The sequence below is a fragment of the Panthera tigris genome, chromosome D1 (genome assembly GCF_018350195.1).
Source record: "Panthera tigris isolate Pti1 chromosome D1, P.tigris_Pti1_mat1.1, whole genome shotgun sequence".
Taxonomy (NCBI): domain Eukaryota; kingdom Metazoa; phylum Chordata; class Mammalia; order Carnivora; family Felidae; genus Panthera; species Panthera tigris.
In genome coordinates this window covers 56,100,520-56,240,689 of record NC_056669.1, presented here as the reverse complement: position 1 = coordinate 56,240,689, position 140,170 = coordinate 56,100,520, and the positions used below count along the sequence as shown (strand labels likewise).

The 140,170-nt window shown below is 53.4% G+C and overlaps 3 protein-coding genes and 1 non-coding gene across 8 annotated transcripts in view; 2 read left to right on the top strand and 2 right to left on the bottom strand.

The window, feature by feature from the left end:
* Positions 1–1,547, top strand: part of RPS3 (ribosomal protein S3) — a 5,299-nt gene extending 3,752 nt beyond the window's left edge. Inside the window, exons 5-7 of the mRNA XM_007080824.2 lie at positions 1–178; positions 637–833; positions 1,475–1,547. The exon at positions 1–178 is cut by the window's left edge and continues 10 nt beyond it. Coding sequence (XP_007080886.1) covers positions 1–178; positions 637–830 — 372 coding nt within the window. The 3' untranslated portion in view covers positions 831–833; positions 1,475–1,547. The remainder of the gene's footprint in view (positions 179–636; positions 834–1,474) is intronic.
* Positions 388–532, top strand: LOC122231587. Its single transcript, XR_006208846.1, has one exon. It is a non-coding gene; the product is annotated as a small nucleolar RNA SNORD15 (small nucleolar RNA).
* Positions 1,548–9,923: 8,376 nt separating the features above from the next.
* KLHL35 (kelch like family member 35) lies at positions 9,924–17,895 on the bottom strand. Its single transcript, XM_042959426.1, has 6 exons — positions 17,014–17,895; positions 15,676–15,860; positions 13,886–14,004; positions 13,050–13,238; positions 11,515–11,703; positions 9,924–10,636 (listed from the first exon to the last, which is right to left on the bottom strand). The coding sequence occupies exons 1-6, from the start codon at positions 17,892–17,894 to the stop codon at positions 10,448–10,450; spliced, it is 1,752 nt and encodes a 583-aa protein (XP_042815360.1). The 5' UTR covers position 17,895; the 3' UTR covers positions 9,924–10,447.
* Positions 17,896–23,777: 5,882 nt separating this feature from the next.
* On the bottom strand, positions 23,778–111,121 carry GDPD5 (glycerophosphodiester phosphodiesterase domain containing 5). Of its 5 annotated transcripts, XM_007080822.2 has the most exons (17): positions 110,365–111,121; positions 77,427–77,510; positions 66,193–66,368; positions 50,478–50,581; positions 47,316–47,409; positions 46,605–46,664; positions 39,925–40,023; positions 39,543–39,636; positions 39,027–39,172; positions 35,084–35,166; positions 33,768–33,918; positions 32,992–33,210; positions 32,263–32,420; positions 31,864–32,011; positions 30,324–30,406; positions 27,417–27,529; positions 24,515–24,749 (listed from the first exon to the last, which is right to left on the bottom strand). In XM_007080822.2, the coding sequence occupies exons 3-17, from the start codon at positions 66,307–66,309 to the stop codon at positions 24,601–24,603; spliced, it is 1,818 nt and encodes a 605-aa protein (XP_007080884.1). In that variant the 5' UTR covers positions 66,310–66,368; positions 77,427–77,510; positions 110,365–111,121; the 3' UTR covers positions 24,515–24,600. The 5 variants fall into 5 exon arrangements, with proteins under 5 accessions (XP_042814238.1, XP_042814240.1, XP_042814241.1 ...); XM_042958304.1 differs by lacking the exons at positions 27,417–27,529; positions 30,324–30,406 and having other exon boundaries at positions 23,778–24,749; XM_042958306.1 differs by lacking the exons at positions 27,417–27,529; positions 30,324–30,406; positions 110,365–111,121 and adding an exon at positions 96,325–96,392 and having other exon boundaries at positions 23,778–24,749.
* Positions 111,122–140,170: the final 29,049 nt, after the last annotated feature.

The window sequence follows — 140,170 nt, the reverse complement described above, 5'->3', positions numbered from 1 at the left end:
GGTGTGCTGCGGTTCATCATGGAGAGTGGGGCCAAAGGCTGTGAGGTCGTGGTGTCTGGGAAACTCCGAGGACAGAGGGCTAAATCCATGAAGTTTGTGGATGGCCTGATGATTCACAGCGGGGACCCTGTTAACTACTATGTTGATACTGCTGTGCGCCATGTGCTGCTCAGACAGGGTAAGCAGCTGGGAGTGCTTGGGGCAAAGGGCTTTTAGCAGATAGATGTGCTTTCCACGCACACTGCAGTGTTTGGGGAGTTCATTTTGGGAGTAGTGGAGCATGTTGATACTCCTTGGGTTTACTGATTAATGTGCTGTATTGAACTGTGAGAATTACTGAGATCAGTCAGATCCGAGAGTTGGTTTGCTCTTAGCCACCTGTGTACCCTTCGGTGATGATACGATGACGAGTCAGAAAGGTCACATCCTGCTCTTGGTCCTTGTCAGTGCCACGTTCTGTGGTGCTGCGCATGGGTTCCTTTTGCAAAAGTGTCCTGTTCATTGATTGATTAGAGGCATTTGTCTGAGAAGGGACCAGACCCAGGGGTGCTTGAGTAACCTACTGTCCTCTTCTTTCTGTCCTGTCTTATGGGATCGGTGCAGCCCCAGCTAGATTCTAACTATGGCATCTTCTAGGTGTGCTGGGCATCAAAGTGAAGATCATGCTTCCCTGGGACCCAAGTGGTAAGATTGGCCCTAAGAAGCCCCTGCCAGATCATGTGAGCATTGTGGAACCCAAAGATGAGATCCTTCCCACCACCCCCATCTCAGAACAGAAAGGTGGGAAACCCGAGCCGCCTGCCATGCCTCAACCAGTACCCACAGCATAATAGGTATGTCTCCAGGGACCTCTTGGGGTAGAGTAAGACCCTATTCCCTGTCTTCCTATTAATAATTCTATATCCCACACTGTGGTAAGCACTTGATACATAAAAATTAGATTGTACTTGCTTTACGACACAGGTTGGATCCAGAGGCCTGTTTACCCAGGGATTCTGTTAGGAGTATTTGCCTTTCATCTCTTAACGAAGTTCCTCTGTTGGGGTGCCTGGGAGCCTCAGTCATTTGAGTGTCTGACTCTTGGTTTTAGCTCAGGTCATGATCCCAGGGTTGTGGGATCGAGCCCCGTGTTGGGCTCCATGCTGAGCATGGAGCCTGCTTAAGATTCTCTTTCTCCCTCTGCCCCTCTCCCCTGCTCATGGTCTCTCAAAAAATTCCTATGTTTACTGCGTTTGAAATAAGTTTTCCTTTATTTGCTTAAAATCATCAAGGCTCTCTTGTTAGTTATTAGTTGCCTGTTCTTCAGCAGCCTCTTCAGTTAAAATAGTAACATCAAGCCTCTTCTATGCCCAGCACCTCTTGTGTGTTCTAGGTGTTCTCTGTATATATTCACACAAACCCTAAATGGGAAATGAAAGAACCCAATATTCAGGTGAAGATTCTGTTCTTATTGTTGTGCTTTATTCTGTTTCAGGGTCTTCTTGGCAGCTGGATCTGGAGTTTGGATTTTGCTCTCTAAAGACCTCTAATAAAATCTTTGAAAAAGACGCATGGCCTGAATGGACTGTAGGTCCACTATTTGGACTGATAATTCTGTTGCCCCAAGGGAATACTCCTTGATTGATTCTTTCGGCTGCCAGGAAATCCTTGGTTTCAGCTGTGCTTATGAGGCAGGAGCCAGAACAGGAGGAGCCAAGCAGAGTTAACCAGACCCAATATCCCATAAATCTGGTGAAAGCTGAAGGCTGATGGTTAATAGGACAGCACTTTGATTCATTCACCTGCAGTTTGGTGTTACAGGTTTAGAAGAGGGATATGTTTAAGATGGCTTTTTTTCCTCTGATGTATAAGGGAATCTGTATTGCACATAGAAAATGAGTGTGTTTTATTTTGCCCATTCCATTATATTTTGGGTCATTATACACTATAGGTAGTGTTCTGCATTATTCTCATTTAATCCTGAGTCTCTCTAAAGTGTAAAGGGAATTTGCTTGTGCTACTGAAGAGCCTAAAATGCTGAAATACATTTTCCTAAGCAGCATAGAGCTGTGATTAGAATCCACATTTCTATGCTCAGTCCTCTGAGCTGTTACACTCTAGAAGAACATTTACATGTCTACAGTTTGTCATATTTGAAGCATTTTCTGTTGATGGGCTTTAACAAATTGAGTTATCCTAGTTTCTTCAGGTGAAACTAGTGCAGGACAGGCTGGCAGGAAAATCCTACGTGACTAGTGCATGAGTTACATTGGGAACGCAGTGACAAATGTGTCTCTGCCCTCCCCCTTTCAGGGGCCTTTGATGTTGATCCTTACTTTATCTAGAAGTAACCTCTCATTGTTTTTTCAGTTTTTAGTAGAGACACTCCCCTTTGGAAGTCTCTAACCTCTAGGGTAGCTAATGTGCTAATGACTGCTTACTGTGTTCTAGGGAGTGGAATGTATTGTATCATTAGGAAGCAGAGCCTAAATACAAAAATGAATGTTTATTTCCCCATGCTTCTCAACTTGAGGTGACAGTTTCTCAAGCTGATGAAAGTTTTCTGGGAAGGGCTGAGGGTGAGGTGGTTATGAGCAGGCAAGCCTGGTATTGGGCCTCCTCAGTAACTATATACAAGTAAAGTGAGATTTGAGTGCCTTGATTAAGTGAGTCTGTGCCCACCCCCAAATCTAATGCAGTATAGGCAGCTATCATAAAGTCTTATTTATCCTTTATGCGTAAAACTAATGGCATTTTGCAATTTTACTGAAAATGTTGAGCCAGGCTATTTAATTCTTGTATTTTTGGACTTCTGTAATTTGGTTGTGAGGGGATTTTTGTTGTGAAACTAGTTCAGCTAATATAAGCATCCAGAATATTTGGTGCTAGAAACAGATTAAGGCAGTCCTGGTCATCTAAGACCTCAGTATCTAGTACTGGCACAGCCAGTCACAGGTCTTTGTATATAGATGGGGTGATTAAATTCCTTAACTTCCAATCCACTTAAAACTGAAAGTTGGTGTGTGGGGTTCAGTCATGCTGTTATGTAACCCCACCAGGGGGTGCTGTAGCAGGAAATAAGTACCAAAGTAGATGCTTGGGGAAGAATAAAATGCGTTGAATAAAGTAGCAGGTTATTAGTGTGCATGTGTAAAGCTTGAGTTACTCAGGTGAAGAAAAGGAGGCTGAAAGCTGGAATGTGAGAATTTGAGAATAGGCCCAGGGGCCAAGCAAGGGTCCCAGATCAATGGACAACACTCAATATGGAGAACCAGGGAAAGTACAAAAACTGTTGGCACCAGAGGACAATGGGTAAGGGGGTTTCTTGGGGGGAGGGGGGGGTCAGCATCCAGACAGAAAGGTCACTGTTGTCACAGGCTGCTCTATCCCACAGCAGAGTGATAATGTGTGGAGTCGGTTACCTTCAGCCCCTACGTCCAGTCAGCCAGTCTCATCTAATTGGGAAATTAGACAAAGGCTTACAGGAATGTACAAGCCTGGTGGGGATGGGGATAACCTTTTTCTGCAGAGTGCTTTAAAAAGGAGACGTGGGAAGATGCTGGGCTTTGCAGTCAGACTTGGATTCAAATTTGACACAGGCACTGGTGAATCTTTTCCATCAGTATCTCTCCAGTCTGTTGGAGTTGAAGATCTAACAATACCTGTCTGTAGCATATCATCTAGTGTACTATCTCTAGAGACAACAGCTGAGAGCCCAGGCCGTCCAGCCAGAGTCATTCAAAACCAGGTTAACTTCTTAGTATGAGCATGGGCACATCAATGTCATCTCAGCCTTGAGCATGTGATTTCATAGCACAGTGCCTGACCCATAGGAAGTCCTCTGAGTGTACTGGATGTTGTTACTATTAGTATTTAAGCAAATCCTCTTAGAAATGATTAGTAGCTTAACTTCATGGTATTGGATCCTCCCCATCCTAAGGGCCTTGACCATAGAGACGGCTTTCTGCTTCTGCTGGGAAGTGGGCATAGCTGATCAGGTGTTACCACATTCTGCAGGTGCTGAAATTGGCCTTTTACCATGCCACATCCCACCTAGTGGTGGTTTCTGAGCCCTGAGTTTGCTGTGTATAAATGTAGCTGTTCTGTGTTAGGGCCTGCCAACACCAGAGCAGTAAGTCATTTAAGTATCATTTAGAGTCAACATTTTCAACCTAAAAAAATAGTTTTTCTTAACTATTTTTTTCCTCCTCAGGGACATGAGATTTTGATGTTATTTTATCCAGGAAATAAACCATTTCCCTATTTGTTATTGATCAAAAACTACATGTATAACTTGTTAAGCAGCATGACTGGTGAGAAAATTGTTATATTCCCTGAGCTTGCTGTAAACATTCCATTAATCTGAACATCCCTACAATGGGCTAGTTCTGTCACTAATTTCATTTTATAGCAACTTTAGCCCACATGATACATATTAGAGGAAGGAATGTATGATTTCTCTTAGGCTTTGGAAAATTCTTAGGCTATCTCAAGATCCTACTTAGGGTTTGACAAGTGACATGAAGCCCTAGATTGGGAACAACTTATTCTAAACTCAAGTTTTTACAAGTAAGAGGCTCCAGTGGCTCTGAAATTGAAATGAGACCACACCTTTGCTGCTCAGTCCTGTATTGTACTAGCAGCTCAGCTGGCCAGGTGCAGCTGGGCCTTTGTCCACTGTTGGAGGAGTGCTGCTGTGATGGGTTCATCTCACCCTCCACCCTCACTGGCTGGCCATGGACTGCCCCTATGACCAGCCTGTACCTGCCAGTCTTGTGTGGTGAATCAGAGGAGCTGGAGGGTTGAATTGTAAGTTGTTGACAGTGTAGAGGGCTTCCCTTGTCTTTGAGAATATTTTTGCTCTTTAGAGGGAGAGCATAGACCCAGCAATGGGACCGCTTTCCCATCAGGGACAGAGGAACAGAGGTGATGGAGCTTTCCTCACTGGTTTTCCTTCAATATGACAGGAAGACTAGCCATCGCTATTTACCATCTAGGTCCAATAGACACCGTATCTTTTAAATTTTAAGTCACTTTACAAGTAATTTACGGAAGAATAAAGGGAAAGTGGGAAACAGTTACATATTTTACAAGTATTGAAGTGTTTACTAAAATTTTAAAGTTTATTTTTGAGAGGAGAGAATCCCAAGCAGGCTCTGCACTGTCAGCAAGGAGCCTGGTGTAGGGCTTGAACCCAAGAATAGTGATATAGACCTGAGCTGAAATCAAGAATCAGACACTTAATCAACTGAGGCACCCAGGTGGCTCTAAAAATACTAAAATTTTAGCAAGTATTAGCACAATTCTGAATATACTGAAAACCATTGAGTTCTACCCTTCAAATGGGTGGAATTTATGGGATGTGAATTACATGTCAATAAAACTCATTCATATATTCATGAAAATAGGTATTTATGTATATGTATGTATATACATAAATGAATTAAACAATTTTTTATTTTCCTTGCCTGGGAGACAACATACCCCAAATGAGCACCATCTCTTAAACGTGGTTAAATGCTCGTCAACCACCCTGTGTGAAGCTGAAATGTATTCATCTTGTAACTACTGATCCCAGATTTCACATATATCTCTAGTAGGCTCTAGCTTCTTGCTTCTGGGTTTTTGGTTTACGTTTTGTTCAGTTTTGCACTTGCATTGTCTACATGGAATACTTTACAATTTTTTGATGGCTCATAATGTTGAAAAGACATTTTCTTTGCTCCATAGTTTTAAAACATTTTTGATTTTAGGTTTATAAAGATCAATTTGAAGGACCAATCTAATGAATTTTTAAAACATCTACAGCATCTGTTTCCCTATAGTCACCTTAGTACACAACTGCCTCAGCATGTCTCCACTTAACGAACTGTAACAAACTATATCAAGTAAATGTTGGGGCACAGGCATCATAAAAGATGAGTATTGTACAAAATAGGATGGTACAGGTCTTTGTCAAATACTGTGTGATGAAATCCTTGTTGATTGACTTAAAATGCCATATGTCTTTTCTGTTTTTAGAAATAGGTTGTTCACTCACTAATTCTTGGGTTTGAGAAAATTCATCTATGCGGGGTTTTGCTTATGTGACTGACCAGTTTGCATCCCCAGAAATGAGAGTGCTGCCGTGTCCCTGCATTTACTTTCTGGTTTGTCTGTATTAAGTGTGAAATGTCCTCTTGTCAGTTTCCTTCTCTTGGGCATTCTGTCATTATGGGCAGAGAATGAAAGATCCTGAGTTCTCAGCTGACGTCTCGACTTCTTTTATACCTTCTTGAAAGATGATATGCACTATAGGAAATTTAGTATGGAAACTGAAAGATGATGTAATAGTAATGATTTATTCACTACTGTGTCTTCCTTCTAGGCAATACCATCATTCTTCCATTTGATCATTGTAGTCTTGTTTGGGAATAACTGATGAGTAATGTGAAATAATTTTTAGGATGATTAAACAGCAAAATTTTTCAAGATACAGGAAAAATAAATTCATCATGATCTCAATGTATTTTAGATTTATAGATGAATCTAATGAATCTGTATGGTCAGTGCAAGATAGAATGAGTTTTATTATTTTTAAAAAGTAAGTAAATTTCTCATTGTTCTTTGGAAGCCCACTAAGAAAGAATAACAGTCATAAAATACTAAGTCTTACAAATAGTTAGAACTTTTAAAAAACGAAACTCAAAAACTAAATCTGGGTCCAGTGGCTTCTGATGGTATACAGAAAGTTAAGTCTGTTCTCAGCTGGGGAGAGGATGGCAAACCCATTTACCTAAGGAGTCATACTCAGGACTCCTGGTCTGGCTTCCTCCTGGGCAGTAACAGTCCCATTCAGCAGGCAGCCTGGGGTGGGGGGCGGGGCACAAAAAGCAGTGGGCTAGGAGCCAGGGAGGCCCTCTGTATATGGTCTTGGTCTAACCTGCAGTCCTAGAAAATTAGGACACTAGTGTAAAATCTTTTGCTTGTATTCTGGTGAGCCTGACTCATGAGGGAGATGAACCACGTCTCCCCTCATCCAACTGGGAGCCCCTAAGGGCAGGGACAGTATGGCATCAGGCTGGCGTTTCCCATGGTGGAAATGATGCACAATAGTCCCACCCCCACCCCCACCCCCACCCCCACCCCTGCTTTATCCATGGTTTCACTTTCTGCGATTTCAGTTACCAAGACCAGCTGTATTCTGGAAGCAGATTCTCCTTCTGATTTAGGTCGATAGTAGCCTAATGCTGCATCACAATGTCTGTGTCATTCACTTCACTTCATCTCATCCTGTAGGCATTTTATCATCACACATCATCACAAGACAGGTAAGTTAGTACAAAAAGAGCCTACATTCACACAACTTTTGTTATAGTGTATTATAATCTTTATTAGTTAATTTTAAATCTATTACTTGTGCCTAATTTGTAAATTAAACTTTATCATAGGTATGTATGTATAGGAAAAACAGCATACCTAGAGTTTGGTACCAACTGTGGTTTTAGGCATCTGCTGGGGAACTTGGGATGTATCCCCCCACAGATAAGGGGGGACTATTCTATCTTCCACTTCTAAACAACTCCTGTGCTACGCTCAACACTTTTAGCAGAGCCTGGGCAAGGCTGCATGGAGAGAGCACACTTTATAGATGGCTGGACCCAGGGTGGAATCCTGCCTCTGTCACCACTCACCAGACCAGTGACCTTAGTAGATAAATCACTTCATAACTCTGAGTCTCTCTTTCCTGATTGGTAAGGGAGGAAATAGTACTACCTCACAGGTGTTATGATACAGAAATCCAGGAAACTTTGTATAGGGTACTGAGTGGGAGGTCTTGTTCCAAGCATTGGGGGATACAGAGGTAAAGCTGACACTTTTCCTGCCTCAAGAAGCATTCTGTGGGTATGTCAAGGGAGACTAGAGATATCACATATATAGGCCTGGCTATATGCCTGGTGGTGATAAAGAGGGGCCGATAAGGAAGGGGCATAAGGAGAGTGATCAGCTCTGGAATGGAGGGTATCAGATCTGCCCAGGCAGAGAGGGCAGGAAAGGGCATTGCGCTTGCACAGGAGAGCACTGGGGGCATGAAGGGTCATTGTTGGGGAAATGGGGCAGTCTGCTTGGGACAGGAACTGCCCAGCCCAGGTGAGGTGCCCATGTCAAGATCTTACCTTTTCCACTCAGACTTTTGCCTGGGTGGGCAAGCAGTACAGCACCTTTTTTGCTTTGTTCTGGGTATTATCTGTGGGGTAGGGACCAGCAGGCTCTGAGAGGCTGGGTCTCCACTCTCCTCCCCTCCCCTCTGCCATTATCAGCTGGGTCCAGATGGTCACAGGCTTCCTAATCTGGGATAATCAGAGGGTAGCAGCTTAGTTGGAACCCAGGGCTTTGTGATGGGCCAGTCCCAGCTGGAGAGACCCCACAGATAGGGCCCTGGGGCTTTGGAAGATGGGGAGGGGAATGGGGCTGGCCCTGTGCCGGAAGGGATGCAAAGAGCAGATGATAGCTCTTCAAAAGGCAATCTAAGTGCACGAGAGAGGGAGCCCCAGATGGGGCCTGGCCAGCTCCTCTGGGCCTCAGAAACACAGGCATAGGACCAGAACCACTGGGTCTCTGCCTCACAGAATATGTGACATCTTTTGTCCCCTGTCTGTGCTCTGAGCTCATCCTTCCCCCTCCAGCAGTTTTATTTTGCTGCCCATAGAGCCCCAGGCCACCCAGGTGCTTATGATGGTACGAGGAGCTTGTGCCCTCTGTTGACATTGGAGAACTCGGAAGTCCAGGTGTGGAGCTGGGCTGGCTGGGTTCTCAGGCTGGGGCCCTGGTGCCTGCCACCCTGAGCCTGCGGTTTGCTGTGAGCTTGGCCTCAGAGCTGCTGAGGGTACCATGATGGTTTTTGTTCTGTTTCTGCTGCGTTTGTGAGTTGGGGCACCCCACCTTGGCCCTAGCATCTAACAGTGAGCCTTATTTGTTATCCTTTTTAGAGCTTTATCCCAGAGTCTGAACCCTAAAGCTGAAGCTTCTCCCTTACTCATGGTTTTATAATTCTGTTTCTGATCCTCAGACATGTTTACTTACTTATAAGCCTAAGCCTCTGTCTTTATTTTATTTTACATTTATTTGTTTACTTGTTTATTTATTGTCAAGTTAGCTAACATACAGTGTAATCTTGGCTTCAGGAGTAGATTCCCATGATTCATCACTTACATACAACACCCAGTACTCATCCCAACAAGTACCCTCCTCAGTGCCCATCACCCATTTTCCCAACCCCCCACCCCCATCAACCCTGTTTGTTCTCTGTATTTAAGAGTCTCTTATGGTTTGCCTCCCTCTCTTTTTTATCTTATTTTTCCTTCCCTTCCCCAATAATCATCTGTTAAGTTTCTCAAATTCCACATGTGAGTGAAATCATGGTGTCTGTCTTTCTCTGACTGATTTCACTTAGCATAATACCGTCCAGTTCCATCCACATTGTTGCAAATGGTAGTATTCCACTGTATATATATACATCTTCTTTATCCATTCATCAGTTGGTGGACATTTGGGCTTTTTCTGTAATTTGGCTATTGTTGATAGCGCTATTAAACATTGGGGTACATGTGCCCCTATGAATCAGCATTCCTGTATCCTTTGGATAAATTCCTAGCAGTGCTACTGCTGGGTCTTAGGGTAATTCTATTTTTAATTTTTTGAAGACCTTCCACAATGTTTTCCAGAATAGCTGCACCAGTTTGCATTCCCACCAACAATTAAGCCTCTGTCTTTTTAGTTGTCTGGCATTTATCTGTCATTGCTAAGTGTTTGAATTGGAGAAGGTAGTTTAGAAAGAGAGAACCATCCTGACCAGAACTGCTTCATGGATTCCTGAAGCTTCACGAAATCTTGAGTCATGGACTCTGCCACTTACTAAGTATATGATCTTGGGTGATTCTCATCTTTTAAGGCAGTTCCTTCTCTGTAAAATACAAATATTAATAACTAGCTTATTAAAAGTTTCAAAAATGCCAGTAATCTCAAATGTAAAGACAGTGATTACCTTTGGGATAGATGTGGGAAGGAATGGGTTTAGGAATGGAGGTGTCTACAAAGGCATTTGTAAAGATCTGTTTCTTAAGCTAGATGGTGGAAACACAGATATTTACTTTATTATAATTCTTAAACTGTATAAAAATATATTCTTTTTATGCATGAAATGTTTCATAATTTTTTTAATATGTCCATACTGCCATCATGAAGGTGGATATATGAAGGTGCTTTGTAAAGAGTCAAATCAGGGAGTAGATGTTGGGCATTACTTCTCCAGGCAAAGCAGGCTTGAGCTGGAACACAGACCCAACCTTTGAAGGTTTTATTTCTATGAGAAGGGAGGGTGGCAATAAGTTAAGGGGCTATTTACATGGAGGAGCCATGAGGGGAGCAGTGGTGAACCCAAGTTCTCCTTCCTTTCTCTGTTTCCTGGCTCAGGCTGTTCAAGTCTGTGTCACCTGCTCAGGCTCTGAATGATGGTGATGCAACCATGGGAGCTGGTACAGCGCTGTAGGGATGGCTGGGCCTCCACCTGCCCACTGCTGGGATCAAAGGTGAAGACCTTGTCGGTGCTCTCCCCAAGATCATCCCGCCCACCAAGGATGTGGACCTTCCCATCACACGCAGTCACGCCACAGCTCTCCTGGGTGGACAAACAGAAAGATAATCAGCTATGGGGTCCAGCCTGGAGCTCCCTCTGTCCCTAGCTGGCCAGGCCAGACAGTAAAACCCCGATCCACAGAATATGAGCAGGCAGTCTAGATGGCAGGAAGGCAGGGACTGGATGAATCGGAGTTCAAGCTCTGGCTTGACCCTTACTAAGGGTTGCCTTAACAGTTAATGGGGTTAAGCAATTAAAACATTTTACATAGTTCCAGGAAGATAGTAAGAACTTCAGTAACAGTGATAACAATCACAACCACCACGACCGCTCTAGGATCTCAGACTCAGGCCAGAAATCTCAGGCTTTTAGAAGCACTGAAGGTCAGAACTGGCAGGGACCAGCAATCCAACCACACCGCTATGTAGTATCTTTGGAGTTTCAGGGAAGGGGACAGGAGATGGGGGAGACAAGGAATGCAGGGGCCAGAACATCTAGGGCCTGGACCTCCCTCCTCTAATATTACTAGGGCAGGGGAACTTACCAAGTCCCTTCACCCTGATCTCCCCACAATAGGCTACCAGCTGGTGGCCTTCAGAACAGAAGAGACTGCAGAGTCATTTAGACCAAGACCCCCATTCAAGGCTAAAGCACTTGGGACTAAGATTCCATGCTCTGCCTTCATATGGCCTAACTGGTGGCCTTGGATGAGGCCTCAACCTCTCTAAGGCTGGTCTCCTCATCTGTGGAACATGTGGCTGATTATCATAACGAGGACAAAGCTAAGGAATTATATATAACTGCCTAGCATGAAGTCAGAGATAAGACTCCCAAACTCTGAGATTCACATCCTTAGACATGGCACCTTGTTCTCCTGATTGCCACCAGTACCAAGGCTGTGCCCAGGAGCATCTACTTACCACAGGGCTGGGGAGGACAGCTGCCTCCCCCCAGACATCTGTGCCAGGGTCATAAGTGAAGATTTTGCTCATGAGGCCTCCAACCACATAGATGGTGCCCTCAAGGGAGACAGCCTCGAGACAACACTGTGAGAAGGGCGCCGGTGATCGCAGGCTCCACCGGTCCTCCTCAGGGTCAAAGCACTGCACCTGAGGGGCAGGAGGAAGGGCTGTGGTGAAGCTTCACCCCCCAACTGCCCTCCTACCCACATCCTCCCATCTCTCTGGCTGGGGGGACTCATTCGACACATTTACCTGTGTCCACCACGCCTGAGCTAGCATCTGCAAGAATAGAGGAGACCCCCTGTCCCTGCCCTCAAGTGTGCTGAGTCTGGTTCCACATTCTAGCCCCAGCTCTGGACTCCTCCCTTTGTCCAAAGCCTCCTCATCTTTCAAGGTCTGGGAAAGGTCTGTGTCCCAGAAGATGGAAGTACCATCTTCATTAGTGCTAGAGAAGGTCTCAGAGAGCAGGCCCCCAAATAGAGATGCATTTCTTGTTGCATACGTTGTCAACCCTCTTCCCTGCTCTTGGTGCTCTGAGCTCATGACAAGATTCCAGCTGGGCTGTCTTGTAGTCCCCATTCCTACAGCTACCCACAGGCTTCCCAGCCCCACCAGTGTTGACAACACCTTCCACAATTTCTGAGGGCTTATCCCACCTCTGTGTTCACCCTTACTCCGTTTCCTCAATTGTTTCCTTGGAGACCCCTGGAATGGCCTATAATACATCAGTGCTGCACAAAAGGGTATTAAAGGGCAGTTCCCCAAGCCAGCCCCAGGAAGGTGTGTGTGTGTGGGGGGGGGGGGGAATGGGGTCAGAATAAGGAGGGGTGAGGGATCCTAGTTTTTGAAAGATTCAGGTCCCAGGACCACAGACTTGTGAGGCCATCAGGAGAGGAGGAATAATTTTTATTCACAGCTTAAATGTTCAACAACTGAAAATTTGGTTGATAGACTATGGTTCACCCACCCAGAGAACTATTGAAATGATGGCTGTGAAGAGTTTGTAAGCATGTGGAAAGTTGCTTACATTTAGATGAGAATAAAAAGAATGCAAAATTTTACTAAGGGTAAACACAAAACTAAAACACAAAAGATTCAGAAGAAGCTTGGAAGGCAATGTACCAAAATATTAATAGTAGTTATCCTTCGGTGGTGGGGTCATGGGTGATATTTTTCTGTTTCTCTGTTTTCTAAATTTTCAGTACTGCGTGGTGGTGGTTGTTTAAATGGAGGAAAAACATTTTAAGTAATCCCATCCTTGCCCTCACTTAATTTTTAAAATGTATTTGAAACCCCTATGGCACCAGGTAAAATATTCACGTCAGACCCACCGTGTGACCTTGGGGTCATCTATCTCTCTGAACTCACTTCCTTGCCTGCAACCAGCAGGTCACTCCTCAGGGTTGTTGAGAGTGAGAAAATGGACGAGGACATGAAGGTGCCAGTTCTGCGCCTGGCACACAGCAGACCTCTAATGCCCTGTCTGTGCCCACCTTGTTGGTGCTGACACCGTCCTGCCCAGCTCCCCCGATCACGTAGATCCTGCCGGCGCAGGCCACCACTGCAGCTGAGCTCACAGCCTCTGGGAGAGGTGTTGCCGCCGCCCAGGTGTTGGAGAAGGGGTCATAGCGTTCTACGCTGCGCAGGCGCCGAAGGCCATCAAAGCCGCCCACCGCGAACAGCTGCGGGTGAGGACAGGCAAGGATGAGGTGTGGCGGCAACTTCCAGCGGGAGTCAGAGCCATGTGTGTGCCAGCCCCACGGGCTCCACTCTGTGCAGAGAAACTTTCTCCAGACCTAGATCATGTGCATCTCGGCACTGCCAGTGCCTGGGTGGCCTCCATCCACTTACCAAACCTCCCTGAACATGTTTCCTCTGTTAACTGGGAATAATGATATCGGTCTCTGGGGTGGGTATTAAATCTGTCTGTAAAATATCTGGCACCAGGCTGATGCTTAATAATAATAGCTAGTAATTTTTTGAGAGTTTATCAGGTCACTTCAGTGGTCCTAAGAAGCACTTCTATTTTCTGAGTTTGGGATGTAGCTTATAGAGATAATGAGCAATTTTTTTTTTTTTAAGTGGCAGAGTCAAAATTCAAACTAGTCTGTTTGGCCCAGAGCCCACACCTTTGACCCCTGACCGCTAGACTGTACTATTATGGTGATTGGTATTAGCACTAGCATTATTTTTAACTTCAGGCAAGTAGCTTTGCTTTTTGGTGCCTAAGATCCCTTCTTTCAAAGACAGTGTCTTAGAGGGCCTTCCCCCAGTAAGTCCATTGATCTGTACCTTGGTTCACAGGGCAGCAGCTGCTGGGTGTGCCTACCTGCCCCTGCATGACTGCCATCTTATGCCTCCACCTGCCCTTGAGCAGCGAGGCCACCTTGATCCAAGTGTGCAGAGGGGAGCTAAACATCCACACGTCATGGCTGTTGATGTGGCCTCCTAGGGAAAGAGAAGCAGCTGTTGACCCCAGGCCCTCTTGCTAACCCCAGCACCCCTCAAGACCCAGAAATAAGGGCCCCCAGATGCAAAGGAAGTGTTAAGCAGGAAAGACTCCCCCCACTGTGCTGGTGTGAGGCTCTAGGCCTGTCACCTGGACAGTGTGCTTTGATTGAATGGTGGGAAGGTGTGAGTTAGGACAAGGGGCAGGAGTTTTGAGGAGAGAGGCCTGAAAGACTCAGGGAGAAGAAGCTGATCTTCACTGGGTGCTTTATGGTGGTATGCCAGGCTCTGTGCTCAGGGAAGCAAAGTGGGGGGCACTTAGAACTCAACTAGATATGAGTGCAAAGCGTGCCCAAGACAAGCATCAGGAAGGTGACGGGGGCAAAGGGAAAACAGAGCCACCTGCTCTGGAATGGGTAAAGGTAGAGAGTGACCTAGGAACCCTGCCTCATTTCTGCCTTTACCTTCACAATTTCATGTCTGTTATCCCTCCATGAGGTGTTAGGGTTACTGTACCCAGTTTACAGATAGGAAACCCAAATGCGGCTTAGAAACCAAGAATGCACCGCTGAAGACCACATATGGCCTTTCACTCCAGATCAGTGACCAGATCCAGAACTTCTAGTCCCTGAAGCTGGGCACTGGTATGGCCTATGAGGCCAGGCCCTGGAATGCAGGCCGTGGACTCTCCTTCCCCATTCCTCCTGGGGTTACTGACCAGGGACTCACCTGTCAGGAGCACCCTTCCCAGGGACAACCCTGACTGCATCCCTTAGCCTGAGCCCATGACTCAAGCCCCAACTCTGTTTTATAGCTCTTACTTCTGTGTATTCCCAGCAGAGGCCCAGCAACATGTGGTTGCTCACAGGCCATCAGGAGCCTTAGAGAAGTTATCCACTAATAAAATGTGGCCTGGATTGTCCCTGAGGCCTTTCTGGTTCATTCTTCTCCTTATCCTTCCTAGACACCCATAGCTCCCTACCACAGTGCTGTCTGCCTAGACCTGGAATCAAAGCTTCCTTGACCTGACTCGACTCCCTTTCCTGCCTCATCCACAATACCTCCCTTCTTCTCCCAGATGCACTCAATCTGCACTTTGGAGACCGGAGTACCTGGGGTTCCTTTCTGCACATTCCTGTCCTATGCTGTTCCCTCCAGATTTTCAAGATCCAGCTGAAAAGTCTGGTGGTAAAGTGAAGTGTCTCTGCCTTCAGTGCCTCTCCAGGGCACCCCTGGGGAGGCAGGGACTATTTTATTTAAGTCTCTGGGGCCTGAATCTCAGGGAGGGCACAATCCATTGGTATCAAAACAATCTGTGTTCTTCCTAGCTTTGCCATTTTTGAGATAATGGGAAAATTCTTAACCTCCCTGTGAAATGGGGCTGGAGGGGAAATTGAGTGAGTAATGTAAGCTGCCCAGCATAATATCCTGCATGTGGTCTGCTAAATAGAAGTGATTAATAGTACTACAAACTGAAGTGGACTATAGTGAATAAAGGTCGGAATCACACTAGTGATGGGCTCTGCAGGACTACATGCCACTTCAGCCAATAACCACAGGTCATCAAGAATATCCCACCCCCATTTCACAACTGAAGATTAAAACAAGGGACCTGCACAAGAGAGGCAAAGAGCCAATCCTGTGGGGCTCCCGCTGCGGACCTGCCCTCACCGGAAACATAGATGTCATTACGCAGAGCACAGGCGGCGAACTCTGAGCGCATGTATCCTGGGAGGCTGGGCAGTGGGGTCCAGCGCCGGCTCTCTGGATGGTAGGCATCAGTGAAGGGCAGCTTCAGGAGCCCCTTGCGGTCGCAACCGCCGATGACCACGATCACTTCAGCTAGGTCCATGAATCTGGCATGGTGATAAGCCCAATGCCTGTTAACCCGCACACAACTTTTGGCCCTCCTCACCCTCCCGATGACCAGACTGTACTGACTTGCTGCCCTTCTATGCCTTTTTGTCCTCCAGTCCCGTGCTGGACTCTGACACCTCCAACCTCCTTTCCAGCTCTTGATGGGAAGAGTGTCACACTAATCCTTAACCCCAATCTACTGACCTCTGAATTACAGAGAAAGAATCTTTACAGAGCCCTTGCCTAGAAAAGTCACCTTGTTTAATCCTTATGATAGTTTATTAGGCAGGGATTACTACTCCTTTGGCAGAGGAGGAAACTGAGGCTCACAGACTTTGGCTTGCCAGAAGTCATGGAGCCAGTAAGTGAGAGAGCTGGAATGCAAGCCCAGGTTGGGTGCCACTAACTCATTCTCTTCACCCTTTTCTGCCCTTCATCCCTAATGAAGACTGCCTAATTCTGCTGCCTCCCTCCTACTGTAATCATCTCCAAAACCCATTCCCTAATTACTAATTCCATCACCCTTTCAGCAAAGCATTCTCCCCTTCCACTAACCAACCCCTCAGGCTTTTGACCATACCAGAATTCCGAAGCCAAGCCACCAGCTTCATACCTAATTCCTTTGACAAATATTGAGCATCTTCTTTGTACCAGGCCCTGAGCTTAGTGTTGGGAGACACAGTGTGGGAAGACAGAGGCGTCCTGTCTTCTATCCTTGGGAGGGTGACAGACAATCTTGGACTACTCCATGCAAAATCTCCTGGTTTGGCCCTAAGCCTCTCATTTTTTTCCAGGACCTGCCTATTTATAGCCTTTACTAAACTGAGCTCTCCGAGGTAAATGCTATTTCCAATTATTCCCAAGTCCCAGGCACCCAGTACAAGACCTGCACGCAGGGAAGCACTCAGAATTATGGATGGATGGATGGGCAAGGCAAAGGATATGTGTAGGGTGTGGATCCCCACCCCTCCCTCACTGGATCCTGAACTCAAGGGCAGCATTCCCAGTACCAAGTCCATGAAATGTGTGCCGAATGCATGACCGCATCTCATTCCGGAGGCACGATTAAGTGATTGGATTAAAGGATGCCACAGGGATGAGTGAAGAACCGGGGATGCGGAAGGGTGGAAGGCAAGGGAATGGGGGCCGTACCTCCGCGGCCGGGCCCGCAGCGCACCAGCTTCGGGGCCGAGGATGAAGCAGGCGCGGGCCTCGAGCAGCAGCGGGCGGCACTCGCGGTTGGCCTGCAGCAGCTCGTCGGCCTCCACCTTCTCCAGGAAGTAGGCGGGCGCCAGCAGGGGCAGCCGCACGTGCTCCAGCAGGCGCCTCAGCTGCCCGCGGCGGGCCGGCGCGTCGTGGCGCACCCAGCGCATGGCCGCCTCGAACACGGCCTCCTCGCGTGCCACGCCCAGCGCCGGGTCGGCCAGCAGGGCCGCCACCTCGTCGGGCGCCAGTTCCAGGAAGTCGGCGTGGCGCGCCACCTCGACGAAGGCCTGGCGCAGCACGCGGCCGCAGCGCTCGGCCAGCGAGGCGAGCGAGAAGGCGGCGGCCACGCGACGCAGCGCCAGGCTGTTGGCGGCGCGCAGGCGACCCTCGAGGAAGCTGGCGCAGGCCTCGCGCAGGCCCGCCACGCCCAGCCGCTCGGCGAGCGCCAGCACGGCGGCCGCCTCGTCCTCAGCGCGCAGCCGCACGCCCGCCCCGTAGACGTAGTCAAGCACCACGGCCAGAGCCGCCGCCGCCACGCCCGGCCCCGCGCCCGGCGCTTCCGAGGCCACGGGCGCCACAGGCACTACAGCCAGGGCGCGCTCCGGCTGCCCCGCGGCGAACAGGCTGCGGAAGTAGGCACTGCCCGCGCTGAGTGCCGCGCGGTGGCACGGGAAGTCTCGGCCACCGGCGCGCAGCACCACGTCGGTGAAGGTGCCGCTCAGTCGGTACGCATTGAGGGTCTGCAGAAGGCGCTGCGCGTGGCAAGACCCAGCGCACGGCCCTTGGGACCTGTGCTCCGACTCCTCCGGCACCGGGCCCTCCAGCATCCTGCCAGGTAAAGAGCACAAACGGCGTCAGAAATCCACCGGGTTGGGCCTGGCGAGAGGGCCGGAGGCCCCTCGTCCGTTCATCCTTGGTTCCTTGTCTGGTTTGCTCGCACAGGTGTGCATGAATGTAACGCGTGTGCTTTCATTTATCCAGCTGCTCGTCATTCCATTCCTCCACCCAGAGCCCTAATGGCTATAGTGATCTAGTCCTTGCCTACCTGAAGGGCTAGGCCCTGCCTCGGCTGTATTACCTCTCCCTCGCTTACCCACTTAAGCCATTTTACTCTTTCTCTTCTTCAAACTCGTTAAGCTTTTTCTTTTTTTAATGTTTATTTTTGAGAGCGAGCGAGCAGGGGAGGAGCAGAGAGAGAGGGGAACAGAGGATCTAAAGCGGGCTCTGTGCTGACAGCGGTGAGCCCGATGTGGGGCTTGAACTCATAAACTGTGGGAGCATGACCTGGGCAGAAGTCAGACGCTCAACCGACTGAGCCACCCAGGCACCACTAAACTTTTTCTTAATAACAGCAGGAGACAGATGGTAAGCTCTCAAATGGGATAATTGGAGGAGAGTCTAATAAGGGAACGGTTTACAAACACATCGTGTTTAGGGCCTCTCACAAGGGGTGAAGCAGTGCCACGTGGCTGCCAACAGCAGGGAGTCTTTAACTCTCCAAGGTCTGGAACAGGACGGCTGGGAGGTTACTGGAACCTGCACAAAATATCTGTGTGTGTGTTGGAGGGGGCGGGGGTCCCCTGACAGGAGCTGTAGAAGGGATTCAGACTGCCCCACAGAGACCCAGTGTGGTGTAGGGAGGTATAACTCTGCTCCTACTTGTCACCCCATCCTGTCTCCTGATTTCCTGTGGGTGCTCCACACTGACTAAACCCTGATTTTTCTTTTTTTCTTTCTTTTAGAGAGAGAACACACATGAATGGGGCGGAGGGGGAGAGAGAGAGAGAGGGAGAGGGACAGAATCTTAGCAGGCTCCATGTTCAGCACAGAGCCTGACTTGGGGCTCCATCCCATGACCCTGGGACCATGACCTGAGCCGAAATCAAGAGTCAGATGCTCAACCAACTGAGCCACCCAAGTGTCCCCAAGCCTTGATTTTTCTATTTAATATCCATGTTTCCCCCATCAGTACAGGATCTGGCCCGTGGTAGGTGCTCAGTTAATACCTATTTAAGATTGAGTGAATATATTAAGCTAGCATGTATTTAGAGCCTTTTCTGTGACAGGCAGTGAGCAAGATAGTCATAGACCCTGCCCTCCTGGATCTCACAGCTTGGTGGGGGTCCCACGGGGGAGTGTGGGAGCCGATAGCCAACTAAACCCAGTTGGAGGGGAGTCAGGGAAGGTGTTCCTGAGGAGGGGTGTGCAGACTGAGAAGCATAGGTGGACTTAGCCAGGGGAAGGGAAGGCAATGCAGGGAGCTTGTCACCATTTAGAGAAGAACTTTTGCTAAGGCCCAGAGAGAAAGAGTGCAGGAGGCTAGAGCCCCGCTGAGAGGGTAGTTGGCCCTCTCTCTAGTGAGTTCTCGCTGCGTTTTCAAGAAGCACGGTGAGGAAATGGAGCTAGCTCTAAGGACTGATCTGGGTTCTAACCTTGCCTCTGTCACTGAGTCTCTGTGTGAGCTGCACAAGTCACTCCCCTTCAGTTTCTTCCTCTGAAGAAGGATTGTTGTGACTTTGGGACTATCAAGTGGAATTTGAAAAGTGCTAGGTACATAGTACAAACTCAGCTAACATTTCTTTACATGTTTTTACACGAGAGGAAGGAAGCGCACCAGGTGTGTTAGTTGCTTTTATGTACATAATTTCATTTGATCCTCACAGCCCTTAACATTTCTTTAGATGCCCCTGCCCTTCTTTGAGTCTGTCATAAGGAAGCAAAAGCACACAGGGAATCCGCCTTTCAGTGGTTGCTGTGAGGATGAAAAGAAAGGTGTTCGCAAAAGCACTCTGGAGACTGAAGGGCGGTACTGGGCTGGCTGCGATTTGGCCGTTATGAACATACAGTCTCCGCTTGCACACCTCCAGGGACTGGGAGCTCACTGCATGAGGTTGCATTGCCCTGGAGGTCAGATCTTGCCCAGTGTTAGTCTGGCTTTCATTGCTCATGCTCCGGTCATCCTTGGCGCTGGATCATCCTGTCTCAGGATGACAGAAATGTGCTCCCCAGTGGGCAGCGTCCCAGGAAGCTAACTATGCCCAAGTAGAGGGGCTGGGCCCCGAATCCACCTGGCTCCCGACTCTGCATGCCTAGCTGCTCAGCCACACTTGCCAGGGTTAGGGGATGTTCTGAGGAGCAGCCCAGGATCAGCAGAGGGAGGTGAGAGAGGTCAGCAGAGCACGCGGCCCCCATTCCATTCTCTGCAGGCTGTTTGCTAAGAAAGCAGCCACCTCCTGGGCTGAGATCCAAGAGGGCAGGCCTCCTCAGGGTAAAGAGGGGCTTATCCCTGCAGCACAGGGGCTGCTTGGCGGGGCAGAGAGGGAGTCTTCTCCTGGAAGTGCACAAATACTTTTTCACTTTTTCATTCGTTCTAACTGCTGTCTAGTGCACTGGGCACTGTGGTCATGGTGGGACATCAGACTCAGTTTCCACCCTGGAGATTCCCAGTCTGGGGGCCGGAGGACACCCGGTTGCAACATGGAAGGTAGGGATTCCCAGGGAGGATGCTGCTGGGCATTCTCCCATCCCAGCTAAGAATCTAGGCACCTCCAGCCGAGGGTCCTGATGCAAACTGGGGAATCCAGCCTCTAGAAGTTGACATGCTACCCTGTTTCTTGTTCACATCCACAGCCACTCACACAAATACACATTCAGACTTGTAGACACCACACAGCCTTGCCGTGTGAGGGTCTAAGTCCCGGATGTACCTGGAACTTACCTGGCCATGCCCTCACCCAGGTGCTCTGTCGCTGCTGCGCTGGCACTGACCACTCCTCTCTGTCCTGCTGCCGCACCCCTGGCAGTCCCGGCTCCAATGTCCTTGCGGCTCTGCCTGGACTCCCGCTCCGGCTCAGCTACAGGAGGACAAAGGGGCTGGACGCCAGGGGGGAGGGGAGAGGAGAGGGGGAGAAGGGGAGGAGGGGACGCTGGGCTTTTGTTCCATTCCTGGACCAGCACTGGGAGGGACGGGGGGAAGGAAGGAGGCGGGAGTAAGCGTGGCATTGACTGTGCATACATCTCAGGGAATGTTGTACCTGGATTGGGGGTGACCTGGCACTGGTTGTACCCCTGAATAAATGCATGGATGTGAAGGTGTAGGGGAGATTGCCCTAGGAAGTTGGGGTGTAATCGGGTGGTTGTGAGTGTACAGGTGTTCCAGGGTCCCTGTGAGTGTGGGAGTGCATGGGGACCTGGTGACTGTGTAGCACCGGGGTGGGTGTGATTGTATAGCTGTAGGTGTGACTAAGAATGTGATTGCATAGCTTAGAGGTCTCCCGTTTTCCTCCTGCTTCTGTGTGGCTCTGCTTTATCTGTGTTCCTATTTGACAGCAGACTTTGTCTTATAGGGACTGCATGTGTCTGGTTGTCTGCCTGGTGTGTCCCTCTTAGTGTCCATCTCTAAGTGGTTGTTTCTGTGTTTGACATGGGTCTGTCTGTAAAGGACAGGAAGCTGTGCCTTGTGGATCGTGTGTGTCCTATATGTGTGGCACAGTATGAGTTGAGGTAGTTTTCAGCAATATACCCACCTCGGAGGGGACCCAGTGAGGTGGGGCGTGGTGGTACTGAGCAGGCCTGGTTGGCATGGACAAGAGGAGGCAGGTTTGGGCTGGCCTGGCCTCGTGGACCCCGAGGAGGCAACCCCATAGGCTGGTCCCAGATCGTTTGCTGCCTCCACAAAGGACCACAGGGCCTAGTGTTTGAGAGGCGGGTGAGGAGATTTGCCTTCATGGAAGAGGTCAGCAACTGGGAGGAGGTTGCTTTGACAAGAACCCGGATAGGCCCAGGGCACTTGGGGTCTGGTCCTGGAACTGCTGTGACTTGCCATGCAGCCTGGGGCAGACTCCTGCTCATCCCTTGGCCCAGCTCTTCATCTTGGCAGTAGGGATGCTCACAGTTCCTGCTCTGCCACTCTTACTGGGTTGCTGTGACACTCAAGAGGGGGTCTGTAAGTGAAAACCACGTGCCATGTGGAGTCAGTGAGGCCTGGGGCTGAGTTTGTGGAAGGAGCTGGGATGGCAGGAGTCACCATGATGCTGGCCAAGTAGGCGTCCTGGGGGCAGAGTCTATTCCCAGAACCCCATGCCAGGGAATGGTCTATCTCCCTTCCCCCCAAGAAAGGAGTATGTGTTGCGATGTGTCATAGGTTATGGGAGATTCTTTTTTAAATTTTATTTATTTATTTTGAGAGAGAGAACATGAGCAGGGGGTAGGGGCAGAGAGAGAGAGAGAGAGAGAGAGAGAGGAGAAAGAATCTCAAGCAGATTCTTGACATGGGGCTTGACGTGGGGCTTGACATGGGGCTCGATCCCACATCTCTTAGATGGTGACCTGAGCTGAAACCAAGAGTCGGACACTTAACTGATTGAGCCACTCAGGCACCCCTTGGTCACTTTTTATCTGTACTTGGGAAGGATGGCCCTGGAGCAGGCTCACCTGGGGGAGGCTGTGTCCCTGAGGTCCAAGGGAAGGAGTGGGACGGGGAGAGACCCTGTCTCCGGTTTCCCTGTGAACAGGGCAGTCAGTCTGTCCTCCACAGACCAGGGGAGGATGTGGGGATGACATCAGGAAGGTTGGGTTCTCAGTAATTCTTCAGTCAAGGGACAGGAGCCAGCATTGACCACAGGATGCAGGTTCAGCTGAGGGTGGAGACAGGACTGGCCCTCTGCCCACCTAGGGAATGGTCTCCATGCTCCCTCTGCTTTGGGGGATGAGGGGAGGCAGCTGGACTGCCTGTGCACTGGGGAGGTGGGTACATTGTAGGGCCCCGGTGAGGGATGCTGACTAGCTGTCCCACTCTGAATTTCCAGCCCCCTCTACCTGCTCCTGAAGACTTTGGGAGGTCTCAAGTTGCCCAAGTGTGGCCATGAACCTGGGACATCCTGGCCAGGGGCACTGGCTGGACAGGAAAGGGCTGGAATGAAAGGTCAAATCCACTTTCCTGGGTGGGCCTGCCAGAGGCTGGAGAGGTTACTGGGGCATTTTGTGTAGAGCAGTGCAGCCCATCCCTGACCTGGCTGTTCAGGATTTCTCTTATACTTTGTGCCCAGGGAAAGGTGGGAGCTGACCTCTGTCCCTTCAAGGGATGCACTTGGTATATGTTCAGTAGGAGGGAAGGAGTGTGAATCCCTTCACAGTTCCCAGAGGGTGGCCCTAGAGGTTAATGTGGGGGGCACAGTCTGGATTTCAGAATTTGGGAGGGGTTTCTTTTCCTTTCTTCCAAGAAGGTACCAGAATTGCTTAGACCCCAATAATTCTGTCCAGAAGAGGTACATCCCTTGGCTCCTAGAAGCACCTCCATATGGCTGTGAGGGGACCTGCTAGTTCCACCACCCAGCCCTGCACTGGACCCAGGAGGTCTCCCCATCTGCCTTGCCATTCCTGGCTGGTTATGGAAGGCACACACGCATAGGCTCTGGGGCCAGAGCTTGGGCAGGATTCTGCCTCTGCCCATTCTAAGCTATGTGGCTTTGGATGGTCACTTTCTCTCTCCAAGATCATCTCCCCACCACAGTATGGGGATGCTGGTCCCCAACCCCAGGGTTATTAAGGAACCCCTGGTGTCATGGTGATACTGGGTAGGGGCCCAAGTACCCTGCCACTCTTCTACTCATTTCTGAAAATGCTTCCTCCTTTGGCCAAAACTGAATCCCAAACCCAGCAAGTTCTCTCCCCATCCTCCCACAGACCATTCAGAGACAGCATGTGTCAGGATGGCAGCTTTAATCATATTGGCCAAGGCCGTCAGGCTTGCTCTGCTGTAGGCCTCCTTGGCCATGCCTAGGACACTCTTCCTAGGTGGCCAATGCCCTGTGGCCACTGATGTGGAAACCTGAGGTTGTATCAGTCTGCAGATCTCTTGGGCCTCTGTGCCACTCTGCCCTAGAAGTCTGTTGGACACGAGGACGAGAGATAAAGCAGCCTTAGGCCTATTCTCCTGGCCATCTCCAGCTGTTCCTGGGGACATGGCTCAGTCCCTCTCCTGAGGCAGGGCCAGTGGTGGTAGGAGGCTGGTCAGGGAGGAGTGTCTCCACCACAGCAGGCTTTCTTCTTGGGCTGAACCTCCTTGTGCTTTGAGACTGATGTGAAGAACAGCTGCTGGGGGCAGAGGCCCAGCCCAGGCCCTCAAGGCAGGAGACACCGGAGAAGTCGGCTACCTCAGCATAGACAGGAGGATGGACACACGTGGACACCCACATCCTCAGCTGCCACACGGCCCAGCAGCGAGCCATCAGAGCTTCCAGATCAGGATGCAAGGGAAGGCCTCCGGGGGAGGACCAGGCCCTGGGCCCCAGACTTCCCAGAAGGGGCCCCAGGCCAGCAGGGGCCTCTGCGAGGCTGGAGTTCTGACCTGGCTGGGCCTCAGGAGAGAGGGGAGTCCCCTTCAAGGGGGGCCATGGCTGACGGGGGCCGGAGCCAACGAGGAGGCCGTGGAGCCAGCTCCCAGAGCACTCCAGGTCCAGACATGCTTCTGCCGCTCTCTTGGGTCCCCTGGTCTCCACGTACAGGTACAGGCTGGGACAAACAGGTCTTCGGCTAACGCCCACTCCGGTCTGTGAGAGTCTTGGTGCGGCTGCCACTCCCTCGGTTGTCCTTAGGGGTGGGAGCACTGTTGGCATACGTGTCATAGCTGTTGTCTGAACATACAGAGAGCTCATCGGAAACCTCCATGCCATCGCTGATCTCTGCTGGGCCAGAGGGAGGCAGAACGTGAGTAGGGAGAAGAGAGTTCAGTGAGGATGGCTGGCAGATGAGGGGGAAGGGTAACTCGCAACACACAGCTCCTGTTCAGGCACTTGGAGGCTGATGAAATCACTGGGTTCAGGTGTGCTATTGAGGTTGGTATTCAAGGCCCTCCTTGGACTCTGCAAACACTCTGGCCACACCCCATTCACCTCTCCCCTGGAACTCCACCTCCCAGCCACAGAAAACCACCTGCACCCTCCTGGGCTTGGTGCTCATGTGTTTACTCAGGGCCTTTGCACACACTGGTCCCTCTCCTGGGAGTGACTTCCCCATCGGTACTTTATTTCTTAAAATATGGCTCAATTTTTCTCATCTCTGTTATTATGGTTCCCTAAAAGCCTCCCCTGATCCCCCCACGCTGGGATGGGACCTCCTCATGTCCACCTTAGCCCCTGCTTCCCCCTGCCCCATCGCATCCTGTACTGTCACTATCTGTGGGCCCCACCAACTGGAGTACTTCAAGCACAGGGGTGAGGTCTGGGTGCATCTGTGTCCCTACTGCCTGGCACAGCACCGAACATAGAGCAGAGGCTCAGGAAGTATCTGCTGAGTGGAGCTGAGCCCACCCTGAGTGCCTTGGTGAGGTTGAGGGTCTCTGGAAAGGACCTCTCAACCTGGAGTGGGCAGGGTGGCCTGAGGACTGTGGCTGGCTCCCTCAGAGTCTGTATCCGAAGGTGCTCAATGAATGGCCTTTGGCACTGAAGGAGAGGTGGGGGCCTGCGTGGGCAGAACCTTCCAGGCCTAGAGGCTTTCCATTCACTCCACCCGCCCCTTCTGATTTCCCTGGGCCAGGCTGTAGGAGCCTGGGGACCCCGGGTGCCTTTGGCCCTTACAGGAGCTCCCCAGCGTGGCTAGAGGGCCGAGAACCACCAGGAGAGGCCCTCCAACCCAGCCTTGGTGCTCAGAGAAGGCTCCCAGGAGAGGGCGGTCTTTTGAGCCAAGGGAGGAGGAATGTAAGTGTCCTATAGGCAAGAATCTAAATCCTAAGCACCTAAAACAGTGCCTGGCAATTATCTGTTGAAGGAATGAATAAATAAAGGGGAGAATGAATGAATGGATATTCACACAATCCTAGGAACTAGCTCCCAAACCAGTCACCCCCACTGGGGTATCGTTCATTCAGGCCGTGTTTACCAAGCTCACTGCTGGGTCATGCATGGTGCTAACCCCACAAGCACCCTGTGAGGGGCAGGAGGTGCCAGTCTATTTTATACAGGAAGGGTCTGGTGCCAATATGCTCTGGTTCACACTCTAGTTGGGGACAGAGCTGGGATTTGAACCCCAGTCCATCTGGCTCCTAAATATCCCTCAAATCTCTCCTCTCCTCCGTGTTCCCATGCCTAATCTCTCACCTGAATTTCTGGCTTCCTCATCTCCACCTTCCCCCTCTCTAGTTCACCCTCCATGCTTGTTAGAGGTGGAATTGTACTCTGCCCCCCAAGTTTGTATGTTGAAAGTTCTAGCCCCCAGTACTTCATGATGTGACTTCATTTGAAAATAAGGTTGTTGCAGATGTTAGTTAAGATGAAGTCATCAAGGTGGGCCCTAGTCCAATATGCCTGCTGTCCTTAGGAAGAGTTGAAATTTGTACACAGAGATGCATACTGGGAGAACCACGTAAACACAGATATGACCACCTACAAGTCAAGGAGAGAGGCCTGGGCCAGATCCTTCGCCCACAGTCCTCAGAGTGAATCAACCTTGCCAACACCTTGATTTTGGACTTCTGCCTCCAGAACTGAGACCATAAATTTCTATTGTTTACACCACCAGTTTGGGGGGCTTTGTTACAGCCCTCCTGTAACAGGGACAGATCTGCCTGTGACCATACTCTGCTTTCAAACTGAAGCCCAAGCTCCTGACCACACTCTCGAGGCCCAAGTGCCCCCCTCAGTGCCACCTCAGGGTAAGTGAACCTGAGCCCCCCCCCCACACACCATATGGAATGATAATTCTTGGTACCCCAGTAAGCCATGCCCCCTCACTACCTCTGAACATATGCTGTTCCTGCCTGAATACCCTTCCTTCCCTCTGCTTGGTCAGCCCTCACTTCAAACCCAGACCCCTCCTACTCATCTTTCCCATTCCCACTAGGTCACCTCCTTGCAAAGTGGGCCCCAAGACCCTCACTGTCCCAGAGAGCTCTGACCACTCTTCTCAGCACCCCACTCTGGCTCAGCACACCTGTTGGAGCTCTAGTGACACCCAAGTTTCTATGTATTTGTTCTTACGGCTGCCTCCTCCATCAGACTGGGAATGCCATCGATGGGCTGGCAGCAAGCAGAAGGGAAAAAAATCAATATCTGTGGTGTATAAACCAGGCAAAGGAGGGTAAGCTTTAAAAGCAGACTCCCCCACCCCCACACTTTTGTCCTTTGTCCACCACCCATGGGGCTGACCGCCCCAGGGCTTGGAGTGGATGACAGCATGCGGAGGGGTACATGTTTCTGTATGTGTACTTCATGAAGCTGGGTGGGTACATGTATGTCCGTGCTGTGTTCCTGGCTGTACGTGCTGCGGGAGAATGTGTGTACACATACTCGAGTACATGCGTGGGGTGAAGGTAACTGAGCCCACCGCCCATCTCAACCTGCAGGGCTGCACACCTGAGAAGATGAGCTTCTCCTTCATGATGCTGACATCCCGGCTGGTCCGGCGCACTGCAGCGCTCAGCATGATCTGCTCGGGGTTGTAGCTCCGTATGCCACCCAGGCGCCACCTGCAGAGACGGCCCCATGGGCACAGGTCCTTCCCCACCCTTCCTTGGAGCGAGGATCCTGCCCAATTCCAGAACCTGTCCGGATTGGGCCTGAGAGGCCAGCAGGACTCTTGTCTGACTAGAGATGGGGAAACTGAGGCCCAGAGAAGGGCTTGAGTCAGAGTCCCCTGACTCAGCCAGGGCTCTCCTGCCTCTCTCTGGTCCCCGGAACCCTAGGTCAGCCCTCCTTGCCCAGGAAGATAGTTTGTTTGGGGTTGGTGAGTTCTGTTTCGGGTGCTTGCAGTTGCACGCTGACTTCTGGGGTAAATTGGGGTGGGGGAGCTTAGCAGACCTGACTCTGATGAGCCATCTGTGGGGTACACACCAATCTCAGGGAGTCCTGGCTGATGTGTCGTCCAGCTCCACCATCAGGACCAGGCTGAGTGAAGCCAGTGGGGAAACCCCGGAGTGGAAGTGAAAGAGGGGAGGGAGTGAGGGGAGGAGCTGTGAAGACAAGTGGGGAGCTTGTCTTCACAGGTTCAGAGGCAAGGGTGTCAGTGACTCGGGTGGGCCAGAGGCTGCTCTGTTCCAACAACCCTAGAAGAGTGACCTGTTTCCTCACGGTGAGGCACAGGCTAGATAGAGCATTAATCCCTCTGACAGCTGAGGCAGGGATGAGGTGGGGGATAAAATTAAGCCAATGGGCAAGAGGTGGGGCTGTACGGGGCATGCAGGGACCAGGAAGAGCTGGGGAACTTGGGCTCCTGTACCTAGCCCACAGCAGTTTTTGCTATTGCAGTGCCTCTGAACCAGCCCCAAATCTCTGGTCTCTGAACTTATGACTTGTCCTGCAAACTAGACAGAAAGACTGACTGAACCCCTACCCCCATTCCCACCAAGAGAAGCAGGGGTCAGCTTGGAAACAAGAACCCAACCCCTCGGACATTGAGCCCTGCGGGGGTGGTGCGGGCAGCCCGGACTCCATGAGAAATCAGTTGTTTCCAGATGGGGTCAGCACAGCAGAAATGGACAGACAGATGGACAGGCAGATGGGTGAATGAAAAGAACAGACAGACAAGGGGGAAGCAGGAAGCAGAGGGGAAGGCAGCCTGTGCTCTGGCTGGGCTGGCTGCCCTACATGTCCTTGAGGGCAGCGATAGGTCTCTTATCTGCCACTGTGTCCCTGGCACCAACCTCAATGTCTGCTGTGTGGCAGGTGCCCATAGTATTGGTTCAGTGAGTGAATGGAGGAAGGGGGCCCGCAGGGAATGATATTCTCCCTCAGGGTCCCCTCTTCCATCAGTCCTCTGCTGACCCCCAGGAAGACAGTGACATGACCCTGGCTGGACATGTCCATCCCAGCACCTAGGCCACCTTGGCTGGCCCCCATCCAGCACACCGGGGCTCCGAGAGCGAAGGCCTGGCTCCCCACTGCAGGCCCAGCACAGCACCAGCACATGCGGATGTCTGCTGGCTGCAAATGAAGGACCAGGTACGTGTCCCTTTGCTGCACTCAGCCCCTCAGCCAGGGAGGGTCCTCTGGAAGCTGGTTAGTGAGGCTGTATAAAGCAGGAGGGCCCAAGGCACTTAGCTAAGGTGAGGGCTTGGACCCCAGGACCTAGGACTCCTGTTGGAAATTAACATAGAACCCAGGAGGAAAGTGTCAGGCCAGGGTCTCTGCAGCCAGGCACATCTAGGACAGGAAGCTCAACCACTGTGGGGTGCCCCCAGGGGAAAGCAGGGAGGCTGTGTGTATAAGGGGGGGGCAGGAGTCACAAAGTGAGAGACACAGAGAAAGATAAACAGAGGCAAAGCCAAAAGTGGGAAGGGGGGAACAGAACTTGGTAGGGTAGTGGCGAAGGCCCCTGCGAGTGCTAGAGTTGGTGGCAGGGGAGGGACAGCCAGGCACAGCCCCTCCCCCGAGGGAGCCGCTTTGGTGCTAAGAGAGGCCAGGTCAGCAAACCTGCAGGGAAGCATGGGTTCCCATCCACAGAGACAGCGAGGAGGAACAAAGGGCAGAGGGACACACATGGCAAGATGGGGAGAGAAGGGAGGATTGTGGGGGAGAGAAGGAGGGCAGGGGACAGCAGGAGGCTTCAGGCGAGGGGAGGTGTCTGGGAGGGTGACCCGCGAGGGACCCTGACCCAGGCACCGGCTCAGTGCACGGCAGGTTTTCAGAGGGAACTGGAGAAGGGAATGGCAAGGAAGAGGGAGAAAGAGGGACAGGAGAGGAAGACCACACCAGAATTACCTGATCAAGTGATAGCTGTGAGATGCCAGAGTGCAGCAGAGAGGGGGGTGGGGAGAGAGAGGAGGGACATGCGCCGGATCAGAGCGGTGTGTGACAGAGAGAGAACGTCAGTCAGGAATAGAACGGCCAGTTGTTGTCTGTGGCTGGTTTGGGGCCCCTGCCTGGCCCTAAACCCTCCCCCAGACCAACCCCACTTCCCCACTGCAGCCACCAGCTCAGCTGCTACCCTGACAGGCAGGAGGTCTCCAGCACGGCACACCTGAGTGCCGGTGACAACCCAGGCCCCGGGGAACAGGTCAAGACACAAGCCAAAGTCCACATAGCAAATCATGTCAGAGCTTGGTTGGCTATGGGCTCCTAGCCGGGTACCTGTTCCCGAAGCCACTCAGCTCTGGCTGAGGAGGACGGGCTGCAGGCCACTGGGCAGTCCTCCTCCTACCCTGAACACGCTGCCTGGTCAGGGCTTCTCCTGGCCCAGGACTTGGGGAGGTTTGACTGGCTGAGGTGGGGGCTAGCCTGCTGTGGGGCAGGGAAGGCTGTGGAAGGGCGTCCAAGCCTACTCACTTCTGGAGCACGAAGATGCCAATGATGAGGCTGAAGGAGACCAGGTCTGCAGTGACCCACATGAGACAGTACTCGTCCGGGGGCTGTGGACAGATGGCCAGTGGCCAGTTTTCAGTCCTGGCCAGTCCATACCAGGGCCCCAGACCGAGGGTCCATATGGGCAGGGGGACCCCACGTCACTATCAGGGATGGGCTGGGAGGATCCAGAGGGGGCTTCGGGGCTTGAGATGATATTTTGTAGGAGTAGGCTCTGAACACTGTAAGCGTGTGTGTGTGTGTGTGTGTGTGTGTGTGTGTGTATATGTAGGATAAAAAAGATCTGTGTGGGGTGTCTGGTGGCTCAGTCATTAAGCATCTGACTTCGGCTCAGGTCATGATCTCACAGTTTGTGAGTTTGAGTCCCACATCAGGTGAGCACGAACCCCGCTTCGGTGAGCCCCACTTCTCTCTCTGTCCCTCACTCACTTGTACCCCTCCCGTCTTTCTCACTCAAAAAAAAAAAAAAAAAAAAAGATCTGTGTGGTATTCAGGGTAGAGGTGGCATTTGTGAATAAGCCTGGTGGGTTTGTGTGCTTAAGGGGGGCTCCAAGCAGAAGCTGAGTAACAAAAGACAAATAGCTGAATGTGGGGGTGTGACTAGTACGTATGCAGGGGTGTGTGTGGCATCTGTGCAGGTGTGAGATTACGTGTGTCACTGTAGGGTGTTGAGTGAAGGCCTGCCCGCTCCCGGGGCCAGGGAGGGCAAAGCCTCCAGTGTAGCCAGGCCTTGATGTCAGGTGAGCTGTGGAGGAGGGACGGGGCCTGGACAAAGGAGCACTTCTTGCTGCTGGTCAGCTGCTGTCGCCTGAACCTCCGAGTGTGCGCACTGCTGGTTCCCAGCAGAGCCTCTAGAGGTTTGCAAGGACCTCTGGTAGGTGGACGGACACAACCATCCATAACCTAGCTCTGGTTACTTGACCCTGACACTGTCTCAGCCATAACAAGACCCTCAGACTGGCTGTCCTGTCCTCACGGAAATGGCAGTGGGGAGCCAGGGGGAGCATAGTGGGGAGTGGGGGGCTCCCCCAGTGACAGAGCTGGGACTGGAGCCCAGGCCAGTCTATAGGGACCCAATCAACCAGTTGAAAACTGGTTTTATTTGGTGTATTCTCAGAGAAGCTTTTAAATGTTCCCTATCTTTGTCCTGTTGTTACCCTCTTTTTCTAATGCCTTCTCCTTCTTCAAAACAAAATATAACAAACTCCCGAAACCCAACCCCCAAGTAGTAATTTACTCCTCTGGGGCCCTTAAATGATGTTTTTCTCCCTGTGGGTTGGGCCCAGGTTCTTCCCACCCCCCAGCACCTTAGTGCAGACTCCAGAGGCCATGAAGATCTTCCTCTTGCCTCAATCCTATACCCCCTACCACGTGCTGCCCCCACCCTTGAGACCTCACCAGAGAGCCCTGAGCATCGAGCCTACCCCCCCACCCTGTATCACAGGCTCCCTCTACACCCCCAGGTGCCCTCCTGCACACACCCCCCAACAATTTCCCAACTTACCATGATCCAGAGAGGGGAAGGCACCTGGGACAGGGTATGGGAGTTGTCGGAGGTGACAGATGGGACTCCTGCACACCACAGCAAAGAGAAGAGCCACGGTGCATTGACCGTGTAGAGGTTCACACTCAAGTTCCAGGACGCATAGTCCCTGTGGGGCAGGGGGACGGAGGCTGGTCAGCCCTCAGACTGGGGCCTCCGGGCCTGTAAAGCATGTCCCCCTTCACGAACCTCCTGGCCCTGGAGAAAGGAACACCCACAACTGGCCCTGGAGAAAGGAATCTCCACTCCCAGAGGACCAAACTCAGACAAAACCTGGATCTGCCTGATGCTCTCCACCTCCACTCTTTGAACCAGGAACTCTGTGCATCCAGCCTCCCCCTGGTGAGCTGGGGCAGGCACCTGAGCTCCTGGCGGGACACCTGAGTGTAGCGCAGGTTCAGCCTCTGGATGTGGCCTCTCCGCAGGCTGGCGGCCGCCTCCTTGGAACCTGATGTCTGCTGGAAGCCAGGAGCCACCTTCCGCACAAAGGGCCTCTGCCTGTTAGGCAGCCACATGACCTGCAGGCAGGAGAGGGGGCAGCCTCGACTTTCTCTTCCGTTAAAGAAGCCTGAAGCCCCTGGAAGGTTTCAGAGAGCTGGGACCTGGCACACAGTGGAGCTTATGTGTAATCATTATCTACAGGGCTCAACCTGGTCCCAGCCAAGGCTGTGCAATTGCTCTGGCAACAACTCAGGGAGCTTCCCCTGTAGACCCCTGTCATGACAAGACTGATAACCCAAGCGTCAGTCACTCTATAGGATGCCACCAGTTTAGTGTGCTGCCATACATTCGTTTCGAATTCCTCTGACCCCCAAGTATTACAGCACAAGGATGCGGGCAGTGCTTTGTGGAAATAGCAGTGTCCCAGAGAACCTGCTCCTGCCCTTTGTACATTTTAAAGGGCTTTCTTGTTTCCCTCTTGTCTCCGCGACTACCCTGTCAGGAAGGCAAGGGGCATGCTACCCCCATTCTACAAATGTGGAAACTGAGGTCTGGACAGGGGGGCACAGTGAAGTTATGCTGGAGTCCTGCTCCAGCCAGGCCTGGGTTTCCAGGGGAGCAGAGCAGGGCTGCTGAGCAGGGCCTCACCTGGTGCTGGGGGAACCCAGAGCGCAGCAAGGCCTCCAGCGTGACATTGAGGAAGCTGCCACGGTAGGGGTGCTCCCGTGGTGGGTCACGCAGGTTGAGCAGCAGCGTGGCATTGCCCTTGGCCAGCTCCAGGAGCTCTGCTAAGCTGCAGATGGACTGGTTCTGGGCCTCCCTGTGGTCGGAGGGTGACAGAGAGCTGGCCGTCCAGAAGGGATCCGTCTGGCAGAGATAGGAACACACATGGCTGCCTCGCCAGCCCTTTGGGGCCTCCGTGTGCCTTCTTGGCCACTAAGCACGGAGACCCCTGAGCTGCCAGTGTCTGCTGGTGTGTGGGTCAGGTAAATTGATAACTGTGGCCCTGTGGGGCTTCTAGAAGACCCCAACCCTAACTTCTCTGGGCCACACCTGTTTTCCTGAAAGAATCACCTGCTTGGAACTTATCCCAGACCCCAGCACATTTCTCTTTTAGTAGCATTTCACACCAGAGAACCAATTTCCCTCTAGAGTTTGACAGAGTTAATAGTTTTACCTGTTAACTCTATCATCACCGCCAACTTTTTCTGATGTGGGAGACAGAACCAGAAGAAGCAGTGACAACCATGAGATCTGGGCTTCAGTGGCTGGAGCCGAAGCAGGCCACTAACCAACCTGGCTGTGAGTCATTGATGCTAGGGGACTAGGGGTCATCTGAGCTGATGACCACTCCCGGCCCTCTCACTCCATGGGGTCCCCGCCTGTGCTTTCCATGCCTAGGACTGGGACAGGTACAGCCAGACCTTCAGGAACCACTGGCCGGCATTGAGCCTCTGCAGGATGGTCCAGTTCAGCATGGAGGCGGGCCTGCGGGCGAGCTCCGGAAACTCCTCCTCCACGTTGGTGGTGCGCCGCAGGGTGGTGTCATGCATGAGGAAGGGCACGCCATCCAGGCTACGGGAAGGTGGGGTTCCCAAGTCACCGTCCACCCAGGTCCCTCACCTGCCCACCAGTCATCCCCTCACCAACACACATAGGCTCCTTCCCATCCACTTATACAACCCCCGTGACATCCAGGCAGGCTTTGCCTCTGTGGACCTCAGGTTCCCTGTCTGCACAGGGAGGGCAGTGGACTCACAGGTGACTCCTTCTGGCTCTCTGTGAGGGTCAGATGGGGTTAGGGACTGCTGAGGATGGAGGGCTGGGTCTATTTTTTCAGCAGCCCTGACAGATAGTGCTGCCTCGTTTGATAGTGGGGAAACTGAGGCTGAGAGGGAAGTACCTAGCTCAAGACCCATTAGCCAGTAAATGGTATAACCTTACTTAGAACCCGGGCCATGTGATGCCATACTAGAACAGTACAAATGCAGGCCCCTTTGACAAATTCCCCCTTCCCACCATCCTGGTCTACCCGTTTGGGGCTGCCGATACCACATATGATGTCATAGTGTGAAATAGTAAAAGGCACCTGTGCCCCCCTGCCTCAAGGCATTTTTACCTCCGTCTGCTAGAAAGTTTCGATACACACACAATTCTGTGGTATCTACACTGGGACCAGTGGGTTCTCTAACAATGATATCTATGCTTGGCCCCTCACGTATGTGGTGTCTTGTTCACTACACAACCTGTGTAGCTAAACATGGCAGCCCCGCCTCCTTCCCCTCTCAGAGATAATCTGTTGTGAAACTGGTATGAGTTCTTCTTGACCTTTCATGTTAAGACATGCTTTTAAAATCTACACGTTGAAAACGGTCAAATCATTTTCTGCGTCTTCTAAATATAATTGACATCACAGTGAATATATCACTCTGCAGTGTGCTCATTCCACCCATTGGTGTTTGAACCATCTTGCTGAGCCACACAGATCTAGTCTTTCCTTCAAGTAGATCTGTGGCAGGACTCCAGGTCCCAAACACTCACCCCTGCTTGAACCAAGAGCATGTGTTTATTTCCCTATTTTATATCCTGGCATTAGGCACAAACAGGGTGTCAGCCCTGTGGCAGATCATCCAAGCCCCAAGCCCCATCTCTGAGGCTCTGGGACCTGAGGTTTCTCCAGCAGGGTCCCGGATGAGGCAGGGATGAGAGGCCTTGTGGTCCTCTTGACCCCCACACCTACCTGATGGTGACATCAGCCTGTAGCCCATACAGCTTCTGCTCCAGGGCCTTCCGGAAGGACATCAGTGTGTGCTCTGGGGCCAGCTGGGCAGGAAGGGAGAGCCGAGATTTAGCTGATGTACACCTCCCCAGCCAATCTAGAACCTTCCATGTTGGGAGGCTGGAGTAACTCTGGTTCTAATTCCAACTCCTCCAAGCAGTAGCTGTGGGACCCTGGACACCCATGCAGCTTCTCAGAGGCTCGGTCTCTTCATCTGTGAAATCATGCCTGCCTCACAGGTTTTTTTGGGGGTGGGGTGGGGAGGAGGCAAGGTGGTTAGTGTTGATGTATATATGGGGGTATGAGGGTTTTTATACAGTCCTCTGCCTCGTCACAGTCTTGGGCTGGGATGCAAGCCATGTTTCCTCCCAATTATACCCGGTGGAGATCCCAGAGGGAGAGGGGAGGGGACACAGGATGGCACCGTTTCCAGCCATGACAAGGCCATCCCCCAGGCTGTTACATGGATTAAAAGCCCCCAACCATGCTGCCTGACGTACAATAAATGCTTAATAAATGACTATTAATCCTATAGCATACACATCAGAAGATCTGGTTCTAGCCCTGGCCCTGCCATAAAGTAACTTTGTAACCGCTGGTGCATCTCTTTCTCCTATGGACCTCAGTTTCCCCATTTTCCCCCTGGGGTATATATTCACTGTTCTCTGAGGGTCCTTCCAGTGGGGAGAGTTGGAGTTTGAAGTCTCCCTCCCTAGTTCTGTCTTGCCTGAAGACCCTGTCATACCCTTTGTTGCCACTGGGGGTCACCACCATATCAAGGAGTGGGCTAGGACCCAGCGCAGTGCGGGCTGGAACAGGGAGGGGAGTGAGGACTCCTGGCAGTGAAGGAATGGGGTGGAAGGGGTTCCTGCGACTGATCTCACTTCCCACAAGACACATGCCCATCTTCTCTCCCTCTGGCCATGCCGCTCCAACATGTAACACATTACCCTCCCCTGGGAGGCAGCCTGGCACAGCAAGGGCTGTGGGGACTGAGAAGGAGCAATTCGACTTCCCAGTCGCTTACCTTCTGCACCTTGGTTTCTTTAGCTATAAAATAGGCTAGTGTTATCAAGCTCACAGATGAAATAAGGGGCATCAGCAGTCTATAACTGAGTTCCTTTCTTCCACTTTTCTTGGGGCAGAGCAGCTTTGGGGGACGTGGCTACCTTCTCCCAGTCAGGTGGGCTGTGTGTGGCCCCACCGAGAGGCAGTTGTTAACAAGGCCATAGAGGCATCTAGAGACAGGCATGGACTCGGTGGAGTTCCTGCCCAGCTCGCCTCTAAACGTCCTGCGGCCAGGCCTCTCACAAGAGGTGCCATTGCTCTTCTGGGGGCTGAGGCTGCAGAAGGTTAACTGTGCGAAGACACGAAGGAGCACAGCGGGGTCTACAAAGACCCTTGGGGAACAGAGGAAGTGACTAGGAAGGGCAGAGTCTCTTCTCCAGAGGCTTTTTAGTCAGGTCTCCCGGGGATAGGTGCTTGCCTCCGGGAGAGGGAGGCATGGAAACCTAGCCCTCCTTGGCCAGCCTTGGGACTCCAGGAGGGCTCTAAGAAACATGTGGGATTTCAGGGTGAATTCTTAATCCCTACCTGTCTCATGCCTGAGCCCAAGTGGGGTTCTTTTCTCGAGTGTGTATGTGAGGGGTGGCTGTCACAAACTCAGGTGGGCAGGCCACTGTGGTTAAAAGTCCCGACTTTGGAGTTAGTCTGACCAAATATTAAAGAACACACACATACAAACACATACACACATCCAGCTGCACCCACAGAGGAACCATATACCCAAGGGCACACGGACACACCAAGACAGCAATGTGCACTTGGGCTTATCACACACAGATGTGTGGATCCAGACCCAGTGATACACACAGGTGTAGACACCGATACATGTGCATGCACAGTGACACATGGAGCCGTGTCAGACACTCGTGCTGGCCCCTCAAAAACCACCAAGAGGATGCAATCAGCCAGATCCACAACATGGGAAATTCTACACGACAAATGACTCCATTTCTTTGACAAATAAACAGCATATGGAAAAAAGGGAGGGGGACTGTTCCATACTAAGAGATACTTGGAAGACATGTCAACCAGATGCACTACGTGTTCTCCATGTGGATCCTGATTTTTAACAACTGTAAAAAGGTATTTTTGAGACAACAAAGGAAAACTGAACATGGATTCAGTATTAGATAATATTAAAGAATTATTATTAATTTTGTTGGGTGTGACAGCAGCATTATAGTTTTGGCTATGTTTAAAAGAAAAAAGTCCTTATGTATTAGAGATACATATATATGAAGTATATATGGGCAAAATGATAGGATGTTTGGGATTTGTTTTAAAATATTACATCAGAAAAGAAAAAGTAGGGAGACAGATGAAACAAAGGATGGCAAGAACATTGATAAATATTGAAGGTGGTCTTGGATTCCTTATATTACTCTTCATTATATGATTCCTTATACAATTCTTGCCACTTCTGTGAATGTTACTTTTTCCTACTAAAAAAATGATCCATGCTGGGGCCACCTGGTTCCTTCCCCTTGGCTGAGTGCCCACCCCCCTCGGCACACCTACTTGTCCCCTGGCCTCCAGAGCAGGTGGGTGGGTAATCTGGGTCATGGATGGAAGAGGTGCTGTAACCTTGGGCCCTGCCCACTTGCAAAGGCTATGCTTCTAAATTATCCTCACAATGGTCAGCAGCATGAGGCTCAGAGGGGACTGGTGATCCCCGAGACACACAGGCAATATGGGACAAAACTGGACCCCAAATCCAGATCCCTCTGGCTCCAGAGCCATGGCCTTTCCAGCTGTTTGCCTCCTGGAGGTACTGGGACCAGCGAAGGGTGTGTTGGGAGGGTACCAGGGGCCAGTTCAGGCACAGGTATCTGAATCTTACCTACAGAACGGGCACAGTAACACTCAGCACAGGAAGTGGGGAAAAACCTAAGGGTGATTCACAGCCCCACCAGACTTAACACCTTTTAAAAGTTACTTTGTGAGGCTGCCTTGACTGCCCTGAAATTCAATGATACATGGAACTCTCAATCACTGCAAAAAAAAAAAAAAAAAAGAAAAGAAAGAAAGAAACTCTCATGCAGGCCCCGAGCGCCTCCTGGTGGTGATAATAGGTCCTGCCTCTGTTAAGAACCACAAAGTCAAGGTGTTGGTGCAGGAGAACCCCCTGGTCCAGAGAAGGGAGACAGCCTGCCCCAGAAGCCAGGAATCTCTCTCTCTCACTCTCTGTGTGCTAGGCTCATAGCTGGGTACTTCACATGGCCCACCGTGCAGGCACTCTTGTTATCCCAAGACACAAGATGAGGAAACCGGCACAGAGCAGACGTGGATTGGTGCAGGCTCCCACAGCTGCCAAAGGGCTGAGGAAGCATGGCTCTGGAGCCACCCTCTAAACTACTGCTGGGTCACAGGGCTCTGACTTTGACTCCCTTCTGTCTCTAATTCAACCCTCTTCAAGTACCTTCCCTCTAGCAGTGGGCTCTGAGTTGTACCTGTTCCCTTCTGTATCCCACAGCCCAGAGGGTTCTCCTGCAATCCGGGGACCGGCTGTCCTCCCCACACCCAGCTCCCCCTCTCTCCCGGGCATTCCCAACCCACAACCTAGCCTGCCTGTATCTTTCCAGGGCCCTCAGGATAAAAACTTAAATCTTTTTAGCGAGATGCCTTCAGGACTCTTCAGGATTCAGTCCCATCTGAGCTCCCCAGCTTTTTCACCAACCCTTCCCATATGCCCCCCAAAAGGGCTAAAGATTCCTGCTATTACCATATTACACATATTATATCTTCCCTACAAGGAGATAGGTCTTGGCCTGTCTCCCCTAGAATGGCAGAACTGCCCACCCCCCTCTCTGCTCTGTTAGGACCCTCAGGTGGTACTCACCATAGGAGCCCCACGGTGGCCAATGAGGGCAGGCTTGGGGCCCAGGTCCTTTTTCTCCATGATGCAGGGAGATGAGATGGTGAGAGGGACCAGGTAGAAGGCAAATACCATGGCAAAGAAGATACAGAGAATGGCCACCTGGGAGGCTGCAGACATCGGCCGTGAGTCAGGCTACCTGGTGAGCTGTTTGGCTTTCCACAGGGCCCACCCGTGAATCCTGAGCAGGCTGGGGTTGGGGTGGGGGCCCCTCTTCCCTCTACCTGTCAGGACCCAATGCTTTGAGGGGACCCTACACCATGGCCAGCCCCCATCTGGCTCGGAAGGCAAGCTGGACTTCTAACTCACACACAGACACACAGAGGAGGAAACGTGCAAGGCTGACCGAGGCTGCGACCCTCAGTGGACCCTGTGGGTCACTCCGAACCAGGACCTCCATGCTGAGAGTGGCCACCTAGGTGATGTCCAGGTGGGGGCAGGACAAGCTGGTTTTGGTACTTGGGAGGCAGTCATACTTACAGGACCGCTCTGCACGGGCGAACTGTCCTGCCACAATCCAGGAGAGCGCGGTGATGGCGGCCAGGGCCCCCACATGCAGGAATGGCGCTGTGCCCTTGTGTGCGGGAAGGGGCAAGAGGAACCATGAGCTCCCAGCCATGCCTAGACCCTCTGGTCACCAACACCCTGACAGCCAGCCTATCTGTGTCCGTGGGGTGGGCAACTCTTATCTCTGCAGAAACCCCAAGGTGTAGCACCCTCCCTGCTCTGACTTGCTCTGTGATCTGGGCCCCTCCCTGCCCCCTCTGGGCCTTCGTCTGGAGAGATGTGAGTGATGAAAAGGCACTGCCTTGTGTTGAAGGTCCTGGGGAAGTGGCTGCCCAGCCCTCCCTCACCCCCTCACCTGCAGGGAGATCAGCAGCACCTCCCACTCGTCCTCCCACAGCTGGGCCACGGCCGACATGGCCACCACCGTGGACACCAGGATGACCACCAGCCCCATCTGAAAGGGGAAGAGTCACCAGACAGGAGGTCAGAGCAGGTGTGTCTGGACAGCCCGAGCATCCCCAGTGCATCTGAGAGAGGGGCAGGGAAGCAGAGACTGCGGAAGAGGCACGGGGAGAAACGGAGAGTGTGAGAGAGACCAACAAAGCAGGGAAGGGGGGAAGCAGAAGAAAGCCAGGCACAATGGAGAGAAAGCCAGAGATGGCTAGCCAGAAATGACAGTGAGAGACAGAGGCAGGAGGCCAGGGGACCTCCAGAGAACAGAAGGGAGGCTGAGGAGGAGAGATGGTGGTAGGAAGCTGGGGGGAGGCGTAGGCACAGCCCAACATTCAGCCCCACTGAGGGTGTGAGGAGGGGAGACTCTTGGCCCGTGGGGGCCTCTCGTGGGCCCAGCCAGTCATGTCGAAGGCCTCACTTAGCCCTGCCAGCAGCCCTTGAGGTGAAGGGTGACTTATCTAGGCCGCAGGGGCAGGAGGCTGGGGAGCCGGTTCCCCCACAGGAGCCCATACCCCCTCAGGCTGGAGCGGGCGGGAAGTGAGGCAGAGCTCTGGCCCACTGGCCCCACAGCCAGGGCTCCCCGCTCCTGCCCCTGAGCTTCCAGCTTCTACTGTGTTTACGGGGGCTGCCCTCTCGGCTGCCTCCTAGAGGAAACAAGGAGCACACCTTGGAGGGCAGACAAGATGGAAGCTTCAAGGGACAGAGAGCTTTGGGGACAGTTGGGATCTGAAACCTCTCACGCAGCACAAGATGCTCCCCAGACTAAGTGGAGCCTGAAGCCTGGTTTCTGGCTACTCAGCCCCCAGCCCCACCCTCTACCCCCCTGCTCGGCGCTCATTCCAGCCACCTTCCGCTCACCGCCAAGCCTGGCAACTTAAGGCTCAGGTCACATCTCTACCCCAAAGCCCCCACGCCCCTCTCCATAACGGGCCAAGTCAAGGCCACCGTCTCCTGCCTTCACTGACTTCCTACTGCCGCTGCAAGCTGTTTCCCCACTGCCCCCCTTCCCTTCCTGCTGTGCCTTTCCCGGAGGTGGAGGCAGAGGCGGCTGTGTTGTGAGAGCCCTCCCAAACGGAACTGAACAAGATAGGATGGTGAGGGCAGACACTGGCTGCTCCATCTTCCCTCCCTGCCAGGCAGAGGAGATTCATTCTGGCCTGGGATTAAGTTTCCCTTTGGAGCTTTGTCATTCGGCCCATCAGCCTGAAACGAATGTTCCAATGAGAAACAGTAATAAGGCGGAGATGGGTAGGGGCCTTTATGGACTGTAACGTACTGGCCTGGGGCGGGGGGGACGGGCAAGAGAAGGGGAGAAACACAGGGACACAGAGGAGGGAGGGCCTTTGTGCCTGGGGCAGGGACATCCTGTTTTCCTCACGTTTACTCTTGTAAGGTCCCAGGTGAGGTCATTATCACCTTGATATCACACATAGGGAAACAGCTCAGCATAAGGGCCGGCTTGCCACGTAGCTCTGAGGGGGCAGATACTGAAGCAAACTCCATGGTCTGTCCCAGAGGTCATGCTCTTTCTGGGAAGTCACGCTGCAGTAGAGGGAGGCCAAGGAGTGTCCTGAGGGTCCCCGAGAATCCTCCTCAACACACAGGCTCCCTGCCCCCTGCTGCCCCCTGCAGACAGGTCCCGGGCACAGCAAATGTCTCGGAAGGGTTGTTCCTGACAGTCTTATTACATTTAACTGCTAGGGGAAATACTTGCAATAAAACTGATTTCCCATAATCCTAATGCAATTAAAATTTTTATTCTGAGCTTTGCAGCTGCTGTCGTGGCAACCATTATGCTCGGCAGCATTACCGCAGTGTTCAGTGTCTGTGGGACCCCCCCCACCCCACGCTGTGTCCTTAAGACACATTACCAGCACTGATCCCCAGCAACGTGACCATCGATCCTCAAATCGGACCGGAAAGGATAAAGCCCACCCAGAAGGCCCAGAGATGGCCCACTGTCCTCTGAAAGCGGTCTTTGGTCTTCTGTGCAGGTGGGATGGTGGCTTGAGGGGACAGTGGAAGGGACGGAGGACACAGGAGGCACCTCCGTGCAGCGAACCTCGCCTGCATGCTGGCATCCAGGAGGAGCTGGAAGCCAGCCTGGCAGAGGGGGCAGCAGGTCAGCCTCCTGGGGGCGGCTGGAATCTGGGTTCTACGATCCAAATGGCAGGTGACGGGCCAGGGCTCGGGGCTGCACGAGCCACACCCTTCAGTCAGATCCCAGCCCCTCAGCCTAATGGGAGAGGCTAACCTCCGGAAGCATGTTTCCTGGGCGGTGCAATGGGGGGATGAGTGCCCACCAGCCAGGGGTTTGGGGATGAGGGAGAGAGAGCAATGGCGTGCTAAGCACAGGGTTGGTACCCAAATAGTAAATGCTTACCAAATGTTAGTGGTGTGATTTGAAAACGTGGGCATAATATCCAATGACCAAGATGATTACCAGGAGTGACTGAAACACTGTGGAAAGTGTCTGACGCACAGAGTAAGCGCCCACTACAGGATCGCTACGGCCATCGGCTATCGTGATGAGCGGGCCCGGCGTGGATGTGCCTTCCTACATACGCTGCAGCTGGAGGGGGAGAGGCTAGACGGCTGGGAAGAACTGGGGAGCCTGCGCCGGTCGTTTGGAGGGATTCTGAATTCATGGGGAGCGCTGATGAAGGGAACGTGGTCAGATGGTACACAGGCGCCAATGGGGCCGGGGGGGGGGGGGGGGGGGGGGGGGGGGGGGAGGGGAAGGAGGGCGTAGAAGCACAGGCCCTGCCCCAGCTCAGTCAGTACTGACACATGACTGTGGCGCCCAGTCCTCTTCCCTGGGCCTCAGGTTGGGTCACTGGCAGACACATCCTCCACGCAGGCCCTGGGCTGGGGACTGCCGCCACTCTGGCAGGGGAGTCAGGCAAGGTCGCACGGAGGCCGTGGGGTGTGATCAGTGCCGGGACTGGTGGGGGGCAGCCTGGGGAGGTGGGAGCTGTGGTGAGAGCCCCTCACAGCAGTGGTGTCTGGGTGGATTCTGGCGTTGTGGCTGGGTGGGGCAGGAAGGGGACATCTCGGGGAAACAACCTCCTGTTTACTGGAAAGCCCCGCACTTCTCATCTTCTGGGCCTCTGGACTTGTCTCCTGTTTCTGGGAAGCAGGACCTTTGGGAGGACTAGGGTGGATGGGGAAGGTCCCCAAGTAGACACCCAGATCTGCTCACGCTACCCTGCCTGTCCCAAGTGCCCTGCATTGTCCTGGGCCCCTCTGTTCTGCAGCCCACCCTTACCCATGACCCTAGGGAACCAGAGGCTCTCAAAATAAAGATCATGATTAAAACATAATCTAAAATTATAGTTCTTAAAGCAGTATTATATAGGCATGAGACCAGAGAGGTAAGTGAAAGTAAATAAAAACAACAACAACAACCAGGAACAGATCTAAATACATTAAAAAAAAAAAACAAAAAACAAAAAAAAAAAACTAGTCTACTATAAAAGTGGCATCTCAAATTAGAGGGGGAGAATGGATTACTGAACAGAGAGTAGGGACCTGGGAAGCCATCTAAAAAAGAACAAAGATCACACTATACTCCCAAATAAACTTCCAAAAAGATAAAACAAATAAATGTTAAAAAAAAAAATTAGGAACCCAGAAACCTATAATTACCAAATGATACCAACAGAGAAATTTTTTTATATTCTTGGAGTGGGAAAGACTTTTCTTTTCTTTTTTTTTTTTTTTAAGTTTATTTAATTTTGAGAGGGCAGGGGAGAGAGAGAGACAGAGGGAGATGGGCAGACAGAAGAGAGAGAGAGAGAGAGAGAGAGACAGAGAATCTCAAGCAGTTACTGCACTGTGAGTGCAGAGTACGATGCAGGGCTCTCAGAGAGAAAGAGATCTCAGAGATCTCACAGAGAGAGAGAGAGATCATGACCCGAACTGAAATCAAGAGTCAGAGCCTTAACCGACCGAGCCACCCAGCTGTCCCTAGGGAAAGACTTTCCTAAGTCTGACACAAAATCCAGGAGACATAAAGAGATGACAGATTCACATCCGGAAAAATAAAAAAATTCCTATGGCAAAAACACAAGCCCAATCGAAAGATGAATTAGGAAGAATCATCTGCAGTTCACTGGCCAAAGGGCTAATTTTCTGAATCTAGAAAGAGCTCCTACAAATTACTACGCAAAAAGCACATCCCACCGCAAAAAGGGCAAAAGAGACGAAGAGCCAGTTTATGAAAAAGGAAACGCAAATGACTCAAGCTTGGGGGAGATGCTGAGTCTAAGTCATCACAAGGGAAATGCAGATTAAAGCTACACTGAGGCTCATCCTCACCCATCACATTGGCCAAAGTCAAGAAACCGGTGAACGCTTGATGGCGAGCGTGCTCTCTAAGCACAGAGGCATGGGTTGGTGGCCCGTGGCAAGGAGGCAGTTTGGCAGGAGCTAGTGAAAGTGCGTGCTCTTTACCTCGCACCTCCCCGCCCGGGTCGCTGCCGCATTGTGCCGCGTGCACTGGGACATCGGGCGGGCCCACCAGCCTCGGGAACCAGGGATGAGACGGCGGGGCAGGAGCAAGGGATGGACGCGATGGGAATGTTCTCAATGCACTGAAGGGCAAAGAGCTCCAATTTTGTCAGGGCGCAGAGGCAGCAGGCCGGTACTTGTGTTCAGAGAAGAAGGAAACGAAGAAACCAGATGTGTATTTGCAGGTACTTAAAATATCGCTGGAAGGATAGGAGGGAGATTTACATTGCCTACTTTTTAGTACCTTTTTAATTTTGAACCATGTCCATATAGATGGTCAAAAATTGGTTAAAACAAAAAAGAATAAGGATTCTTTAGAGTCATAGAAACAAAATAGTAGAACTCTAGCCCCTACTTGAATACTCCTGGCCCCCGGGAACTCCCTCGCTCCAGATGCCGTGGCTCCAGCTATGGATCAGCTCTGCCTGGAAAGACCTTCCTCGTGCTGAGACCTCCCGGGAGGGGACAGAGAGGAGAGGAAGGCAGGACTGGCACCCAGGAGCTGGCACTGGTGCAGATGAAGGGCTCGGATCCTCCCAGCCCCGGGTACTGGTCTGCAACCCCGGCTGGCTGAGTGCCTCCAGAGGCCTCTCCACTAGGATCAAGCAAGTGTGACCTGGCCTGCTGACCAGGCACGAGCCCAAGGAGGTAACCACGGTGGGTGCCAGCCCCACCCGAGGTGCCAGCTGGTGCAGCTTTTTCAAGTCGGCTGCCCAGCAGAGAGAAGAAAGTGCTTCAAGAGGGGACTTCAGAAGCCCAGAGGACACCTCAGGATACAGTGACAAGCAGGAAGAAGCAGGGAGGGCTGCTGGCTGGTCTTCACTCCTCTCAGACTTCAGTCCCCGGGATCTGACTCCCCCAGCACCTGACCTCAGAGGCCCCCGGATGCCCACTGGCACCTGCCACTCCACACAGCCCAGCTGGATATGCCCTGTCCCACTTCTAGCAGGAAGTGAGCCCCTGCCCCTGTCACTCCTCACCCCATGGGCTCATGGTTACTTCTGGACATTTCTGTCCCTTCCTAAATGGCATGCTCATTCCGAGCCAGGCTCTGGGGAGAAAGAGGTGCCCAGCCTCCCTCCAAGGCCCAGGCATCCCAGGAAGGAGGGGCTCTCCTGATTGGCTTTGTACCACCCCATGCCCACTGGGGCCTCAAGAAGGGGCAAGCGTGGGCCACATACATCAGCACCATGCATGCAATAAATGCTCAGAGCGCTGAGGCTCAGAATGTGTGGAGCCTCCCCACTTTGGGCCCAGCCCTGAGTGGGGCACTGGGGACACAGAGATGGGCAAAGCCAATCTGGCCTGCAAGGAGCTCCCAGACTGGGATGGGCCAGGGTGGGGGAGCGAGGCAGAAATGGACAGCACAGAGGCTCAGGACTATGGCAAGGGAGCCTGCCAGGGCTGGGGGAATCTGAGCAGCCTGTAGGTGGGGGAAGCAAACTAAGGAAGGAGTCCAAAGGAGAGAGAAAGGGAGGGCAAGAGGGAAGAGGTAGAGGAGAGGAGAGGTAGCCGTGCTGGCAGGGCCTGGGATGTCTCCTGCAGCAGAAGCCGAGGGTGGCTGTCCCAAGCCAGCAGTTGGGAGGTGTTAGCAGGACCCAAGTCATACAGGGCTGTAGTGCCAGTGGGGGAGCTCGGATCGCCCCGGGAGCAAGGGGGAGAGCGGTGGGAAGGGCTTTGAGTTGGGAATAACATCACCAGGTTTACCAGCTCACCGATGAAGAGGAGAGGGGGCCAGGGCCGTGACCTGCGATGGGCAAGCAGCAGCTACAGAGCTACATTCTTATTAAGTGGGAGACCCTGGGCAAGTTCTCTAACCTCTTCGTACCTCAGCTTGCCCAACTGCAAAATGGGATGATGTTAGTACCTACCGCACAGGGCTACCGGTGAGGGTTAAATGAGTTAATATAGGCTAGACGATGAGAACAGTGCCAGGTGTATGGTGAGCACTCCCTTAGCCACTGGAACGGCTGTCGTCATGATGCAGAGGAAGGATGGCGTGTCCGAGCTCTTCCTCCGGGGCTGCGGCCTCCCTGCCCCTCCCCCACCCCCCAGGGAGGCAGCCCTTACCTTGTGCAGCCAGTGTAGGTTCATCTGCTGCCCCACGGCGATGTGACATAGTGCCAGGACCTGAAGAGGGGGCCCACGAGGTGACAGTCGGGTACCGTGTGTGACCCAAAGGTTTCTGCTAGCTCCCCAGACACCCTTCTGCCCACTGCTGCTCTGGACCTTGGTCAGAGCAGTCAACAAACCCTCCCCGTAGGCGATGGGAGTGCCCAGCCCGGCCTAAGCCTGGCCTCCTCCCCGGTTTTTCTAGGCCGCTAGGCTCCTCCTCCTCTACAGTTTCTCCCTCCACAGGTCACTGGGCGCTTGGACTGCCCAGTTAATGTTTTGAGAGTTCAGGGCCCCAGGATTCTGAAGCAGACTTGAGCCTAGTCCCCAGGGAGCTCCCAGTCTAGCATGGGGATTGACCTGAGTCTGAGAGAGTAGAGAATTGGTAGCAAGAACCAAGGCAGAAGTTTCTGGAAGAGACAGTCTGCAGTGGACCCTAACAGCAAGATGGCCCTCGTCACTGGGTCAGGAGGAAAACATTCCAGGATGGGGCAAAAGATGACCTCCCACCTTGGAGGAAGCCGAGCCCCAGAGGGGCAGCAGGCTAGGAGGACCCAGGAAAAGCCAGCTTCCCTTTTTAGGCCAGGGTGGTCCCCCATCGGCCCATGTAAGCCAAGTCTCCCACCCCCTGGGAGCAGGGCCACCTGCCCTCTGAGACGCCCCACGTACCAGGAGGCCCGCGATGTAGGTGAAGGCAGCAGCTGTGGTCATGAGGATGGGCACAGACCAGTCACTCCAGTAGCCCATGCGGTTGTAGAGGTACCTGCCGGGAGGAGAAGGGGTCAGACCTGCACCAGGGAACCAGGAAGTTCCCTTGGGACAGCGGGCTGTCAGCTCTCACACAGCCAGGCTCAGTGACCAGGCCTTGGACCAGTCAGTAATGATGTCATGGTTCCCGTGCTCACAGGTCAGGCCTGTCCAGGGCTCACAGTGGACACCCGGGCATGCCAAGAAGCATCAAGAAAACAGTTCCCCATAATTCTACTGCCCAGAAGTAACCACTGCCGAGACTTTGCAGACTTTTCTTCTGCTGGGTTTCCCTGCTAGGCTTATATATTTCTAAAGCAGCAAAGCCAGGACCCTGCCACGTCTAACATATGCTCAGTTTGGGCTTTGGAGGGAGGTGCACTGGGTTCAAATCCCCACTCTGCCTCTCACTGGCTTGCAGGACCCTGTGGAGGTGACAGGCTTCCCCGATTCTAAGATGCCATCGATTGTGACATGCGTCTCAATTTCGATGCTAGAGTGTGAAAATTTGGGGTCTTAGGGTTGATACAACATAATACCTGACTTATCTTAGCCTTAGTTTTCTCACCTACAGGATGGAGATAACAAAGTGCCCTTCACAGGGTTTCCTGAGGATGAAGTGAGGCAAGGCACGTGATAAGTAATCAATTCTCTTCTTGTTATTAACACAAGAATTTATTGAGGTCAGTAAAAAATCCTGAAGAAATTTGATTTTTTGACAGCCCTGTGGTCTGTTGAATTAATGTACCATACGTAGCCAACTTCCTACTGATGAAAACAGTTTCTAATTATTCACTCTTATAAATTAACACAAAAAAGAAAATGTTGCACATAGCTTTCTGTATTATTAATTATTTTCTTAGGATAGACTCCTACAAATAGAATTATAGGGCCAAAGGGAATGGACTTTTTAAGGCTCCTGATAGATACTGCTTAGTTGCTCTCCAGAAAGACTGAACCATCCACATCCTCCCTGTACAACTGAGGAAACTGAGGCTCAGAGAAGGCAGCAATTTACTCAAGGTGGTCAGAGACTCTGAGCCGGCACCAGGCAGTTTCAGGCCTACTGCCATCTCGGGCATGGGCAGGGGTGATGGGAAGGGACACTAGGACACTATGGGGCACCCTGGCCCTCATCTTCAGATTGCAGGGAGAAATCTAGTGCTTAGAAGATCACTGAATGCACCTCCTACAGGTGGAGAAACTGAGGCCCAAAGAAGGGCGGGACTCGCTTCTTAGGAACTGGTCCTGAAAGATGTTTTAGTTCCACTTGTCTCCCACTTTTGGCAGGAAGCCCTCCTGGACAGCAACAGCCCACGTGGCCCCTCCCTAGCTTTCCGCAGCCAGCCCTGACCACCTGCTTCTCGCTCGCAACCCCTCGCTGCGTGAACTATCCCCAGAGGCTGTCGGGACTAGGAGGGCGGGGCCAGGGTCTCCTGAACCCCAGCACTGACTCCAAGAAAACGAGGTGACAGTGACAGGCTGATGGAGCTATAGGCCTTCAGGCCATCCCTAAGTCGCAGGCAGGCCTTCCCCCTGCAGACTCCCCAGCAGGGTAGGCACCCATCCTCTGCGTGAGCTGCCCAGTGACAGGACGCTCAGTCTTTGGGCAGACTGAGGTAGCTCTTGGACAGCGTGATGCAGTCAGCCATGCTCAAGTCCCTGTCCTACATCTGCCTGCACCTCGCTGTGTGACTGTGAAAAGTCTACTTAACCTCTCTGAACTCCAGTCTCCTCAGACTGTCCTCAATATATGTTTTGGCACTAAGTGGTTTTGTGGTTGTGGGTGAGTCCTGCCCTCTCTGGGCCTTAGTTTCCCCATCTGTACACGATGCGTGGGGACCTGAGGATCTCCCAGGCAGCAGACCTTCAGCAGAAGTGTCCAATGACTGCAGTGGAGGGCCAGCAGGGAATGTTCCCATTTACGCACAACAGTGCCGGCGCTTTGGATACCTGTGAGGATGAATAATTGATTTATGGCATTTAATAAAGGCCAGAGGGCACCTCTGGGACTCAAGCTCATCTTGCTGGGCTGTAGGGGGACAGCAGCACATCCTTTATTGTGCTCATTAATCACAGAGGCACAGCCTTGTGCCATGCAGAGTGGAGTGGACGCCCAGACTCCATTAATGGAGTCTTAGGATCATCCCAGAATCCTAGAACCACAGCCCGTCAGAAGCCCAGAGTCCTAGAAATCCCCAATTCTAACATCATGGCCACCTTCCAGCTGGAGATCCGGCCTCCTGGGAAGCAGCCCTGAGGGTGACATGGAGCTCTAAGCCCTCCCATGGCCATCATCTCGTTTCATCCTCAGAAAGACCTGATGAGACTGGAATTATCCCATTTTACGGGAGAGGAAACCGAGCCTGAGAGGCTCACCTTAGTGTGCTCATGGTCACACTGAACTGAGCTGAACTTCTAACCAGAAGGAAAAGATAGCACTGGATAGGGAGTGAGGAGGCCTGGCTTCCAAGCCCCAACTCTGCTCCTAAGTGGCTATGTGATCTTGGGCCTCAGTTTCCACAAGAACCCAGGGAACTTACCCCGATCCCATGCCTTTCACTGTCTGGCAAAGGCAGGCAACGGAGGCGGGTGAAGAAGAAACAGGTACCCTTGCGTACCCAGGTCCCAGCCTCAGACAGCCCTGCCCTTGGACCCAAGACTGGTGCCCATAAAGGACCCTGAACTGTCCCAGAACCATAGCATCTGCCGGCGCTGCCCAAAGTCCTGCTCAGGGATTGAGGAGGCCTGCGGTCTGGGGTCACCTCCTCTGCTGAGGCCCTGGTCTTTCTGGGCCTTGGGGTTCTTGCCTACAAAGAGGTTCAGGGGCCCCGGACCCTGGCTGAGCCTTGCCCATCTTATGTTCCTGTTTTCCATGAGAACAGCACCAGGAAGGAGTTCCCTGTTCCTCCCAGCTGGTCTCAGCTCCTGCTCAGCCTTTGTTCTTTCCAGAGGACCCTGCTCCCCAAAAGCCACACGGAGAGCCCTGAGGGCCAGCCTGGGAGAGAGGCTCCAACCCAAGCCCCGCAGTTCCAGCCCAGGGCCCAGGCCCCCATGTCCCCTGCTTACCCCACACCCACTCACCAGTTGAATTCATCGTAGTCATTGTGGACTTCCCACCAGAAGTAGAGCCAGGTGAGTGTGAGGCCAAAGGTGAAGGTGAGGAGCAGGAACCAGAGGCGTTCCCACTGGAAGAACAGAGCGGGGAAAGGGGTCAGGTGAGGTCAGGGGCTGGATCCTGGGGCCACCTCCCATCTAGAATGTTCTTCCTGCTCTCACTTTATAGCCAAACCTGCCAGGCAGGGATTACTGGCCTCTTCATACTGGTGGGGACCTGAGGCTCAGAGGGGGAAGCGACCCACCCAACACCACAGAGCTCAAAGTCACAAAATGGTAGGGAGCTAGGAGCGGGGTCAGGGATCCACCCCCTTGGGCTGAGGCCTTTCCAGTGTGCACCGTTCTCCCCATACTGGCGATGGCTCCCAGGAGCAAAGGCCGTGTCTGCCCTAAGCCTTTTTACCGGCATGGTCATCTGCAGTCTGTGAGGCCACATCGCTTACCTCCTTCCCTTCTCGCACACACCTACAGTGTAGGTATTCTTTCCCACACCTGCCCCATGTTACTGATAAATACACTGAGGCCCGGAGAGGTGAAGCGACTTGTCCTAGTCACACAGCAAGTGAGTGGAGCATTAAAGACCAGTGTCCCAGTCTCTGGCCTCGGAGTGTAGCCTTCTGCCACCCGTACCAGGCACCGGCCCCTCAGGGCTGGGCCACGTAGCCCCTCTGTCTCCTGCAGGGAGGGGGGTGGGGGCCCCCGACACTGCTGCTTCCAGAGAGGTCCGCAGGCACTTCCGGCTGGGCCCTCAGGTTTATCCCTGCTTTCGTCTGTCGCCTTATCTCAGAAGCACAGCAAGCTGGGAACATCCTGCTCTCTGGGAAACCGCTGAGATCATCAGAACGAACAAACGGCATTTGAGGGGAAGTCAGCATAGAAGAGAACAAAGACCACCCCCACCTTGAGGGGTTGCAGGGCTTGGGCAGCCTGGGTATCTCTTGCCTGACCATTGCCCAGAAGGCTTGCGGGCTCCCTGCAGCTCCCTTAGGCTTCTTTGATCCTTCCAGCCCAGAGCCATGATTCAAACCTCAGTGTAACCTCTTGATGGCTCCTCACTGCTTAGCCAAGCAGGGGAGCCCCTCTGGGGGTGTTCTCTCCACCTCTCTGCCTTCATCCCCTTCCCCAACCAATTCCCTCACCCCGGAAGAGCCATCCCTCCTGGTTTATTTGTCTCACATTCCCATTCACCTTTCAAGTCAGCTCAAATGTCACCTCCTCTGTGAAGTCTTCCTGGATTTCACCTCTGCCGCCCAGCCCACGCTGCTGCCACAGCCTCAGTGCCCCCGACTTTAAACTCACGCCCTGTGCACTGCGATCGGCTCACGTGACTGTGTCTCGCAAGCGACTGCAGGTTCTACAAGGACACTCCCTTAGCATTTATGACTGCAGGCAGGGACGTAAGTACAAGAGGAGAGAAAGTTCACTCACTGCCCGGGACACCTCCATCCTGTGCCATCAAGAAGCCACCACAGTGGAGCGGCTATGCACACAGTGTCTGGAGCTTACAAGCCATTTAGCCTCAGGCATCACAAGCTGACATAACCCTTCTGTGCCTCAGTGTATTCCCGTGCGACGTGGGGACAATACTAGTACTTCCACCACGGGGTTGACGTGAGCATTAAATGAGATAATACAAGCCAAGTGCTCGGAGCCAGGGCTGGCAAGCAGTCCGTGCTCTGGTAGCACGGCTTCAGGCATGCTCTGCCACGCCCAGCACGCAGGACAGGCCCTCAAACCCCGACGAAGGTCCACACTGAGCACCCACTCCGTGCCTAGCCCTGGGCAGGAGGGTCTGAGCTTGGGTGACAGTGAAAGCAGCCTCCTCCACTCGCTGTCATGTACAGAGCCAGGCAGCCTTGCTTACCCCGCTTTGGACATAAGCAGAGAGGCGGAGGTGAAACCATCTTTCCAGCAGCTGGCGGTGGGTGGTTTCTTAGAGACCGGACCACCCGTGTCTGTCCCACCTGGACAGAGAATGGCACGAGCCCCAGCCCTGGGCCCATGAGGTGCAGCCTTGCTCAGGAATGGAGAGACCCCAGATAGGAGCAGGGTGAGCCATGTGCCTTTCTGGAGCACTGGAACCCAAGAATGGCTGGGACTGTCTGGGGGAACAGAGAAGGGCTGTAGCTCAGCCTCGGGGCTGAGGGCTGGGGGATGCCCCGTCTGAGCCAGCAACCCCAGCCCAGCTGGCCTAGCATCGCCCGGGTCTCGGCTTTCTCCGAGTCCCTCTTGCTGCCTCCAATTCTCATTTGGTCACAAGTAAGAATTCATTCGCCCCTACTTCCTGCAGAGCATAGCTGGCTGCTTCCAGGCCAGCTTAAACATAGGTCCTCGAAGCCTGATCCTTCTCTGGTCATGTCATGCCCCAGCCTGAGAATATCACTGGCTTCAGCCCTCACCTCTGCCCTCACACAGGCACTTTACAGGCCACGCTCTGAACTGCCCACAGACCCTCAACAGGCTTCTTCAAGCCCCGTACCTCTGCACAAGCCATACCCTCCATTTAGAAGGCAACCCCTCTCTGGTTCACGGGGCGGCCCTCCTCCTCCCTGAGGCCTTCCCTGTCCCATCAGGTCAATCTCCGTCCACAGAGCTTCCATAGCCCTGACCCCATGTCTGTTCCAGCATAGACCCTGCAGTTCTAGAACTGTCTTTATATGTCAGTTACCTCTGTTATACTCTAAGCACCTTCGAGATCTAGGTGATCTTCCTATTCCCGGTGTGGGGTGGGAACTTAAGAAGAATTTGATAATGATAGGTGAGAAAAGACCCTTTCTCTTACTCTGCCATGAAGATGCCCACCCAGGAGACATTTCACCGGGGGCTTACCATCCCGCCCCCGCAGAGGGGCCCATGGTCTTCTGCGGACCTCCAGCTGGCAGCAGTGAATGGCCATCTGGCCACAGAGATCCCTCCACTTCGTCAGGGGCAAGCTGCTGCACCTCTGGCCACTAGACAGGGTTCTGGGAGGGGCCTGGGTGAGGGGTGAGCCTCAGCCTATGATGGGTCCTGTCCCAGGCAAGCAGACTGGAATTCAATAGCTGGTGGGACCAGGGGGCTAGCTGTAGGGACAGTAGCAGGTTAGAAAAGCTGCTACACGTGTTGGGGGATGTCCTACGGTGAGTTATGATGCATAACTGAGGGGCAATTCTGACAGGTTTGCTGGGAATACCACAGGCGTTGGGGGACCCACAGCAGACGGGCCCTGTGCACTAAGGGCCACTGTTCCCACTTGACCAGATCCTGAGGGTGGGGCAGGAAAGACTGGGTGAGAATGAGGGGCTCCCCTGCCCCAGCCCTGGACACCAGATAAGATTAGAGCCGGCAGGTGGATGAGACACTGAGGGCACAGCAGATACGGGGGCAAGGCCGTGGCATTAAGGAATGAGGAACCCCACTATCAGAACTGGCACGAGCTGGGGTCGGGGGCCACCTGGAGATGAAAATCCTGGGAGCTAGAAGCTGGTGGCCCCATGGCCACAGGGAGCCTGTAGATGGGGATGAAGAGACCTGACCCCAGCAGGGAAGCGGCAGGTCACTGTAAGAACAATCAGAGGAAAAACCTGGATGGCGGGGGCTGGAAGAAAGGGGAGGGACAGGCCAGGAACTGGCAGAGGAAGTGGCTCCATCAACAAAGAGGCTGCAAATGGCATTAAGGGTCCTTGTCAGGGCCACTACAGGAGAAAGGCCTGGGCCTGCTCCCAGGCGGTGTGGGCTCTGAGGTCACTGCCAGCTGGGAGGGACGGTGGGCCCACCAGCCCTCCATCACCTCTCAGTCCGCCCAGGGCCTGGGACTCTCTCTTTGTGGGGTTTTATCTCCAGCCGAGAGCAAATGAGGAAAACCCCCAAGCCTCAGAGAAGGGCCAGCACATTCAGCTGAACGAGCTGTGGACCTCATCACTAAGAAGTGGCACTCATGTCATGGTTACCATCAGTACACATATTTGCCATGATTGTTTTCCAGTACATGCTGGGCATGAGTCCTGGAGAAGGGGAGACTTTTGCTCATTTGCACAAAGGCTCAGTATGGATGCGTAGGGGGGAGTCAGAGGTTGAGGAACATACCCGAGGTCACCAAGTGGGGGAGGATAGATGTGGGATTGAACTCGGTATCTTGACAGACGCCCCCATGAGAGCCAGCCCTGTGCAGTTCTCCCCAAAACCCGCCCTTGCCATCTGGGACCCAGGATGGTAGTCCCAGGCCCAGCCTGGCCCCCTACGATTCTCGCTCCTCTCTCTCGGGGCTCTACCCCAGGCCAAACCTCCTTCTCCTTCAGGAAACACCCGCATCCCTCCAGGCCTTGAAGACCTCCTTTCCCTGAGTACTTCTGCACAGAGTCGTGGTGCCCGCCAATTTGACCCTCAATCACATTCTGAAATGTGGAGATGAAAATAACCTGGGCTCAGGAGGCAGATGGACCGGTCTCTGCCTCTCGGGCAAGTTAACTCCTCTGAGCCTCAGTTTCCTCGCCTGTAAAACAGGGAGAATAACCCCCTACCTTGGAGGATTGCTATTAAATGAGGTGATATACATCAAGTGGCATACAGTAGGCACATAATAAGGGATGGTTCCCTGGGCTGTGGACTCCTTCAGGGCGGGGATGGCTGAGATACGTCCACGTACCCTGGGCTCACATCCTGCAGAGCGCAAGGTGATGCTCAGACATGGTGTGAAGGCGTGAACCTGACTGTGACGCAGGGAGGCTTCAGGTCCCCAGTGGACGGGGCCATCATCCAACCCAGACATATCCTCTGGCTGAGGGACCAGGAGAAGGAGCTCCTGTGATACCCAGCCTCCTTCCATTCAGAGCCTTGTAGCCACCTGAGCGGGACAAGGGATCAGGGAGCTCCTGAGCTGGCTGGGCAGCAGCAGGCACAGGGAGAGGCTGAGAGCAGCTGGGGAGGGGCACAGGCCCGGCCGCGAGCTGCGGGGGCCGCTCCATCCCTGTGCCGGGAGCTGAGGGTGATGGAGAGGCGGGGAGACCCAGCCCCAGAGGCCAGGGCATTCAGCCCCGCACCCCCTGCCTCATCTCCTCCCGTTCTTGTCCCCACCCTCCAGAAGACGGGTCCCTCCATCCCACGCCAGGCGACACTGTGCCAATTTCCCAGATGCCACCGCTCCTCCTCACCGCCTCCTGATGATCGTGGAGTCGTCTCCGGTCCCTCTTCGTCTCCGTCCCGCCCACCCCAGAGCCTTCTGCATTCAGAGAAAAACGTGCTGAAAGAGCTTATGAGCAGCGGGGGCTCGCACAGTCGCCAAGCCTGGCTGCCGCACAAAGCCAGCCCTCCACAGGAAACGCCCGCACAGGCCCGGCTGTGACAGCGTGTTGTACCACTCGCCTGGGGGCCCGGCCCACCCCACACCTCCACCCCAGGCCAGGATGGACGCAGACACCGCTTCCCCTCCTGGGGACCCTGCCCTGGACCCCCAAATGGACCCCGGAGCCTGAATTCCGCATAGGCAGCAGGAGCCATCCGTCCTTGACACGGCCACAGACTTCAGATTCACAGGATGGCGGGGACAGCGCTGTTTCGCTGGACTCCTGTTCCCCGCCAGTCCCTGCCTCTGCAGCCCCCAGGGGAGGAGCCCACCCTGCTTCTGCTCCTTAGCTGCAGGGACGGGCGCTCTCCCTCTGGTGCTGCCTGCCTCTTCCTTCTAAGACAGCAGCCGGATAGAGGCAAGCTGCCTTTGGGAGCCCAGCAACACTGGCTTTGAACCCAAGACTGGCCGCCTCCTACTAAATGGGTGACCTTGGGGGAGACATTTATTTATCCTCTCGGGCACCAGCTTCCTGCTCTGTAAAATGGGGCCAGCAGGTCGGCATGCTGCAGAGACCAGCAGGACCTACAATGTGTCCCTCCGTCCCTCCCTCAGGCGCCACTGACATCCTCGGCCGCCACCCTGAAGCTGGTTCTCGGATTCTACACACAACAAGTCCAGTAAAAGGGCAAGAAATTCTGGGGGCCACAGGACCAGGGCACTGCACGGGGTGTAAACAAGAGTTGGATCTTAATTCTCAGCCCTCCTCCCCAGTAGCCGCATGCCATGGGCCGCTCAGCACCAAGCCTCAGCTTCCTCCTCCATTCACGGGGGTGACATCACCTCTACCTCACGGGAGGGCTGCCAGATATAGATGTAAGCTGTAAGTCGCCAAATCCACGATGGTTCCTATAATTATCGTTTCGCATCTGACAGCCCTTTAATTACGCGAAGACAGTGATCAAGACGTTCCCCCCGCCCCCTGCCCTACACCCAATTTCTTCCGGCTGCTGAGGACAGCCAGCAGCTCACCTGCTCCCGGCCCGGGGTGGGTGTCACCGTTGGTGGGACGCAGAGGGCAGGCCAGCTCTGGAGGCTGCTGTCCTAGGAGCTGGCACAGATGAAGGAAGGAGACCCTGGCACAGCACCTGTCCTGTGCCCCCTCCCAACCCGCATGTCTGGCTTTGGAGGACAGAGCCCTGCGTGGGCTCTTCACAGAGTTGGGGCGAGGTGCCCCTAGGAGTCCTCCACGTGCTCCAACTCCTCTCGTCCTCCCCGCAGCTCTGCAAAGCAGGTGGTATAGTTGGAGGAAAGCAGAGGTCAGCCAGGGGAAGTGGCTTGCCCAAGGCCACAAAGGGCAAATGTAATAGTGGAGCCAGAATTCACACCCAGGTCTGGGTGCCTTCAGCATCTCCCACTGTCCCAGAGCAACAATGAGCAAGACATGTAATTGTCCTTGTCTGACCAAGGAGGAAATTGGCTCAGAGGGGCCAGGCCTGGCCCAAGGTCACACAGTGAGTCATAGGCAGTGCCAGGCCAGGAACCCTGGAATTTCAGACTTAGACAAGAGTTCAGAGATCATCTTGCCTCATCCTCTACAGATCCAATTCAGAGATGGAGAAACAGACCGAAAGAAGGGGAAGAGCCTGGAAGCAAGGACACAAGATTAATAGATAGTAAATTAGTACAGAAAGGATACAGAATTCGACAGATGGAGTGGGGACATCTATTGGTAAAAAATTATACCCCTACCTCACACCCCATACCAAAGCAAATCCCAGCACCTCCCCTCTACACCCTTGCCACCTCTCTCTTCCAGTCATCCTAGATATATGTGCTGTGCCCTGCACAGGGAGATGAATGAGGCCTGGATTCCCCTCTGAGCAACCCCCATAGGTGCCTGAGAAGCCAGCAGGCAATTCCCATCCTACGGCCAGTTACGGGAGGAGAGATGGTCTGGAGGGCTTCCCGGAGGAGGGGATGCATGCAGCAAAGCTGGAAGGAATGGGCCTGCTGCGATGACAGGTTAGGGAGCCCAGACTGGGGCAGAGGGAGAGAACAGAAGGTACAAAGGCACAGAGCTCAGCAGCTTTTGTTTGGGAGAACTGGCTTCCTTTGCTATGGGCATATAAAAGCTCTATGTAGGAGTATTAACCTTCATATGTGCTGTATATTTTTTCTTTTTAAATTTTTTAATATTTACTTATTTTTGAGAGAGAGAAAGAGACAGACAGAGCGTGAGCGGGGGAGGGGCAGAGAGACACAGAATCCGAAGCAGGCTCCAGGCTCTGAGCTGTCAGCACAGAGCCTGACACAAGGCTCGAACTAATGAACTGTGAGATCATGACCTGAACTGAAGCTGGATGTTTAACCAGCTGAGCCACCCAGGCGACCCTTTTTCTTTTTTTCAATGTCTTTTTTTTTTTTTTTTTTTTTTCAGGCGGCAGTGGGTGGGGTGGCGGGAGGCGTGGGCAGAGAAAGAGGGAGACAGAGGATCCAAAGCAGGGTCCACACTGTCACAACAGAGCCTGATGTGGGGCTTGAACTCATGAGCCGTGAGATCATGAGCTGAGCCGAAGTCAGATGCTTAACCAACTGAGCCACCCAGGCGCTCCTATTGTGTATTTTTTCTTATTTCATCGTTTTACTTTAATTTGGTTTATTATGCTTTCTGCATAAAAATTTAAATTTTCATGTAGTCTAATCTACCCTTCTTTTCCTTTATAGGTTTTTGCTTTTGGTATCATGTTTAAGACAGGTAGCCCAAGAGTATATATTTGATTCATATTTTATAGTGGTAATTTCTTGGCTTTGCGGTTTACATTCAAACCTGTAATCCACCCAGCTCTCTATATTCATCTGTCTACCGCTCCACACGGATGTATATATACGTGCACGGATAGAGGTTGGAAAGCCATTTCTCTCAAGCGTTAAGATTAGAATTCCATCTACTTTACATCTTTCCAAGTTGTTTGAATTTTCTCAACAAATGTGCACTTCCTCAATAGAGAAAAGGAATTTAAAGATAGAAAAAAAATACATTTTAATCCATCTGGAATTTATTTTGGTTTGAGGTAAGAGGCAGAGATCTAATTTTATTTCCACCAAATGGATACTTCAGCTGTCTCTACACGGTTTGTGAAATCTGCTGTCATTTCCACGTTCGTTTACCACACAGAATATCCTCACATGCGTGTGCACTGATTCTAGGCTTTCTAGTCTGCCCCACGGCAGCCCTTTCCCCGTGTGTGGGTGCTGCTGGGCACGGCTCCTTCCACAGGGCTGAGCCCTGCTCCCTGTGCCACCCCTGGGGTCCCCACCCTGCTTTAAGGTCCTAGAGTCCAGTGGGGCACCTGGGTGGCTGAGTCGGTTGAGCGTCTGACTGACTTGGGCTCAGGTCATGATTTCACAGTTTGTGGGTCTGAGTCCCGTGCTGGGCTCTGTGCTGACAGCTCAGAGCCTGGAGCCTGCTTTGGATTCTGTGTCTCCCTCTCTCTCTGCCCCTCCCCTGCTCACACTCTTGCTCTCTCTCTTTCTTTCTCAAAAATAAATAAACATTTAAAAAAAAAAGGTTTGCAGAGTTCAGCTGTGCCCTCAGCACCACACAGCCCTGCAAAGACTGGAGAGCTTGAGGGGTGCCTACCCACAGAGGGCCAGTCTGCCCTCCTGCAGGCTGGATCTCGGGCACGCCAGCTCCTCCTCCACTCATCAGCCTGTTTTCACCCTTGCCACATGCCAAATGGGGGGACTGATGCACCGGAAAAAGTCTGGGAAATGTCAGCTGGGAAGGGTGTGGGGAGCTCTGGGAGGGGAGAGGCAGGCAGGCCCTGGCAGGATTACTTTGGCCCTGACCCAGGAGATTTGGGGGAGGGGGTGGCCTGGGGAGGTTTGAGATGTATTACAGCATTAGGGCCAAGCAGGGAAAGGGATTAGAGTCCCCACCCCCAGCCAGCTCCTGACAGCCTAAGAGGCCGGATTTATTTTTCTGGGCTACAGAGAGCTGGGCAATTAGGCCTCTGTCTGCCCTTGCTTCTGCTGGGGTGCACTCAGAGCGGCTCATTAGGCAGTAGAATTAAACCAAGCCCAGCCTGGAACACCCCGCCTCTCCCCACCCACCCTAGGGGTTGCATCAGCCCATAGGGAGACAGGAGCAGAAGAGCTGGGGGGGCGGGGGGGGGGGCTCAGGAGGGATCATCCCAGGCCCTCAGAGGGCCCTGCCAAGGCCACAGGGTGGTGGGTGGCTGCACTGCTGATGCTCCATCTCCTGTCCCACCCAGGCTCCCTAAGCAGACACTCAAGGCAGTCACGGAATGTTTGCCGCTTCCCAGGGAGGGCCAGGCACCCTCGGCACCATTCAAGGAGGAGCTAGGTGGAGTACAGGGGTTCCCGAAGGCCAGAGATGGCCTGGCTTTATTGTGGCGATAAATCCTCAGCTGTTTGTACTGCAACAAACCAGCGCTCTGCCAGACTCTCCTCTGTCTCTCATGGATGCAATAACATCATCTCCCGTTTTCTTATCGTCATGTCAGCCCTGCAAGGCTTAAAGGATAACATGGGGTCTTATCCCCATTTTAGGAATGGGAAAACTGGGGATCAGAGGGCGCCCCTCTGACCTGCTGGGCCCCTTTCGGCCAAAGTGCTGGAGAAGGGAACAGCCACCCCTTTGAAAGTTTATAGGGAGAACACACTTTCCCCAGGGTCGGGACGGCGGTCTCTCTTGCACCACACGTGACGTGCATTGGTACCCGTTGTCTAACTGGACCCTTGCGGCATGAATCTGAACCTCCATCTAACCCGTAAGCAAGCCGAGGCCCAGAGAAGGTCTGGCCTTGCCTGAGGGTCGCACACTAAGTCACAATGTAGACGGGGCAGAGTTCAGGCCACAGCTCCCTGGCAGGGAATACCCAAGCACTTCTGGCTGACTCCAATCACACCCTGGAGCCCAGGGCAAAGGCTGCTTCATCCAGGGAGCCCAGCTTGACTCCCAGTTGGGATCCACTCCCCTGTCAAGGCCCACTTGGTGGCGACGGGACAGGGATGTGGGGAACCAGCTGGGACACTCTCCACCCCTGAGCTCCTGCCCACCGGCAGAGCCCAATCTGGCTCCGAGTGTGGCCTGGGAGGTCCTGCGAAGTCAGCGCCCTCATCTGCCAACCACAGCTGGGGGCACCGGAAGACAGCATGCACCTGTCCATACGTGTATGCTGGCCCTCTCCAGACACCCAATATCTGAGAACTCATCAGCGGTCCTGCCTCTCCAGGCCCAGTCAGCAGGGTGGCAGGCACGGCCCCTAACTGGCTTGCTCACCATTCTTCAGGCCCCTGCCTCAACCATCCTCCCAGCCTGGCCCAGGCCCCTCCTCCGAGGCCCAGGCTCCACTCTCACAACACTGAGTCCCTTGGGAAACACAGAAAGTCACAGTCCGAAGGGGCAGCCCAGGCCTGAGGTGCTGTGGGAGCCCGAGGGAGGGAGGCCTGATTCTCTTTTTGTTCGAGGGGGTAATTCTTAGAAGGGTAGGCGTTCGTGACGAGCCTTGAGACGTAAAGAGAGAAGGGGCATTCCAAGTGAGGGGACAGCCTGAGCAAAAGCAGGATGCTATGAAGGGGTGAGGTTCTCCTGGGAGGGGCAAGGGGTGGGGGGTGGAGGTCTGATGAACATCCCCCAGTGGGGGTCTTCTTGTATGGCTGCAGGGGCTCCTGTCGTAGGAAGTAGGTCTTGGGGGAAGAGAGACTTAGCTGCCTGTGTCCCACCTGCACTGTGCTCTTCCTGGACTCTACAGAGACCACTCTCCCTTCCCACTTGCCCCTGGACACAGCACCATTTCCCATTTCCATCCCTGGAATGGCCTCATTTCTAGCTAGGCTAGAAATCAGGGGATGGTGGGAGGCATCATAAAGGACTCCCTCGATCTCTTCCACAGCCAGTCTGTTGATTATACCTTCCAAGTGTCTCTAGAATCCCTCCCTTTGCAAGGAACCGGCATACCCCTCCCTGGGGTATGCAAAGCGGCCTCCACCTCTCTCTCTCTCTAGTTCCCTGCTCTCCCCACCTCCACCCCAGGCCCCTCAGCGCATCCTCCACAATTTAACCAGACTGGTCCTCGCACAGCCTGAGTCTGACTGGTCTGCCTCCACCCAGGAGGGGGGACAGGCTCCCTGGCACAGCCTCAGGCCCAGGCCATGTGGCCACCACCTTCCCTCCTCACGCGGAGCCACACTGAGGCCAGATTGCTTTCGGTTCCCAAACACAAGAAACTCCAGTACACAAGGAAGCTCTGGTCCACATGGCTCCCTGTGCCTTGAACACTTCCCCAGCTGGCGAGACAGGACTAACTCCCAGACATCAGGTCAGGCCAGCTCTCCTGCTGGGGTTTTCCTGGGCCTCAGCAGGGATGATCCTGGGTGGCCTGGGTATGTTGGATCTTGTATGCTCCCCCACCAGCCTAGGAGCCCTTCAAGGGAGGGGGGAGCCGGGTCAGATACCCCTCCCTGACCCCAGGGCCCAGAACAAGTATCGGGACGGACGGGTGTGTTGATTAAATAAGTAATTAGTGCATCCCAGACAAGACTGTGGGTGTGGAACAGTCTGGACTGGGGATGCAAGCAGGGGGCAATGCAGGCTGTGCCTTCAACACCCGTGGCTTGAATAAACCACTCATTCTTCCTGGAGCCTCCTCTGTGAGACAGAGGGGCCAAACGAGCTTTTTAAAAAACAGCCCTCAAAAGGCAAATGTGCTATAGAAACATGAGAGAGGTGACAGTCACTGTCTGTCTTGGGCTGGGAAGTTCCTTCAGGTGTCTGACTTATATGCCTCTTGCTACAGAGAAGCTGGTTTTGACACTATGCTGCCTCCCACAGACACACAGTCTTCAGGGGGCCCTGGGGGACAGCCTGAGAACTGTCTTCTGTCCTAGCAAGTCCTTAATTGGCGGCATTAGAGTAATGAGTCACAGACAACAACCAATTAATTATCCCCAGTTATAAAAAGCTTCACTTCCCCTTCCTAGCTGTCGAGTGAGCCAGCCTCCTGCTGCCAGGCTCCTCCACTCCCTAGGGGCTGGGGGCAGAATAGGTCATTTCACCTCTCCGGTCCTCAGTTTCCTGCTTCCTTATTTGTCCAGTGTGTGTCCTGGGGGTGGGGGACAGTACGAGCAAAGGATCGGAGGAGGTGGGAATGCGTCAGGCTGGGGGGACAGGAAGGATAGGCTGGTGGGGCAGGAAGGAGGCTGCCAGCTGGGACCCAGAGGAGGGGGCTCCTCCCGGCTCCCCAGGATCCACTCTTGTACTGCAGGGCCAGCTCTTGATCCCAGAGCCACGGAAGGCTCCAGGTCTGGCATTCAAGCCACTCCCATTCTTGCCCTGCACACTCCTGGTCTCACGATCTTCTTCCTCCTCCCCAGGCAACTTCCCAAGTGATCCTCCAGGCCCTGCTTTCTTCCCCTTCTTGCAAGTTTTCATTTAATCTCCTACTCCAACCATGCGTGCCCCCCGCCCCCCCACACCCTTCATCTTCCTGAGGCTCCTGTTGCAAATCTATCGTGGACTCCCTCCAGTGTGATGTGTATTGCGGCTTTAAGCCTTGAGTTCTCCATCGGCATGACAGTTAACTGCCCCACAGGGGCGACCTAACAAATCAACAGGGCAATGCAGGTAAGCTCTGGGATCCCAGCATACAATAGGTATCCAATAAATGTTAACTGTTACTCTCATGCTTTATTTCCCAGGCTGAGCAAGATCATGAGTGAAATGCTTCTGCGACTCACCCCCAGTCTGTCACCCCATTTCACAGATGAGGACCAGAGAGGTCTGGCTTCACAGAAGAACTTGACCCAGGGCTTGTCTGAGTTGGGAAAGACCAGGGGAGGCTCCCCCAAGGGGACTTGAGGGGCGGCAGTACCTGGGCAGAGGGAGGGGCCCCCAAAGTCTGAGGGGAAGTTGGGGATGAGAAGAGGCACAGGCCCAAAGTTGGAGCCCCCACGCCTTTTGGAGGCCCTGACAGTGCTCTTTCCCCCTAACCTGTGCTTCCAGAGCTCACCCCAGGGCCTGTTCGTTCAGCAAAACTTAGGGAGTCTGCTCCTACTCTGCACCAGCTCTGACGCCATCACTGTTCCCCTCACTGTGTCAGGCTAGAGGGCCCAGCCCCCCCGAAAGGACATCACAGGCCTCGCCCTTGGTCCTCACCCAGCCATCTAAGGAGGGACTGGGGAGAAAGAACAAGGGGGAAAGAGAGAAAAAGGGTGAGCAGGCTGAGGCTGGAACCCAGGAAGTGGGCGGGGAAGCGGAATGAGGTGAGTGACAGGGAAGGGGAGTCTCCGTGGTTCGTGGGTCGCCTGAGGTGAGCTCAGCCCTTCCTGTGGAGGCCCGGAGGCTCTGACACCCAGAGCTGTGGCAAAACCCTCTCCAGGCCAAGCTGGCTTGTGGCCCCTGCAGCCCCTACTGCCTTTGTGCCATACCTGGCACCCCAGCTCTTGGCATCTGCGGAGCCGGCACCACTTGGGCTCTGAGTCAGTCCAAAACTGGCCTCAGCTCACCACTTCCTCCACCCCGGGGCCCCGTGCTGGTCACAGCCAAGCCCGGTCACTTCCTGACTCTGAAGCCTGGGATGGGCCTGTCCTGGGCGCACTGAGGGGTGTGGGATGTCCTGGGAGCCACGCCTTCCTCCAGCGGCTACTCTGACAGCCTAGGGGCTTGCTGCTGGGGAGCCCAGCCATCCTCCTCCCTCAGCTTCCGATGTCTTCCCACCCGGAGCTATTGGACCTACGCTGTCCGGGGCCAGCTCCCAACTCTGCCCCTCACTGGCATCCCTGGCTTCTGCTTCTCCATGTGAAATGGTGGCCGCGACATCTAGCTCAAGGGCTCGTTGGGAGGAACGAGTAGCCGTGTGTCAGCGCTCAGCACCGCTCCTGGCACAGACACCCAGATGCCAGCTGCCTGCCAAGCTTCTGCCTTTCCCGACACGGGGAGGCCCTGCTGCCTGCCCCGAGTCCCTGGGGGGAACACAGCTCAGAGCAGATCACAGTGGAAAAGGAATTCTCAAGTCTTGACCTAACCCCTGTTCCATTTCACAGATGGAGAGGCCGAGGCCCTGGAGTCGGGAATGACTTAACGACTAGTCACAGCCAGCACTGTGCCTGTCCCTTGGTGCCATTAGTGCCACCGGCAGCTCCCTCAGTGGGGATGTTATTGCACAGGTGAGAAAGCCCAGAGTCAACCGGTACAATTTTGTGCAATTTGGTACAACTGGGCGCTATTTGGACTTAAGCCTGCCTGACTTCCGATCTCATGGCCCACATCACTGTTGGGGAGATCCCACAAACACGTAAGAGGGAAAGGCTGTCCCAGGCAGGGCCGAGGGTAGACTGAGGCTGCCACCCCAGCCCTGCAGGGACCTGCCCTGGGGTCTTGGGCAGGCCCCTCCCTCTTCCTTGCCTCAGCTTAGCATGTGGCCTCCTCTGGGCTGGGAGTGGCAATACATCGGGCCATGTGGCACCTGCTTCTTACCATTTGGGAGTCATGAACCCAGGCTCCTGACTCAGGCTAGTGCTCTGTCGGTCACCAGCACAGGCAGAGAAGGAGGTCAGGATGGTGGACAGGCTTCCCCATCCTCCCCATCCAGAGAGCCTGGTGATACTTGGCCTCTGACCTCAGCTGACCACCCACACCTTTGGCCTATTTCAAGGCTGGCTGAATTTGGAGGCTGGCTTCTTTGTTCCGACAAACAGGAGAGAGGAGAAAAGCTGTTTACCGGGCAGCAAACCTGTTAGATAAACTCCTTTGACCTCCCTCTCTTCCCTCCTGAAGGAGTTGGGTTCCTTCAGAGAAGAAACTAGATCCACGGCTGACAGAGACCCAGGAACGGAAGCGTGGCTCGGCTCCGGGTCTGGCCTGGGGTGCCGGCCATTGAAGGAGGCTTTCTTTATCTGGCTGGGCACCTGCTGCCAGCTCCGACAGGCCTGTGGCTCAGGTGACAGAGTCCTGGTGCCAGGCCATGGCCCTGCCAGCTCCCAAGCTCCAGGAGGGCCTGGCACCACCTCCTCACCCTTCCCTCCAACCACTCACCTGCTTGCCGGCCTGTCTGGATCTGCCAGGAAGCTGAAAACTTCTGTTCACCTTGGGGTGAGCCCTTCCTCTTGGAGTGTCCCTCCTGGAGTGTCCCTCTCTGCCAAGACCTCAGGAGCAGCCCAGGTCCCGTGTGTCAGAGGAGAGCTCACCAGCCTCATCTGTGACAGGGTGGCCTACTTCCTTTCCCACCTGGTCACGTAGATTTAGGAGTGACCATGGGCCCATTTTATAGAAGGAGACACTGAAACCCAGAGGGGCATTGACCTGTCCGGAGCCACACAGCAGAGTGATGGAGCTGAGACGCTTCCCCCAGGCCCTGGGGCTCCCTAGTCCTCTGACCCCATCCCAGCCTGGCTCACCGGTGTGGTGTCATCGTGGGATCTCTGGTAGCGCTTCCAGCGGCAGCCGTAGATGCCCGTGAGGCAGGAGAGGCACAGCTGTGGCTCATAGTACTGCAGGGGCTGGTGTCTCACCATGCTCTTGCGTGCGGCCCTGGCGCCCGGCCCTCAGGCACCCATGAGGCCCCTGGCCGGTCCTGCAGGAGGAAGCACAGGGGCGTGAGGCAGGGGAGGTGCAGGCAGCCAGCCCCAGCCCCAGCCCCAGCAGAAGGTGCCAGTCCCGCCCAGGGCCCAGCGGTAAGGCCCACACCCTTGCCGGCTCCCCGGCAGTCTCCTGCCCCTCACCCCCGACCCGATCCCCCCCAGCCACACCTGCTCTGTACCTGCTGCTGCTTCCTGTGCCGGGACTGCTTTTCCCTTAGAGCTCCACGGGGCTCCCTCCTCCCCTCCTCTCCTCAGGTCTTTGCTCAAATGTTCTCTTCTCAACCAGACTTTCCCAGGCCACCTCCTGTCAAACTGCAACCCCTTCCCATCCTCCCTCAGCCGTTCTCAGCTTTATTTTCTCAATCGTGTCCCCCAGTGTATTTTATTTGAAATACAGCAGGCACTAGGTGAACACTTTGCCCCTCAGGTGGCAGGGCCTACGTCCCAAACCCATTTGATAACTGGACAAGCTGAGGCTCGGAAAAAGGACGGGACGGCACCTGGAGTGCAGTCTGACACCCGGCTGCGGTCAAGCTGGGAAACTGCTCTGGTGCCCCCAAAGTGTTCGCTCCTTTGGGCTCAGGGGGCTGCCCGCTCAGGGAGTTCTGCCCGTGGTCGGTGGAACAATGAATGGTGGCCTGTGGGTCGAGTTGCTGCCATCAGGGCAACTGCCCGACCCTGCCTGGCGCCCAGGAGACACCTGTGGGGGGGTTCGGCCTCTTGGGGCCAGCAAGGGCCAAATGTGGTCAAGTGGCCGCCGGCCTGGGCCCCTCACACGCCCTGATGTCAAACATCATCTGATCCTTATCGCCACTGTCATTATCATCCCATTGACCGACGAGGGGCCTGGGGCCCAGAGCAGCCAAATAATTTACCCAAGGGGTCAGGATGCAACCCCCCCCATCTGTGGGACTCTAGAAACTCGAAGCCACATGTTATGTGTCGGGTCCTATCCTAGGTCCTGGAGACAATGTGAACAGGACAGGCACACCGATGCCCTCAGGGCCCCCGTAGGACCCGTGAGAGGCAAAGTCAGTCACTTATTCTGCATTACTCTTATAGCAGCCCTATGAGATCAAACTCACAAGCCAAAAATTTCACCCTTTATTCTTAAAAAAAATTTTTTTTAACGTTTATTTATTTTTGGGAGACAGACAGAGTGTACAAGCAGGGGAGGGGCAGAGAGAGGGGGCGGGGAGAGAACCCCAAGCAGGCTCCATACTCAGTGTGGAGCCTGATGCAGGGCTCAATCTCATGAACCATGAGAGATCATGACCTGAGCTGAAATCAAGACTTGGATGCTTAACCGACTGAGCCACCCAGGCGCCCCTCCATGTTTAACCTTTGAAAATGGCCAAAAGCTGCTTTGCAAGAACAACAAAGCAGCCGCAGCATTTGACATTCCCCACGTATTATCATTATCACCCCCATTCTACAGATGAGAAATCTGAAGCACAGAAATGTTCAGCCATTTGCCAAAGGTCACACAGCAGAGCCAGTCAGTCTGGCTCCAAGGGGCCTTGCTCTAGGCCCAGGGTTGGCAAATTGTAACTCATGTAACTCAATCCAACCAGCCACCTATTTTTATATAACCCACAAGCTAAGAATGGTTTTTCTATATTTTCACAGTTTGGGGGAACAAATGAAAACAATATTTTGTGACACATGAAAATTATACGAGACTCAGATTTCCGTGTCCATAAATAAAGTTTTATTGGATGCAGCCTCAATCATTTGCTTATGCATTGTCTATGGCTTCCGTAACTATAACTGCAGAGGTGGGTGATTGTAAGAGAGACTGAATGGCCAACAAAGACTAGAATACATACTGCCCAGCCCTTTACAGGGCCAGTTTGCTGACCTCAACCCCTGGGCCGGCTATAATGGCTCAGGAGCTGGTATTTTGGAGACAGTAAGGGGGACCTGTGGGCACTTAACATTGTGCATGGTGGCGGGGGGAGGGGGAGCGGCGGGGCATGCTTCCTGGAGGCAGCACTGAGCTGAGGCCTAAGTGCCCAGGGGCTGCTCCAGAGGGGCGGTCGGTCTGGGCTTCGGGCCTACCCACAGCTTCCACCTTGGTGGCACTCAGGGCCTCGACCTACCCCTGCTCCCCTGCCCCACCCGACCAAATGCTAACCTTAGCACAAGGATTACAGCCTCTGGTCTGTTAGGAGGGGGGAGATGCATTAGGGCCTTGCTGGGAATACTGACTGACCAGGAGCCTCCTAATTGCTGGGAATTGTCTGGCATAGGCTCTGTGCCCGTGGCTCCCCGGGGAGGTATGTGGAATAGGATGCAGCTGCTGAGGGCTCTCTGAGCCAAGCTGAGCCCAGGGCTTAGGGAACAGTGTGCAGTGGGGTGCTGTTGTAGCCTGGTGACTTAGGTCCTGTGGGGTTGTGGAGTGGCAGGGGCAGTTGGGGGAGAAGGCTCTCAGCTTTACTTCATTCCACTCTAGAAGGAGCGTACAAATGTATTCCCACATTCGCAGCCTTCCAGAGGGGGTAGAAGGCCAGATCTTACCCCAAGAGTAGGGCCTCTGCTGGTCAGATCCATCCCATCTGTCCCCACCTTTGCTCTGTGGCTGGGGCCTCTAGGGTTCTTCCCTGAGCCTTGGTTTCTGAATCTGTAAAATGGGGTAACAGCCTTTGCCTTGACACCCATAGGAGACCAGACTGGGGGGCGGGTGCTGAGAGGGCACATCACTGCAGTGACTGAGGTATAGCAGGTGGGCGTTCTGTGAACAGGAGCGCACACCCAGGTCCCCCTGCTCTCACAAGCCTTTCCCAGGACTCCTGGAGCCTGGGACTGAGTCCCACATGTCCTCTGCCCTGCCCCCCCCCCCCCATGAGCATTACAAAGCACCAGGAATGGAAATTGCACTTCAAATCAGGAAAGCAGAACCGCCTGCCCTAGGGCCTCAGCCCAGGGCTCAGCTGATTGTGGCTCTTGGAATCATCTCCCCCCTTCCCCCAGCTTGATGAATTTTCACACCATTCACAACTATAGGGGCATCTTGGGGAGGCAAACCTCTTCTCTCTCCTCTGCATATTCTCCTGGGGCCTTTTGTCCCTTCCCACGGCTTCAGTTACTAGGTGTGGCAAAGCCCACCTGGTGGCTGTGTCCTGATTGAGACAGCCAGAAGCAACTGCCTGTCCCTGGGCGAGTCACCCAGGCCCTGCAGACCCAACACAGGCCACACTGACCTCTTCAACCTGCTTTTTTTTTTAATGTTTATTTATTTTGGGGGGGGGGGCAGAGAGAGGGAGACACAGAATCTGAAGCAGGCTCCAGGCTCCGAGCTGTCAGTACAGAGCCCGACACGGGGCCCGAACCCGTGAAACGTGAGATCACGACCTGAGCTGCAGCCCAATGCCCAACTAACTGAGCCACCCAGGCACCCCAAGGCTTTTTATTTTTTTTATTTTTTAATGTTTATTTATTTTTGAGAGAGAGAGACAGAGTGTGAGTGGGGGAGGGCAGAGAAAGAGGGAGACCCAGAATGTGAAGCAGGCTCCAGGCTCTGAGTTGTCAGCACAGAGCCCGATGCAGGGCTCAAACTCATGGTCCGTGAGATCATGACCTGAGCCAAAGTCAGATGCTTAACCAACTGAGCCACCCAGGCACCCCGCCCCCCTCCCCCCCCTACCTGCTTCTAACATCCCTCACAGCCTCTTCTCACCATCCCCTTGGCCTGGCTCAGGTCTCATCTCTCCCCTAGGTAGGAAATCCTCTGGCCTCCCTCCGGGGATCACACCCCACCAACCCAAGCCCTCACCTGTGGCCAGAGCAAGCTCTTGAACAAATGGCTTCTGATTTCTCCAGCCTTATCCTCCAGAACTTGCTGTCCCTTCAGCTGACTAATACCTACCCATCCTTCAAGTCTCAGCTCAGACATTATCTCCTCCAGGGAGCCTCCCCTGAGATCCAGGTTGGTTAGAGGGTTTCCCAGCTTCCCATAGCCCTCAGTCTTCCCCAGGCATCTTGCATGAGCACCGTTGATGGGCCTGTCTCCCCCATGGGATGGCTTGAATTATTCCCACATCCCCAGGGACCAGCCATAAAAGGAGGAGGCACTGAGGGCTTCCCGGAAGGTACTTCTGAGGAGGCCCAGAAGTCTTGCTAACAGAGACGTGCTGCTCAGACACTGAGCACTCAAGCAAGCTCCCAGAAACCAGACTCTCCCCAGCCTCCCCTGCCACTTCCTTTTCCCACCAGGGCTAATGGTATTACTTAGGATGGATCGATTTCTCCAAGCCACCTCCAGGACTGCCGGTATCAGCCAAGTTCCCAAGAAATCCCTAGCAGGGAGCTCCTCCTGGCCGTGGGATAAGAGAAAGCCCTAGCTTCTGAGCCTGATGTTCAAGGGCGCCCCTCGGCCCAAAGTTCTGTTTTCTGCCTGAATTCCTGGCCCCTGCCCTGAACTTTCATGGCCTCCTGTTTTACACAGGGGAGGGCCTTCAAGGGGTCAGACCCGGGATGGAGTGAGCACCTGCTACAGAGCAGGATATTGGCACTATTAGGGTCCTCTCCCATCCTGACATCCTGGGCACGGACCTGACACTCCTTCCTGCTTCTACCTCACACGACCATCCTCATCGCCCTGAACGGCGCTGGCTATAGCCCCCCCAAGCCTGTTCTCTTTCCTGAGAGTGGAAAGAATTTCAGGCCAGATGTCAGTGCCCAGGTTCCAGCCCGGTCTTCAACGGACTTGCCGTGTAACCTTGGACAGGTCACTAGCTCTCTCTGAGCCTTACTGTAACCACCCAAGAAACGGGGACTAGATGGAGTGACACAAAAAAGTATCCAAGGCTGCAAAAAAAGGAATCAAACATAGATACATGTTACAACATGAATAAATCTCGAAAACATGATGCAAAGTGAAAGAAGCCAGTTATTACAGAAAGTGACAGGGATTGTACCAAAGTAGAGCTCGGCAGCCTTCTTTTACAGTCTAGAAATATTGGCCCCAGGGTGAACAGATGAACAAACCGTGATCCACCCAGACAATGGAAGAGTACTCAGTGATAGAGCGAAATGTGCCATCAAGCCACACGAGCACCTGAAGAGACCTTCAAAAGCCTATCGTTAAGTGACGGAAGCCTGAAAAGGCTCCAGACTATATGATTCCAGCTCTGTGACATGCTGGTAAAGATAAAACCATGGGAGCGGTAGAGAGATCAGCGGGTGTCAGGGGTGGGGGGCAGGAGAAGAGCAAAAGATTTCTAGGGCAATGAAACTGTTCTATAGGACACCACAGTGACGGACACATGTTACCATACCTTTGTCAAACCCCACGGAATGCACCACACCAAGAGCGAGCCCTAGTGTAACTATGACTTTAGGTAACACCGTGTCAACATTGTCTCCCGCGGTAACAAATGCGCCACCCTAATATAGGATGGTGACAATAAGGGCCACTGTGAGGTGGGGAGGGAGAGTATGGTAGCAGCTCTCTTTCCTTTGGATCGATTCTTGTGTAAACTTAGATACCTCCAAAAAAAGAAAAAAGCCTAGGGGCACCTGGGTGGTTCAGTTAGTTAAGCATCAGACCCTTGATTTTGGCTCAGGTCATGATCTCACAGTTCAAGAGTTCAAGCCGCACATCTGGCTCCATGCTGACAGTGGGGAGGGAGCCTGCTTGGGATTCTCTCTCTTTCCTCTCTCTCTGCCCTTCCCCTGCGTGCATGTGCTCGCTCTCATGTGCACTCACTATCTCTCTCTGTCTCTCAAAATAAACAAACTTAAAAAAAAAAAAACCCAAAAGTATATTCATTAAATATATATGGATTCAACTTCGATATCTCTATCAATGGATTGACCAACAGACAGACAGGCAGGCTGGAGAGATTAAGTGATTCACCCAAGACCAAACAGCTGACTGGGGAGAAGGGAGGATTTGAACCCAGGACTGCTGAGTCCTTCCATGGCACCAGCCCCAGAGGGAAGGTCTGCCCACATTCCTGCTGCCTTCCGTGGCTGTACCGGCCACAACGCCTGTGTCACTGCAAAATGCATATCAAAGGGCCAAGCCCAATATTTTGGTTGGCACTAGGGGAGCAGGGGCGGGGAACAGCACCAAGAACCCAGGGGGAGGGAAAAGGAAACCCCTGACAAGTTGTAGGGCTGGAGGAGGAGGAGACCTGACCTTCTCCAGCAGCCTGCCAGGGCCCCAGGGAGGGAGGCAGAGCATGGGTGTGGACAAGGAGAAGTCCCCACTTCTTGTTGGCCATGGCTGGCCTCACGGTCCTCAGCCCCAGCTCAGCCTTCGGTGACCTCCGTAAGCCTCTGGCCTCAGCTTTCCTATCTGTATCATGGGATACATGCCACCAGATGGTCCTCAAGGGCCTTTCTGGCACACCACCCCCCAAAACCTTTTAACCACCTGTTCTGTCTTCATCACCAGGAGGAAAGCAGAGATGGGGCTGCACAGGGAGGAGGGAAGGACAAGCCCCACAGTCCTCACCCAGTCTGAGGGGAAGAACCCCTTCCCTTCCCAGGACTAATGCTGGGAGCCCTGAGCATGCCCCTGCCTAGAACAGTCAAGATGAGGTTGAGAGCTGCAGGAAGGCCTGAGACAAGGTTAGAGGCCTAGTCATCCTGAGCCCCAGGCCAGGGCTCTGCCCCTGCCCAGGTGCCTTCACCATCTTTGACAGAGACCAAGGTACAGCAATGACCCCAACATTCCCTTGGAGTAAAACCCAAGGCATAAAAGGCACAGGGCTATGAGGACTCTTCCCCATAGTGCTCAGGAAACATGGCCTTGGAGGTAGACCAGGACCTCCCTGGAGTTCCTCCTCACTGCCTTGTCATCCCCTGCTTCCAGTGCAGGTGTGCCCGTGAAACAGACTTAGCTCTGGGCCCCTCTGCCTATCTTCAAGGCCTGGAAAACTCCTCTTGGTCTCAACTCAGCAGCTTCTCCTCCGGGAAACTTTCCCTGCCTGGGTCAGGGTCTCTTCTGGGTCCCATAACTCCTGTGCCTCCGCGGTTCCCAGCACGGATCACTGAAGGCTGGCTTCTTGGAGAGGGTGGATCTAAGCGGAATTCAGAAATAAGGAAGGATTTGTGGCACAAAGTGGGGGAAGCAGGGGCTCTAGGTAGGGGACAGCACAAGGAAAGCCTGGTGACAGGGAGGCATGAGCAGGGCCTCTCTCAGAGCTGAGGGCACCCCCAGGTCCCAGCCAGCAGGTGAAGCCCATGTGGGTTCCATGATGGTGAGGCTGTTGCCAAAAGGAGACTCCTCATCTTCTGGGAGCCCAGGAGCAGCAGGGCACCTCCAGGAAGCTCACCAAACAAGCAAACCCAAACCCATGAGACAAATCCTTGGCCCCAGGGCTGGGGCTGGCAGTGGGGGGACAGGGCTGATAATGGGATCAGCCAATCCCAGACCCTACCCCACTGCCCTGAGGCACAGCTTTCTGCATTTGGCTTCTGAGGAGTGCTCCCACATTTACCACCTTCCCGTCCCTGAGCCTCGTCAGATGGCTAGAATGGAGAGATCTGGCTGCCACCATCTCACTGTGTGGCCTTAGGCAAGTCAGTCCACTTCTGTGGGCCTCACGGAAAGCTCTAGATTTAACGAAACCAACAGAGAAGGTAGCCAGATGTAGGGAAGGAAGGAAGTCTGTCAAGGAGGCAGCTGCCAGTGGGGAGAGGCTGGGAGAGGTGCCAGGAGGGAGGCCTCGGAGGTGAAAAGACAAGGCAGGCCAGCAGCCCCAGTCCCCCGTCATGCCTGGTGGTTCTTTGGGGAACAGCTGCTCAGTGGCCAAGGCCGGAGCTCTGCAGGAGCCCTCAAAAGATCAATCAGGCCATAATTAGGGTCGTTATTAATCTCTTTCCACAATGGTGCCAGGCAGCCTGTTTATCCAACACTTCCGTGCCAGGAGACCTCTGATTTCCCTTCCCCTCTGAGCAGGCCAAGCTGGACTATATTTCAGGCAGACTTGCTCCCAACCCTGGCGGTGGCTTCCCTAGTTCTCCCGCCCCTTTTGCCCCCTGCCCGCCCCCCCCCCACACACACACACACAAAGTTCTCCCTGCTCCTCCCTTGAGAAGGGATGGCTTCCTTGGAACGGAGGCCTCTGGGAGGACTTATTCCCTACCTAAAGCTCTTGAGGTCACTCAGTGAATGTTTAAGCCTCTGCTCAGTACCAGGCACTGCTGGGAGCCAAGCAGGATTCACAGAGAATCGGACACGAACCTTCCTTTCAAGGAGACAACCACACTGCGGCAACAGCAGCTAGGATTATGGCCACGTGCAGTGTTTTCTAGTGCCCAGGAGCCTCCATGCATATGGGCTCATGGAAGCATCTGGCTGATTCCAGAGGTAAGTACCAGATCCCCGTTTTATGGGTGAGGAGGGGAGGCTAGCAGAGGTCAGGATAGGTCTCCTGAGCTGCGCCTGCCGTTAAGGCCCTAGGGGGACAGACCTGCATGTCTGAGGTATGTCTGGGGCTACAGGATTGGACAGGAGTCAGGAATGGACCCTGCCCAGGGGACCTGGCTTCTCTTGGCCTAGGAAGGACCTCTCTTTCCCAAGTCAGGGGTATGAGCATGGGCTGAGTAGTCACCAAGAGTGTGACCTTGCCTTGCCTGGGATACAGAGCTTAGCATCTCAAAACTCAAAATCTCTCGTTACAGACTCTCTAAACCGGGGTCTCAGAATCACCTCACTCAAGACTCCTATGGTCAAGGAGTCCTGGCGCAATCCAACAGGGATCTAAGAACTATCCTTGGATTTCAGGCTATCCAAGTCCTCAATGTCGCGGCACCAGGGAAGATCTGCAGTCATTCCATCCGGCCTCCCTTCCCATGCAGAAATCCCCTGTACAGTTAGTTCCTAGGGGTGGTTCCCCAGCGGAGTGGCCTGTGTAGGCTTCCTCCCCCCCCCCCCCCCCCCCCCCCCCGCCCGTGACAGCCCCCTCCCTCCCTGGAGGGCTGAGTGCTTCCGTCTTTAAGCTGCCGGGACCCCTATCACCCCCCTCCCCCACTGGCACGGACAGGTTCTCCCTGGAGCAGGCAGAGTGAGCAAATATTCTCAGGGTTTCTGGCAGGGCCTCAAGGGTCAGCCTGGGGGCCTGGTGGGGTTGGCTTTCACTATTCTCTCACCTCGGTTGACACCCCAGCCTCCCAGGAGCCCAGTGATTCAGTCACAGGGACCAGGCTGGCTTTTTCCGATGCCTCTCCCTGGGTCCCCGGGAAGGAGGAGCCACCCAAAAAGGAGGAAAAGGAGAAAGCTGAGTCTGGCAGAGACTTGCACTGAGCAAACTTGTCCCTGCCCGGTTTTTACCCCCGGAGGGAACAGAGAGCAATGATTTATTTTATTTATTTATGTAAAATAGCAGAGTTATCATACAAACAGGCTTCCCAAGCAGGCCCTTGGGGAGGGGAAGAAAAGCAAGGCCTACCATTTAAGGAATCTTTCTCTTGCTTCCCTCCCCTTACACCTACCTGTCTAGCCTTACCTCCCCCTGCCCCTCCTCACACCATTCTGCTCCAGGCACACCACATTATCCGGCCTCCCCACCTCCACGCCTTTGCTCATGCTGGGCCCTCTGCCAGGAAAGCTCTCCCCACCACCCCAATTCAAATCCTATCCACCTTAACAAATGGACCCTGTGCAAAGCCTGGTCTGATCCCCCTCGCCCCAGAAGCCCACTGCCTCCTCTTTTTGTGTTCCCGTCATCTGGCAGAGCTCTCGAGACATGATCACAGGCCTCTGTGCCCGGTAATTATCTGCTTCCGTAGCTGCCTTGCCCACCAGACTGAGAGCTTCCCCAGGCAGAGATTTTTAATCCGTTTGGCCAAGTTTTTCTGAAGACCCTGCACCAGGCGACGGGGACACAAGACACCCCAGGCCCCATCCCTGCTAGAGGAGTCACTTTGCAGGGGACCTGTGCCTCTGCACTGGGCCTGGCACCAAGCAGGCACCTGTTTATTTGTGAGTCAGAAAAGCTGCTTACACGTGCAGTGGAAGGAAAGGAGATCACAGCCTCTTAAACCATGCGACTGCAGAGCCACTTCTGAGCCCGATCCCGGTTCTGCTCCTGAATAATAATTAGCCTTTCCCAATTTACAGAAAAAAAAGTGACTATAAAAAAAGTCTCCATTAAGCATTTTCTCCCACAATTTTTGCTTAACCCCTTGATATCTGTTTGCACATATCTGTTCCGGGTCTAGTATAAGGTGACCTCAGAATTAGCACAGAATACTGATTTCCTCACTGTCCCTTCATCTCTCTTCACTGTGGTGTCCTGTGAAAAACAGAAGCCCCTCTACTTCTAGGCACGTCTGAGAACCTGGGGCCTAACCTTTTCTTCCCTCCTCTCAAATTTCTTGGTCTCCATCCGGTAACCAAAGAAAACTGGATTTACTAGAATGCTGAGGAAGAAAGTCACAGGAATTTGCTGGCCTGGCACACCTTGAAGGTTCATGCCAATTCCATGATTCAAGACCTCTAATTCCACCATTTGCTCTTCATTCCTTTGGCTGAAGCATCACCTTCGCCAGGATTATCTTTGAAAATACATATCTCCTCTGGGAATGGGAGCTCTTTAAACCCCCAAATTGGATGTCAAGGAAACTTCGTTTAATACATGGTTCTAGAGGCAGTAAATCACAGGGATTGAGAATGTGCAACGAGAGTCAGTCTGCCTGGGTTTGAAACCCAGTTCTACCACCTACTAATTGGTATGATACCACTATACCTCAGTCTCCTTATCCATAAAGTGGGGATAATAGCACCCACCTCATGGGCTGTTGAGGGGATTAAATGAGCTAATACATGTCAGGTGCTTAGACAAGTATCCAGTAATTTCCAGACAACTGGAATAAGTTGTCTAAGAATACTCTAGTTCTTTACTCGCCCATCAAATGGGACAACAATCCCTGTCCCCCTTGATTGGCTTTTTTGTTCTTTGGTTTTTGTAAATTGCAAGGTGCTGTCTCCCTAGGAGAGGTAGATACTGTTTTAGAAGCCAGAGCACTGCTCTCTGTGGCTAGTCCCTACCTCCTTTCTCCCCCCACCCCCCACCCTTCCTTTCTGTTTTTTTTACCTGGAAGAAGGTAGCAGTGGCTGTGAGCAGGGCTCTTGAGGATGTCCTGTCCACGGAGGTGGTGTTGTCACTTCCTTGGGACAGCTGAGGGGACAAGGGGACAAACCCAGTCAGATCACTCATCGGTCCACCCTACCTTCTCCTCTCCCACCTGACCCTTAGCCAGTCCCCATGCCGTGCCCACCCCATGCTGGGTGTGCGGCCCAGGGATGGGTCACGCCTTGTCCCTGCCCAGGGAAGCTGCTAAACCGGCGGGTGGTCCAGCTATGGGCCACCAGACACCCCACAAGCAATCCTACCTCCACACATGCTGCCCACAGACCAGCCCCAACCCCAAACACAGGACAACCAGTACCCTGAACCACTCTTGCCCGCTCCAGAACCCACGTACATGCAATCCAAGTTCCAGCCACTCTGGGGAGAAATTGGGGCTGCGTGTGGCTCCTGGGGGAGCAGAGGCCCTTTCGTGCTGCCCAGAGACCTGCTCCTCTGGAGGTAGCCGCCAAACCAGCTGCTCTTCTAATGCAGCCGATGGGGGAGGGCGGTGGGCTGGAGGCGGGATCTGGGGCACCGCAATTATGTGGCTAACTTCTGACTCATGTACTGGCTCCCCTACCACCAGCTCCTACAGCCGGCAGGGCAGCCCTCCTGCCCAGGAACTGGGAGGAGAGTTGGTTCCGACAGGCCTTGGAGAGAAACGGAGAAGGGACACAGCTCTGGGGCAGCACTGCGGGCTTGCAAGATGCTGCCGCATTGCCCACTGGGGCAGAGCGAGGCTGGCAGGGCCGGGAGCTGGCCTGGCCTTCCCAGAGAGTTGTAGACAGAGCCAGGGCTGGGACCCGGGCCTCTTGGTGCCCTGCAGCCCCAGGACAGGGGTGGCTCAAGCCCATGCCAACATGAGAACTCTCCAACCCGATCAGGCCCTGGAGCCACACCCCAGCAAGAAACACACAGCCAAGCTCGGCCTCAGACCGGAGGGGGACAGAACTGGACTCAGAGACAGCTTAGAGAGGACATCCGGCTACTGAGAGACCCCCGGGGCACCCTAACCCTGCCTCCCTCTACCTGCAGTCCCCAGGTTTCTCACCATGCTCTGAACGCACTGCACTTTACAGTTTACAAAACATACTTATTTCCTTCGCCTCCCATTCATTATGACCCTAAGTGATGGGTGGAATATAAACACTCTCAATAAAAACATTCTCAAACTTCAGTGTGCAAACAAATCACCTGGAGACCCTGTTAAAACAGTCCGACACAGTAGGTCTACAAGGGGGCCTGAGATCCTTCATTTCTGACCAGCTCCCAGGTGATGCTGGGGCTCAGGTCCAAGGACCACAGTTTGAGTAGCAAGCACATAGTGGTTAACAGCATGGGCACTGGGGTCAAACTGTCCACATCAGAATCTTGGTTCTTACTGTGTAACCTCGGGCAAGTTACTTAACCTGTCTGTGCCTCAATCTCCGTATTATAAAATAGTTACAATGACAACAATAATAGTAAATCTGACTCACAGGGTTGATGTGGGGATTAAATTACGTAAAATGCCTGAAAGTGAATATTATTTCGAAATTTAAAATGAAGGCTCTGAGACGTGGGTGCAGCCAGCAAGGTAGCAGAGCCAGAATTCAACCCCAAATCTCTTCGCATAAATCCTGAGATACCAAGTTACCACAAAAGGTCACAGCCAGCGAGCCCTCCCCCAGGCATGCATATTGAGGCCCAGAGAAGGATAGGGAGCTGACAAGTTCATGAGAAAGTTGGTGTCAGAAATTCAAGTTCATGACTCCCGGCCTCATGTTCTTTCCACTTAACTGTCCTTCTGCACTGAAGAGAAAGTGTCGCAAATTCTCCCTGAGGGCTCCGCCCCCCCCCCCCCCCCCCCCCCCCCCCCCGTCTCTGCTTCAGCGGCGACATAGGCAGTGGCTACCCTGGAAGCCAGATGTGGGAAGGGCGGGACGTGGAGGCTGCCCCCTTGCCCACCGTGGCCCGGGTTCAGGTCCCCCTGCTCCCTCAGAGTCCTGCCCACCAGGCCAGGTGAGAACCGTCTGACATCCTCCTTCCTTTTCCATCTCCTACCTCTAATCTGTGGCACTGCTTGGTCTCAGGGTCACCTAGCTGGGGTCGCAGGCAGAAGGTGATGTGGCCTGGGCCTATCTCCACCCCCACGCTGGCTTCCCAGCACGAGACCAGTGGGAGCCTGTGAGTCACTTGAAGGAAGTGTTTGGCCCCAAACGGGAAGTGGCTCTTCAAGCTGAAAAGGGCCCTGAGGCAGGTGGCTGGGTGGCAGAGCCCCAAAAGCCAATTGGGATACAGTAATACCTATTCAAATTTTACCTGAAACTCAAACGTGGCGTCCATCCTCTACTGTGAAACCTACCAGGGGCTTTCCTGCTGTGTGACCTTAGGTACACCAGTGCACTTCTCTGAGCCTTGATTCCCTCGTCTGTAGGATCTGGGGCTGCATCACAAGACTGACTATGGCCTGGCATTCCACAATGAAATGAAGGGTTGGAGGAAGTGAATACAGGTTTTAAATAAATGAGTAAACGCACACACAAGTGAAATGAATGAGTGAACGCAGACACAGAGGTTTAGACACCAGCCATGGCACAAGCTCCATCATTTATCTCTCGTTACACTGTACGATAGAGATCTCACTGGTGAGATCTCATCCCATCCCCTGAATCACCCTTAGGCGTAGGGCAGAAAGGCCACTGCCCTGAGCACCACACATCACAGACACATGCTCACAAATGAACATAGTAGAGAACATACAGGAGCCCCCACCACAGGACATCCGTGGGACCCGGGAGCCTCATCCGCTCCCCTAACACCACTCAGGTTCCGCTGAAACCCTTCTCCATTTCTTGGCGTGAAGAACAAAAGATGATTCTGTCCAGATAAAGGTCTGTGGGTTGCGTTGTTGTGGATGAGGGAGGGGGACACTCGGAGTGGTGGTGGAGGAGGGGACTAAGTAGCAGGAAACATTCCAGAGGCAAATTAAACTTGTCAAATCCTTTCAGACAGCGACTAGCCATAGCTTCTTGCATAACAAAGTGTCTTTCCCAGTAATGCTGAGCAACATTTTCTTTTTATTTGGCTTTTCTCCCTGTTCCAATCTGTGGTTCTAAAAGTACTCATGAATTAGTGCGGTATCCACAATAAATACACAAGGCAGCTGAAGAACATCTTTCAGCATCTAAGAATTCATATTACTCAAATTAATGTAACATGAAGTGTGATGCTAATCCTTCACACTGGCAACCACATGGACACCTGGGACTGTGAATAGGCTCACAGTTACAAATGTTCAAAAATGTGGATATTTCATCTCTAAATAATTTTACTTTAAAATCTGATATTCGTTAATTACAACGTATATAGTTCTTAAAAAAAATTTTTTTATTAACATCTATTTTTTGAGAGTCAGAGAGAGACAGGGCACCAGTAGGGGAGGTGCAGAGAGAGGGAGACACAGAATCCGAAGCAGGCTCCAGGCTCTGAGCTGTCAGCAGAGAGCCCGACACGGGGCTTGAACCCACGAACCGTGAGATCACGACCTGAGCCAAAGTCAGTCGCCCAACCGACTGAGCCACCCAGGCGCCCCACAATGTATATAGTTTTAATATCCATAGATAATTTCAAGGAATGAAAACAAGTTTTGAGGATGTAAGTTCTCCTTTCTTTACATTTACTTTAATTTACGTTTTTGATGGAAATATATTCTATACACTTGAAATATAATCGCATTTTATTTTCGATCCTTCAGATGATTACCATCAATATCCAATTTTTAAATGATGTGAAAATCTTGATTACAACAATACAACTACAGTGATCTTGTAAAAATGAAGACAATATATTTTACAAAATAATAAGTAGCAATGCATCCGAACATCACCAACAAAGCCCCCAGGTGTGTACTAATAACTACATTCAGTCTCCTTTGCTATTCAGTCACTCTCAGTTGTATAAAACCTTTATGTGTATATTTCAATTTGTATTATGAAGATATATCTGTCAAGATGAGAAAATCAAATTATTTCATTGAGCAGTTTCTGAGTTGTGGTATCACCTTCAAATATCTGACAAAGTATATGGGCCTCCATTTGCATTTTTCCCCCCGGGCCCAGCAAACTCTGCCCTGGGCCTGCCTGTCCACTCCCCACCCACCAGCTCTCACTTCTGTGGGGCCCAGGCCACCTGCCCTGGTCACTTCACCTGAGCATCTGCTGGGCTGCCAGCCAGCCCTGTCTTCCCTGGAGTCTGCCTTTTAGAAAGCGCTGTACCCATGAAAGGTCCTCATGCTTAGATGTGGGCCTTATTTCTAGAGCCGACTGGGGTTCCTTCAAGGACAGTGACCGTGACTTGACTAGCATCTCCCTCAGACCTGCTGCTCCTTAAAGTCCCTTACCTTCCAGCACCATCTGGGAAGGGACCTGGCCCAGGGGGCCTAGAAGTGTCTGGCAGCCCCCTGGCCATCAGGCTGAGCGGATGGACCCAGTGACCTCTGGTCCCCACAATTGGTTTTCTCCTTTGCACCCCTTCTCAGTCCACCTCTACCCATGCCCGCCTTCGGCCCACTTACTCCACGCCTACTGGTCACACTGATCCCCTTGGACTAAAGCCACCAGAATGCACGCTCCTGAGAAACCTCCATCTTCCCGGTCCACCACCCTTCCTAGCATCTTTCACAGAGCGCTTCCAGAGAGCAGGAGCCAGGTTCCGGAGGGGGACAGGGTAGGGGAGAGTAGGAGACTAAGCCAGGAGACCTGGGCTCTGAGCCTGGCTTGGCCACTGGCCGGCAGGTCAGCCTCCTCTCTAGGCTCAGGTCTTCATTCCTCAAATGGGTTATAGCCACCAGCCCAGATTCCCCGTGGGAGGATTGGGGGAGCCCAGCAGACAGGGAGAACTGATGTGATAGGACCTAACGCCATCCGTCTCGTGTTTCCCACTGGCCTGGCGCATGCCGGTCCATCTACCGCAGCACCGTCGACCACATGCGGAGGGCCGGCCGTAGCCTTGAAAGGGACAGAGAGTCTGTCCACTCTCTCCTTTGTCTCCCTCAGCCTCCCATTGCACCTGTACTCTGCAGACGGCAGAACAGCTCAAGGGCTCTGGGTCCCTTGTTCGAGGGCACAGCTATGTGAATGGCAGAGCCAGGATTCATACTCGGACTCCCAAGCCAGTCTACACAACCATAAATCCAGTCACCAGCACACAGTCCCTGAGCTCTTCTGTGTGCCAGGAGAGGCTCCGAGCCCTGGTGGGAGAGCCCGCTGTCTAATGGTATAGAGAAAGGCACCGAGTGCCCTCCGAACAAAGGAGGCATGAGCTGGGGGTGGGGTGCAGGGGGGCCTTGTTGGCGGATCAGCGCTTTCTCCTAGCCTCACCCCAACCTAGTCCAGCACTGGATCCACTGGAGGCAGCAACGAATAGCCACGACTGAACAAGCTTGTTTCCTCTGCATCCACCACCCCAGCCAGCCGCTCCCTGCCCGCTCCTTGGAAGGAAGGGTAGGCAAGGAGGAGCCCAGGCCTTGGGATACGTGTGCTAGACATTAAGCCTGGGGAAAGCAGGACCTCGTCCATCTTTCCACAGTACGTCCATAAATGGTTGTCAGAGGAACTAGTGATAAACAGCGCGCACTGACCACTGGGGTCCCTACCTCAGTCCATCCTGTTCATTAAGGACTTAGTGCAGGTTCCAAATCAGACAGGGCTGGGAGCCAGAGCAGAGCTGATAAATGGTAAGGTGCTTCCCTAACCAGCCAGGGGGCAGGGAGCAATTCCTGGTCCTGTCACCTCCACCCTTTTGCTGTGTGATCTTGGGCAAGTCACTTTGCCTCTCTGGGTATCAAACAGAGATTAACACCATGTTGAAACCACCAGACCTGAGGTGGGTGGATACAACACTTTGGTGAGAAACATGGGGCACTGAGGCTCAGAGAGGGGAGCTGACTTGGCCAAGGTCACACAGCAGGCACAAGAGTCTGAACTAGGACCCAGGCCTGTCATGCTCTACAGCGCTGGACTCCCAAAGGCCTTAGCAGGGAGGCCAGATTTTGAGTGACATCCCTTGTGATATCACAGGGGTGGGAGAAGGGTTGGGGCAGATTCTATCTGGGCTACCCCAGGAGGACACCACCAGTTAAAGTCATCATCGTCAGAGTCCTGAGAGCATAACTCCTGCTTGTTTGTTTCTGGGACATGCTGACCAACATGAGTTCCAGAAGCAATCCTTGAACACCTGGGCTTTGCCCATAGACATGGTGGGCGGGGGGGGGGGGGGGGGGGGGGGGGGGGGCGGGGTGCCGTGGGCTGAGAAGAAAAGTCAAATTCAATTCAGGTGGGGATGGGCCCCAAGGGCCTTGATTTCCTCTGTGGTGCTCAATGCTTCCAAGGCCCTGATCTAACCACTGCCCCTGGGCCCTCTGCCATGTCCTGCTCTTCACAGATGCCCCCTAGGCTGTGCAGGCAGGGCTGGAGATGCAAGTGGCTCAGAGGCAGACTTCTCCAGAAGGGTCTACAGCAAGGCAACCTGGCGAAGGTGGAAAGGCTGCATGAAGCCGAGTCATCAGGGAGAACCTTGGGGGCTGGGGCCACGTCTGCCAGCTGAGGAGCTCTGTGAGTTTCTGTTTCTGGAAGCTGAGAGAGCGTGAGCCAGCACCTGGGCCTGGGGGAACAGTGGAAGCACAAGGAAGGTTCTGCCTCTTGGTGGTCCCTCCCAGCAGCCAGCATCTGTGGAGGTGTGTGGGTGGACTGCCCTGAGGCTGTTGGAATCCCTTTGCCTGCGGTCATGGCTGGTCCCCAGGGCCCCCTTTTACCGGTGACCACCTGGGTAAAGGTCTAAGTTCTCTAGCATCCTTGCCCTCGGTCAGCTTTGGCCTCATGTCCCCAGAGCTTGCTTCTCCTCCTCTTTCTGATTCTACTTTCCCTATTACTTTAGCAGCTTGTTTTCTGGAAAACTTCCTAATAAATCACTCTCATGTGAACCCTTGTCTCAGGGTCTGCTTCGAGATCGCCCCACCTCAGACAGCTATGAGGTCAGTGCCATTAATTTTCCCATTTCAGAGACAAGGAAACTGAGGCTGAGACTCGGAGTTGTTCAAGCTCCCCCATGTGGCAAGCAGCAGAACGAACTTGACTTGAGGTGGGCTCCCTGAGGAAGGCCTGGGCCGGCATCATCTGAGCCTATGTACATCCCTCCCACACTCTACCCTCCTGGCCATCTGAGCTAACTTACGTTTTTTCCTTTTTTCTTTTTTTTATTAGAAGGAAAGCAGGAGAATCTGCAGATGATCCAAGGGGGATGACTAAGTCCTCAGATTCTTCTCGTTGGCTCAGATCCTGTTTTGGTCAATCCTTGTGAATCAGGGCGGGTCTGACATTCTGGGAATGCAGGGAGACTTCAAACCAACTTCATGAAAACAAGTTGTAAAAACACTGGCCGCCACTCAAAGCGGCCGGCTGATCAGCTTGGCTCCGCAGAGCAGGGTTGAACAAGTTCACCAGAAGGGAATGCACAGCAGGAGAGACTTCGGCTAGACCCAGAGGAAGAACTTCCCAGTAATTGGGAAGAAAGGGAGTGCTAGCTGGAAAGGGGGGGAGGGGGACAGACTGGGTGAGACTCGGGCTTGTTCAGGGAAGGAGCCAGCCCAGAAGGGGAGCAGGGCTAGATGTCTGTGAACACCTGCTCCAGTTCGGCAGACAGCCACCCCCTAACCCGAGGGAGCTGGGCGTGGCCTCCTTAGAAGCCTGAGGATCTGTGCCCTGACCTTCCCAGGCTTTTCTTGTTTGAAGCAGCTATGAAGCCACCCCTAGAGCCCTGCAGACCCAAAACCACCGGAGGCCAACTCCACCCAGCCCTGAGCTTCAACCACTGACTTGCAACCTGCTTTAGGAGGATGCTCTGAGTTTGTGGGGCTTCTGCCTCCTAGGATGTCAAAAGTCTCTGCATGTAAGGTCCTCCCACTCCCAGGGTGGCCAGATACACTGGAGCCTGGCAGAGCTCAGGGCAGGACTGAGGGCTGCCACCATGCCACCTCCTCCTCCCCTGCTCTGCACAACCATCCCTCCAGGAAAATCCGCCCCCTCCAGGCGCCCTCCCCCGGGCCCCAGCAGAGAACCAGTACAGGTGTCCACAGCAGCCTCACCCTGCTCCTCCTCCCTCGGCACCTCCTCTGGGCTGGCTCCTTGCAGGCGGCAAAGAATAGGCCCTGAGTCTCACTCGGTCTGTCCCCCTCCACCCCAGCCCAGCTAGCACACCCCTTATTTCCTTCCTTCTCATCCAAATCTCTGAAAGAGTTGTCTACACTCACGTCTCCACTGCCTCCCTCCCACCTGCTGCTAAACCCACAGCCTTGTGCTCCCGCCAAGTTCAACCATGACCTCCACATGAGTGAGCCCACCGTGCAGCTCTCATTCTTCCTCGACACTATGGGACTCACCCTCCTTCCGGAAACCTTCTGGACCCTGGCATCCAGGACACCACTTGCTCTGGTTTCCCTCATTGCCTCCAGGTCCCCCTCTCTGCCCAGAACCTCGTGCTGCACTTTCTCCTACGCCCTTTGTCCTCCTTTGCCCTTCACACTCTCCTTGTGCAAGATCACCTAGCACCACTGTCTCTGCCTGGACCACGCTCAAGTCTGGAGTATCCAGGGACCCCTGGTCATCCCGGCCTGGACACCCCAACAGGAACCTCACACCCCCAGTGGCGCAATGATGACTCATCACATTCCCCCAAACCTGCTCCACCCCTGTGCTTTATCTCAAGGCACCTCCATTCTCCAGTCTTCCAGGCCCGGCAGATGAGAATCACCCTTCCCATCCATCTTTCTCAAGCCCCCAGGCCCACCTGGCATCTGTTCTCCACCTCCCCTCCCCTCCCACCAAATAGCCCTGCAGTCTTGGCTCAAACTCCTTCCGCAGGAAGACTTCCTTGACTCTCCTGGTAGACTTGGGCATGCCTTTTCCTGTTTCCATGGGCCCTGCACAGCCCGGTTCAGCAGCCATGCTCGTGTTCAGCTGCACACTGATGCCCCTGGCTGGCTCCAAGAGTAGAGGTGGTGCCTGATTTGATTCTGGGTCCAAGTTCTGCACAGAGGAGCCCCTGGCAGAGGCTTTCCAGATCTGGGGAACTCGTCTTTCTGCTGAATTTGCCCCACTGGTGAGATCTGGACCTCCCCTCAGCCCACACACCTGCCAGAGCAACGGCCGTCTCTAATCCACCCCTCCTCAGGGCTTAAAACACATGAGCACTTGGCCCCTTGTCAACACATTCTAACCTGTCTGCCATTTATAAGGAGAGACCCCATGGGGCCTGCAGAAAACCAAGGGCCCCCTCTCATACATGTGCTAGCACATGCACAAACACACAGAGGCAGACATACACAAACTTAGACCACATATTCACAGGCAGACCCAGGCAATACACATGGACACGTGAATACACACAGGCTCACGGAGGCACACGCAGGTGTAGACAGGCCCATAGCTGTAGCACTCTGGAAGCAGTGTGGTCTTGGGCTTCTGCTTCCCTCACGGACACCATGGGTGCCAGGAGTCAAGGTCAGCTTGGCTGGAGCTCAGGGTTGTCTCTCACAGCTGCATGCAGGGCAGGGGCTGGGGCGGGAGGAGACAGCAACCGTACTTGCTCTGCTGTTTCGACCCTTCCTTCCCTCTCAGTTTCCATAAACTCTTCCTCTGGGAAGCCCTCCCTCTCAGTGCTAGGTGGGGAGGTTGCCCCCGAAGGGGATCCTGCCTGGATCCCACCCCAATCTTTCCCTTGGGCCCCTTCTCACGTGTAAGGGAAGGGCTGGACCGGCCCCGTCACAAGCCCAGAGCTTTTAGGGTCAAGACCAAGTCCCTTTTCCCAGCGCTAGTCCAGCCTTGCCTCCACATAGCAGCTCAAATCCCTCTCCCGAGTAATCCTTGGCGGTTCCCTTTCCCAGATGCAGCACCAGCATCAGAGATTATCGCTCAGCACCGGAGGGCCCATCTAATCCTCAGGACAGCCCTGCTGGGGTTGGTGCGCTCCTGCTCCTTTTACAGGTGAGAGACAAGGTGACTTTCCCAGGACCACATAGCTGCTAAAGAGCCCCTTCTTCTCTTTCCTTGAAATCAGGTTCCCGACCTCCAAATCCACTATCTCCCTCAGGAGGGAGCACTGGCCTTAGAGAGTGGCTGGGTGGAGGGTGGAGGGTGGAGGATCTCGTAGGGAGGAGCCCTGCACCCGAAGAGCACCTGTTCCTGTCAAACTGAATCAGAGGCAGCCCTCAGTGCCACTGCACCTGCTGCAGCCATGTGGCCAGCTTGAGGCTGGATCCTTTGCTAACTTGCTGTGGCATTTGGAGCAAGTCACTGGGCCTCAGTTTCCCAATCTGTAATGTGAGCGGGGTGGACACTACAACCCCCGGGATCTGTTCCATTTGGACGCTGTGAAGCTGCACACTAGGCAGGGGTGTTGGAAGGGGAGACCATGAGGGTGGCGGGGGGGGGGGGGTGCGTCCCCCGCAGATGGGGCTGAGGCATGAGGAGGAGGCCATTGAGAGTTCTCTGGCCCTGCCGGCTTCCCTAGGGTTGTCTGCTAGGCTCTTCCAGACCCCTCTGCCAAGGCAGGCACCCTCCCACCCTTCCATCTCCCCTTGCAGCAGAGAAAAATTGCAAAGTGTCCAATATACTAGAAGGGGAGAAAAGGCAAGTGAGTGTGGTTATGCTCGTCACATGCAAAACTGATGCAAACGCCCTGGGCAAACACGCGGGCACGAGTCCCATCATTCCTGCCCTCTCCCTATACCTCCTAAGTCCAGTACTTCCCCCAGTTCTGCTGGTCACACCTCAGAAGCGGCTCCCTCATTAGGGTACTCCAGCCCTTCATATCTCTGCCTGAGAAACAGCCAAGAACTCCCTGGGAGCCACAGGATCAAATCCCATCCGCAAAACTTTTCTCAGCCTGGCCTCCATCCACTCTCCCAGCCCCCCTCCCCCACTTCACCTCAGGGGAGCCCCTGCCACCAGGAGCTAAGTCCAGGCCTCAGGAACTTTACGCTCCACACCTTTACACAGCTCGTTCCCTTTGCACAGAGGGCCCTCCCACTTGCCCCTGCATGTTGAATTCCTAGAGATCCCTCAATACCCAAATGAGAAATGCTACAGTTCATCGAATTGGCTTCCGCATTGGGAATCAGGTCTTAAAATCAGCACATCATGAGTAAATTGTATACGGTCACCCTTGACTATATACAGCTATCGCTTATATACAATGCCTAGTCACTGTTCTAGACAGTTCCCGTGTTTTGACTTACCTAACTCTCACAACTGTGGCAGACTGTATTTTCAAAGACAACTGCAGCAGTAGCTTTCACCCCACATGCGCCTCCCACAATGTTCCTAGGGAGAGGTAGGGTTTAGGCTACCCCCACTTGAATCTGGGGGGTGCTTGGGAGTAATGGCAGAAGTGACCCTATGAGACTCCCAAGGCCAGTTCATCGAATGTGATGCAGCTTCTGTGGAGTTCACTGGGGTACCCCTGCTGGAGTGTTGGGCCACCATGCAGACAACCTGACTGCTCCGAGGCTCCCAGAGGAGCTCACAGATGGAAACGAAGCCCGGAAACTACATAAAGATCAAGAGAGGCCCAGCCAACCTCCAGCTGCCCCAGCTCCTCACTGCTGTAGCCATCATCTGGCTTATAACCATGTCAGAAACACTGAGCCAGAACCACTCGGCTGAGCCCATTAAAAAATTTTTTTTAACGTTATTTTTAAGAGAGAGAGAGAGAGACAGAGTGTGAGTGGGGGAGGGGCAGAGAGAGAGGGAGATACAGAATCTGAAGCAGGCTGCAGGCTCTGAGCTGTCAGCACAGAGCCCAACACGGGGCTCGAACTCACAAACCGTGAGATCATGACCTGAGCTGAATTTGGACGCTTAACCGACTGAGCCACCCAGGTGCCCCTCAGCTGAGCCCATTTTAGATTGCCAAGCTATACAAACTGAGATAATAAAATGGTTGTTCTTATATAAAGTCACTGAATTGCAAGGCGATTTGTAATAACAGTCACTGGAACATCGTTCTCCCCACTTTAGGGAAAAAGTATCAGAGGCAGACAGGTTAAGCAATTTGGCCAAGATCACAGAGCAGAGTCAGGCAATTGGCAGAGACAGGATTGGAACACAGGCAGTTTAGCCCCAGAATCCACACTATTTACTGCTACACCACACTAACTGCCTTCGAGGTCGGCTTGGTCTCCAGGCCCACAGCAGGCCTCGGGGAGTGTTTGCTGAATAGATGACTAGGGAAGGAATAAGCAAATGAACAGGTGAGTGAAAGCAGAGCGTGAGCTCCCAGGTGCAAGGCAGGACCTCAGACAAGCCTGAACCATGCAAAGGAGTCCGACACGAGCCCCTCATCGCTGGGGCAGTGCTGCTGTCCACAGCCCTGGGAGAAGGAGGCCATCAGAGGAGCCCAGCTGATGCTACCTGCCTCTGGCCCTGTACAGAGGAGCCTGAGATGCTCATCTCCCTGCTCCCTGCCTCCCCCAGCCCTGCATGCCACAGGATTACACACAGGCCCCTGGAGAGCCAGTCCCACCTGAGGACCAGGCCTATGGATCCTGGAGACCACAGCAGGAAAGTCCCTGGGCCGGAAGGCTGGAGACCTTAGTTTAATCCTGCCATGGCCACTGTCTGATTGTGCAGACTTGGGCAAGTCTCTGCCCCTCTGTGGGCCCAGGTGCTCTCCTGCTCCACTGCTGTAAGATTCACCAGATGCTGAGCTGGCCTCGTAGAAGGGGGTTAAGGTGGGCTTGGCATGTGGATCCTCTAAACCCCAAAAGGTATCTGTCCCAAGATGGAAAGTGCATGATGAGAATGAATCCCCCCACCCCCGCTTCATTGTCTTGCCGGGCATTTCTACACGCACAATTTCTAATCCCTGCAGCCCCCCTCCAGGCACAGCAGTAAGGGGCGAAGGACTCAGACCCACAGCTCAAGTGATGCTAGAAGCCAGGGTCCAAACCAGGCCGGCTCACCTCCCAAACCCCCACTCTTCACAGTAGCAAGAGGTGACGCAACCCACATGTCCAGTGGCAAATGGATAAACGTGTGGTATGCATGCACCCTGTAATATTATTCAGCCGCTAAAAAGGGAAGGAAACCTTGTCACATGCTACAACATGGACAAACCATGAGGACATTATGCCGTGAAATAAACCAGTTGCAAAAAGACAAACACAGTGTGATCTCACGTATATGAGGTATTTAGAGTAGTCAAATTCCTAGTGGGATGCAGGTTGCCAGGGGCTGGGGGCTGGGGGCTGGGGACTGGGGGGCGGGGGCAGAATGGAGAGTGGCAGTTTCCTGGGTATTTCAGTCTTGCTAGTTGAAAAGTTCTGGAGATCTGTTGTGCAACAACGTGAATAAAGTGAACACTACTAACCTGTACGCTTAAAAGTTATTAAGACGCTGGGGCGCCTGGGTGGTTTAGTTGGTGAAGTGTCCAAGCCTTGATTTTGGTTCAGGTCATGATCTCACGGTTTATGGGTTTGAGCCCCATGTCGGGCTCTGCACTGGCAGCATGGAGCCTGCTTGGGATTCTCTCTCTCTCCTTCTCTGTCTGCCCCTCCCCTGCTCGCTCACTCTCTCTCTCTCTCAAAATAAACTTAAAAAAAAATTATTAAGATGGTAAATTTTAAGTCATGTGTATTTTAGCACAGTTAAAAAAAAAAATCCCCCACTCTTGGGGTAGAGAGGGAGGTTACAAGGGCTTTAGGGAGGGGAGTCCAGGCAGGCTCCACAGAAGTGGGGGGGGGCTTTGAGTTGGGCAGGATTTGGGTAAGTGCAGATGGTTCTGGGGCACTACAGGCTCGCACCTTTGGCCCCTGCTTCCCTCCTTCTCTCCTAGGACCTGGCTGACTCCGCCCCTCAGCCCACAACAGCCCTTCAGATCTGCACACCAAAGCAGTGCCCAAAGGGGAGCAGGCACTGGAAGAAAGAAGGGATTTCTTAAATACCTACTATGTGCTCCCAGCCCACTTGCTTCATGACCCCTATCCTTCTGGGACACGGTCTTCCCATCTGTACAACCAAAGGGTGACCCAGGATTCCTCCCAGTTCTCACACTGGCAATAATCTCTGAGGGGAGAGGGAGGTGGGAGGCACCAAGGACCTGCAGAGAGGGGGACCAGGACACTCACTGTTCAAAAGTCCAGGAATCTGGTGCTGTGGCCTCGTGATCCTGCCCCAAGCAGCTTCTGTCCACTTCACAGAAGGGGAATCTGAGCCCCAATGGGATCTGGTTTTGTTCCAACTCAACAAACAGGTGCCTGCACCTACTCTGTTTGTGACAGGATCACAATTCCTCTTCCCAATCCAGTCCTGGAGTAACATAAAGGAAAGCACAATTCGCGGCACCTGGGCGGCTCAGTCAGTTAAGCATCTGACTTCAGCTCAGACTATGATCTCACAGTTCATGAGTTCGAGCCCCGCGACGGGGCTCTGTGCTGACAGCTCAGAGCCTGGAGCCTGCTTGGGATTCTGTGTCTCCGTTTCTCTCTGCCCCTTCCCTGCTTGTGCTCTCTCTTTCTCTCTCTCTCTCTCTCAAAAATAATCATTAAAATAAAAATGAAAAAAAAAAAAAAGTAAAGCACAATTCATTGCACCAAGACAAGTCCTCCATGCCTAGGGCTTTCTCCAGGAATTGAGACTCTCACCTCTCCCCCGACTCAGGAATCTTTTGCCCCCAGAAGGAACGAGGTGGGACAGTCCTTGGTTCCAATCTCAGCTCTGCCAAGTACTAGCTGGACATCATCCCTATGATGTCCATGAGGACACCTCCCAGCTGCACCCCTCTGAGGGTTGATGAGGCACAGGCACAAACACAGAGCCCAGCAGGGTCTGGCATACAGTAGGCACTCAGTAAATGGCCACCATCGACAGCTCTCTCCTTGAAGACAAAGCCATTTTCGTGGATCTGTTTGCTCCTCTCAGAGGCCAGTTTGTTTGTTTGAACACTTCCCAGAGAGCTTTTTCCCCCAGGAACACTGGGTGATGCTCCCTAGCCAGCCCCAGGGACGAGACGGGAGGAGCAATGAGCCTCACCGATGGAAAAAAAATCAAATCATCATCACGTGGAAACAAGAGAGAAGTCCTGGGGAAGCCCGTGGTGGCCCCAGCACCCTTCACCCACCTTCTCCCTCCTCCACCCAGGAGGACCCACAATGGCCCCAGATCCCGCTTAATAAGCCCCCTGGGCCAGGCTGGGAGGCCTGATGCGATCGGCTGCTACTTAAATCACACAAAGCCTTCTATTCTTAGCTGAGCAGGGGCCTAGTTCCTTGCCAGCTGCCGGTCAGCTCTGTCAGCCCCGTGGTGCAGGCCTGGGGGGTCAATCGTGACCACAAGGAGGTGTCAGGAGGCCCTTGACCTTCCCGAAGCCTGAGGCCTGTGTGAGGGGGCTGCAGAGCACAGCCCTGAGGCCGGAAAGGAAGGTGAGGCTGGGTTCTCTGCCCTGGGCCACTGGCCTGCACCCCGGGCCACCCTCCTGCAGAGCCCCCAAGCACCCACTATGTGTCACTCGTGCTTTTATTCCCCAGTAGAGTTTTATAGGGCATTTCTCACCGGAGTCTCACAACCCTGAGAGTTAGGTATCCATGACCTCCCTTTTATGGGGACGGGGAGACTGGGGACTCACCCTGGGCCACTGGCAAATATGCAGAATCACACCTCACACCCAGGGCTGCCTGGCTGCAGAGCGTCGCCTGTCCCAACAGGAAGGTCCACCACACCTGCTGACCCAGAAGCTCCTCTGCTGGGGTCATCGGTGTGAGAACACGTCTAAGCTGCACTGACCTTTTCAAGGAGCTGAAGAGAAGTTTTCTTTCCCCTGCTTAGACACCACATCATGCCTCCAAAGTCCTGATTTCTTTGCTCTGGGCTATAATTAGATCCTCCCTGAAAATCGGTGGCCTACTATGTGCCCGGCACCTTCCTGGATGTCCCACCTGCTGGGTGTTTTGATCTGACCTTACGGTAGCCTCGTGAGGTTGGCCTTGTCGTCAGCATTTTACAGACGAGGCCGTGTCACAGATCTAAGGTTGCAGGGCACTGCACGGAGCTGGACAGAAACCGGGGTGTGTCAGGCCTTTTTAAGATGGGGGAGAACTGCTGCTTATGTTTACTGGCTCTTCTTTCAATAAACTGCTTAAGTTTACGTTCCCGTTCCATGATATCCTTCCCCCTGCCGGCCCCCTCTGCCCTGCCCCCGTGCCAGCCCAAGCAGAGCCAGCATCTGTGATCCCTCTGGGTGCTGGCTGAGTCCAACTGTCTGCCGGGAGCCCCCCTGCTGGGGCCGGGACACCATCTGGGAGCCTCTCAGGAACAAGGGCATTGAGAGGGACCCTCAGAACTCTGGGAGAAGAGATGCTGGGCAGAGCCCAGTCCTGTCCCCCTGAGCCTCATCATGGGCACAGTGGCTGTGACCAAGGATTCTGCGTGACAAGGTGTAGACCCCCCAAGAGCAAGCAACTAAGCCCTGCTGAAATAAAGCAGCATCCACACCACCAGAGATCTGAGTCGTCCCGACTGACACGTCCTGGCACCAACTGGGAAGTGGAAGGGATGGGCGGGGGTGGGGGGAGGGTGACTGTCTTGTTCTGCCCACGGGCCCCAACCACTCCCCTCCCCACCAGCTACCCAAGGACACAGGCCTGTAGGTGGGCAGGCCCTGTTGGACCCCAGCCCTGTGAACAGGACAGGTAAGCTGGGGAGGGGGGAGTTCCTCACATGCGTTCCCCACCCTTCCCTAGAGACCAGGACCCAAAGCCCTGCAGGCGTCTGGGAAGCAGCTGGGGAGGGGGCGGTATCTGATCCAGCCCCCAGCAGACAGGACGGGCGGTGCTGTCTCTCCTCCTATTGGAATGCACGCAGACACTGGAGTGTAAACACAGCCCTGGCCTGCATGTGCTCCTTGTACATAATTCATGGGCTCCTATGGCTTTGGCCTGGATAAAATGTACTCAGCAGGAGAAACCTGCATGGAAAATGGTATGCGGGGCCCAGGGAGCACTTCCAGGAAAGGAATGAGTGGGCCAGAGGCCTGGGAGATTATAGTGGGCAAGTAAACGTTATTTACAAGACTGGTTTACACATGTGTGGGATAAGTTAGTTTCCTACACGCTTTCACAGACTACAGCTCATTGAATCTTCACAAAAGGTCAGTGTGGAAATTACTATGATTCCCATTTTACAGATGAGGAAACTGAGGCTCAGGGGTTAAGTAACTTATCCATTTTCCCAAAGAAGGAAGAAGCAGAACTTCCTACCCTGCACCAAACAGCTTCAGGTACACAACCCTCAACCATAGGCTGGCTCGACTCCCCTTACCCCCCAGTTACAGCCTGGAGCCTCAAAAGAGCCAGCAAGCAATGAGGACACCGAGGCACTTCATCCTGAGCCCAGTGCCCAACTGCTAAAGAAAGACAGCGAGGAGTGAATTCCAGCAGCAGAGCCAGCTTGACCTCCGCCCCGGCCAACGGGCTGCCCCCTGTCCAGGGAGCCACTGGCCCCTGCCCAGCTAGGGCAGCCCAGCGGACCTCGGGCTAGAGGGGAAATGCTCTGGGTCTTGCCCTACACACACATCAAGAATCCCTGAGAGTCCTTCAAGGCTGGAGGGGAAGTGCTAGGTGACCTTGACTGACATGAGCACGAGCCACTCAAGGTCCAGAGAGGGGGAACCACTTGTTCAAGGTCCCGCAGAAGAGTCTGGCCAGTCCACAAACTGGGCACCGCCAGGTGCCAGACACACTGGGATGAATGCGACATGGTCTGGCCCTCCAGATGCTCCCTGTCAGGTGGGCACATACTCTGCTGGTGTTCGGACCCTCATGATCTGCCTCAGGTAGCTTCTCCAGCCCCATCTCCAACAAACCGCCTTTCCTCCCTCTTCCCCCACCACCCTGGCTCCTTACAGCACCCCGAAGACGTAACCCACCCGTTGCCACCTTTATACCTTTGCTCAGGCTCCTGTCTTCCCAGGATGCTTGCCCACCCCCTCACCTCCCACTATAACCTCTGTGCTTCTTTGCAGAGCCTCACTCAAGATCCCCCAGCTGCCCTTGCCCACTCCCTCCCTCCTTGCCTCCTCTGAGCCTCCCCACACTCCTGACCTCCCTGACAACATCTGTTCACTCTGCCCAGGGTAACTGTTCCTGGAACTGGCTCACTCACACCCCTCAGGACCTGGGACTAAAGACCCCGACGAAATGAACTTCACACACCCACCCACCACAAAGACCCTGAACAGTTTAGAAGAACCACTTATTCCTTTTAAGGCTTGTATTTGTCTTTCTTTAAAAACCCTTCGTGGGCACGGGGAAATGAAATGGAAGGTTCTTAGTCAGACGCATCTTGGCATTTCCAAATGCTGGCTCTGTGCCTGGCACACAGTAGATGTCTGAGATATGGTCGCATGGTGGACGAAAGAATAAAAATATCTCCACCTTGCACTTCCTCCCGCTGCCTGAACCTCCGCCATTATTATCAATTCTGTCCTGGGGCTAAACCATGTTCCCTGTGATCCTCTTTCAAAATGCAAACAGCCGGGGGCAAGAAAGAAGCTCTAGCTGGAGGCTTCCGGTACAAAATGAGAAAGTACGGGTTTGCTGATCTGGCTCTTCCCAAAGTGTTCTCTCTAGGCTATTAGTCCCAGACCCTGCTTGGTGACAAAGGAGTTGCATGCTGAAGCAAGCCTGGGAGTTGGGAAAGGCTGGCGGCGTACCGCACCACCTGTTGGGAGACTAATTTACATCAACACATTAAAAGCCCTGAGAAGTCCTGTTTCGATTTATGTGACCTAGCATGTCTCGAATTTGTATGCTCATGCGTCCCGGGACCCTTACCCTTGCCGGGAACTAGGGCTCCTCAGAGCAGTTTGGGAAGTGTGGACTGGATGGTGTGAGCAGGTCCACTGCAGGCCGAGGTATGCGCGCTGAAAGGGTGCTTGTGTCTGGCATACAGCCAAGGCCACATTTCCTCGTGCTGACCATTGTACAGAGGCACAGGTCTGGCCTAAGCCATCACCAGTGATCTTTTGTGACAGAAGCAGAAAATGAATGGGGCATCATACAGCTTACAGATGGAGGACAGAGGAGAGGGAACAGGTGACAGGCCAGGCTGGAGACCTGAGTTCCCACTGCAATTCTGTGCTCACTGCTGGCTACTGGGCAGGAGACCTCATCTTGCTGAGCTTTGCTTTAATCATCCACAGAACCGGGCTAAAGCCATTCTCAGGGCTGTTGTAAAGACTCGGTGTGGTAATGCACTCAGAGGCAGATCATAAACTGTAGGTCCTGTACTGGCATTTGCTATGTACACATCATTATTTCCCTGCGTGCACTGCCAGGAGGGTGTGGTCATGTCTTGACTGATCACAAGCCACTGCAGAAGTCCTCCATCAGGACGGACGGACGGACGGATGGATGGAATCCCTAGCAAGACCCAGAATCAACAATGGCTGTTGAATGACTGAATGAATGAACGAACGAACAAACCAATTCCAATAAGTTCGGTTGTCCCATTTCTTAGCCCCTACCTTAACTGGTAGAAGCCGTAAATCAGGAAAGACACATGGCGCACGAGGGAAGAAAGGTGGTGGACTGCTGGAGGCAGCAGAATGAAGGTCAAGGTGAGAAGAGCCAGAAACCTGCAAAAGCAGACCCTACGGCAGTCAAGCAGGCGCAGCAGCCCAGGGTCACTCGGCTCAGGGCCAGCAGGATTGAGTGCTCCCAGCACCACAGTGAGTGCTCGCAAGGCCCTTCCCGGAGAGGTTAACCATGTCGGCATTGTGCAGGGAAAGGAAGTGACCAATCCTTTTCACAAGGTTTCCAACCCAAACTATGAAAGGGTTGTTTTTAAAGGGGATGAGGGAGAAGGAAGCTTTAGGGACACAAGCCTTGGCTGCCTGGAAAAACACATTTTTACACAAACTTATCAACATAGTCATGCACAGGACAAACATTTTTAAAGTGCCCGCTGCGTGCCAGGCAAGTGCTGGTAGGCACTTGGGCGGGGGAGGGTATACTCAGGGCCTCATCAGACAGCAGCAGACAGCATCACACGTTGAAGACTGGATAAACGAGGTGTCGGGTCACTTGAGGACAGAAAGGGAAGTGCTGGAGGAAAAAGCCACACACAGGAAGTCTGGAGGACCAAGCTAGATCACCGTGTGACCTCAGGCAAATCACCTTCCTTCTCTGAGTCTCCATTTTCCCATCTATAAAGTGGGGCTGATGATAAATATCACGAAAACTACTATATTGCACCAGGCACTGGGCCAGTGGTCATAGACTTTATCTCACCCAGTGTGCACAGCCAGCAAGACAGCCATTGCTATTTGTTGTGGGGAATGACTGTCCCTTCCACAGATAAGCAAACTGAGGCTCAGCTGGTTACTCACTTGCTCGAAGGCAGAGAGTTGGTGGGAGCTGGAATTTAAACCTGGGTTTGTCAGATTCCAGAGCTCACCCTCTCCTGCCCTCCCAGACGAGTCCCACGCTGCCTCTCACTGATTGCCATGAGGATTCAGTGACATTGTGGATATCAAAGTGCTTTATAAAGGTAAACTATTAGGTATCCAAAGCCAACAAGAAATGAGTCTTGATTCCTCTGTAAAACCAAACGCTGAAGTTCACAGGGGCATTCAGAACTCAGGGCTCCCGGGCTCCTAACCCCTCTGCCTCCTCCGTTCCTTGGCCAACTTCTTCCCAGAACCCCATCCCAGGCTGCAAACAGCCTTGCTCAGACCACCTGGCTCCCCTGCGCTCCACCCTGCCGAGGACCTAGAGGGCACATGAGGCCTAGAGGGCACATTCTGCCACGGGGGCCCCCGCAGAATCAGGAGCTCCAGGCTCCTTCACCACTCCCCGCGGACAGGCTGGGGGGCCTCGGGGCCAGTCTCCTCATCTCTCTGAGCCTCGGGTTCCCCCTACACCATGAGGGATTAAAGCAGACTTCATGTGGGAAAAGATATTCTCCACGGTGGGACTCAAGAAACGTGACTGACCTTTAGCTGGGTGAGTGCAGCAGGGTGGGTAGGAAGAGATTCAGGCTCTCAGAATCCCCGAAGAGGAGGGTACTTACCCCATCCACCAGAAATCCCCCATCTAACCTTGAAATCACTGCCTGCCCTTGGGAGCCCTGGTCGGAGAGTGGACTCGGCTCTTACCACCACCGGCCACCAGCAGGACCCTAATCTGCTGGCTTCCCGGGTTGGCTGGGGCCCAGGTCGGGGAGAGGGAGGAAAATGGTCTTTAGGCAGAACCACATACATCTTCACCGGAGAGAGCTGAGCCCCAGGCACAGACATCCTCACTGTGGCTCAGAGAGGCTGCTAACTGGCTTCAGGCCACACAGCAAGACGGGCCAAGTGGGTACCAGGACCCAGGCCTTCTAGGCCCAGCTCAGGACTCTCTCCACTGCCCCAGAGTCATCCCTTTGGGAACATGGATTGAGCACAGAAAGGAAGAGTAGTGTGAACAGTCAGGATGATGCACCCACCCCCACTGCACGGTGGTCAGGAGGCGCTGGCCATTGACAGCTCGGCCCCTAAGCCACAGGGTGAAAACCAACACGCAGCCTCAGTGCAGGTACTGACGGGGCACATTTGTATAGAGCACGGACTCGGGCCTCTGCAGAGCCTTCAACAGGGAGGAGGTTCTAGTTACAGCACAATGGATCTCAGTTGAACACAAGAAAGAACTTCCTGAGGCAGCATTAAAAAGGGACAAAGACAGCAGGATGAGGATGACTGTGGCGTCTCCTCTAAAGTAGAAGATGCGATCTCGTCCGTCACGTCATTTTCGCTTTGAAACAGATCTGGAAGGGAAGTGCTACTGCCCTCATTTTACAGGTGAGCAACTGAGGCTCAGAGAGGTTAAGTGACCTGCCCAGTGTCTTCAAAGTTCTGGTCAAGAGAGGCAGAGCTGGGCTTCAAAGCCAGGACTGACCTGGAAACCTGCACACCTCCCCTCATTGCCACACCCACCTTGGGCCTCTATGCCCGAGCCTCCTCAGACGCCCAGGGGTGTGTTATGGGTGATGCACAGCATTCCGGTCAGGGAGGCGAGGGAGTGCTCAGCGGCGGCCAGCTGCAAAGAAAGGGCTCTGCGTTCTAGGTCTGCCCAGCTGCCCCCAAGACACCATCGCTGGGGGCCTCATGGGTGCTTTCCATGCAATGGACCCCGACAGATTTTCCATCTGACCATGCCTCCAGCACCCTGCTTGGCAGGAACCTCACGCTCTCCCCAGATCCCACACTCGGGCACCCCTTCACAGGGCCTTGTAGTGTTGGCCCAGCACCCCCTGCATCATCTGTCCCAGGCCTGCCTGGTCCCACACTCCTCTCACCTGGTCTACATAGGCTCTCTAGAGCCACCTGAGCTCCGGGTGGTGTGGCTCATTCTGGGTATTAAAGGCTGATGTCAGAGCCACTATTGGCTGCCCAGCTCTAAGGACAGCATGTAAAGTGGCTACCCCAGAGCCACCTGAGCTCACCTGACACCAACCTACCCATAACCTTTGCCTCACTCCACAGATTAGGCTCTCCCTGGCAAGGCCACTCTGGAAGCTACCCACAGCCTGATTTGGGGGATGAGACGTGGACCAAGGCAGGCCTCTTGGGTCCCTGACTTCTCTGCGGCAACAGGGTGGAGGAGAAGCCTGACTCCTCCAGCCACACTCAGCACTTTGCATGTCACAGCCCCAGCCCTGTGAGTACTTACCCCAGTCCACAGATGGGGAAACTGAGGCTTGATAGAACGAGAAGCCATTCCTCCCAGGACATGGTTTGCAGCAGAGGACTGTGGCGGGGGGGGGGGGGGGGGGGGGGGCAGATGGCTGACAGGTGAAGGTCCGCAGTGTGGCAAGGCTACACGACACTCTGTTCCTTGTCACTGGAACAGAGTCTAGACTGAGGGTGGTGACAGTCCCTGCCCCATACTGATGGTCCAGCCACACTGTGAGTTCTGGGCTCCCACTATATTATTTGTGATCACGGTAAAGGCTGTCATTTGCTGGCTGCTCCCTGCTCGCCAGGGACTATTCCTGGTACTTCACATTTGTTTGTTCATTTGCTCATCACAACAACCCTCTGAGTACTCTCCGTTATCCCCATTTCATAGATGAGGAAATCAAGGCCCAAGAGACTAGGGGCACATTGTCTAGTTCCCCCGCCTCTATGGCAGAGTCAGGATTTTAGGAGAAAGTCTGGTTTTGGAGCCTGTGTTCTAACCACTACCCCACACTGCCTGACAAAGAGGGACAGAGACACAGGTCGTTCAGGTGATCGGGCTGGAGAAAACTCAGAGCCGGGTCCTCTCAGGACCCGTGGGGATGGAACTGGACACAATGGCAGGCTCGGTGGGCAGGGGCCTGGGCACCAATCTCAAAGGGGTACTAAGGCACTGGAATGCTTTGGTTTGTCTCTGGTGTAGGGGCCAACACCCCCTTCATAAGGGATATGCCCAAGTAACAAGAGATGATCCTTCAACTGAATCCTAAGGAGGGTGGCTACCAGACTCCACGGCTGTTGATCGATGGAGTGAGGAATACGTCCTGTTTGCCACTCTGGGTCCACTCCCCGCCCTGCTGGGGGCCCGGAAGGCTGATCTTAGTGGACTGCCTTGGGCTCCGTGCCACGGGATTCTGGGTAGGTTCACCCAGTGGGAAGCCCCAGTGGGAGACTGGAGGAAGGAAGAGAGAGAGTTGAGGTTTCTCCCCCCTGGGTCTCCTGAGCTGACCGGTTCCCTTTACTGCAGGCCGCGGCCCTGGTCCATATCGCTGACCACTTCCTCCCCTTGCAACTTCAGCCCCCTTTAGGCCTGAATGGCTCCCAGGGGCTGTGAGCTCTGGGTGCTGCACACTCCTTTGTTGGTTTGCCACACCCCTATTTATTGCCGGAGCAGTTCATCTTGGGCTGATACTCTCTCTCTGGTTGGGCCAGAGCAGGGGAGATCAAGCACTACCACCACCAATGACCCCCTTTCTGCAGCCTTCTCCCCAAACAGCCCTCGGAATCTCTTCTAAATAACCATGGAACAAATGATTAAAGCAGAGCAGTTTACAGGGGTGCCGTTACTGTTACTCTATACACAGGCCTCCGTTGTCTCGGCCTGGGCCTGGCCCAGCACACGGAGCAGGCTGGAGGCCAGGGCAGGACCAGACCAGGGAAGGAAGGAAGGAGCAGGAGGCAGAGTTCGGCTCTTATGGAGGACAATCGATGACGGTTCCTGAGTGTATACAGCAGGCACTAAGCTTTATACACTAAGCACTTCATTTACTTCTCACAACAGCCCATGAAGTGCATCCTATTCACGCATTTTACAGAAGAGAAAACTGGGGCTCAAAAAGCTGAAATGACTCACCCAGGGTCATACTGCCGGGGAGTGACAAAGACAGGACTCAAATGCAAGCTTTTCCACCGGCAAAACCCATGCTGGTAACTGCCTTGAAATAATTTCATTGAACTGGCTTCCAACAGAGGCAGCTGACTTAAATGGGGTCAGTTATTGGTGAGGGCCAGACAGAGGCCTTCAATGTCTCCCCCATACCCTCCCCTAGATGGAAGGGAAAAAAAAAATCTTCTGACATTCTTCCGTTCTCCCAGGTGGGACGGGGCCCCAAGCGGGCGGTGCCATTGGGTGTCCAGGTTGGAAAAACAAGCAGATTCAGACAAAGCTTCATTGTGAAGGAGGGCTCGATGCTTTGGCCATTAAAACAAATCCCAGCAAAACAAAATGCCTGCTGCCTTATCTTATCTCTTACAGAAGGGGGGCAGGAAAGGGCTCCAAGACAGGGTGTGGATCCCTCCCCATACCAGCCTCCATCTAAGAGACCCGGTCTCCGTGGTTGCAGCAGGAGGAAAGAGCACCACCGGGGGGCGGGGGGGGGGGGGGGGGGAGTCCAGAGTCTAGGTGTAGCCCTGCTCTGCCACTGTCTGTGACCTTCTGCTGCACCAGTGCTGACGCTTTCTGTGCATGGCTTCGTGTGGTCTCCACAGCCATTTCAGAGAAAGATGATTGCTATTCCTATTTTCAAATGAGGACACCGAGGCTCAGAGAAGACACCCAGCTAGGCAGCAGAGGAGGGTTGGAACCCAGGCTTCTCAGACTGCAAAGTCTTTCCACTCCCCTGTTTCTCCAGGCAGGGAGGTCCCGGGAAGAGCGGTACCCCAAAGGAGGGAGCAGCCTGGAAGCAATGCGCTCCTTATCATGGGGCTGTGCAGGTATCATCCTGAGGACACTGAAGATGCATCCCACAGAGGGTGGTGGGTGGTTGTCAATCCTGGGGAGCTGACACCACCTAGGAAGCTTTAAAAACTGCTGAGGCCTTGGTTGTCGGCCCAGGCAGGACTATTAAAAGTTCCCTAACGATTCTTGGGGCGCCTGGGTGGCTCAGTCGGTTGAGCATCCGACTTTGGCTCAGGTCATGATCTCGCGGTCCATGAGTTCGAGCCCCGTGTCGGGCTCTGTGCTGACAGCTCAGAGCCCGGAGCCTGTTTCGGATTCTGGGTCTCCCTCTCTCTCTGACCCTCCCCCATTCATGCTCTGTCTCTCTCTGTCTCAAAAATAAATAAATGTTAAAAAAAAAAAATTAAGGGGCACCTGGGTGGTTCAGTCGGGTGAGCGTCTGACTTCGGCTCAGGTCATGATCTCACAGTTTGTGGGTTCGAGCCCCACATCGGGCCCTGTGCTGACAGCTCAGAGCCTGGAGCCTGCTTCGGATTCTGTGTCTCCCTCCCTCTGCCCCTTCCCCACTCATGCTTTCTCTCTCTGTCTCCCAAAAATGAATGTTAAAAAAATTTAAAAAAAAAATTAAAAAAGAAAAGTTCCCTAACGATTCTAGTGTGCAGAAAAATTTGAGAGTCATGGGCCCAGATGTGCCCACTAGAGCGTCTTCTACCCTAAAGGCTCCCTACCCGCCTCTTGGAGAAAGGTTTATTACTCTGAGTCTATTTTACAAGAGGGACACAAAAATGGGCAAAACACAACGGATGAGGTCACGTCCCCAAGGCCCCACAGCCAACCACAAGTGCAGGCAGCAAGGGATCTCTGACTTCAGGGTGTCTCAGAGGCAAACTCCTTCAAGATACTTGGGGATCCTGGCTCTTGTCAGTGGAAGAAAACTTTCTCTTGGAGCCTCTTGGGTGCGAGGATGAGACAAATTCTTCACGGCATTTTTTTTTTTAACCGAGTCCACTTATTTAAAAACCTAAAAGCTATAGGATCAATGCTGGAAGACACCTCTACTGGGTGTGAGCAAGGCCTGGTTGTTCTTTTCTCTAGGAGATTTGGTCCCAGGCCTGGGAAGGGCTGAGACTCTTAGACCTCAGCCCACATTTCCTCCCTACCTGCCTCCCTCGTGCCCTCACAGCACAATGTCACAGATGGTGAGACAGCGTGTGGTTGGGGGGGGGGGGGAGAGGGAAACCTGTGGGGTCCAGCAGACGCACATGTGTGTGTTAAATGATATCTTCACACTCAGCTCTGGGAACACCACCTGCAGGAAGCCTTTCCTGACACCCTCCTCACCCAGCACTGGACAACCCCGCCCCCCCCAGCCCCCCTCCCCCCGCGCCTTCCCTGCCACATTCTGTCACACGCGGTGTTGTCGCTGCTTCTGAGCCCTCCCCTCCCTACCAGGCCATCCATTCATTACACGGAGCAGCTGCCCTTAGCCTGGGACTCATTCCATAGGCCTTTCCTGAGCACCGGATCTCTGCCAAACTCCGTGCTAGGTGCTAGAGACAGAGCTAATGACAGCTGGCATGCATCGAGTGCTTATTGTGTGCTAGGTATTTTCTGAGTGCTTTGCATGTATAATTCATTTACTCCTCACTACAACCTTATGCATCAGATGCTGTAATTGTCACCATTTTACAGACGGGGAAACTGTGGCCCAGAGAGATTAAATCACTTGCCCAAGTCACATGTCTAATAAGTATGTGCACTTGGCTGTGGTCTCAGCATGACTCTATATCACCATCCCTAAACGTTGATGGGACTGGCCCCACCCCAGGAGGTCACTCTTCACAATCTGGAAGTTTTGTATCTGTGTGCTTACTTGTTTAATGTCTGTTTTCCCCGCCATAGACCAAAATCTCCAATCAAACTACATTTTGGGTTTTTTTGTTTATTTGTTTGAAAATATTTATTTATTTTGAGAGTGAGAGAATGGGAGAGGGTGAAGGGGGAGGGAGAGAGAGGGAGGGAGAGAGGGAGGGAGACAGAGGGAGAGAGGGAGACAGAGGGAGAGAGGGAGGCAGAGAGAGGGGGGAGGGGGAGGGAGAGAAATGGAGAGGGAGGGGGAGAGATGGAGAGGGGAAAGGGGGGAGAGAGAGAGAGAGAGAGAGAGAGAGAGAGAGAGAGAGAGAATGAATATCCTGAGCAGGCTCCACGGTGTCAGTGCAGAGCCCAACTTGGGACGTGACCTCACGAACCATGAGATCATGACCTGAGCCAAAATTAACAGTTGGGCGCTCAACCAACTGAGCCACCAGGCGCCCCTCAAACTACATTTCGCATGTGTCTGTATGAGATTGAGAGAGAAACATACACACGGACAACCAGACAGAGAGACAGGAAAACAGAGAGACCAAATGAACACTGCTTCCCTTTAAGAAGGACTCACTCTCTGCCGGGCATCTCCTACCTGGACTCAGACGGCCCCTCCCAATTGGGCCATTCCTGCTGCTGGAGCCTGAGAAGAATCAGGTCCCCAGATACCCTGGTGCTGCCCCGTGCCCGGAACTTAGCTCCGAGCCTTCCGTGTCTGACAGCTGCCTGCTCCTGGGAAGGCGTGGGAATCTCAGCTCTCTGACAGAGTCCTCCTCAGGCAGCAAAGTGTCCTCCTCCGGCAAGTCCCCCTGCCACCTGGCACACCCTCCCGCCTGGCACCACTGGCTGGACCCTTTAATCAGCTTCTTCCCGAGCCACTCCCTCACGGGGCTGCCGAGGGGACAGGCAAGTGGTCTCAGGCCGACAGAGTACCTGCCCGTGTGCCGGGTCTGGCCGGGCACCTCACCCCTCTCATCTCACTGAATCCCCACAACACTATTATTATCAGCCCCACGTTACAGGGAAGGACGCAGAGGTACAAAGGTTGAGCGGCTTGCCCAAGGGGCAGCTTGAACTGCCAACCAGGGGAATGCTGCTTTGTGCCAGGCACTCGGTCAGGAGGGGAGGACCAGGGTGGCCGAGAATCTAGTTCTGACAGGCTGGCGAGGGAAGCAGGCCCACACAACCCCTCTCCACAGACCACAGTCAACGAGTGAGCGTGCGGATCTGCCCAGAAGGAGGCTTAGATTCTGCCTGCTTGGGAGGAGTCGTGGAAGCTTCTAGGAGGAGGCATCTTCAGGCGTGGCTAGAATCCTCACTGCTCTACCCCCATGACCACCACAACAGGAAGAAGGGCCGGCCTCGGCCTACAAAGTTCTGGTGCCCAGTGAGGACTTGCCACCACCTGGGAGGCTGCGAAGGAAGGAGAGAAGGAGGTGCCCTGCCAATGACCCCACTGTGGCTGGGCCAGCCGGGCCCCAGCCCTGCCAACCTGGCCTGGCCCGGTCGGCTCCCAATCACAGGGTCTTCTCTGCCCAGCTAATGACCATGCTGCCAGCAGCTCAGGCCGCCACCCCCTTCAGTGGAGGCAGCAGCTAACTACAGAGCCTGCTGGCCCAGACGGTGGCCAGGCCAAAAATCACAGCTGCCCGTCATACCACATCCTCTGGCCCTGATTACTGTGGTCTCCTCCTCCACCTTCTAGAGTCACAGAGGACACTGCAGAAGGCTGCGGCTCCGGGGGCTCAGACACCACCCCACTCACCACAGACATGGGAAAACAGGACCACCGAGGGGGGCTGATTCACCTCAAGTCGCATAGCCAGGGTCTGGATACCTGGCCCTTCCTTAGCTTTGAGAAGAAAGTTTCTTTCCGGGCTTTTTATATGCAAAGTATGCTCTCGAGGTACTCAGGTAGAGCGGAGGAGACAGGCGGCCTGTTCAGCCACTGATAGGAGCTTGATTCCTCACTCCCCACTGTCTAGCTGTGTGACCTTGAACAAGACCACGACGTACCTCTCTGAGCCCCAGTTTCTGGGTGATAACAGGAGCTACTTTCCAGAGTTGTGAATGAGAGTACCTACAAAGTACTTGGCACAGCGGTTCAGAAGTACTCAAGGGCATTAGCTACTGTTCATATCACCAGCATAGCGTTATTAAGTGCGTATGCAGGCACATTTCACTGACTGTAAAATGTGATGCCGCGGTAGGTATTATTTATTACTATTACTGTGAAGTGTTACAAATTCAGAGGAGATGTGACCGGAGGGTTAGGTAATCCAGGAATGTTTCTGGGGGGAATTTATGACCTGAGTTAGGCCTACACAAACGGGGAGGTGAGCAGAGAAGCAGGGAGGTCGGGATGCTGAGAGGAACCCCATAAGCAGAGGGCAGCACGTGACCGGTTCGGGAGACTGTGAGAAACAACAAGCCAGAGGTCTGTGCAGTGGCTGCGGTGGGCAAGGCCTGGAATGCACAACAAAGGGGCCTGGTCTGCCTTTTACAGTCAAGAAAGAGCCACAGAGGGTTCTCAGTGAGGACTCCACGTGCTTTCTGAAGTGTGAAGTTTGTCGGGCATTCAAGGCCTTGTACCATCTGGCCACCCATCCCTTTTTTTCCCACATGCCTCACTGACCCCACAAACCCCAGTATTACTACTCCAGAGTTCTCCCCACCTCTCTGCCTTCTACACCATCCCATCCACCCTGCTACTAGCCCACCCCATGCTTCATGTTCACGATGAAGCACCCTTCTACCAAGTACCCATCACACCATGTGCTTTACATATATGACCTCACAGTCACCCATAACGTCTCTGGTCTCTGATTTTACCGAGGACGAAACAGAAGCCTGGCAGGATGGTGTCTCACTCGCTGTCTCACAGTAGGTGGCACAGCCAGGATTCAATTTTGAACTGATGTCAAGACCCCTACTCACTATAGCAAACTGCCTCTTGTCCCAGCCCACAGAGCCTTCTGAAGCCTTCTGGGTTACTCCAGCCTCAAAGCCTCTGCCTGCCAGCCCCTAGCACTCATTTGGAATCACAGGCCCACGACTGGATCCTAGCACACCTAGCTTGCTTTTCATTGTTTCCTGCAGGTCTATGTTGCTCCCACCCCCAACAGGAAAAGAGCCATGGTTGATGATAGGTCACTTGCTTCCCATGCTGTCCCCTCCCTCCATATCCAAGACTAAGTCTAATAGCACTGATAGGAACCACCCACCTGCTCTGGTAGGATTCAGAGGTTCAGCTGAGCACAGAGCAATTTCCCTGAGCCTGCCTCCCATTTCATGAGGGGAGCCATAAATTATTCACTGCACCTTTGTGCCTAGGAAGGCCAGACAAGGGGCCAGGGGGAATGAACACCAGCTCCTCCCAACCCCAGAAGCCAACAGCCCTGGGGTGGGGGTGGGAGGTCAGAATCCGGAGCCCCTAGCCAGGGTCTCGAAGCAGATTCCGGAGGGCTGTGGAACAGGGAAGCAGCCAGGGGAGCATGACCCATACAGGAGTCCCAGCTGAGCAAACCCCAGTCTGTGAGCCTGCAACGGTAGCCTACCTTCTAATCTAAGGCAGATCTGAGAATTTTCCTGGTCAAAATTCAAGCTTTCTTTCTTTATAGAGAAGGAAATAGATATCTGGCCAAGCACTATATATTTGCATCTTATTTAATTCTCACATCAACCTTGTAAAAGCGAAATTCCAATTTACGGGGAAGCCAGTGCTCTTGAGTAAAGTGCATGTGGCCCAGAGTAAAGTGCCCAGCGGGAAGCAGAGCAGATTCAGCCCACCTGGTCTGACTTAGCTGTCTGCCTGCGCTGTTTAGTCCACCCAACTGGGAGCTAGTCGTCCCACTGCCTTTTCCATCTGGGTAACTTCCAGAGCACCTGGTATGAATTGACGCTCAGTTCCTGAATTAAACTCCAAGGCCCTGGGCAAGTAAGTGGCTTCATCTCTCTGGGCCTCCGTTTCCTCCACATGGCAGCCATTAGTAACAAGCCCAGTCCTGGCAAACACAAAAATCTCTTTAGCACTTGACAGTTTGCCAGATGTGATGGCCCCATTATCTGAGCAGGTAACACACAGCCTGCCTTGACCCCATTTTACAGGTGAGGCCTGGAGACATGCATGCATCTGAGAGGTCCCAGGTGGCCCCCCAACCCCCATCCTGCCTCACACTCCAGGTTCCAGGTTCTTTCTACCACACCATGAAATGAGATCACAGGTGTGAAATTATCTCATCAAAGGGGAGCTTTGTTTAGATGTAGGGATTATAATGAGAATTTGAATCCCCATGGATGGGAGTTGGGGGGGGGATGCCAAGCCCCTCTGTGACCCTCTCTTTCGGTGCCCCCCAACCCCTCCACCCCCAGGGACTGAGCTTCCAGCCTTCATCTGACCTCTCCACCCTCCTCCACCTCCCAGGGGCTTTCCAAGGGGGTTTCCCCAGACACCAGGAAGCTGGGCACAGCAGGGGTTAACTACTCCCAGCCAAGGCCACAGGGCTCAGACCAAGGCCACGTCCCCTCCCCCTCCCCACTCAGAACAAGAACCTACAGAGCTCACGCCAAGCTATCTTTCACAACACCCCTCTTTCTGCATGGCCCCAGGGGGCAATAGAAGGAGCCCCTGCCTGGGAATCCAGACACCTGGGACTGTGCCCCTAGCCCTGGCAGCCCCAGCCTAGAGACCCTAAGCAAGTCCCTCCCCTCCCCTCCCCTTCTGGGCCAGAGGTGTCTGGCAGGTTCCCTTGCCTAGGGGAAGCTGGGGTCAGACCTTCAGTCTGGGCCAAAGGCTATGGGACTGCTGGCTCGTCTTGGGCCCCAGCAACCACCACACAGACTCTCAAAGCAGCCTCATAAGTGGTCACCCTGACCTCTCATCAGGGGTGAGAAAACCCCAGCCACCCACCCAGAAGATGCTAACAGGGAGCAGATACCTTGAAAGATCTTTGGGAAGATTTTCTCAAGTGTACTGCTGCCTCAACCACGTACTTACTTTAGCCCCTAGGACAACTGGCACCCCCCCCCCCGCCCAGGCCCCCAGCCTCCTGTGTCCCATTACTAATGTGAAGGAGGGGAGCTGGTGAGTGCTGAGAGCCCTCACCTCTTCCAGCTCTGATGGGCTCTGACTTGGGGACCTCTAGAGTGAGTTTTCCCAACAAGCAAGCAGCATCTCAGGATGCCATGGTGTCCTAGAGACCCCAGAGCCTGGCACACAGGGGCCAGGGGCCACTGCTCCCTGGTGTGGGGTCCACAGGGAGGGAAGCTGTGGAATTGGGAAGCTTCCCATCTCTACCCTCAACTCTGGGTCACCTTTCCTGGGACGTGACCTGGCCGTGGAGTGGGAGGGAAGGCGGCCAGAGGAAGCCACCTCCCCAGCCTCAGGATCAGCTCTTGGATGCCCCAGTGGCCCTGCTTTGACCCCTCCCCGCCACCTCCTGCCTGGCGGCTGTCCACTTCCTTTCTTCGTTCTCCACTTCTTTCCCTCTCCACCCTAACCCTCCAACCCAGTCTCATCCCCCGGAGTGAAAACATCAGGGTCACTCAACCCCGCTGAGCCTCAGCGTCCCCATCTGTAAGAGCCCATAACAATGCACAACACCTTTTATCTCATGGAATAGTAGTGAGCCTTAAACGAGGGACCATTTGCGCAAGGGTGGGGCGCGGACCCGCACACAATGGGCGCTCAATAAGTGCCCGTTTTCCCCCTTCCAGGCGCCCTCTCCTAGCTCCAGCCCCAGCTAGTGCCCGGTACACGCCCGCAGCTGGCCCCGCGCTGCCCGGTAGGGGTCGAAGGCCGCCCTTGCCTGGCATCCGGGGCTCTCTCACCTGCAGCTCTCGGCTCTCGCCGGCCGCCGGGCAGGGGTGGTGGTGGTGGGGTGGCCTGTGATCCCTTCCTCGGGGCAAACGCTGAGCCCTCGCCTGGGGCGGCAGAAAGGTGACGGCTTCGGCTCGCAGCACCAGCTCGGTCCGGCTCAGTCCAACTGCCCAGCAGGCTTGGGACCCCTCACGGGGTGCTTGGACCCGGGCCGGGGTTTTCTGGGCGTTCGCACGGTCCCAAGTCCGAAGCACCGGGCGGAAGGCAGCTGAAGGGTTGGGTCTCGGGAGCCAGAGTCTGGGGGCTTCTGGGCTCCGTTGCACTCGGTCGGGAGGCTGTGGGCACCCGCCTTAACCCGGGTCCGGGGGCTCCGACACACACTACAGAAAGGCAGGGTACAAGCCCGCAACCATAGACCAGTATGGTGGGCCAGGGGCTTCCCGCCCCAGGGCACTGGATCGGGTCGGGAGCTCAGGGCGTCCCAGCCACGACGCCCCGGATCGCGGGGCTGGGAGCGTCCCGGCACAGAACCCCGGGCTGGGGCAGGCGGGGCAGGGCGCAGGCGAGGACGCGCAGAGCCGCGGCGGCCGAAGCCCAGCGGAGAAGTCTTCCCAGGTCCGGACTCGGCTCGCTCTGCAAAATGGGGCGGACCTCGGCGCGTCGGCTGACTCCGGAGCTCGGGGCCGCGGCTCCACTTCCTCCTCTTCCCCCGGCTCGCTCGCGGCTCGCTCAGCCCTGCGCGGCAGCCGCAGCCACCCCCGCTGCTGTCATCCCCGCCGCCCACCCCCACAAGAGCTGCAGCCGGAGCCGGAGCCGGAGCCGGAGCCGAGCCCAGCCGAGGCAGCGCCGCCCAGCGCCAGAGCGCCAGCTGGCGCGGCTCCGTCCGAGTGGGGCGGGGTCAGGCGAGGCCACGCCCCCGCCGGGCCTTTGGCAAGGGGCGGGGCGCGCCCCAGAGACCCTCCTCCGGCCCCGCTCAGTCGGACAGCGGGAACCAATGGGAAGATGGGAAAAGAGCGGAGCTCTGCGGAACGTGTACTCTACCCCGAAGAGGGCGGGGCAGACAGTGGAGACTTTGCGGCTGGGGAGAGGACAATGGAGGGGTGGGGGGTTTTAAAGAGTGGAACGGGGTACAGAGTCGCCTGGGGACCCAGATGGAGGGAGAGGTGATGACTGCTGTGTGTGGGATGGGGGCGCGGAGGCTGCCGTGTGTTGGGGAGTGGGGGGTCAGGAGGTAGGAAAAGAAGCAGGGTGGAGGTGAGGTAGGGTATTCGGGGATAGCGGAGTCCCCAGGGATAGGGGAGCTCTCCGGGGTGGTGGGACACCGCCTCCACAGTACTCTTCCCCCTTCCCCAGTTCAAGGGCTCAGCGCGCGGAGGTGAGCGTTGGAAGCTGTGAAACATTCAGATTTCACGAAGCGGTGAAAAATGTTTTTGAAAATAAAGATCGTATCTACCTACCTACCTATCGTCCTTCCTTCCTTCCTCCCTTCCATCCTCCCTCCCTCCCTTCTTTCTTTCCTTCCTTCCTTCAACATTTCCCCCTTCCCAGCGCCCATCTTCGAGGAGGAGCGTCCTTGCCAGTTTTAGATACACTAAATCAAGAGCGGTGTGTGAGGATCACACACACGCACTCCCTCTCTCTCAATCCCTCTCTCTCTCCATCTCTCTCTCTCTCAATCTCTCTGTCTCTTTCTCTCTCTCCCTCCCCTCGAGTAAGGCAGCATCTGCCCTCGGCTCCCTGCCCTCCCCTCCCCCAGGGCCTTGGGTCGGGGGAGCTGTGTCTGATTATCTGATTATTTCCAAGAGTCCCCTGCCAACTGCACAGGGCAGGGCACAGGGCAGACGTTAGAGGGTTTTGATGTATGAATGAATGAGTGTTGATGTGCTGCTGGGTCATGTAAAAGTCACTAATTGGCCTGGGGAGCAAAGGAATGGCGGCTGCACAGTAAGGCTTTTCAGTAAGCCTCACACAATAGGTGCCCCATTTCCCTGATGACACCAAAGCACAGAGAGGCCAAGTGATATTCTCAAGATCATATAGCTGGCACAGGATTTTATCCACTCATCACTATCGCTTTCTAGGGCATAGCTGTGTAGCTGTGACCAGGTTACTTGACCTTGCTGAGCCTCTGGTTCCTCATCTGTAAAAGGGAAATAAAGATGCTGCTACTTGGCGGGGACTGGCAGGCACCAGACTTCAAAAAATGGAGGGAAGGGTATTCCTGGCAGTTTTTAAGCCAGGCATTGATAGGGGAAAGAGAGCTTTGTAGGGAAGCCAGGTAGCACGAAAACAGTTAAAAGCCACAGGAGGCAAATGCCATGGGCCCGCACAGTGAAGGTTGGAGTCTTCAATGAGGTCTGGACCCTGAGGCTCTGGCCCATCCCCTCTTGAGAGTGCAGCAGCCTTAGGGTCTGGTTGGAAGAACAAGGAAGAGGGTGAGCTTGAGGCTGAAGTCCAGGGGAGCACCCTCTCTTGCATTGGCATTCCAGGCCACCCCTCTGACAACCAGTGAGTCCAGGCTGGGGCCTCAGAATAACCCTACTGGGTTCAGGGTCATGAGCAAGACCCCAACAGAGTTCTTGGTCCTCAGAATAAAGTCTGAACTCCCTCCTGTCTGGCTCTATCATGCTCTTCTCTTCCCATCAGTTCTGTTGTTCCTTCCCTGGGAGCTGTCCAACCACTCTGAACTTGTCTTCAACAAAAGAATGTCCTCCCTAACCTCCACGGTTTTGCCCAGGCTGGCCTCTCTGCCCAGAGCACTGTCCATTCCCTGAGGTTCCCTCCTAATCTAGCTACCCCCTACTTCTGGCCTGAGCCTGCCTTTTACTCCCTCAGGGAAGCCTTGCCTAACCCTCCAGAATAGACCAGGGGTCCCCAGGAGTGTTCTTTCAGACTCCATGCCTTTACATATGCAGTTTCCTCTGCCCTCTTTACTGCTATATCTTCAGAGCCCAGCACATAGCAGGTGCTCAGTGAGTAACCGTTGAATGAATGTTCCATCTCACAAATCAAGTGTCTCCTCACTGAGAAGCCTTCCTGGACTCTCCCAGGAAGTCTGCCTTCGGTACGAGATCTCTTGGCTTGAAGGCTCTGTAATTATGTATTTGGCATCTAGCTGGCCCCACTGGGCTGTGGGAGCATGTCTGTGGCAGTGCGCCCCCACCCACCAGCACCCCACGGAGCGTAGAGCCGGGCCTTGTAAGACCTCAACATAGAGCAATGAATGAGGCTCTCAGAGAGCAGTTCTCTGGCCGCCCCTGCTGAGAGCCTCCTAGGCGGTTCAGATGAGCAGAATGCCAGAATGAAAAGGAGGCTTTCAGAACAGACCCCCATCACCTCTGAGGCCTGGGGGAAGAGCGCCCAAGGTCACCAGGAGGTGACCAGCAAATAGTTCTCAGACACCCACATTCGCCCTCTGGCTACCCTCCCCGGGGCTGGCCTGGGGGGGGGGGGGGGAGGCGGGGAGGAAGTCTCCCGACCTGGGAGAATCCGGCCTTTTTGCCACCAGAGAGGCCCACAAAGTGTGACCGATTCATGGTCATGGCAGTTTGCCTGGGAGGGTGACCGAGGGCTCAGGGGAAGGCTCTGAACCTTGGCCTCTGGGGCTGACAGAGAAGGCTGAACTTGTCGGTCTCGTGCCCACCCTCCCAGAGCCTGGCATCCTCCTTATATCCTCCTTATATGACCAGAGGAGGTCATATCCTCCTTATATGACCAGAGGAGGATTAACAGTGGGCCTGTTGCAGCTTCAGCTCTGTCACACGGTTCCTTTTTATTCTTGTGGCAAATATTCACTTTTGTGCCTCCATGTACAGTGGGAATTTTGCATTCCTTTTCTTTTTCTTTTTTATGTTTATTTTTGAGAGGGGGGAGGGCCAGAGAGAGGGAGACACAGAATCCAAAGCAGGATCCAAGCTCTGGGATGACAGCACAGGGCCCGACGCAGGGCTCGAACCCGTGACCCGTGAGATCACGACCTGAGCCGAAGTAGGACGCTTAACCGACTGAACCACCTAGGTGCCCCTGCATTCTTTTCCTTAAACAGGAACTCCAAATTGTATAAGGCTGCATGCCCTGCGAGATCTGCTTCCAACAAATCATTAGGGTGCACCCATGATGTGCAGGCACTGTGCTAGGTGCCGGCAGGGGACAGCAGGGAGAACGAGGCAGCTTCTGCACTAACCTCCTGCTGGTGGGGCTGATGGGCTCAACTGAGCTCACAGTATGTGCTGCTTTCCTACCTGTCTGCCTCTCCAGCCTGGAATCCATCCCCAACTCATGCTGCCCGCATGCCCCCCCTCCCCCCGGCTTCAAGGACCCTCTGAGAAGCCTGCCCGACCCTCCAGGTGGGAAGCACAGCATTGTCCATCGAAGCAGCTGACAATGCAAGCTTTTTGTGCCTTTCTGGGGACACTGATCCCCTTGGCTCTTGGGCTACTTGTGGGTCAGTTTTTAGAGGGCAAGGGATGGAGTCTTGTCTGTACCCCTAGCCCATCCCACATTTACCAATAATTCCTGAGCTGGATGAAGTCCTAGACTACACATTGGGCATCCAGGGATGGGACTACTGGGGAGGAGACAGCCCTTGACATCAAGGCACTCCAGTCCCAGGCCTGTGTGCAGCGGCTATATGTACAGAGTGCTCTGTGAACACAGAGGAGGGTGCCTGCTTTGGCAAGGGGGGGGGGGCAGGGCGGGGTCAAGGGCAGTTTCGCAGAAAGATGACATTTGAGTTGGCTATCTAAGGCTAAGTGGAAGTTGTCAGATAAGGAGAGAAGTCTAGGCAGATGGAACCCAGAGTACAAAGGCCCAGAAGTGGGAACAGGCAGGTGACAGGTGAGAACTGTGGTGTGTTTGAGGGAAGGGCAATGACGAGGGGAGGGAGAGCTTGAGGACACACAATGGCACAGCTAGAGCACAGACTCCGAACCCACACGGCCTGGGTTCGCATACTGGCTCTGCCTTTACGAGCTCTGTCATGGCCCTGTGCCTGTCTCCTCTATAAAGTGTGGATACTACCAGTACCTATCTCACGGGGTATTATTTATAAGGATTAAATGAAGTCCATTTTCTAAGAGTTTAGGGTAATGTTGGCGCATGGTAAGCCCACTGCGAGTGATAAATAAGGTGGAGCTGGAGGGGCGGGCAGAGGCCATATTAGGCAAGGCTTTGACTTTGGACTTTTACTTGGAGGCACCAGAACTTTAACAAGGAGGAAGGGATCCAGCCTCCCTCCTCCCACCCAGGAACTGCAGGCCCCCTCCCCCTCCCCCTCCCCAGCCCTCGGTGCCTCTAGTGGCATCAGTCAATACATAGTGGGACTGCAGGGGCTGGGGCCACATCCCCCCCCCCCCCGCCCCGGCATACCCAAGGCAAGTGTATGGCCTGATTTGTTGCCAGAGGAGGTCAGGGAGGGGCCCTGAGGGGGTCTGGGCATCTGGGCAGGAAGAGCATCTGAACCCTGGCCGGCCCTGAAGGATGGTGGGACGGGGTAAGAGTTTGTGTTGAGTGGGGAGTGGATGGGGGTGTTGGAAAGGCAGCAAAGTCACTTACCTGACCTGGAGACAAAGTAGGATGTGGGACGCTTGGGGCGTGATGTTTGGGCTGGGGAGCCAGAGGCGCATCCTGGCCTAGTCACCTCCCTTCTCTCTGCCTCAGTTTCCTCGTGAGTAAAATGGAGACGAAAATGGCCCCTCAAAGGTGGTAAGGACTAAAGCGCTTGGTCAGCCAGGCCTGAGGCAGCATGGTGTGTGTGTGTGGGGGGGGGGGGGTGGAGATCTACTCGGTTCCATGGTACCAAGGCGGGAAGGTCGAGAAAGCCTGTGCCTGAAGAGGTAGGCAGGAGGCCCTGTCCCTCAGGTCTTTGTCACAGAGTTTGGTTTCTGTGCTGCCAGCAGAGGGGAGTCTGGGGAGAGTTTAAGCAGGAGACGATGTCAGATCTGCTTTTCAGAGCTTGTTCTGGTCCGTCTTTGGAGAAGACTGAGGCAGAGAGGGCAGCTCGGGCCTGTTTTGAGAATCCAGAGGACAAGGAAAGGTAAGGTTCTGAACCTGGGCTCCAGGGGTGGGTGTGGGGGGTCAAGGACATTTAGGGGGAAAGAGACAAGCTACTGATTGTGTCTATGTGGGGTAAGGGAGATAGAGAATCTGAGATGTTTGGGCCTGCGACAGTCTTTAGGGTGAGAGGGGACCATTCCCAGGGAGGGAGTGTGTGGTTCACAGGGATGCAGCAGGAAAGAGATAAAGCGGGAGAGGGGGTGGGCCAGGAGCATTGGGACTGAATGCTTGGGGTCAGCATCTGGGTTCTTTTTTTTAAATTTTTTTTTTTAACGTTTATTTATTTTTGAGACAGAGAGAGACAGAGCATGAACAGGGGAGGGGCAGAGAGAGAGGGAGACACAGATTCTGAAACAGGCTCCAGGCTCCGAGCTGTCAGCACAGAGCCCGACGCGGGGCTCGAACTCACGGACTGTGAGATCATGACCTGAGCCGAAGTCGGACGCTTAACCGACCAAGCCACCCAGGCGCCCCCAGCATCTGGGTTCTGATGGTGGTTCTCAGGAGAGGTGGAGGCAGGAACAGGGGTGCGTGCATGTGGACTTTCTGGGTAGCCTTTCCCAGGTCGATGGCAAAGGGTGCACGCTTGAGTGGCAGCTGGGGGAGGAGGCAGAGTTGGAGGCTTTGGGTTTTTATTTTTGGAGGGGAACATAAAGCCTACAGCCCTGTGCAGGAGAGGAGGTAGCCAATCAGTGGGCTGGAGAGACAAGGTGCCGACCAGAGACTGAGGAGAGGCAGCACTTCCGGCTTCTGGGTGGTGAGGGGACCTGAGTGGGGACAGGGCAGGTGAGGGAGATCAGGCCTGAAGGCCTCAGTGAAGCAGGAGCCAAGGTGTCTGCCCTCCAAGGAGAGGGTCAAGTGGAGCAGGCCTCAAGGCAGGAAGCTTGGAGGCGTGGCCGTGGAAAGTGGAAGGGAGACCAAGGTGAGAGCCATAAATCTGTGTTGGCTCCTTTCATATGGTGGAGGGATTGGGGATGGCTTCGGGAAACGTCTGTATTAAGTAAATAAGAATTTATACCTGGCCTGCTTCTCATTCTGCTGGATCCTTGGCTCCAGTCTTGAAAGGATGGGCAGCTTCAGGATCCTCCCTGACCCCCGATCCTGCGACTCCCTCCCCTCCACCAAGCCTTGCTACCCCGTCAGTGGGAATAACAGCGATCATTATCAGCTTACCGGCACTTCCTGATGTTCGTAAGAGGGGGAATCTTGGACCCACCATTGTCAATTGCATTCCCCCCCGGGACCTTGAACTCCTTGTTGGATTTCTTCCCTGTCTTCAGCAGCACGGGGGCGCGGGTCACACCCAATAGGTGCCTAATACCTTTAAAGCGAAGCAAAGGGGAGAACTTTATTTGACCGCCTCTGCTGCCCCCTGCTGTCTGATATGGGTTGGTGCAGAATAATGGTTGTAAGTGCTAACGCAACAGCTCTGACTCTCCAATTTGTGGGTCTCCAGTCACTGTTTCACGCCTAAAAATTATTGAAGACGCCACAGAACTTTTGCTTATATGGTTTATATTGGCCTTTACAGTGTTATAAATTAAAACAGACTCTTAAAAATGTTCATGTAATTAATTTAAAATAACAACCTTCCTACGTTTAAACATCTTTATGAAAAATATCTTTTCCTAAAGAAAAAAACGAGGATGAAGAGTGGCATTGTTTCACAGATTTACAAGTTTCTTAATGCCTGGCTTAACAAAATACGGCTGGATTCTCCTATCTGTTTCTGCATTCGATCAAGCACAATATGCTGTTTTGTTTGAAGCTGACAAAGAAAATGGAGGCTTATGCTGATATGTAGTTAGAAAAGAAGGGGTATTTTAATGGCCTTTTCAAATAATTGTGGACACAGCAACAGTCAGTTGCTATTAGAATCTGAAATCACATCAGTGAAATTTTCTTACTCAGTTCCATTAACGTCCATTGGTCTCCTTTGCACTGTTAAATACATCTTTTACCCATGCCTGATTTTGTAACAGCATGCAGTGGCCATTAGGGAAAAAATTAATTCGCCAAGTTACCTTTCAAATGCTGATAAATTTTGGCATACACTAGCTAAAAAATCAAATTCACTAATATCACTACTGATCTCATCAGAGAAATCTTTCAGTATTGAGAAGCTGTCAAGCTTACAGTGGTGAACACGAGTCTTCCAAAATTCTAATTTTCACTTGAAAGCTTGAATTTTTATCATTAGCCACAAATCCTGTCAGTCTACCCTGAAATGACAGGCTCATTTCTTCAGTTTTGAGAAAATGCCTGCCAGATATTCAAGTCTGCATAAGCATAATTTGCCTGTCAATTTTTCTTTCGAGCAAAAATAGCGTTCCATGAAAACAGTGGCTAGGGTAGCTCACAGTTCAAGCAGTTGCACAAATGCTTTTCCTGGAGGCAACCACAATGCTTCTGTCCAGAGCAGAAGTGCTTCAGGATACTTTCCATTTCATCACAAGGAATATTAAAAAGGTGTGTATTCAAGGGTCAATAAAGAATGAATTGAATACGTTTTCTTGTTTCATCAATAAGATAATTTTATTGCTTTCTTGAGTGATATTGGCAGTGTTTTCTTGTGAGGCCATGGCAGCAAAGAATATGATTCTTTCTAGGACAGTTTGGAGCTCCAATTGGTATGGAGGCACCAGTGGTTGCATCATCTGTGAAACATCACCCCAGTGGAAAAGGCAAGGGATGCTTAGTATCGTTATGCAAAGAGTTTGGACGTAAAAGGGTCTAGTGTCTGCTCTGGAATGTGTATTTTGTACTAGGCACTCGTTCGAGCATTTTACTCTTTAAAAAAAAATTGTGGTAAAATATACATGACATAAAATTTATATTTTCACCATTTTTTAAAGTTTATTTATTTCGAGAGAGAGGGAGAGAGAGAATGCACACAAGTGGGGGAGGGGCAGAGAGAGGGAGGGAGAGAGAGAGAATCCCAAGCAGGCTCTGCACCATCAGTGTGGCGCCCAACGTGGGGCTCAAACTCACAAACCTTGAGATCATGACCTGAGTCCAAATCAAGAGCTGGTCACTCAACTGAGCCACCCATGTGGCCATGTTTTCACCACTGTTTAATTTTTAATTTTTTGTGTTTATTTATGTTTGAGAGAGAGAGAGAGAGAGAGAGTGTGTGTGTGTGTGTGTGTGTGTGTGTGTGTGAGTGGGGGAGGGGTGGAGAGAGGGGGAGACACAGAATGCGAAGCAGGCTCCAGGCTCTGAGCTGGCAGCACAGAGCCCGACGCGGGGCTCGAACTCAGGAACTGTGAGATCATGACCTGAGCCGAAGACAGATGCCCAACCGATGGAGCCACCCAGGCGCCCCTCACCATTTTTAGTGTAGAGTTCAGTGGCATAAAGCCCATGCACACTGTTATGCAACCATCAGCACTGCTCATCTCCAAGACTTTTTTCATCTTATGAAACTGAAAGGCACGCCCATTACACAATAACTTCCTATTCCCTCATCCCCCAGCCCCCGGCAACCACCATTCTACTTTCCGTCTTCATGAATTTGTTACCTCATACAAGCGAAACCATACAGACTTATTCACTCAGCGTAATGTCTTCAAGGTTTGTCCATGTTGTAGCATGTGCCAGGATTTCCTTCCTTTTCGAGGCCGGATAATAGTCCGTTGTATGGATATGTCACATATTTTGTTTCTCCATCCGTCAATGGGCCGTGGAGTTGCTTCCATCTCTTGGCTGCCATGAAAAGTGCTGCTGTGGACTTGGGCGTGCGAGTATCAATTCTGTTGGGTAGATCCCCGTTAGTGGAATTGCGGGGTTATATGGTCGTTCTATTTTCAATATGTTTTAATTAAAATTTTAAAAATGAAAAATGTTAAGTGTTAAATACTGTTCGCCACAGTGGCTGCAACATTTTACCTTCCCACCAGCAGTGCACAAGGGTTCCAGTGTTTCCACATCCTCTCCAACACTTGTTATTTTTATGTTTTTTGATAATAGCCATCCCAGTGGGTACGAAGTATTATCTTCTTTTTTTTTTTAAGTTTATTTATTTATTTTGAGAGAGAGAGAAAGAGAACTAGCAGGGGAGGGGCAGAGAGAGAGTGGGGGAGGTAGGATCGGAAGTGGGCTCTGTACTGATAGCAGAGAGCTCGATGTGGGGTGTGAACTCAAAACCCGCGAGATCATGACCTGAGCAGAAGTCAGACACTTAACTGACTGAGCCACCCAGGCGCCCCAGCTTTGTGGTTTCGATTTGCAATTTCCTAATGGTTAGTGATGTTAAGCATCTTTTCATGTGCTTATTGGTCATCTGTTTATCTTCTTTGAAGAAATGTCTACTCTAGTTCTTTGCTTGTTTTTGAATCAGGTTGTTTTTGCTTGTTGACAAGCATTTTGCTCTTAAGCTTCATCACAGCCCTAGAGGGTAAGCTGTTATGGTTGTCACTTAGCGACGTGAGAAAACCAACCTGGAGGTTAAGTAGCACGCCCACAGTCACACAGCTAGGAAGGGGTAAATCCGGGGTAAAGATAATCTGGTGTTCTTTTTCACCATGCCTTTCTCTTGTGCAGAGAACAGAAGGGCATCCTTTATCTCCAGGAGCAGCAGGGATGGGGGAAGAAACAGGAGAGTCACTCAGTTGATGTCCTGTCTCGAGCATCATGCACCTAAGAGGCAATCATGGGTGCTCTTCTTCAGGGTAGAAAATTGGAAATACCCCAACCAGCCAACACCTCAGGAAAGGTGATACTAACTGTGGCTTCCTATAATAACTCAATTCAAGGAAACTTTGCTGAGCACCCAGCCCATGCCAGAACCCACAGACTTCTCTTCTTATTCAGTTTCTGTAACAGAACAAGTTTCAGCATAAAGGGGAATTCAGTGAAAGGATATGGGGGAGTCCCCCAACTTCTAAGGGCAGGGGTAGGGTCACGCCTCTGGATGAGGCAAAAAACAGGGCCATCCAACAGGTCCCAAATGAATATTATGGTCCATCCACCCAAAGAGAAACTGAGTTTGCTATCTCTGTCCTAGTTGCAAAATTCTTGGAAAGAAGGCATTCGGCCTAGAATGACCATGGTCCTCAGTCTTCATCATGGAGGTTGAGAGCAAAGGAATGTGGTATCCGTGTTTGCAAACATGGATGGTGGGGCAGGGGCAATTCTTGGGGGGAAAAAAGGTGCTTGGCGGACAATCTTCCCAGCTTCTCCCACATTGATCAATACACAAACATGCCTTTTCAGTCTCAATGATGTTTGTAATATTTTGAACTTTTGTTTTACTGAGCAATTCTGCATGGATAGCAACGAGAGGATTCACACATTGTGACTTCTAGTGTGACTTTTGGTGATGATTTCTCTTACCTTGGTGCACTGGTCAGCTACTGCCATAATGATGCTGCGTAACAAACAACTAAAAATCTTGACGGCTTATAAACAGTATCTCTCTGTCTTGCTCACAGTCTGCAGGTAGGCTGGTGTGGCAGGAAATGCTCTGCTTCAGGCTTTCAGGCTCAGGTCTGTTCCACCTGCCTCTCATTCTGAGATCAATGGCTGCCCAACTCATGCTTTCTTCACGCAACTGTCAGGGTGCAAGCAGAAACACGTGATGCCTCTTAAGGCCTGGGCTCAGAACAATCACACAGTCTCTTCTGACCACATTCCACTGGCCAAAGCAGGACACAAGACCAAGTCCAAAGTCAACAGACCAAGGAAGTACACTCTACCCTCAGTGGACCATGGCAATGATAGGAGGGAGAATGGAGAACAAAATGGCATAGGCGGAGAGAGAGCGGCGAGGTAGGACTTCGGGCAGGGCTCACCTCCTCGCAGAAGGCTTCCTGGGTCAGCGCTCCTCTGGGCTGCCACAGGCCCTTGGGCTTCCCTCTGTCCTCTCATTTACCAGTCACTTCTGTGAACATCAGCTTATGCGTCTGCTTCTACCAGGCCACACACACCCCAGCACCCAGCATGGGGCCTGGTACATCGTGGTACTCGCAACAATGGTCATTGTTGCCCCCTGTTCTACAGCCCCCTGTGGGCAGCCCAGTCCTCCTGGGCAGGGAGAGCAATTCCTTCACGCAGTCATTGCTTCTTTCCTTTCTTCATTCTTTAAATACATGTATACTGAGAGATTGCTTTGTGCTCAGCATTGTTTTAGTGCTGGGGATACAGCAGCGAAAATCTCTGCCATCATGAAATTTAGTTTCTAGTGGAGGGAGGTAGACAATAAACAAACAAACAAACAAACAAGAACAAGATATTAGTTGAGATACATGCTGCAGAGAAAAGAAAGAGCGCCACAGACGGAGGAGAACATAGAGTGTCAGCAGGGGAGTTACTATATTAAATGGAGTGGTCAAGAAAGGGGACATCTGAGTGAAAAAAAAAAAAAAAAAACCTGAAGCAGACCACAGGTGCAAAGGCCCTGAGGTGGAGCACACCTAGTATGTTCAAGCCAGGAGGCCAATGTGGCTTGAGTGAAGGGGGTGATGGAGGGGGTGGGGTGGAGGAGGAAGGTAAAAGATGGATCCATGAGGTCACAGAGAGCGGATCGGTGGGCCCAGAGCCCACGGTAAGGAATTGAATTTTTGCTTCCGTCGAAATGGGGAAGCACCTCCGAGCTCAAAGCAGAGGGGTTCAGTGTTTGCCTCAGGAGTTAAATAGACCAAGGGCGGGGGGTGGGTTCAAAGCAGGGACAGTGGAATGCAGCAACCAGAGGGGAGGTGGTGGCAGCCCAGGGGAGGGCAACAGCAGGGCGGTGTGAGAGGTGGTCAGATTCCATAAGTCTTTGGAAGGTGGAGCCACAGGATTTCCTGATGAACTGAATGTAGGTTGTGAGAGAGAGGAGTCAAGGCTGGCCCCGCCTGAGCACCTAGAGGGATGGCAGTGCCCTGATCTGTCACGAGGAAGGTGACAGGAGCGAGAGGTTTTGGGGGGCAGATCAGAATTTGGGATTGGATGTGCTGATTCTCAGCTGTCTCTCAGACATCCAAGCAGACATGGCGGGCCAACAGTTGGGTGTCCGAATCTGGGGTCTGAGAGACATCCAGAAACGTGGGCGTTGGGGCACAGGGACGGTGTTTAAAGTCTCGTGCTTGGATGAGACCAATAAAGAAATGGTTGCTGAAGAAGACAAGACCAGGACTGAGCCTCAGCCTCCTGCATCCGGGAAGAGGAGGACTGGGCAAGAGAGACAGAGGGGGAGTCCGGGAGAAGAGCAGGCCGAAACCCAGGGGTAGGGCGGGGCTAAGGAACCACAGGAGGCTGGACCTGGGGGCAGAGATCAGCCTCGATCCTCTGAGGGGTTCTGATGTAAAAGAAGGGAAGACAAGGGACAGAGAGGGAAACTGAGGTTTTCGTGACATAGAGCACGTGAGACATGTGTATACCCAAGGGAAGAAGAGAGGACAGAAGAGCTGAATGCGTGGGAGAGAGCAGACTGCCTGGGGCAGGGGTGGGGGCACACCGGAGGAGGGGCTGGCTTGAGCTTGAGGACTTGTATTACCCACAAGATATGGAGGGAACCTGAGGTGGGGTGCTCTTTTCCGTTTGCTTTCATTTTCTCAGTGACTCAGGAGGCAAGATCATCAGCTGGGATGGAGGTGGGAAGGGGTCTTGGAGATGGGAGGGCAGAGGAGAAGCTATGCAGCTGTCGCCTAGGAGGGCAGGACAGGAGACCCTGGTATGCTTGCGTGGAAGCCTTCAGGCCCCCCGCCGTCAGCATCAGGCAGCCTGGAGGGCCCAGACCCCTGGCGCTTACACTGAAGCTCCTTTCCTTCCACACCGGTTGGTGGGCCAGGCAATGCAGTGTGGACGTGCAACTAAGGGACTTAATAGCATGCTACAGATCAGGGACTGGGAGAAGAAACATGCCTGGCAAATCTCAAGGCTCCAAGACCAGGTTTACATATTTAGGCAAGTTCCCCTGCTTCCAAATTTAAACAGTGGGAGGTGGGAGGTGGGGGATGGGGGTGGGTAGCGGGACGTTCAGCAGCATCCCTCTGGGGTGGTCTTACAAGGTCCCCTATGCCACCGACCCTAATGTACCCATAAAGCAGATCCTGTCACTGTCATGTCCTTAGGAATGAGAACCCCATCTCCCTGACAAGAGCTGGTGCTTGGCCGCCCTGTCTGGTTTCATTGTTTCATATTTTTGGGTCTGTTTTTTGGCAGAGGCTGCTTTTCCTAGATTACTTAACATCTGTTAGCTTGCTTCTAAAATAAAAGCGGGCAAGTCTGACTTCGATGTTTTCTCTTCCTCTGCGGTGGCCGTCAGTACAGGCCCGGCTGTCCGGGATCCTGCCCGGTGCTTTTCCACCCTGATGTCATGCCCGCTCGCGGGTGGGCTTTGGTGTCCCGCCTATACCGGTCAAGCCCTTTCCCCTTCCTGGAGCGTCTTCTGCCTCCAGCTTCTGGCCTGGCTCCCGAGGACTCCTTGCCACCCAGGACCCCACTCCTGGGTTCTTGGGGTGCTGGCCTTCGGGTGTGGGCTGGCACACGCTGAGCCTTGTGGTGCTGTGACCAGCTGGCCAGGCCCGTCCAGGGATGTCCCTGCCTCTTACATCCCAGCCGGTCCCAACTCCGTCCTCTTCCTGCCTGTCCCATCAAGGCACCCCGGGAGGCCCTTTGCCAGCCCAGGAGCCAGGGCCATAACCTTGCTCAGGCCGGGAAGAAGGTGCTCACATTTGCTGAATGCTTCTGATGCACGTCAGGCACTGTGCCAGGCATGTGTGGCCGGCACTTCTGCTAATTCCCCAATATCTGTGCCCTCAGTCTTCCACAGTAGTAGCACTCCTGATTTTCACCTGGACGGTGGCCCTTTGGCATCAAAAGCGCATTTCACGGACTCTCTTGCTGGGGCCCTGGGACTAAAGTTACAGCCAACAGAATGTAAGCAAAATTGCTGCCTAGGACTTCTGGGAAGCACCCTTAAAGGGAGTGCCATGCACTTCTTTGGTCCATCTCTTATCTGCCACCTGGAACATGTAATGTGATGGCTGAGGCTCTAGCTGCCATCTTGGTCTTTGAAGACAAGGGCCACACCCTAGGGTCGGAGGAGCCATGAGCTAGAAGCAGCCTGAATGCCCAAGGACTTAACAAAGCAGAGCCTCCCCACCACCCCTGGACCATCGATTTCCAACCGTGCAACTGGGAGAGAAACAAAGTCTCATTTAAGCCAGAACAACTCTGGGGATTTGTTACTCATGGCTGAACCTAATCCTGCAGTGATGCCTTCCTTCTGCTGACTCACCTCATTTTCACTCTCACAAGAGCCCTGTCAAGCGGGTGTTACCCCCCTCATTGTAGAGAAGAGAAAGGAGGTTTAGGGATCTTATTTAGGCAAGTGGCCTGGGGCCCCCCGGCCAGTGTAAGACTGAAGTGAAGTGAAGTGCTCGCTCTGACTCCTGGCCCTGCTCTCGCCAGCAGCCCTCGGGTCCACACCCGGGCTCACCCACCTGTGTGCCCTGATACCGCCTGGTCTTCCCAAGAGTACTTCATACAGGGCCCAGAAGCATCTAATGACATGGGTGACACTAGATGACAACTGCTTCCGGGGCAGCTTTACCACTGGCAGCCCCACATCCCTCAGCGGTGGGCACACCCGGACCGGTGGTCACCACAGATCCGTGGCCGAGCCAGGACCCGTCGCTGCCCTGGGGACACCCAGACACTGAGCCGTTGAGACCTGCCAAATTTCCCGGGATTTGTTTCCTCCCTTCCCGGAGCCCTGAGAGCTTTCTGAGCCGGGGCCTTGGCTGCCAGCCCCTGGGGTCTGGTGAAAGGCTGGAGCAGGGCTAAGAGATTAAGGAAATGAGGCCCGTCAATGCTGGCAAGAAGTGATAGCCCAAACTGCGTCTTGGCCTGACCTTGCCCTGGCCTCACAAGTCAGGACCTCCCACTCCTGTCTTGACCCTTCTGTCTCCCCTGACTCTCTGAACATCCTACGACCCCAAGAAATCGCAGAGTCCTAGCTTGCTGGGGCCAGAGCAATCAGGCTCAGGCTGACCTAAGGGTGCCCACCCACCCCTGCCCCCACCCAGGTACCTGTCAGACATGGTGAGCTCCGAATCAGTACAGGACATGGGGCTCCATACTCAGGGGGACTTGTGTCAAACCCTGGCTCTCCTGCTTTCTACCCACGTGAGCTTGGCCAGTGATTTCACCTTCGGAGCCTCAGTTTTCCCATCTGACAAATAGGGAGAACGGTACCTACCACATAAGACTGTAGCAGGATTAATGTGACAATGCACCATGAAGCCTGGCACAGGGCCTGGCACACAGGTAACACTCAGCGAAGGTTGTCATCGCTGCTGTTCTTGCATCACCCCTCGTTTGTGTCAGGCAGCCTTTGTGCTGGACCCAGTGATAAACTCGGGACACAGTGACCCAGGGACCCAGGGTCCCAGGGTCCCAGGGACCCAGTGATAAACTCGAAGAACAGGGGTTCTTCAAGGAACTCACAATCCGACGAGGAACCATGGCAACAGACAGCTTTCAAAAGCAAAAAAAAAAAAAAAAAACGTTCTAATGGAGGAGAGAACAAGATACAGTGGGAGCACCAGGGAGATACAGCGGGAGCACTCAGGGCGCTCCATGGGGCAATCAGGGAGGTCATCCCGGAGCCGGCAGAGCTTGCGTGGAGGCTTGCCGAGGAGCAAGTTTTTACCAGGCAAATCCAGGTGATGAAGGAGCAGCTCTCTGTCTGCGTTTCTCTAGTCCTGTGATAGGGTGGGGGTGGGAACGAGGCTCGTCCTGTGGCCAGTGTCTCACCAGGGCTCCAAAAGCTGTGGACGAGAGGGTCCCGGTACCCAGATTCCTCAATGGAGGGTCAGCCCACCCTGCAGGACCAGCAGAGGGTGTGCTCCCAGACGTGTCCTGCCAGCCTCTGGCCCCCACCCACCCACAAGAGAGACTTGTCATTCCGCTCTGCTTCTCTTCTCTCCTCGAAGTCAAGTGAGGAGGGTTTCCGGAGCACTGTTCAGAGAGCTTGACACATGAGCCTTGACTTTGGGAGGCACAGGGACCGGAAGGGCTCTCACACACAGTCTCTCACAGCAAGGGGCTGTGCGTGGCGGCAGAGCGGGGAGGGCCGGGGCCCCGCTGGGAACGGCTCGCTGCCTGGGTAGACTGGACAGAGGATGCCTGATTATCCGGGGGACCTGATGGGGGCCTGCCTGTCTGAGCTGGTGTCCCTCTGCCCGAGGACCACTTTGGGGGCGGTGAGGAGATCCCAACAGAGCGGGGACAGCTGGAAAGCAACAGGGAAGTTGCAAACCAGAAGAGGCCCTGCCTCATCGGGGGAAATCCAGGTGAGAGATCCCCAGAGGAGGAGGTTTCCTGAAAAATCTCCCGGAGAATCCCATGAATTAAGATTAACTTGGAACATCCGCCATGGCCAGAGTGTCCCCAGGCTGGGTTACAACCGTATCAGGCAAGGAGGGCCTTTTCTGCCCTCTTTCCTGCTCTGCACTCCACTCTGGAGGGGCCACAGCCAGCAGCGGGTGATGGTCATGGAGGGAGAGCAGCGCCCTCTTCAGGTTTCCATTTTCTGAGGCAGGACTAGCTTGAAAGAAGGGTCTCCTTCTAGACTGGGAAGATTTCAGAGTTTTAATATTACTTTGAGCTGTGTTAAAAAAAAAAAATGTGTGTGGGGCGCCTGGGTGGCTCAGTCAGTTAAGCGTCCGACTTCGGCTCAGGTCACGATCTCGCGGTCCGTTAGTTCGAGCCCCGCGTCGGGCTCTGGGCAGATAGCTCAGAGCCTGGACCCTGTTTCCAATTCTGTGTCTCCCTCTCTCTCTGCCCCTCCCCCATTCATGCTCTGTCTCTCTCTGTCTCAAAAATAAATAAACGTTAAAAGAAAAATTTAATAAAAAAAAAATAAATGTGTGGATGACGTACATAAAATTAGACAGATTAGTATAAGCAGCCCCCATTACCCATCATCCACTGCAACGATAATCAGGTCATACCAATCTTGTTTCATCTCCACCCTCAGCCCACCGCCTCTAATGTAATTTTGCATCAAATCTATGAGGAAGAGTAGAACGACTTCCTGCTTGCCTCTGAAAAATGAAAAATAAAAAAAGTCAACCTCCTCTACTGATTGATTAGGGCTCTCAATTTAGGGTGTAAACCTGGAATCAAAGCCGGCAGGACCCATGGAGTCCTTACACTGAAGGTGGGGTTCGTATCTGCTTCTTTTGTCATCGTGCCCACTACTCAGGTTGTGGAATCAAGGTAATGCTGGCTTCATAAGTTTTCCTTCCATTTCTATTTTTTGGATATCGTGCCCACTACTCAGGTCAGTGCCAGGCACGTAGTAGGTGCTCAATAAATCATTCTGGAGCCTCTCATTCTATCTGTTCCTCTGTTGCTATTCCAGGCAGCGGCTCTCCTGTGTGCATCAGCTGCACAACAAATGATGTTTTAGTCTAAACGTGTGTGGTGAAATATTTGTAATAAAAATCTTTTGTTGTTTGTCTGAAACTCACCTTTGACTGGGACTCCTGTGTTTTAGCTAGCAACCCTAGGTGGGTCTTGCTGTCTCCTTGATTACCTGGGGCTCCTGGAGAAGCATTCTCAAACCAGCTTGCATCAGAATTACCTGGAGAGCTTGTTAAAACAGATTTCTGGGCCTCACACCCAGAGTTTCTGATTCATAAGTCTGGGGTAGAGTCCAAGAATCAATCTTTCTTTCTTTCTTTCTTTCTTTCTTTCTTTCTTTCTTTCTTTCTTTCTTCTTTCCTTCCTTCCTTCCTTCCTTCCTTCCTTCCTTCCTTCCTTCCTGTCTTTCCTTCTTTCTTTCTTTAAACTTTATGCCCAACATGGGGATCAAGAGTCTCATGCTTCACTGACTGAGACATCCAGGCACCCCAGTGAAAAACTTTCATTTCTAACAAGTTCCAGGGTGATACTGATGCTGTGGTCTTGGGGCCACATTCTGAAAACCACTGTTCCTGGACTCAGTGCATTACCCTAGAGAAACTCATGAACAGGATACAGTAAAGCACGGTGATCCAAAATGGCCACAAGAGGGCAGAAACGCCCCACTAGTTTGGCCTCAGGCCCCTCACTGTCTTGGGTCTGAGTTTAAACCTTTGCTGAGCATTTGCTCTGGCCTGACCACGTCCGGGGCTCTTGCTATGACAAAAACACGGGTCAGACTCAGTGCCTGCTTTTGAGGAGCTCAAGGTCTGGAGAAGGAGACAGGTGTGAACGGGCAAACACAATTGGTGCTGAGGTGGTGAGAAGCGTGGAGTGGAGTGGGGAGGCTCTGGGAGCCCAGAGGAGGCTGGGGGTAGTCAGGCAGGCTTCCTGGAGGAGCTTGTCTCCTGAACCATGAATAGAAGTCACCCAGTTGGGGAGAAGAGGAGAAAGGACAATCTGGGCTTAGGAACCCTCGATGCAAGGGCACACAGGCTGGGAGGTATTTGGTATGTTCAAGGGGGTAGTGCAGGAGCAGGGAAGAGAATGGGTGGGTGAATGCCTAATGAGGCTGGCAGCAGCTTGGCTGGATCCTGAGAGTCTCAGGGAGCTTCTGGAGGGTTTTAACTAGATGCTAGGGGAGGGTGTGGTGGAGGGACCAGAGGCAGGGAAACTAGTGAGGAAGCCGGTGCAAGGATCTGGGGAAAAGGTGACCAGATGAAGCAAGAATGGCAACAGTCTCTCATTTATTCATTCGTTTCTTCATTCATTCATTCATTCCACGCAATTATGGAACAACTTCTCTGAGCCGAGCCCTGGGCTGGGTTCTGGGCCTTGGTGGTGCTCAAGACAGACAGCTTCTGGCCTTCTCAGAGCTTAAATTCTAACAGGACAGGCCACCATCCAACAGCCAATGGCACAGTGAGGCAGCTGTGGTCTCTGGGGACAGTACAAGGGATGCTAAGGAAGCCAAACGTACAGGCAGAGGTGAGGGTGGGAGGTATGACCCAGGAGAGTCCCTGACCCAGAGATCACAGATGCTTCATTCAGCCAGACCCTGGCACCTTCCCCACTGCAGTTCAGAGCTAACAATATGGTCTTTGAAGGCTGCTGCCACTGCTGGAGGTCCAGCCTTTCCTGCCCCCGGCCTCCCTTAGCCATACAACCCTGGCCTTTAGCAAGCAAGAAAGAAGGATTATATGCAGGTGCCAGGAGCTGGGCCCACTCCTCGACCAGAGTCAGTCTGGCCTCCAGCTCCAGGCGACTGCCCAGGCAGGCACCTTCTCCAAACATCCGGGGCTCTCTTCCTAAGCATGTGAAGTGTGGGCCAGCTCGAAGTTGAGGAGATGGAGGAGATGACCTTAAGTGCCAAGGAGATGCTCTGTGAGGCTGTCCCGGAGCGTACCACATTCATCCGCAGAGGTGGGATTAGCCCCATGAGTAGAGTTCGTTAAAATCAAGCTAACTGGAGCATTACTTTCTAGAAAGGTGGCCTTCTTGCTCCTCCGAGAACATGCCGAGTTCATTCTAGTCTTGAGGGCTTTGCACATGCAATTCTTTCTGCTTGCTCTCCTCCACTCTAAGGACTTCACAGGGTTGGCTTCTGTGGTAGGAGAATAACGGCCCTCCAAAGATGTCTGTGTCCTAATCCTGGATGTGTTCATTCACAAGGTAAAGGAGATTAAATTACGAATATGAAGATGGGGAGATGACCCTCGTGGCCCAATGGAATCACAAGAGTCCTTGTAAGAGGGAGGTGGGGAAAGGGGTTCAGAGTCAGAGAAAGAGACATGATGGTACAACAGGGGTCAGAGGAAGGGGGAGATATGATGATACCTTTGAAGATGGAGGAAGGGGCCACAGGTCAAGCAATGCAGGCGGCTTCCAGAAGCTCCAAAGGGCAAGGAAACAGATTTGCGCCTCGAGGCCCCAGAAGATACACAGCCCCGCGGACCCATTTTAGTCTTCTGACATCTAGAACTGTAAGATAATACACTTACATTATTTTAAGCCACTAAGTTCATAGTAACTTGTTATAGCAGCAACAGGAAACAAATACAGCTTATCATTCGGGTCTCGGGCCACCCCATGTAAAGTAGCTGGCCCCCCACCTCCACCCACCTGTTTTCATTTCTGCATAGGCCTTATCGTGACCCGAAGTTATCATACTTGGCTCTCAGTTTATAGCCTGTCTCCCCCAGCCTGTGCTGTGAGGCTCCTTGAGAGCAAAGGCCTTGCTGTGGTCACATAGTGAACACAGGTGCATAGAGGATTCTCCATAAATATTTGTTCCACAAGAGAAAGAAGGAAGGAATACAAAGAATATGGTCTTTGTCCCATGCACACAGAAAGCAAGGGAAGGGAGAGGCTTTGGTGGGCCAGGGGAGGCCTCCAGGCCAGGAGAAAGCAGAATAGAGGGACAGAGGCGTGGGGGGTGAGGGAGATGGCCGCGTGGGGGGTGAGGGAGATGGCCACGTGCATGCCTGTGGGAGCAGATGGCACCTAACACAGACGCTGTGCACGTACGTTCCCATTTATAGGGCTTTCCAGTTTCAAACTCAGCAACTTTTTTTTCTTTTGTCCCTCAGAACAGAAACCCTTGTTCTCACTTCACAGATAGGGCACTGAGGCTCTGGACAGTGATCAGAAGGTGGAGAGACACCCAGGCACCTCTCTTGCAAGGACTCCGTGGGACGTGGGAGGTGCCTGAAGGTTCACCTGCCCCCAGCCTTGCCAATACCTCCTCGCAGGCTAGTTCTGCTGGCCAGGCCATCTTCCAGCCATTGCCCTGCCGTTCCCTCTTCCCCCGCTGCCTCGCCTCTCCTCTCCTCTCCTCTCCTCTCCTCCCCTCCCCTCCCCTCCCCTCCCCTCCCCTCCCCTCCCCTCCCCAGGCTGGGTCTAGGGTGAGGCCAGGGAGGCATTCACTTGGGTGCAAATTAAAAGGGGCATCAAAACCTCAGTAACCAAGAGAAATAGCATCTGCAATATTTTAATAACCATTTTTAACGTTTATTTATTTATTTTGAGAGAGAAAGAGAGACCGTGTGAGTGGGGGAGGGGCAGAAAGAGACGGAGAGAGAGAGAATCCCAAGCAGGTTCCACACTGTGAATGCAGAGCCCAAGGCAGGGCTCAAATTCACAAACCGTAAGATCATGACCCGAGTTGAAATCAAGAGTCAGATGCTTAACAGACTGAGCCACCTGGGTGTCCCAATTTTTTTTTTTTTTTTGAATCAAAGGTAATGCAAACAGAAATCCACAATGAGCAAAATACCAAAATCTCAACTATATATATATTTCTCTTTTGGCTCAGGCTCCAATATGGCTTGACACAGTACTGTTTTACTGATCTTGCCCAGATCCGGCTACATGATGCATAGGGCTCCTTCCTCAAAAATTATTCAGAATTTCAAGATGGCAACAGCAGGACATTTACCCAAGTGTGGGGCCCTTGGGAGGCCACACAGGTTATACACCCATGAAGTGAGCCTGGATCCTGACTTTATTTAAAATATTTATACTTTGTTCGTCTTGGGTTTTTCCTTTTGCATTGGTTTTGATTTTTGAAAATATTACTTCTCTTGATTACTGTGGGTTTGAGGGTTGCCATTGATTGTGCACCTGAGGAGAGCACCCTCACCCTCTCCACGTCTTCTCTACTTGGCGTTAGCTCCTTATCAACCCCAGGCAGTCTCCTCCAAGAAGTCTTCCCTACCCACCCCTCCACACTGGCAAGGTGTCAGGCACTTTTGGGCTCTGCAGCCCTCTTCCTCCTCCCCTGGTCACACCTCCAAGCATCTCCTGTGAGACCCGTTGCTTAAGAACAGAAAGGGGACTATGTAGGGGTAGTGCCCAAGACTTGGGCAACTCTGAGTTCTGGCCATCAGTGATGCCAGCGTCAGCCTCCTGATGCCCTCAGGTATGGCCTGTTTGCTGCAATGGACAGAACCCCAGACCCTAAGCGGGGAAACCTGGCTTCATTCAAATCCAGGCTCTGTCATTCCTGGGCTGTTTGAGGCTCAGTTTTCCCATTGCAAAATGGGAATTAAAATACCTACCTCCAGGAGAGTTATGGGACTTAACAAAGAATGCACAGGGTGGGCATCATAAATACTAGTTCCTTTCCTCTGTGCTTGGTCTGGGGGCTCAGACTGGTCAGCTGTGCCGCTTCCCGCGCCAGTCCCCAATCTCTGAGCTCTTTCCCGCAAGTCTCTGTCCCAGATTAAGAGACGGATAAACAGGCTCAGAGGGATCAGGGATTTGCCCAGAGTCGCGTACAGAGTCAGAGGCTAAGCACAGCGGGGAACCCAGGACCAGATGCTCAGCCCGGGCTCTGCAGGTGCTCAACTCCTCCCCTCCTGCTTCCCCGGCCTGGCCTCCGGCAGGCTGGGCTTGAGGGGAACCGCTGAGCCGGCGCAGCATTCGCGGGCCCCTCCCCCGCCTCGCGTCCACATACACATGCACAGAGTGGAGGGCTCTGGGTGCTTCCATGAAAGGCGTGTTTCCCTCCTGAGTCAGAACAGACAGCTTTGGGGCGTGGCTGGGCTGCAGTCCCAGGGCTCGAGCCTGCGCCGGTCCTCCCTCCCTGCTGGAACCTCTGGGCAGCGGCCTGCACAGCTGCAGCCCCTCAGCCGGGCCTGCAACGATAGGCCCACGTTGCATCAGCGTGGCCTGTCTCTGCGCCGGCCCCCGCCTGCCAGCCAATGGGGCCTGGCCGAGTGTACAGATCCCGGCTCGGACCCACCCCACCCACCACGGAATCAGGGCAGCCTTGTCCTCCCTCCGCGTTCTCAGCAAGGGAGGAGGGGGCCCTCTCTGCACAGCATCCAGCATGGCCTTCTTCCTCTGCCCCCAGCCCCACCTGCCAGCTCCACCCTGATTCTCCTTCCTGGCAGTGGCAGAGATGCCCCCTCCGCCTGGACGGGGCCTGATTCTCCCCAGCCTGTTTTTCTCACGCTCTGTATCTGCTCTCACCCACACCTTCCAGCCCACCTTGTCCCTTACTCCACTGTGCTCCCAAGTCGTCCTCTCCGGCCTGGCCTTCTCTCTCTGAGTGCCAGGCTAAGGGATGCTGCCTCCTCCTGGATGTCTCCAAGCTACAACCACCTTCCCTCCCAGGGTCCATCTCAGGAAGAGGACAAAGTGCCATCACCCAGGCCCGACATCCCAGAGTCCTCCTTCCCCCTGTTCCTGGGCCCTTCATGCTCAGTCCACCCCTAGGACCTCTCTAGCCCCATGGTTCCTGCCTGGGTCCAGGCGCTAGCATCTTGCTCTGGGTTATTGTGACAGTCTCCTCTCTGGCTTCTATCACTCTCCACTCAGCAGGCAGAGAACTACTTGAAAAACACCAATGTGACCTTGTCCGTTCCCTGCTAAATTGTCATCAGGGAGAAGCTCCAAGCTTCCCAGCCCCCAGAGCTCCTGGGAGACCCCTGGCTGGCCATCCTCTGCAGCTTTACCCACACATACTCCTACCCCCTCATGTGGTGACCTTTGTTGGGACCCTCCCTGCCTGCCCTGGCGGCTTCCCATGAAATGCTGTCAGGACGTAACTCATTTTAGCCTGAGGCCTAAAGCCAGCAGGCTTGTGGTAGTGGAAAATGACAGGCCTGGCCAGATGCGATCGAGCCCCAGCCTCCCAACCTCCCCAGAGCTGCAGTGAGGGCCTCTGAGCCCCAGGCCCCATTGGCTTGCCCTTCCCTACCCCCAACTCAGACAAAGGTCCTTCAGACCTGGCTTGACCTCCCATTGGATGTTCTTTTCCCATTCACTTCATTGATTTTTAAAAACTGATTATAAAAGTAATATATGCTATTGAAAAATTTCAGAGAAGCAGAGAGGAGAAAATAGAAATAACACGAACTTCTCTCTCCAAAGATAAATAGTGTTAAACCACTTAAGAATATTTCCTTCTGGCCTTTTTCTATGAATATTATACACATTTCTCTATGTCTGTTATTAGTACACATTCATTGAAAAAATAAAACAATTTCAGGGGCACCTGGCTGGCTCAGTTGGTAACGCAGATGACTCTTGATCTCGGGTCGTGAGTTTGACCCCACGCTGGATATAGAGATTACTTAAAAAAATAAAATCTTTAGGGGCGCCTGGGTGACTCAGTCGGTTCAGCGTCCGACTTCGGCTCAGGTCATGATCTCGCGGTCCGTGGGTTCAAGCCCGGCGTCGGGCTCTGTGCTGACAGCTCAGAGCCTGGAGCCTGTTTCGGATTCTGTGCCTCCCTCTTTCTCTGACCCTCCCCTGTTCATGCTCTCTCTCTCTCTCTCTCTGTCTCAAAAATAAATAAATGTTAAAAAAAATTTTTTTAAATAAAAATAAAAATAAAATCTTTAAAAATAAAGAATAAAAAATAAATAAAACAACTTCAAACAGCAGACATGTTTTAAAAATTAAGTGGAAAATCATCTAATAACAAGAGTGGGCTTTTTGGTGAGGTATGAACATACTTCCATTCATCTGTGCCTCTGCACATAGCATTTTCGTAGATATGCTGTTTTATAAGCTGCTCTGTTTGAAAAAAAAATTTTTTTTAATGCTTATTTATTTTTGAGAGACAGAGACAGAGTGTGAGCAGGCAAGGGGCAGAGAGAGAGACACAGAATCAGAAACAGGCTCCAGGCTCTGAGCTGTCAGCACAGAGCCCAACGTGGGGCACAAACTCACAAACCATGAGATCATGACCTGAGCTGAAGTCAGACGCTTAACCAACTGAGCCACCCAGGTACCCCTATAAACTGCTCTATTTTTGATCCATTGAGCTGTCTTTCACTGAGGACTGAAACAACTTCCTCCTTTATGATGGCTGCCCATGGTCCCTCCTTTACTGACATTCTCCAATTTTCAGCCCTTACAAACAAGGCTGTAATGACTATCCTTGTACCTGTACCTATGCTCATATTTTCAAAAATAATTTCCTTCAGCTAAATTAAAAAAAAAAACTGATCTTTTTTTTCAAAAAGAACACAAATAACTTAAAATATAAAAAATGTGTGAATACGTAATGCATTCATATACAGTTGACCCTAAAACAACACAGGGATTAGGGGTGCTGACCCCCCCACCCCCACAGAGTCCCGAAATCCACATATAACTTTTGACTTCCTCGGAACTTAACTGTTAATAGTCTCCTGTTGACCAAGAGCCTTACTGATAACATAAAGTCAATTAACACATATTTGTATGATATATGTATTATATACTGTATCCTTACAGTAAAGTAAGCTAAAGTAAAGAAAATGTTTTTAAGAACATGGTAAGGAAGAAAAAATACACTTATAGTATTGTACCGTATTTATCAAAAAAAAGTCTGCATATAAGTGCACCCACGCAGTTCAAACCCACGTCATTCTGGGTCAGCTGTAGTCCAAAAATAAGTCTCACCCCTCCCCCTTTCTCCTGTCCCTCCAGTCCTTCCCCTGAATGGAAGGAATGTTACCTTCCTTCCTCACCCACCTGCAGGGATGGTCTGTGTGTGCATCTAACAGCAGTGAATCGTCACATTATCCGTCACTTTGCCCTTCCATATCAGTATCAGGACATAAAGAACTTCCTACTTTTTGTTTTTTCCAGCTTCTTGGTATTCCTACTCCCTACCAATAGATAGGTTGTTTCCAATTTTTGCTATTACAAACAATGTTGCAGGGAATTACTCAGTAACAGGTCTTTAAAGCTCCCAATGCAAACTGCCTTCTAGAAAGGGTGTGCCTCTCTCTCTCTCTCTTTCAAAAATTAATAAATATTAAAACAATTTAGAAAGGGTGTGCCAATTTCTCCTCCTGCAAGAACACGTCTTCCTGTTTAAAATGAAATCCCTCAGAGCCTTCTAGATCCTGCTCATATCCGCATGTTACAGATGAGGAAAGTGAGGCACAGAGAGGTGACTTTCCAAGATCACTCAATGAGAGGTAGCACCCAGACTTTCTAACAACTCCCAGGTTGGGCTCCTGCCCCTCTACGGGCTGCCGTCCTCTGCCTGGGCCTCGCCAGGCAAGCCGCCATGCCACTCACAATGCTTTGCTATCCTCTCGTGTGTGTGCAAGGCCAGGTGTGAGTGAAAACAACAGGATGGCCCTCAGAGGACACAGCAGGAGTGGCCCGGAAGGACTGGACCAGGCCGAGAAGAGGCAAGCAGAGTGTGGAGTGGAGAGCCCAATGTCATTCGGAGTTCTCAGAGTGCTCTCCAAGTCCTTGTTTCATCTGTGCTTCTCATTATCTTCGAGATTATCATTGCCAGTTTACAGAGGGGGCTCTAGATCACGGGCACAAGGCTAAAACGTAGCAGAGCTGGGATAGGATCCAAGCCAGGGCTTCCTGTATTCATAACACAGAGGAGGCTGCACTGGGCTGAAGTAGGTTAGGGCTGGGGTGTGGTTGGGTGGTCAGGATTCAGGGGTCCCTTTTCCGAGTGTCAGAGATGGTAAGACAGGGAGGTCAGCCCTGTGGGTGAGGTGGGCATCACCACCATTACAGCTGCTGGTGTCACCTAGAGGAGAGGAAGAGAACTGGGAGCTGGGTGAGGGGGTGAGGGAGAGGGTGGGGGTGGGGAAAGGGCCAGGCAGTATTTAACAAGCCTCTACCACCCTACCAGCCCCCCAGCCTTGCAGGCAGCTGGAGCTATTTCCATGGGGCTGCCAGAGGAGGCCTCGGAGGGAGAGGCTGGGGGAAGGGAGGGACCTACTGATCCACTCAGAATAAAATGTGCTCCCCCACTCCTAAAGCTGAGCTTTCTTAAGAGCGTCCTCCCTTGCTCTGGCCCTGAAAAGGCAGAGCATCTCTGCCCAGGGGCACCAAGGACCTGTCTTTGCAACCTGGCACTCCTGATGCAAGGTGACGAGGGCAAAGAAGGGGCTTGGACTTTCTCCAGGGACCAGTGGGAGCCACGGAAGAGCTGGTACAATGGACGGAGCCCCCCGCTGGGGTCAGGAGCTCTGTGCCTGTGTTTGTCAACTGGCAGGGAGTAGGGTGGCAAGAAGAAGTCGCACCCTGTCATTTGACAAATGGAAACTGAAACTCAGAGACTAAGAAGTAACTTCGCCAAGGCGTGAAGGGGTGGAGAGATGAGAGTAGAATCCCAGACTTCCTGGCTGTGCCCTTTCGCCTGTGCCTGTACACGGGCTCCTATTAGGCATGTGTGCTATGTGTGGTGCATCCGTGTTGCTGGAGAATATGCAGACACGTGCGCATAGGTGCTACGGGTGTACGCGGATTGCACGAAGGGGCCGCAGTAGGCGGATGGACACACGTGCATCCGCGGTGTCGTGTCGGTGGGCGTGTTGTGTCTCCTGGGTGTTGTGTCAGGCATGTGAGCGAGGGCATTGGACTTCCCGTGTGACTTCCCTCCACGCCAGGACGGCAGAGGGGTGGGGGGTGGGGCAGGCCTGCTTTGGGAGGAGGAGGGGAGAGATCCCATGCCCGCCCTCCTCACCCCCACACGGGCCTCCCACCCTTCGACGTGGCAGCTGGCAGGAACGCCCTTTCAGTCGCAAGGCCCCACACTCCACTGAGAGAACCCGAGATTGCAGAAATTGCGTTTCCCTGACTCATGCTTTGGGCTGCGAGCATATTCTTGGCTCCTGGACAGCATCTCAAAGAACTGCCTGTGGTGGCCCTGGCCCTCTGAGGGAAAGGGCCCACAACGGATTGGTTTCCAGAGCCTTCTTTGGCTCCAGTTTTATCCCATGTAAAAAGGAAAAAAGCATTGCACTTCCTTCCAATTAATGTCCTATAATTAAGAGTGAGATACCAGTTGGGTGCCCAGCGAGGCCAGCCGTAGCAAAGTGCCCCATAAACGTCATTTTTCTGTCCTCCCCTTTCCCTACCTTCCCTTGGACAAATAGACTTAGTTTAAGTCTCAGGGCTGAATGCAACTCATTGTGTGCTCCTACATACTCCACTTAGCCTCCCTGAGTCTCAGTTTCCTCAGTTTTAAGATGGTGACATTCCTACTTACCCTGAAACAGTTAAATATGATATGAGTACGGTGAACACTTAAATGATCTTTTATTTTTTGTCCTAGGATGCTGTGGGGCAAGGACGTGTGAATCTAGCCACTGGGGCCAGAGCAAGCTGTTCCTGTAACCCCTGGTGAACCGGGGCCTGCCCATCTGGCTGGGTCAATTAGAAGCTGGTTTGGGGGAAGGAGGACTGGGGGTCCAATGTCTGGGCTCTGGCCCAGCTCGATCTCAGACTTGCTGTGTGATCTTGGGCAAATTTCCACCCCTCCCTGGGATGGGATAGATGTGGGGGGCAGGAACAGCTCCTGCAGGCAGCCGAAGGCACTGAAGGAATCCAGATCTGAAATGCTGGAAAGTCTCTCTGCAATGCAAGAGTGTTTCCTCCCTCCAAAAAGAGTGCTTTTTCCAGAAAGTGCAGCCCGGAGTGTGGGGGAAGGGCCACAGCCAAGCCTGGGCTAGGCTCAGAGCTAAGAATAATGTGGCAAAGTCTCTCAACATTTTTTTTTGCTGATCTTGGAAATTTAAAGGAGCCGTTGTCTTTCTTCACGGAGGCGGTGCTTGGAGCTCCAACGACTCAGGCAGCCACCTCCCATCACTCACTCACTGTGCTTACCAAGTTCCTCTTCTGGGCATGCGCTATGCTGGGTACCGGGGACCCTGAGTAGGAGGCCGGGGTCTCCAGTGACACTCAGTGACAATACAGGGTGATGACACGTCAATCCTGCCATAGAGGAGGCTTCTGACCCAGTTTGAGCTACAGTAGCGATCTGGTAAGACTGCCAGAGGGTCCTCCAGACCCAGCCTTTTCCTTAGGCATCAGGAGATTCTCTCTCTGTGAATGGGGGTATTAGTCCTTTCTACTCTGACCTTCTAGGATTCTAGGTTTATCTAAGGG

What these genes read in the sequence shown, in the direction of transcription:
- KLHL35 (XM_042959426.1), bottom strand. Translation starts at nt 17,894, where the DNA reads ATGCTGGAGGGCCCGGTGCCGGAGGAGTCGGAGCACAGGTCCCAAGGG. An exon ending in CTGCGGGCCCGGCCGCGGAG is followed by an intron (nt 15,861 to 17,013) that starts GTACGGCCCCCA and finishes TCACCATGCCAG; the next exon opens with ATTCATGGACCTAGCTGAAG. An exon ending in ACGGTGTCAGCACCAACAAG is followed by an intron (nt 11,704 to 13,049) that starts GTGGGCACAGAC and finishes CCTGCCCCTCAG; the next exon opens with GTGCAGTGCTTTGACCCTGA.
- GDPD5 (XM_042958304.1), bottom strand. Translation starts at nt 66,309, where the DNA reads ATGGTGAGACACCAGCCCCTGCAGTACTATGAGCCACAGCTGTGCCTC. An exon ending in CGCCCGTGCAGAGCGGTCCT is followed by an intron (nt 39,173 to 39,542) that starts GTAAGTATGACT and finishes CGATGTCTGCAG; the next exon opens with CCTCCCAGGTGGCCATTCTC. An exon ending in CAGGCTGATGTCACCATCAG is followed by an intron (nt 33,919 to 35,083) that starts GTAGGTGTGGGG and finishes ACCTTCCCGTAG; the next exon opens with CCTGGATGGCGTGCCCTTCC.